A 108,777-nucleotide genomic window follows, 5' to 3' on the forward strand; every position below is an offset into this window, starting at 1 on the left:
CTGCGCGCTACGACTTGATTGACTAACTTCAACGTTAAATAACTCAGAAACGGCGCAGGGTATAGAATAGTTTCTCAACGATTATTTCCCAGCGCATCCTTCCTGCAACACTCTTGAACGGCTTTCAGACTGTTCCCTTCCACCCTGGAGAGGAACTGTGAGTCATGTCCCACATCAGGAAGAAACGTGCCCGCCAGAAACCAAGCAGTGATTTGCAGACTGTAGCCAATCACTGACAAGGCGGACAGATCACGAATAGCTAAATTCATACCTTCTCCCTTTCGTCACGAATAGTCTTCTGTATTCTAGGGCCAATAAAGTTTCACAGATGTGATGTACTGATATGGACTACTTTCAGTAAAACAGAGTGACTACTTTCAGTAAACAGAATCAGCTCGCCTTCTCCAAAACCAGTCTTGCTCTGAGGATGGCTGTTGAAATATGGCCGAATAGTTTACAATTAAAGTATTTTACACAAATACGTGGACATTGTTGTTTTGGTATTCAGTCTGAAGACTGATCTGATGTAATTCTCCATGCTACTCTATCCTGTGAAAGCTTCTTCATCTCCGAATAACTGCTGCCACTTAGTTCCTTCAGAATCTGCTTACTGTGTTGAACTGTCCGTCTTCCTGTACAATTTTCGCCCTCCCCCTATGTTTCCCTCCAATACTAAATTGGTGATCCCGTGATGTCACCGAATGTGTTCTATTAACAGACCCCTCCTTCATGTCAGGTTGTGCCACAAAATTTCTTTTCTCTCCATTTCTATTCAGAATCTTCTTATAAGTTACGCCATCTAGTCGTCTAATCTTCAGCATTCTTTTGCATCACAATATTTTAAAAGCTTCTGTTCTTGTCTAAATGTTTATCGTTCTTGTTTCATTTTCATACATAGCTACACTGCACACGAAAACTTTCAGGAAAGTCTTCCTGACTCAAATCTACATTTGATGTTAACAAATTTCTTTTCTTCAGAAACACTTTTCTTGCCATCAACAGTATATATTTTACATACATTGTACTTCATGTATCACCACTTAGTTTGCTTCCCAAATAACAAAAATCATCTGATAATTAAAATGTTACCTTTCCTAATCAAATTACCTCAGCATCACCTGATTTAATTCGAATACAATCCGTTATCCTTGTCTTGCTTTTGGTGATGTTCATCTTATTTCCTCCTTTTAACATACTCTTTACTCCGTTCAATTGCTCTTCCAAGTCCTTTGCAGTCTCTGATAGAATTGCATTGTCATCGGCGAATCAAAGTTTTTTTTCCTTTTCTTTTAACTTAAATTTTTCTTTTGTTTCCTTTACTCTTGTGCAATGTACGTATCAAATAACCTCGGGTATAGGCTACAACCCGGTCTCACTCCCTTCCCAACCACTGCTTCCCTTTCATGCCCCTCAACCCTCATAACTGCCATCTGGTGTCTGTACAAACTGTAAGTAGCCTTTCTCTCCCTGCATTTTACCCATGCCACCTTCAGAATTTGAAAGAGAGTATTCCAGTCAACATTGTCAAAAGCTCTCTCAAAGTCTACAAATGCTAGAACCGTAAATTTTCCTTTCCTTAATCTAAGATTTGTAGTACGATCATTTCTCCGAAATCCAAACTGATGTTCCCCGACGTCGGCTTCTACCAGTTTTTCCATTTATCTGTACAGAATTCTTGTTAGTGTTTTGAAACCATCACTTATTGAACCTGCTCTTTTTTTTGAATTGTGATTATTAAATTTTTCTTGAAATTTAAGGGTATTTCGCCTGTCTCGTACATCTTGCACGCTACATGGAAGAGTTTTGTCATGGTTTGCTCTGCCAATGCTGTTAGTAGTTCTAATGCAATGTCGTCAACCCACAGGGCCTTGCTTCGAATTAGGTCTTTCAGTGATTTGTCAAACTTTTTTCGCAGTATCATAACCCCCGCCTCATTCTCATCTGCTCCTCTTCTATTTCGATAATATTGCCTTCAAGTCCATCTCTCTTGTTTAGACTTCACTCGTTCCACGTTTCAGCTTTCCCTTCTTTCTTAGGAATGGTTTTCCATCTGAGCTCCTGATATTCATACACTGCTTCGATTTTGTCCAAAAGCCACTTCAATTTTCCTGTACGCGTTATCTATCTTTCCCCTAGTGAAATACGCTTCCAAGCACTTAAATTTGTTTACCAAGACGCGGTACAGCACCCAAAAAGATTTAAACCATGATGACACCAAATGTGGAAGTCTACGCCGTTACGTCGTTTTCAATCGACGTACACTATGTGATCAAAAGTATCCGGACACCGCCTAAAACATACGTGCTTCATATTACGGGCATTGTGCAGCCACCTACTGCCAGGTTTTCCATGTCAGCGACCTCAGTAGTCATTAGACATTTTGAGAGAGCAGAATGAGGCCGTTTGCGAACTCACAGACTTCGAACGTGGTCAGGTGATTGGGTGTCACTTGCGTCAGACGTCTGTACGAGAGATTTCCACACTCCTAAACATCCCTATATCCACAGTTTCCGATGTGATAGTGAAGTGGAAACGTGAAGGGACATATACAGCACAAAAGCGTACAGGCCGACCTTGTCTGTTGACTGACAGAGACCACCAACAGTTAAAGAGGGTCTATTGTGTAATACGCAGACATCTATCCAGACCATCACACAGGAATTCCAAACTGCATCAGGATCCACTGCAAGTACTATGACAGTTAGGCGGGAGGTGAGGAAACTTGGATTTCATGGTTGAGCGGCTGCTCATAAGCCACACATCACGCCAGTAAATGCCAAATGATGCCTCGCTTGGTGTAAGAAGCTTAAATATTGGACGACTGAATAGTTGAAAAACGTTGTGTAGAGTGACAAATCACGGTACACAAATGGCGATCCGATGTCAGGGTGTGGGTATGGCGAGTGCCCGATGAACGTTATCTGCCAGCGTCTGTAGTGCTAGCAGTAAAACTCGGAGTGGTCGTGTTTTTCATGAAGGAACTCGCACCCCTTGATGTTTTGCATGGCACTGTTACAGCACAGGCCTACATTGATGTTTTAAGCACCTTCTTCCTTCCCACTGTTGAAGAGCAATTCGGGGATCGAGATTGCAACTTATAACATGATAGAGCACCTGTTCTTAATGCACGGCCTCTGTCGCAGTGGTTACACGATAATAACATCCCTGTTATGGATTGGCCTGCACAGAGCCCTGAACTGAATCCTATAGAACACCTTTGGGATGTTTTGGAACGCCGACTTCATATCAGGTCTCACCGACAGGCATCGATACCTCTCCTCAGTGCAGTACTTCGTGAATGTCCATTTCTCTATTTATCTACTGTAACCAAACACTTTTTATTGAACTTATTCGTGATACTGCTCGTGTACTGTGGTACATGTATAATTTATAACAATCTTCATTGTGTTATCTCCTCACATGATATCCTACAAGCCATGGATGGAGGACAACAGCACTCGGTGTAGCAGCGCTGTCTAGGGAATGTTGCCATGGTCCATGTGGTTCTCCCCGTCGGAGGTCAGAGTCCTCCTTCGAGCATGGGTCTGTGTGTTGTCCTTAGCGTAAATTACTTTCAATTAGATTTGGAAATGTGTAAGCCTAGGGACCGATGACGTCGGCAGTTTGCTTCCATAGGGACTTACCACCAATTTCCAATTTCCAATGGAGGGCACCAGGCAGATTCTATACTCTCACATTTCTTGAAAGCATTTGACATGGTGCCCAACATCAGACTCTTGACGAAGGTCCTAACATACATATTAGGCCGTAGGGTCCCAGGAATGTTAATGGCTCGAAGAATGTGTAAATAGTAGAACCCAGTAAGTCTTCCTCAAAGGTGAGTATTCATCAGAGACAACGGTATCGTCCAGAGTGCCCAAGAGAAGGGGATAGGACCACACTAATTCGGTATAAGCATAAATGGATAAATGATCTGATTGACAGGGTGAGCAGTAGTTCACGTCTGTTTGCCAATGACGCTGTGGCGCATATGAAGCTGTCGTCGAAGAGTAACTGCAGGAAGATACAAGATAGACCTTCAGGTTCGTGAGTTGAATGGCAGCTTGTTCTAAGTGCAGAAAAATGTAGGTTTATGCCAACAAGTAGCAGAAATAATTCTGTAACGTTCGAATACATCAGTAGTGGTGTGCTGCTTGAATAAATTAAATATGTAGGCATAACGCTTGTAACCTCCTCCCAGTTTTGCAGTGAACTATATTATTCGCATATGCTGTAGGTGAAGTTATATTTTTATTATTTTAGCATAATATATATCTTTCTTCCTTGTCATGAGACTCGTTGTTGTCCACTTGCGTTATTGTGAAAACTACTAAATGATAACATCTGCATTCTTAAATGCTGGAATTTACTAATTAAATCACTCAATTTATAAACAGTTATGAACATCGAACACTGTGTGCCATTCTGCCACTCATCTCCGGCCTCGCTACCGAGTAACCTCTCTCTCTAGCCTCTCACACCAGTAGTAAGTGGGCCACTTGGGCGCAGTTGCAGATATTTTTTTAACGCATCCATCATTGTCTTATAAACTGCTAGACTGCGCACACTAGCTACTAAAATTTTTATAAACGGATTCAAACCATAAAAATTTTTAAAAATTTTCTACTAAAATTCTATGCTGTGAATCATATGCCAAATTCTTTTTACCATACATTACTACATACATAAGCGTAACTTTTGGAATTTTTTCAGTAAAATTTGCACACAACTTCATTGTAGTTTTCTGTGTAGCTAATACATTCATTCTTGTAGATATATTTATAACATAGATAGGATAATTTTCAATAAAGCTGAATGGACTCACATTAACATCACCATTCAATTGTGTAGTTCTCTTAAAACCTAAGAAAGCATCATAAGCTTTTAAATAATTATTTGGCAGATCTAGATTGCACATTTCTTGAGGAAAAATCTCGTTTCTGCCATTTGTAATATAGATATTCTGTAATTTAACATGATCTAATAAGGAAGAGTCAGTGAGCTGATTATTTTTCCTTTTTGTCTAGAAAACAACAAAGATGAAATAAGGCACATCAAATTCTGCAGAGTTATAGAAATTTGTAATATCTAACTCAAAATTTCTTTTTTCATCTAATCCAGCAATCTCTACAGTCTGTGGTTCAAAGAAAGATATGGGAATTTTTGTATTTTTAAGTCTGTCTTGTTCTAATTCAAGCGAATATTCTCGTTCAAATTTAACAACAGGAAAACGAATTTCCATTGATTCTACAACAATTTTACCTTCTTTTGGCAGTGTAGTCACATCTTCAACACCAGCAGCATTTGTATCAGGCCAACAAAGAATGCAATCTCCAGCACTTGATGACCATGTAAAAATAACTGTTAAATCTCCTTCCCACATTGTTTCTTTATAATCTTCAAAAAATCCACTGAATTATTCTAATGGATAAAGACTTCATTTTTCTTACTTTTTATCTTTCCATTACTAAGAATATGACCTTCCATGGTTAACTCATTGGCTATAGTTGAAGTCAATCAAATAAGAGCCGATGAAGAAATAAATCGAAATTCCATTATAGACAAAATATTGTTACCTTTCTTTATGGTGATAACATCAAACATTTTTGCTACATAATTATCGATTAATTTTTATTGGATTTTCCATCATAAGTTGGATAATCTGTGCCATCAGTTCCAATAATACTGAAATTCATGTACAATTGAGCATGATTTGGATGAACCCAACCATCTCCAATATTTATATTAATCTCCGTGTTCTTGTTGGGGAGATTCAAATTATTTTTAGTCTTTTCATTCACAGGGAATGAATAAAACTGATAACTTTCGACTTTGTTCATGATTTATTTAGGAATAAAAAATATTAAGAAATTTCTAAAATAACTGTTACAGAATGTGGATATTTGGCTTCTTGGAATGAATAAATTTTTTCAAGTTTTTCAAACTATACTGACCTACAGGAATGTCTATCACTTCACTATCACAATAAAGTTGATTATTTCTCAATGTAATATTTCGAGTTAGCAAAGTTGAAAAAAAAAACCAACTAATGAATCAGTTCCCTTATTGGAACAGTTAACCTTTTTTTGAGAGCAGATGACTTACCACTTAATTGAAATAATCTATACCTTTACTATTAAAAATTGTTATTAATAAATGAGTAAAACAGACTGGGAGCAAAAAATAAGACTTCCAGAAAAGAAGTGGAAAAATGAACATGGTAAACTTTTACCAAATTCTATTAGATGTGCGATAATTGGACGAAGTGGTTGTGGAAAAACTACATTAACGATTGATAATTATATTTTAGCTCCAGGATGGTTAAATTGGAATAAAATTCATCATTTAAATGTTTATCCAAAAGTACTTGGAATTTATGAAAGGATATGAAAAAATTGAAGAAAAAGTAGCTACATTCATCGGAAATAATGAAGAAATTGTCCCATTAGATTAATGCCTAGACAATTCAGTTGTTGTATTTGATGATTTTATTCTTGAGAATCAAGACATTGTTAGAGAATATTTCACTAGAGGAAGACACAAAGGTATAGATTGTTTTTACTTAGTTCAAACTTATTCAAAAATACCAAAACAGTTAGTTAGAGATATTTTAAACTTTTAACATATATTTAAACAGGATGATACAAATTTAAATCATATTTACCATGAGTTTGTTGGTGGACATTTTAAGTTTGACAATTTTAAAGAAATGTGTAGTAAATGTTGGAATGATAAGTTTGGATTTTTCACAACAGACATGACTAGAAAATCAAATGAAGGTAAATTTAGAAATAAAACACAACATTTCTTTTTTAATTAATGTTTTTTATTCTTAAATAAATATTTGCAAAATACGATCCAGAAATCGTTAAAAAAGCTAGACAGAACAGGAAAGTAAAAGAACAGTTACAAGAAGAGTTTAGAAAATGGAAAAAACAACCAAGAACAGAGTATGAAAAATTTAAAAAAGATCAACCAGTTATCGATGCCATTGAACAAGCCAAATCAGGAATTGAAGGCTTTGGTGACAATGTTTTGAAAGCAATTGAAGAAAATAGAGAAGTTGAAAAACAAATGGTTCCTTATTATTTTGTTGAATTTAACAATGTTCCAGCAATTAAACATGATGAAAGTGATAAAAGAAATTATACATTAAGTGGATCAGAAATAACAAAGTTGTTCGATAATTATGATGAAGAAAGACGTTAAAAATAAACATTAGTGAAAGAATAGTAGAATACATTAATCATAGTGAAGATAAAGTTTTTGCATTAAAGCCTGTTGGCACATTTAAATTTGTTGGTAGATTGCCTGCAAAATTTGAAGGCGATAAATTAACAATTGGTAATACAACATATGAAGGAACTGATGGATTAATGAATCTTTTAACTAAAAAACGAATAACTATGGCTGATATGAACACACTATTCACAAGTTCTGATCTGTCAAATTATGCAGATCTATTGATTGAATCAGGAGCATTATATTCTGAAATAATCCACATAAAATAAAATCAAGTAAAGGTAATAAATATAAACATTTGATAAAAGAGATTGTTGAACTTTATTTTACCAAAAAAATGGCATATCAGATTCAGATGAAAAAACTGGCGAAGGCTTAGTTAAAAAATATACAGAAAAACCAATTGAATGTGTTTGGATGAATGATGTTAGACAATTAATTGATAGATTAGCTGTAATTCATGGTGAAGAACTATCTGGAAATAAGAATTATCACAATGAAAAAGTTAGAATAATGCAAATGCTGACTAATAAATTTAGTGATTTCGTTGTCAACAATCCAAAAGGAATTCCATACTTAATTAAAATTTTGAATAATCTTCCTCACACATTTTGGAAAAAACATGGTAAAGGATTAGTCAATTGGGTTTTAAATAATGTTCCAATGCATAAGATGCATTTACCAGAATATAATTACTGTGGACCATTCACTAAACTTGAAGAAAGATTAGCTAAAGGAGATGAAGGAGTAAATCCATTAGATGAAGCTTGCAAAAAACATGACATTGCTTATAGAGATAATAAAGATTTAGAAAAACGACATACAGCTGATAAAGAACTTCAATTAGCTGCAAAAGAAAGAATGCATGCAAGTGATGCTTCTTTAGGAGAAAAAGTCGCAGCAACAGCAGTTAGAGGAGTAATGTATGGAAAACGAAAATTAGGAATGGGCTTAGGTGTGGATGACAGTGGATGGGGAGTTAAAATTTTTATTAAATTTTTAATCTATATAAATGAACAATTTTACAAGATTGTACTTTGCTACCTAGTAGCAAAACAAAACCAAAGTCAATTAAATTAAAGTTAAATAACGAACAATTAAATGCAATTGAACCAATTTTAACAGATGTTCAAAAATAGGAAAAAAGGACACGAAAGTTGGTGGAAATTTGCTTGTAACATTAGGTATTCTTGTTGTTAAAAAAATTATTGAATACTTAGCAAAAAAGAAAGATTGTCAAGGTTTAACACAACATGAAGGCGGATTTTTAACTTTATTATTCGCTGCATTACCACATTTAGCAACAATTGGTTCTTTAGCTGATGGACCTGCAGCAATTGCAAATGCAGTTATAAACAAAAAGAAAGCTGATAAAGAATTTGAAGAAAAAAAAGGTATTTAGAAATGTAAAAGAAAGCAGGAACTGGAATAAAAAAAATTCGAAAAAGTAATTAATAAATATCCTAGTGCATTAAGTAATTTTGATATAGAGGAACTTACTAAACAACGAAAAATTAAACGCTTTTGTGGCATATAAATGATTGATGAATTACTAAGTAAGCCATTTAAAATGGAGTGTGGTATAGTAAATTTAGATACATTTGATAATCCTGGTACACACTGGATTTGTTATTACAAAAATAAAAATACAAAAGTTGTTTTTGATTCATTTGGCAGTAATATACCAAAACAATTAGTTAACTACTTAGGAAAAAGCGAATTATATTGCAATACAGAAAATTGCTTTGTGAAAATTATAATTTTAAGATATTTTAGATTTAATAAATGGACATTTTTGGAAATAAGATACATCAAAGTGAACATGTAGTTAATACATCTACATTCGATTGGAAATATCATTAAACAATTTGATCCAAAGACAACTAATGCAATTAAACAATTTCAAAAAGAATTTAATGCTATTTTTAAAGTAACTAAAGGTTATATTGGTTTTAAAGGCAGAAGACTTGCTAATGTAAATGATCCAATTGATGCAAAAGACGTAGCTAACAATCAATATTTTGTTAATGAACTATTAAATTATGTTACAAAACCAGAATACACAAGTGTTTTAACGCAATTCAGTAACTATGTTAATAAAGAAGAATATAACAAGTTTCTTTTAGTCTTAAAGGAAAGAAATGGTATTATAGATGGTGTTATGGCACATAATAATAAAGAAATAAACGATTTTAAAAGAAATCTTATTAATGGTTTAAATAAAATTGATTCAGTAGAAAGTTATGTTAAATCTTTAGAATCCGAAAATAAAAAAAGCTTGGACACAAAAGTAGGTAATGATCTAGAAGTATTGAAAAAATTCGATTAATTTAAACTTTAATAAATTTTTTATCTGTGTAAATGAACAACCACACTTCACATGACTATCACATTTATTGCTTGAAGTGTAAAAATTTACTGATACACATAATCCATACAGATTAACAACAGAAAATGGGAAGACAAAGAATTGAAGGTCTTTGCACAGTTTGTAAAAAGAAGAAAAGTAAATGCGTCAAAAAAATTGTAGGTAAAGGTCTATATAATATTCATACAGAAATTATTAATGAATTACATAAACTGATGAGAAAAAATTTTACATGAAGAAAAGTAATTTCTCTCGGTATAGATGATTTATGGCAAGCCGACTAAGTAGAAATGGATTCGGGCAAGTTGAAAGGAATTTCTAAAATAAACAAAGGATATAAATATTTATTGACTGTTATCGATGTATTTTCGAAATTTGTCTGGGCTGTTCCAGTTAAAGACAAAACAGTTAAGAATGTGGCTCATGCATTCGAAAAAGTATTCAGCTCCAGGAGACCAAAAAGCTGTGGACAGATAATGGTAAAGAATTTTATAACAAAGAATTTAAAGAACTGATGAGGAAATATAACATTAATCATTATTCAACTTTTTCAGAATTAAAAGCATCTGTTGTTGAAAAATTCAACAAGACATTAAAAGAAAAAATGTGGAAACAATTTTCTATTCAAGGAAATTACAAGTAGATAGACATTGCCTCAAAATTAGTTGATAAATATAATAACATAAAACATCGAACTATAAAAATGAAGGCAATAGAAGTTAATGAGAAAAATTATGAACCTAATGCAACGGTTATGTATCCAGCTAAAGCAAAGTATTCTATTGGTGATAAAATTAGAATAAGCAAACTGAAGGGAATATTTGAGAAAGGTTACACTGCTAACCGGTGTCCAGAAATTTTTGAAATTCAAGATGTGACTGATTCTAATCCAATCACGTATAAATTAAAAGATATAAAAGGAAATTTTTATGAACAAGAACTACAGAAAACGAAAATCCAGATGTATACTTAGTTGAAAAAGTTTTAAGAAAGAAAGGAGATAAAGTTTATGTTAAATGGTAAGGTTTTGATAATTCGCACAACAGTTGGGTAAATAAATATAAAGTAATAGTCAGTTGATCACAAATCTATTAAAAATTTTTCTATATAACTGTACCAAATAGTACGAATGAGGTAGCTCACACTTTCATTCATCCTATCTGTATGTTATCCTGATGATGATTATATAATATCTACATTCATAAATCAATTAACAGATGAAAGAGTGAATTATTTATACAATCTCAACAGTGATGAAATTTGTATTGTTTATGAATACTTTATAAAACAGCACTGACTTTTTAGATCGATTAATAAGTGACTAATTTTAACTTTTTTATGTGTAATCGGTTCTTTATTGCTTTTCCATTGCTTTGCAATGTTAGTGTGATGTTCAACTTTTACTTGACCCAACAATTCTGATCTAGTTAAACTTAAATTATTTTCCTTTACGCAATCGTCAAGAGCTTGATTTATTTTTTCTTTCAATTCTTCTTCATCAAATAATTTCTTCAGGTGTTATTGGGTCTAAAGAATACACTTGCTCTAAGTGATTTTTAGTAAAATCATTAGTGTAGTCGAAATTCTCATTTATGTTTTTAATCGTCAATTAAACAATCTCAAGCAGTGGAGTGTAATGTAAAACGAAGATTTCCTTATTCTTTTTATCTCTGAAGTCATCCGATAACTCGTAAATAATCTTTTCTGTTTTATTAACATCATACACTTTATCATAGAAGCAGATATAAAATTTATCTTGCTCGTCGTGTGAAGAATTGAAATTCGAATTTCGAATAGACAAGATCTCTGTTTTTCCCACTTTAAAGTTGTTGATTAAAGAATATCTTTTTGAAGTAACTATACCGATGTAACCATTTTTTGTTTTCTGTTTGACTTTGTCAATAAAGATCTTCATGTTCATGTTGAATTGATCGAGTCTTTCGTTTTCCTCATTTAATTCTTCTTTCTCTGTTGACTCTATAGCGAGTTTGTTTTGAAAGTTGATGGTGAGTTGCTCCTTTTATTTTATTGTTTGTTGCAGTTTAAATTTTCCGAATTTTCGGTTCGATGGTAAAACTTCATGAGTAACCCATCTTTTAAACTGTTTAGCTTCTTTTTTTTAGAAGATAAAATTAATGAATATCATCCTGTTTCATTAATGAATATAGTTCTTTTTTCATTATAAGTTAAACCTGTCTGGCGGACGGGTCTCAAATTTTCTAAGAAATTAGTATCATCTGTATCTACATTCTTTCTAAATTGTATGATCTGTGTCTTTATATTCTAATATCTGTGCAACATCTTTAGCTTTAAACCATGGATTATTTTCTTCATCAGTAATCATGACAAGTTGCTTATTGATGTAAGTAAGCTAGTTGTTGAACATATCTACAATCGACTGCATTTACATAGAATGAAAAACATTAATTACATCAAATCAGTCTGATGAAGATTCATTATATCATCAACCAATATTTCTTGTGTATAATTATCCTAATTATTGAAATAATTTCGATAGCAAACAATTCTCAAATTTTCTTTCATTCGTTGATATAAATTTATTGAGTTAGGATTATAGTTCAATCTTAATATTTCTTCACAATTTCGATGCCTATCTTCGATTTTATATAGTTGTTTCTGTAAATGCCATGTTTTATGGTGTCTGGAAAATCATTAAATCCTTGTTTATCTTCATCATCCACATGTTTTTTAATAGCATCCCTATATTTTTTACAGTCTAATATTTCAGCAACATCTTTAGCTTTAAACCATGGGTCATTATTTTCATCAATAATTACAAAAATATTTTGGTTGTTATAAGCGAGTTTATTATTTTTTAGATCAATAAGTACCTCCATTTATATAGAATTAAAATACATTAGTAAATTAAAATTCTACAGCAGACACAGTTAAAATTTCGTCATAAATATTTTTCATTGCCTCTTAAGGAGAACGACTCCTTCAAATTAAAATTTGCAATGATATGATACCGAATTGCTTTTTGAGGATTTGTAAATTCTAATATTTCAGCAACATCTTTAGCTTTGAACCATGGATTATTTTCTTGATCAAGCATCACAAAAACTTCTTATAAGCAACCTTCCTGCCTTTCAGAACGAGATGAAGCATAGAATGAAAATACATCAGTAAATTAAAATTTCTTATGTTTCAGAAAATCTATGTTATTCCAAGTATGTAAAAGTTTAGATAGTTGAACATCTATATTACTTCAAGTGGTTAAAGATTTAACAAAATTTGATTTAATTTTATTATTAATTTCATGCCCTCTGACCATTGGACCGGAAATTCTGTAGATAATAAAGCATAAAATATCATTTGTGGTCAAAACATCCTCAAAGGAAACCAAATGTCTTTGAACCAACTTCCTAAACGAGATTAAGAAAATCAGAGAAGGAGATAAATACAAGTAACAGATAGAGTTAACTAATACATTATGTGATCAGTTGGGTGAATACAATGAAGAAGGATTTACTTTAGATTACATTAAAAATATTGAAGAATTGTTGGATATTCAAATAAATGTTATATGCACTGAATATTTCAATGCAGTTATCTATAGTGGTTGTGTGAAAGAAATAAAGATTTATCTGTACAAAGATCACAACCATTTCGATGTAATTAACAGTATGAATGCTTTGTTAGGATCTTCATATTTCTGTGATAAGTGCAAGAAACCATATCATAACAAGGAGAAACATAGATGTAAAATAGATCGAAATGTGTGTACATTATGCAAAAGACCAGAACATGAAAGTGAAGAAAATAAGATTTATTGTGAGAAATACAATAGATACTGTAATAATGAAGAATGCTTGATCAATCATGAAAGAAGTCTGTGATACAGCTTACAAGTGTGTAGGATGTTAAAAGATTTGTTTAAGATCTAAAGAACATAAATGCGGTTTTGAACTTTGTAGAAATTGTAACCAAGTAGTGGAAATCGGAAATCATAAATGCTATATGCAACCTGTATTGGAAAAAGGTGGTACCTGTGTAAGAAAATTTGGTGATGAATATATAGTGCAAGGTTGCCCAAATTGTAATAAAGAAGGTTGCTATGTTAATGGAGAATTCCAAGATTTTTATATTTACCAGTGCTTTGTGTGTAATAAAATAGTTGGTGGTAAAGAGTTTAAATGTTATGAAAAAGGCTTTCCAAAGAAAGTGAATTGTACCTATACTGAAAGATACACGTGGTTTGATTATGAAGCAACTCAAGAAACTGGAACACACATTCCAAATCTTGTAATTGTTCACAATTTTAAGGGTGATACTGTTTATAAATTTAAGACAAATGATGAATTCTGTAAGTGGATGACATCTCAAAAGAACAGTTATCACACATTCATAGCTCACTATGCAAAATGTTGTGATTCCCAATTCATTTTGAAGTACTGTGTTGAAAACACAATAGGGCCATATACCATCTACAAAGGAACTAAACTAATGTTATTGGAGATCAAACAGTTAGGCATAAAAATTATGGATAGTAGTAATTTTGTACAAGGTCCATATAGCAGTTTTCCAAAAACTTTTGATTTTAAAGAATTGAAGAAAGGCTACTTCCCACATTTATTCAATGCGCTAGCAAATGAAAACTATCTAGGACTGATTCCTGATACTGAATATTATTGTGTTGACAGTATGAAGCCAAAAGATTGAGAAGCATTTCTCAAATGGCACAGCTCTAGAGTTAAAGAAAATTATGTGTTCAATATGAAGAAAGAAATTAACGAGTACTGTAATTCTGATGTAGACATATTAAGATGAGGTTGTTTAGAATTAAGAAAACAGCTTCTGGAAATTGCTAACATTGATCCATTCTGTTATTTAACAACTGCTGGCGTTTGTATGGCAATTTACAGATCGAAATATTTACAGAAAAATACAGTCGCTGTATTGGATAAGGAACAGAAGGAGAATTACAGTAAACAATCGATAGCTTGGTTGAACAGCTTAAATAATAGCAACATCTCACATGCTCTTAATGGTGGAGAAGTCAGAATTGCTGGAGCAAAAGTAGATGGATTTGATAAAGCAACTAATACTGTTTATCAATATCATGGTGGCTTCTGGCATGATTATAAAAAATGTTTTAAAAGTGAAACAATTAACAACAGAAATAAGGAAACTATGGGTGATCTTTATCAAAAGACTTTAACAAGAAGTGCAGAAATATGAAATGCAGGATACAATCTGGTGGAAATGTGGGAATATGATTGGGTGAACTCAGTAGAGTATAAAAATCTTAAACAGTTACCTAAAATTGTTGAACCATTGAATTCAAGAGATGCATTTTATGGTGGACGAACAAATACAATAAAATTAAGAGCTAAAGCAGATGGTATTAGCCCAAAAATAAAATATATTGATGTATGTAGTCTTTAGCCAACCATGCAATATTGTGATTATTATCCTGAACAACATCCAAGGAAAATATATAGACCAAGATATTATTCTAAAAATTGGTATCGGTTAATAAAATGTAAAGTATTGGCTCCTAGAAGATTGTATCATCCTGTTTTACCTGTACACATGCAAATGGATAAAAATGAAAAACTATTGTTTCCTCTGGGTGTAAAATGTGCAGAAGAACAACTATGTAAATGCAATCACTGTGATGAAGAAAGAAGTTTTACTGGAACTTGGTCGACAGATGAAGTAAAGAGAGCTGTAGAAAAAGGATATAAAGTTTTAGAATTTTATGAAGTATGGGACTTCAAAAATAAAAGCAATATGCTGTTTAAAAATTATGAGAAAGACTTTATCAAAATAAAATTTTGAAAGTGGCAAAGAATACATCAAAACAGTTAAAGAGAAGTTGGATATTGACTTGGATCATGACAGAATAAAAGAAAATCCTGGAAAGCGAGCTGTTGCTAACATCTGTATGAATTCATTATGGGGCAAATTTGGACAAAGATAAAACACGAGTCAAACAGAATAGGTGACAAATTTGCAACGATTTTATGAGATACTGTTGGATGATCAATTAGATAACATAGATGTAAATTTTATTACAGAGGAAATGGTCTTGATGAGGTATAATTTCAAAGAATATTACGTGGGAAACAATGCAGCTACGAATATTTTTATAGCTGCATTCACTACATCAAATGCAAGACTTAGATTGTATGATATGTTAGATAAACTAGGAGAATCTGTTATATATTTCGATACTGATTCTGTAGTATATATGGATGATGATAAAAATACTGTGGAAACAGGTTGTATGTTAGGTGAATGGACAGATGAATTGAGAAATAATTGGATTGCAGATTGGGCTTCAACAGGTCCAAAAAGTTATTATTATGAGAAAAACGATAAAAAGATGGAAATGAAGGTGAAAGGATTCACATTAAATTACAAGAATATTCAAAAGTTGAATGGCGCATCTATGATCTGATTAATTGAGAATGAAGTGAAAGAAAAGATACAATTAGAATACAATCAGATAACTAGAGATGTTGATACTAAAAATCTAGTAAACAAACAAGTTAAGAGAGAATTTTCATTTCAGTATGATAAAAGAATTGTTCTAGATAATTATGATACAGTGCCTTATGGATACTAAAAATTATCTATATCTTCTAATGTAAATAAAAAATTCATACCACATGCCTTATACAAATAGAATAAATTAGTTAGTTGCATTTTGTTGTATTCTAAGATGTCTAACTTTTTAGTTATAGAATGATAAACTTTTAAAAATAATGAATAAACTTTAATGTAATTTTGTAAGTAAATTATTAATTGGTATATTAGAATCTATTATTCGTTTTACTGTCATAGAAAATAGAGAATTGGAATTTTCTATTTCTTCCCATGTTTCTATATCTGTTTCCTCATAGTTATCAAACTACTTTTCGTATTCTTCTTTATAAATTCTCTTCAATGCACTTACATGTTTAGTATGCTTCTAACTTCTCAAGTGTTCTATAATTAATGATGGTTTAAAATATTCTGTGCAAGTATTACACTCAACTTGGATTATACTTCTCTCGACAAAGATGTCAAACTTAAATTCATCCCATATATTAGTCATATTTATATAGAATAAAAATTTAAAAGATTATTAAAATTTTATTCTATATAAATGGACAATCTACTGAAGACACTCAATAATGCTAGCAATTCTAATCTGTTTAAAAAGATTAGTGAGTTTGATGTAAATGAGCGGAATTACATTACTGACTGTGAACGTTTAAAAACTGGATATGGTGATAAAATTTGTCTAGAGCTCGATAATAAATTTAAAATTATTTTGCCAGAAAGGTTCAATAAAATAATAGATAACTGGAACTTCCAGTTTTTTAAAGATGGTGAAATTAAACCTAAATAAAAAGGAATGAAGAGAACTAAAAATAATGATAACGAATTTCATGATCTAGAGTTTTTTGTGTAGAATTTTTTAAAAATAATCAGCTCATTGACTGTTCCTTATTCGATCATGTTAAATTACAGTATATCTATATTAAAAATGGCAGAACGAGATTTTCCCTCAAGAAATGTGGAATCTAGATCCGCCAAATAATTATTTAAAAGCTTATGATGCTTTCTTAGATTTTAAGAGAACAACACAATTGAATGGTGATGATAATGTGAGTCCATTCAGCTTTATTGAAAATTATTCTATCTATGTTGTAAATATGTCTACAAGAATGAGTGTATTAACTACACAGAAAACTACAATGAAATTGTGTGCAAATTTTATTGATAAAATTCCGAAAGCTACGATTATGTATGTAGTAATGTATGGTAAAAAGAATTTGACATGTGATTCACAACATAGAATTTTAGTAGAAAATTTTTAAAAATTTTTATGGTTTGAATCCGTTTATAAAATATTTTAGTAGCTAGTGTGCACAGTCTAGCAGTTTATAAGGCAATGATGGATGCATTAAGAAAATATCTGCGACTGTGGTCAAGTGGCCCACTTACTACTCACACCCGACTTCCACCCACGGACTCCACCACTCGACTACTGCTTACCCACTCACACATTGTTGACTGCACTGCAGTCTTTGCTTAAACCATGTATGATCTCTGCATGGTGCATAATCGATACTGCATAAGGGTACAATACCCTTACACGCTGCAAAGCGGTATGAAATGAAATGAGCAATTAAGGTTGGTAGTAGGGACGGCGAATGCTCGACTTCGTTTTATTGGGGACGACTTTGAGAAAATATAGCTGATGTATAGAGGAGAATGCGTGTAGAACATTAGTGCGACCGATTCTTGAGTTCTGCTCAGGTACTTGGGGTCCCACCAGGTCGGATTACAGGAAGACATCGAAGTAATTCAGAAGCATTCTGCTAGATTCGTTATCCATAGGCCCGACCAGTTCACAAGTATTATGGAGATGCTTCGTGAGCTGAAATGGGAATCCCTGGAGGGTCTATTGCGGAAATTTAGAGAAGCGGCATCTGACGGTGACTACAGAACGATTCTACGCCACTAACGTAGATTTCGCGTAATGATTACGAAGGTACAATGAGATAAATTAGGGATTGCATGGAGGCTTATAGAAAGTCGTTTTCCCCTCACTCTATTTGCAGTTGGAAGAAGAAATAAGGTGACTAATAATGTGGTACTGGTACCCTCTACCATGTGAAGTATGTATGTAGATATAGATGTAAAAATATAATTTGTATGGATACTACACACAGCATGAAATGTATTCACAGTTGAGAGTACTATCAACCACCAGCTATATGAGGGGATGACGACAATGAAAATTTGTGCCAGAATGAGACTCGAACTCATATTTCCAGCTTTGCGTGAGCACTTGCCTTAACCGCTTTGGGTATTCATACAGGACTGAAGGCCACATCCAGCCTTCCGTATATCGTTGTTCCTGCGTCACAAGCCACACTCGTACACACATCATGTAAGTCCATTTCGGGGGAGGACGTTTTAATTGAAAGTCGCTGCCTGGTGTGGATGAATAAACAGGAGACCACAGCGCCTGTGGTGTCAAGAAGAACAGTGCACTGAGCGAGGTGGTTCAGTGGCTGGCACACTGGACTCGCATTCAAGAGGACGACGGTTCAAATCCGTGTCCAGTCATTCTGATTTAGGTTTTCCGTGATTTCCCTAAATCACTTCAGGCAAATGCCAGGATGGTTCCTCTGAAAGAGCATGGCCGACTTCCTTCCTAATCCTTCCCTAATCCGATGGGACTGATGAACTCACTATTCGGATCCTCTTCCGCAAAACCAACCAACCAACCAATCAAGCACGATGCAATGCTTCTTAGAACATGCATGCATGTCCGAAGGATCATGCATCTTTTTTCTTAAGGACACAGGCACTGTAATATCGTACCACATGCAGTGGTTTTGACTCAAAACAAAAGAACTCTTCTAGCATTTAGCAGATGAAAATTTACAATCACTGCTAGCTGAAGTATTTCTCTCAAATTAGTATAGATTATAAACGAAATTATTCATTTCGTCGTTCACTCTAAAATATTAAAGTATAGGTTGCATTTCTAATTAAGAAAAATTTTCTTTTAGATTTTTGTAATTGTATTCTTGCTTAGCAAACAAGTTTTCATATGCAGTATTAACTACAACAGACAAAACATGTGACAACATAAATGGAAAAATTAATCAATACACAAATTTCTATACAAGTAAGCAATTTTTTTTATTAAGAAGTTGATGTAGCATAAATACTAGAACAACTTGGAGCAACAGCGTGCTCCAGTTTTTAACACATAGAAGAATTTAATTTTCTTACATACTTTGAAGAACCTCAGTTACAAAAAATCAAATAGAAATTTCACATCAATGAAGAATTTATGCAGAAGCTATACCCACAGACAGACAGCAGTGTGAGTGCTGTAGCACATCAAGACTGAAAAAAAGGACTGACATTCACTAATTATCATCAAAACTACGTAGCAGGTTAATAATGCATCTAGCAACATCATAATGAAGCTATCAGGCAACATTCAAATTGAACAACACTTGCTACGACATTTTGATCTTAAAACAAGTCAAAGTCAGTATGAGTGCAAATATATCACGGCAGTGTATGCGTCTGGAGGAACATTAGCATCCTTTCTCTGCCACACAACAGACAACAATAATAGTCAGAGTCTGTGCTCACTCAATTTTATCCCGCAACTAGTGTGAAATTCACGTCACTATAGTTCTTCTTTGGGAACTATGGAATATTCCCATAAATCTAGCATAATTTCGTTATTACATTTTGTTGCTTACACCATAAAGTAATATAAAAACGAATTTTCTGGAGGCACATCAAAATGTCATTTATTGCACTAGCCGCATTCTTAAGTACTTCTCATTATATCCTCAAAGGAAAAAAATTATGAAACCTCGGTAAAGCCTATAAAGCCTCGATCAGTAATTGAATCACTTCGTATAATCTACTTAAATTAACAGTAAGGTATAGAAGTCAAACAGTGCAAGTGTAGAAAAATAATGGAATAATGTTTAGAGGCTATTTAAGAAAGCACAGTAGAAACTGCACATGTAAATACGAAAGAGCAACATACCACTCTGTGATGTAGCAACCGTTTTGCTCTGACATGTATGATTTCACAGGCACAGTACGTTTTACATGTGCGTTTAACGTTGTGTCGCGAGGAGCGGCTGGGGCGCTGGCTCAGACCCTCAGACCCTGCTTCGGATCCCGAGCCAGGCGCCGCCTTTGACGGAGAGCGTGGCGCTGTCCGGCTGGAGTCTGAGCGGCACCGGCGTCTTGGCGACCGCCTGGAGGCTGAACCTGGACAGCAGGTGGACGAGCACCACCTTGGACTCCATCAGCGCGAACCTCTGGGCTGCAAAGGCGTAAGTCAGCAGTGAACTACACGGAGACTCTATAGGTGAGCAAAAAGAGGGCAGTGGTAGGAAACCGTTTTGGATGGATGAGATGAAAAATGAAACACCTTGAGGGAAGTATTCATGACATTCAAAGTATAATTTTTGTACTTATAGTCTTCAGTCTGAGTGGTTTAATGCAACACTCCAGACGAATCCATCTGGCGAAGCTTCTTCGTTACTGCAACCTACATCCATTTGAGTCTTATAACTGTAGTCAAGATTTGGTCTCCCTCTCTACTTTTCGGCCCCCACACCTCCCTCCACTTACAAATATACAGTTTCTAGATGCCTCAGCATGTGTCCTATAAACTGACCCCTTCCGTTATTCAAGATGTGTCACGAATTTCGTCCCCAATTCGGCTCAGTACCATGTTAGTTATCCGATCTACCTATACAGTCTTCAGCATTCTTCTGTAACACCCTATTTCTAACGTTTCTATTCTCTTCTTCTCTGAATGTACGGTGAATATCAGGAATTCGGTGAAATGCCAAAACTCTGATGTCGCTGCGGCCGGAAAAAGATCCTGCATGAATGGGACCGACGACGACTGAAGAGAATCGTTCAACGTGACGGAAGTGCAACCCTTCCGCAAATTGCTGCAGATTTTAATGCTGGGCCATCAGCAAGTGTCAGCGTGCGAACCATTCAGCGAAACTTCATCGATATGGACTTTCGAAGCCGAAAGCTCACTCGTGTACCCTTGGTAACTGCTTTACGTCTCGCCTGGGTCCGTCAACACCGACATTGGACTGTCAATGACTGGAACCATGTTGCCTGGTCGGATGAGTCTCGTTTGAAATTGTATCGAGTGGATGGACGAGTACTGGTTTGGAGACAACCTCATGAATCCATGGAGCCTGTGTTAATACCTTCAGCTGCTGACGGGCGTTGGAATATATCAATGGGGACAGGTGAAAATGTGTGCTTAGACCGGGACTCGAACCCAGGATCTCCTGCTTACATCACAGACGTTCTATCCATCTGAGCCACCGAGTGCACAGAGACACTCTATTCATCTGAGCCACCGAGTGCACAGAGGATAGTGCGATTGCAGGGAATATCTCGCGCACTACCCTCTGTGCCCGGGTTCGAGTCCCGGTCGGGGCACACATTTTCGCCCGTCCCCGTAGATATATATCAGCGCCCGTCAGTATAGACAGCCCTGCACGATTCATGTTGTCAGTTCCCTCCAGCACTACTTCAGAATTTAGTCGGCTCCATCCCACGTCGTGTTGCGGCACTTCTGCGACGCTACACGATATTACGCAGGTGTACCAGTTTCTTTGGCTCTCATTTACTACTTATAGTGCTTCGTTTCCTAATCCAGTTCTATTTTAATCGCTTGATTTAATCCAACACCCTTGTTTTACTTTTGTTAATATTAATCTCATAGCTCTGCAGATGACGAAGAGATTGATGAAATGTATGATGAGATATAAGAAATTATTCAGAGAGTGAAGGGAGACGAAAATTTAGTAGTCATGAGTAACTGGAATTCGATAGTAGGAAAAGGAAGAGAAGGAAACGTAGTAGGTGAATATGGAATGGCGCTAAGAAATGAAAGAGGAAGCTGCCTGGCAGAACTTTACACAGACTATAACTTAGTCATAGCTTACACTTGGTTTAAGAATCATGAAAAAAGATTGTACATATGGAAGAGGCCTGGAGATACTGGAAGGTTTCAGATAGAATATACGATGGTAAGACAGAGATTTAGGAAACAGGTTTTAAATTGTAAGACATTTCCAGGAGCAGATGTGGTCTCTGACCACAATTTATTGGTTATGAACTGTAGATTAAAACTGAAGAAACTGCAAAAAGGCGGGAATTTAAGGCGATGGGACCTGGATAAACTGACAGAACCAGAGGTTGTACAGAGTTTCAGGGAGAGTATAAGGGAAAAATTGACGGGAATGGGGGAAAGAAATACAGTAAAAGAAGAATGTGTAGCTTTGAGGGATGAAATAGTGAAGGCAACAGAGGATCAAGTAGGTAAAAAGACGAGGGCTAGTAGAAATCCTTGGGTAACAGAATAAATATTGAATTTAATTCATGAAAGGAGAAAATATAAAAATGCAGTAAATAAAGCAGGCAAAAAGGAATACCAACGTCTCAAAAATGAGATCCACAGGAAGTGCAAAATAGCTAAGCAGGGATGACTAAATGAGAAATGTAAGGATGTAGAGGCTGATCTCACTGGGGGTAAGATAGATACTGCCTACAGGAAAATTAAAGAGACCTTTGGAGATAAGAGAACCACTTGTATGAATATGAAGAGCTCTGGTGGAAACCCAGTTCTAAGCAAAGATGGGAAAGCAGGAAGGTGGAAGGTGTATGTAGAGGGTCTATACAAGGTCGATGTTCTTGAGGACAATATTATGGAAATCGAAGAGGATGTAGATGAAGATGAAATGGGAGATATGATACTGCGTGAAGAGTTTGACAGAGCACTGAAAGACCTAAGTCGAAACAAGGCCCCATGCGTAGACAACATTCCATTAGAACTACTGACAGCCTTGGGAGAGCCAGTCCTGACAAAACTCTACCATCTGGTGAGCAAGATGTATAAGACAGGAGAAATACCCTCAGACTTTAAGAAGAATACAATAATTCCTATCCCAAAGAAAGCAGGTGTTGACAGATGTGAAAATTACGAACTATCAGTTTAATAAGCCACGACTGCAAAATAGTAACGCGAATTCTATACCGATGAAAGGAAAAACTGGTAGAAGCCGATCTCGTGGAAGATCAGTTTGGATTCCGTAGAAATGTTGGAACACGTGAGGCAATACTGATCTTACGACTTATCTTAGAAGATAGATTAAGGAAAGGTACTAGCATCTGTAGACTTAGAGAAAGCTTCTGACAATGCTGACTGGAATACTCTCTTTCAAATTCTGAAGGAAGCAGGGGTAAAATATAGTTAGCGAAAGGCTATTTACAATTTCTACAGAAAGCAGATGCCAGTTATAAGAGTCGAGGAGCATGAAAGGGAAGCAGCGGTTGGGAAGGGAGTGAGACAGAGTTGCAGCGTCTCCCCAACGTTATTCAATCTGTATATTGAGCAAGCAGTAAAGGAAAAAAAGAAAAATTTGTAGTGGGTATTAAAATGCATGGAGAAGAAATAAAAATTTTGAGGTTCGCCGATGACATTGTAATTCTATCAGAGACAGCAAAGGACCTGGAAGAGCAGCTGAACGGAATGGACAGTCTTGAAAGGAGGATATAAGATAAACATCAACAAAAGCAAAACGAGGAAATGGAATATAGTCGAATTAAATCGGGTGATGCTGAGGGAATTAGATTAGGAAATGAGACGCTTAAAGTAGGAAAGGAGTTATGCTATTTGGGGAGCAAAATGACTGATGATGGTCGAAGTAGAGAGGATATAAAATGTAGACTGGAAATGGCAAGGAAAGCGTTTCTGAAGAAGAGAAATTTGTTAACATCGAGTATAGATTTAAGTATCAGGAAGTCGTTTCTGAAAGTATTTGTATGGAGTGTAGCCATGTATGGAAGTGAAACATGGACGATAAATAGCTTAGACAAGAAGAGAATAGAAGCTTTCGAAATGTGGTGCTACAGAAGAATGCTGAAGATTAGATGGGTAGATCACGTAACTAATGAGGAGGAACTGAATAGAATTGGAGAGAAGAGAAATTTGTGGCACAACTTGACTAGAAGAAGGGATCGGATGGTAGGACATATTCTGAGGCATCAAGGGATCACCAGTTTAGTATCTGAGGGCACTGTGGAGGGTAAAAATCGTAGAGGGAGACCAAGAGATGAATACAGTAAGCAGATTCAGAAGGATGTAGGTTGCAGTAAGTACTTGGAGATGAAGAAGCTTGCACAGAATAGAGTAGCATCGAGTGCTGCATCAAACGAGTCTCTGTACTGAAGGCCACAACAACAACAACAATCTCATAATCGCATTTTAAGATACTATCTATCCTGTTCAACTTATCTTCTGTATCCTTTGCTGTCTCCAGTAGAATTTAATGTCACGCTCAGATCTCAATGTTTTTATTTCTTCTCTCAATTTAAATTTGATTTCAAAACTTCCTTATTTTTTTCTCTTTGCTGCTCCGTTTATGTTCAGACTGAATAACATGGAGTATGGTGTTCTACCCTGTCTCACCCCCTTCTCAGCTACTGCCTCAACTTCATATCCTTCGAATCCTATAACCACAGCCTGGATTCTTTAGTAGATAACCTTACGACATGCAAAATTATAAAGTGCTCATACACGGATACGCATGTGTTCAACAAACCTCCAGATCACGTTTAATATCACGGAGATAATGTGGTGGAGTTAAAGACTGCATTAAAGAACTTGGACAGCTCCTGCAAGCCCATAGAAACTCTTAAATTTAATCCTTTAGGAAGACGTGTAATTAGAATTAGAACTGTAATATAGTGATTTAATGACGTTTCATTGTTTTGTGCTTAAATTAAATGTGCATCTTTGACATCTTTCACACATCAGAGATAAAAAATGTAACATTTACTACGTTTTATGCTATCCATAATGATCACTACAGTAGCTATGTAAATCCACCACACCTATACTAACACAAAAATCAACGTCAAACCCCAGAGGGCACGCTACAGACAGACACAGCTACATGACGCTATTGGCTGGAGCCTCGTATGGTACACTATTACTGCCACCCCCCCCCCTCCCTCCAGCCCGAAACCAGCTTTCTTACATGCACACCAAAGTTGGTTGCAATATCGTAATCTGCATCGTTGTGGGACATGGCGTACAAAACTGTATTGTAGGGCAGTTTAGGACGATACTGGATCACAAAACGACCTCGTTTCCTATATATTACAGACCATTGGAATAGCAATTACTGTATCAGAGCCATATTGGAATCATATCTGCAGCTCTTCCTTCAGGCAACTCTACATGCCTGGTTTCAGCAGTGCGACAGGCAGTTGTGTTGGAAAATCAGCAATGTTTCTACGAAGAGCGAATGGTACCACTGCTTCCGTAGCCTCCACTCTGCCTGACATGCTGCCCCTCGAACACGTGTACAGTATGGCTGTAAGGTAATTTGCCCTCACAGTTGTCCACCAAACGCTGCCGATTCTTCGCTGGCTCTCTCATAAACCGTGTGGAGGCGGATTCCCCAGGTTCTCATCCAGGCCGATTTTTTGCCACGATCTTTAGAGGTTCTGAGTGTAGTATGCGAGAGACTTGCGCCTCATTGATCTCTGAGAGATCAGGTAAAGTTCTACCAGGAACGTACAAGTAATTTTTTCAGAAATCTGGTTGATTTTATTCAGGATTCCAATACACCATATTATTCCCCACTCTTTTCGGTACAAAACACTGTTTTTCAATACACCCTCCGTTCAGTGCGACGGTCTTACGTCACCTTACTGAGAGAGCCTGAATGTCCGCCTGTACCACTCTACTGGTTGACGTTGGAGCCACAGCTCTGCTGCACCAGTAACCCTCCCATCATTCACGTACTGCTTCACGCGGAGTGCATCCTCCGTAGAGCAAAGCGGATGAAAGTTGGAAGGTGCGAGATCCTCCCTTTAGGGTGGGTGAGAAGAACAGTCCAATGAAATTTTGTGAGATGTACCAAGGAACATGATGAAGTGGTTTCTTCAATTTCCTGAGGGACCCACACCTTTGAGTACCCCATCTGGTGGACGAGTGTGTCAACACTACCAACAGCGACGTTCCGTGGACCACCTCGACTGGGGGTGTCCGCGCGTTCCAACACTACTGCAGGAGCGACGTCTGTCTGTTTGCGGCCGGCCGACATGCTGGCGACCGGACAGGTTTGCGCGACCTCAGTCCACTGATGACAGACGCCTCGTCCGATGACTTACTGTGCTTTTATTCACAACCAGGTCTTCATAGAAATTGTTCAAGTTCCAAGGAATATCTGTGATGCTCCGGTTTTCCGTCAAAAGAAACTCAAGTACATCTCCCCGAGTGGAACGAACACAGGTTACAGACGCCATTTTGAAGGCTACTGAGGGCACCGCCACCTAACGGAACTTAATGAAGCTATAGGGGCTGATATCGCAATATTGTACGATATCCCACAGCAAATTACGCATTTTTTCAGTTGAAACTGGCCGAGAAAAGATGTGTTGTATTACTTACTGAATGTCACTCGTATAATTCCAATCGTGTGTCGATTTCCATGTAACTTATCCGTGGTAAACTTTATCCTTCTTGGTGTTGCAATTTTCACATACGTTAAGTTTAACAAATCACTGAAAAATTTCTTAAATTCGACAAATTAACACGAAAGAGTATAGCATCAGAAGTATTTTATGTGTTTTATGTATTTAGTTTCTGGGCAGCTCCGTTGTCGAGGAGTTAAAAGATCTGAGACGTTACGGCGATGCTTACCAATGCAAATGCGAGGTCCAGACCCGAAGGGGAAGTAGGTGAACGGCTTGATGAGATGTTTGTTCTCCGGACTAAAGCGCTCCGGGTCGAAACGTTCCGGGTCTGGGAAGTACTTGGGATCGTGGTGGATGCCGCGCACAAGGATCCAGACGCCGTCTCCGGGCCGCAGCTGGAGGCCAGGGCAGCTCCCAGCGGCCGGCAGCATGTAGGGGCGCACGCACGTGCGGTCCAGAGCCGGGATGGGCGTGTACAAGCGTAGCGTCTCTGTGAACACAGGCAGCGATGGCGTCAGCGACGAATACGAACTCGTGAGCAGTGAACTGGAGACAGCTGGTAAGTCGTGTGCAGGCTGTTTCTAAGGCCACAACAAACGGAACAGATCTACACCTACAGCAGTTTTCTGTAAATCAATGTTAGATGCGTGGCAGGGGCTGCTTATTTTGCGCCAGCTATTACAGGTGTTCCCTGCTGCGTTCGCGTATGGAGCACTGGGAGAATCTCAACCTCACTTCTGCTGTGCGTATCGTAATTAATCTTGTACCCACGATACCTTGAGAGCTTCACGTATGATGTATGTATGGTAGCAAATGGGGATATTCAACCGCCGAACACTTGCTAAAATTCGTGGTGAACCTTCAGCTGTCCTTTATTTTGTACAATGCGCGTCACCACCAGTTTCGGTCAAATGACCATTATCAGGCATAAGCTGGCACGAACGGCTGGAAAGTTATAGCGCAATTACAGTGGGCTCAAAAGAGACTCCAGCAGTTCATGCCAGCTTGTGCCTGATGATGGTCATTTGACCGTAACTAGTACCGAAGCACATTGTGCAAAATAAAGGACAGCTGAAGGTTCACCATGAATTTTAACTGTACGTAGGAGCCTGTAGAACGTTCCCAAACTCATCAGTACTTAATACTGGTTCTCAGAATATTATAAAGAGGCTTTCGTGGGATAGTTGGGTTCCATATTCGAGCGTCCGCCATTTCAGATTTTCCAGCAGTTACGTTATGCTTCCGCGTGTGCCGAACAAACCCGATAATATTCGTACTCTCTTCTTTCTATATGTTCGGTGTAGGACTTAGATACAGGAAAGACTATACAAGCTTCGGTGACATTGAAAGCAAGGATGGCAATATCAATACGGCAATAGGTATCTCACTGTTGAACGCAAACGAGAGAGTGAATAGGTGGGAACAGTACACTGAAGGCCTGTATGAGGCGGAGCACCTGATTCCGTGATGTCAGATGTTGGTGTCGCTGTGAAGGAGGTAGGGGATGCAGTGACAGAGTCAGAATTCGAATGACGTTTAAGGCTTAAGATCAAATGATAAATAGAAATAGATAACATAAAATCGATAGATGAAGCGGCAACCAAACTGCTGTTCAAGTTGTTGTGTAAAATCTATGAGGCTGTCGACATGCCATCTGACTTTCGGGAAAATATCTACATTGCGAAGAAAGTCAGAGCAGATAAGTGTGAAAAGTATCGCGCCACAAGATTAACGGCTCATGCGTTCAGTATACAGAAGAATGGAAATGAGAATAAAGCAACTGTCAGATGACTTTCAGTTTGGCTTAAAGGCAAAGGCACCAGAGAGGCAGTTCTAACTTTGCGTTTGGTAATGGAAGCAAAACTGAAGCTATAGGGAATGACGGGACTGTGCAATACTTACAAACACCAAGTTGGAACAATAAGATTGAAAGACCAAGAACGAAGAACCCGATTTAAAAAGGGTGTACAGCAGGCATTGAGTCTTTCAATTCTACCTTCAAATGTATACATCGAAGGAGCAATGACGGAATAAAAGATAGGTTCAAGAGTGGTTTTAAAATCTAGGGTGAAATGATATCAATGACAAGATTTACAGATGACATTGCTATCCGCAGTGAAGGAAGAAGAATCACAAGTTCTGTTGAATGGAATGTGTAGTCTAATGAGTTCATAATATGGCCTGAGACTAAAACGAAGAAAGGCGATAGTAATGAGAAGTAGCAAAAATGAGAGCAGCAAAAAACGTAAAATCAGGATTGATGGTCACGAAGTAGACTAAATTAAGGAATTCTGTAAGCTAGGCAACAAAATAATCCATGATAGACGGGGCAAGGAGGACAACAAAAGCGCACTAGCACTGGAAAAAAGGCATTCCGACCGGGAGAAGTCTACTAAAATAAAACAAAGGCCTGAATCTGAGGAAAAAATTTCTGAGTGTGTACGTTTACAGTAAAGCATTGTATGGTAGTCAAACATAGACGGTGGGAAAACCGAAATAGAGAATCGAACCATTTGACAAGCGGAGCTACAGACGAATGCTGATGGGACGTCTGTTACGACATGAGAGAATAACTTCCATGGTACTAGAGTGAAACTGCAGAGGGAGGCAGGGAGTGGAATACGTCGACTAAGTAACAGAGGATGTAGGTTGCAAGTGCTTGTAACCTCCCCCCTCACTTACCGACCTTAATGACAGTGAAAAATGAAACCGCGTGTACCTAATGGGAGTTTTGGAAAAGCAATCGTCACCGAAGTTAACCTGTCGGTAAAGAGGGAGGAAAGGGTTACATCTAAATGAAAGGAAATGTGCTAATGAAACTGGTGGAAATTAATTTTGAAAAGGGGTAAAGTTAATAAAGAAAGTAAATGTGCAGCCGTTACATTAACAATTAACTAGCGGTAATTAGGTATTTGAGATTTGGGGAAATCACGGTCGCCAGTCCTAAGGACAATTACTATAGTAACTGAAAAAGAAAGGTTATTACACATATAATTAGCACTAGAAGCGTGGCAACTGAAGGTTGACACGTGTAGTGTGAAAACTGAAAGTTTGTCAGAAGTAATAGATTTCGCTACACCCTGACTTAATTTAGCAAAAGAATTAATAAAACCGGAAAATCGAAAGTTAATTTAGTGACTGAAGTTAATAGTGAGCTTTCTTTCTGAAGCACATCGAAATTCAGTAACATACAGTTAGTCTTGGACTACCTCAACAATCATTTCAAAAGCTACTTGAATCTACGCAATTTAGAAATAAGAGATTTAACTTTGATCTTGAATTAAATGATTCTGAACAATTAACAATAGTAAAATTTAGTACGTACCAAGCTGAGCTGCAGTCACAGGTAAGCTAAAATACGGTAACAAAGCTCGCACTCTTAATTCGTGCTTGTGTAATCTGAATATTGTAGCCAGCTATTAATGCCATAATTGAACTTTGAAATTAAAGCAGTGAAAACGAGTTAGCTATATTACTTTAATGCTGGCGTTTGAATTTCAACGACACTCGGGTTCATTTCGGAAAAGGAAGGGACTCTGCTTGGTAATGCAATTGGGACAATGAGCAACAAAAGTTCATGCTAAGTTGCTGTAATTATAGTGACGAAAATGGTACAGTTTGAAAAGCTGAGGTCTGCCATACAGTTCTAAAACTTTACTTGCTTCCAGTCTTCCTTGTTGGTTGATTGAAGGTTTGAAGCCGTCGATCGAGGAGGTGGCGACAGTCACTCATTGTCGGCCGTCGCTGTTGCAGAAGCTGGATGTTGGCGCGCCTTCTTCTCGACACGGTCACCAGACGAAACGGGCTCTTGATGTGCGCTAGTTAATGTTTCCCGTCCGCGACACCATGTCAGAAACTATCATCGCAAGTCGAGCGCAATTACATGCTGCCAAACCCCGAAAGCGCGGCAACTCGCGGGAGCGTCACACAACACACCTGCTCCACTCGCTACTCTCGCCACACTCTCTCTCTGCTCCGTCCGCGCTCCACGCGGCAGAGTTAACACTACCAAAGATCCTACACACTTTGATTCTTCACACGACCTATCGACGTAATTGTTCGATAGCAGTTTTCCCTAGGCAAGACCCAGCGTAAAAATACAAATAATATTTACGAAACAAACCAATTATAGATCGACATAAGTGCATAAATATATATATATCCTAACAGTAAAGCAATTACAATATATAAAGAGACAGAAATGTCATATCTTGAGGTAACAAAACAAGGAAAAAAATAATAGTACAATAGATGGAAATAGGAGGATATGCATTTCCGGCGTTACACGTGCCCCACATTGTCTGAGGATGTTCGTGTAACGTAAACAGACTCAGAAAATGTCCCAAAAAAGAAACAGCGGAAATGCATATGCTCAAAACATCAACAAAATTTAGCATTCGTCTAATTAAGCATAAATCAATTTTTAGACCATAATAATTGAGTGGAGACACTCCTAATCTTATTCCACTCTGTCATCTTGCACAAAATAAAACAGGTTGACAACATATTAAAATTCATAGAAAACGTAGAAAATGGTTTAGCTATTCTAAAATTGTCAAAATTCCCAACAGTATCAAGAAATGGAATACTATTTACAAAATTAATCAGAGTACATGGTCATAAAAACAGGTAGATCAAAATACGCAAATTAATAATTAATTACATAGAATACACATTTTTACATAACCCTTTCATAATTAATATTCTCGTCATGGGAGTCCATTAAACGCTAAACAAGAAAATAACACACATCAGATCGAAGAAAACATAAATATTGACAGCTTTCAGCTGTCCAGGAAGAAAAACAATTCCGCCTTCCGTACTCGCAAGTACAAAGAATGCCGACAGCGGCCCAAGAGCCAACAGCGGCACAAGAGCCGACAGCGGCTCGCCTCGCCAGTATTGTTGCGCCCGCGTGTGCGGCACGCTTGATCTCACTCGCCCTTGTGACGGCGTTTCCAGAACGTCCGTTCCACTTAATTCTTTCGGAAAAACTCACTCCCGAGTAATCTCAAGGAGTCCATAAACACTATCACAGTGGATAACTCAACACTGTCCATCATCACACGCATGTACTAGCCTGAAACTTAAAACAGCGTCTAAGTACATCGGCAATGACTAGTAAATCACATATTCATGAAATCTTACAGCTATTTACAAAACCATATTTACATTCCTTAATCTACTGTGACTCAGCTGAAAACTTAAACTAGCAGCTTGGATTTTTCAGTTGATTAGATCATGATTAAATTGATTAAAATTAAATTGATTAATCAAATTTAATTACTTATTAATTACAACTTCTTTAATGACTTTGGTCAGTCAAAAGCATGGCAATCTAGCAAACCTTAAATCTTACACTCTATATTTACATATTGTACAAATTACCCATTGTGTGGTATTAATCGATCCTAGGTTGGTACAATTTCAAATCTACTATATTTCGAATACCTAATAGCTTTCCAGAGCTTGGATACTCTAAGCAATAAGCATTTGTGTGAGGTATACCAATGACTTTATATGGTCCATTATAAACAAACTTAAATTTAGAGATTTCATTGTCTATCTCGCTCGATTTCTCATGAGCTTTTACAAGTACTAAGTCTCCGATCGCAAACTTAGCAAAACGCGCTTTAGCGTCATGACGACGTATGCGAGCATCGGCTTTTAGCTTCATTACTTCTCGCAAACGATCTTTTTTCACACCAATACTAATGTCAATCCGTGGAGGGAATTTGATTATCTCTTCCACTAAACTTTTACTTCTGTCATCCAGCAGGATTTCCTCTGGAGAAAATCCCGTCGATTCATGTCTCAAGGTGTTCATAATTCTCTCAAATACTGCTACATATTTGCCCCATGCCCTATGGTTGTGATGGCAATAGGTACGGCACAGTCGGCCTAGCTCGCGCATATACCTCTCAGCGGGATTCCCAGCCGGACAATAAGCTGAAATATGGATCACATCGACCCCATTACTTTCCATGCCTTCATTCCACAACTTGGAAGTAAATTGTGCCCCATTGTCTGATAGAATCGCCTTGGGCTTACCAATATGAACAAAATAATCGTTCACCAGCTTGCTATAGACCGCTTTGGCTGTAGCTTTCCTAATCGGGTATAGTTTGATGAACTTGGAAAAAGCTTCTAGCACTACTAAAATGTAGGCAAAGTTTCCTGATGACTTGGGCAAAGGTCCGTACAAGTCCACGCACAGTAACTCAAAGGTGTCGTTAGGCCTTATACTTTGCATAGGACCACGACTCGTACAGTTGGTAACCTTCACCTTCTGACATAAATCGCAAGTTTTCACTCTGTCAGTAACTCGTTTTAACATGTTGTTGAAATGCACTACTTCACTCAGCTTTTCCGTACATTTCTTTGGTCCACAGTGACCATACGCCAAATGGTAGTAGTCTATTATTTCCGTGACGTATTTGCTGGGCCAGCATACCCGCCAAATATTACTATCTTCACCCTTACGTATGTACAAGATATGATCGTATATCTTGTAATACTTCCTTAATTTCTCTCCTTCTGGACTCTTTTCATCATATCGGGTTTTCACCATATTTAAACAACCATCCTCGTTCTGATGACGACGTAGATTCTTACAAATGTTCATTATTAATTTACGTCCCTCAACTTCTTTAAAATAGTACAATTTGACCACTCCATCTGCCTCATCTTTCAATAGACCTTGATTAGACTCGGGCAACCGCGACAGCGCATCCGCTACGCAATTGTCGGTCCCTTTTACGTAACAGATGTCATAGTTAAATTGCTGTAAATACAGCGACCACCTAGTCAGTCTTTCGTGAAGTAGTTTACAATCCTTCAGATAAGTGAGCGCCTTATGGTCCGTATGAATAATCACCTTACGGTCCCATAGGTAACCCTTGAACTTCTTGAATCCCCACACGATAGCGAGACACTCTTTCTCAGAAATCGTGTAGTTTCGCTCACTTTTTGATAAAGTTCGACTCGCGAACGCTATCGTCCGGTGTTCCTTATCCTCCCCTTTACCAACTTCTTGGAACAGTTCTACCCCCACCCCGTAATTCGACGAATCCGTTCCCAGATGGAAGGGTAGCGATAAATCAGGATGAAATAGTATGTTAGATCTTAACAACTCGTCTTTTAATCTCTCGAAAGCGGTCTGACACCCGTCAGTCCACACAAACGGAACATTTTTGCGTAAGAGGTTATTCAAATTTTCATCATTAAACACTTGTCCTTTTACAAATTTACGGTAAAATCCTGTGAGCCCTAGAAAACTTTTTAACTGTTTCCTAGACTTGGGTGGAGGACAATTCCTTATTGCCTCTAGTTTCTCTGGGTCTTTCGTAATACCAGCAGTGGTAATTACATGCCCTAAAATTTCAGTTCCTGCTTCACAAATTCGCATTTCTTTAGCTTTAGAGTCATTCCGCCACGGCGCAATGCTCTAAAAACTTCATCTAACAGGTCACAATGGTCATGCCAAGTGGCATTGGCCAACAATAGGTCGTCAACATATACAGTTAATCTTGAACTCAAAGCCGGTCCTAGCACTTTATCTAGGGCCCTGATGAATACGGACACAGATATATTAAGTCCAAACGGCAGTACTCTATACTGATAACACCTGCCCGCAAACAAGAAGGCGGTGTATGGCCTAGATTCTTCTTCGAGTTCTATTTGCCAGTAACTAGCTGTCAGATCGAGGCTAGTCATGAACTTAACGTCATGAAAACGTTGCAAAATCTCCTCCATACTCTCTGGTCTGTCCGTTTCACGTTGAACGACCCTATTCAACGTGCGTGCGTCAATCACAATACGCACACTACCATCCCGTTTTGCTACAATGACCAAACCGTTATTGTATGGACTTGTACTTCTTTCAATCACTCCCCATTCGATCATCTTATCTATCTCCCGTTGCACTGCTTCCTTTTTGGACAGCGGTATAGCATACGGTCTCACGAAGAATGGTTCGTGCGGAATTACATGCAACTTGCATTTATATCCTTCCACAAGACCCGGTTTGTCTGAAAACACACTCTTATTCCTCATTATTACTTCATACAGGCCTCGTCTTTGTTCGTGTGTTACGTTTGACACACCGTCTACAATACTTTCCAATTCACTTTCTACACTATTGTCAATGCCGAGATTCCTCACATTACAGTAGTTCAAATTCATACCTACGTCAATACCATTCGGCCAGTTAACAATGTGTATAGGCTGGTATTGCCTATGCACACCGTCTCCTGCCTCGTCAAAACTAACTACTATTGTTTTATCTTGGGACGTACATGTCAAAGTTTTGCTTTCGCAGTTAATCACTGCACGGTACTTTAATAGCCAATCTAACCCGATAATTACTTCCGTAGTTAAGTCTGGCACGACGACAAACTCTTGTTCAAATCGTGCCCCACATATCTCGAAGTTGACAAAAATCTGTTTTGTGACCGGTTTACTGGCCTTCCCAGTAGCACCGATAATTTTCACTCCTGTTACTGGCATAACTACGATGCCAGGTCTCTCTTTCAGTAACTCAAATATTTTCCCAGATACAGCACTCAATTCTGCACCGGTGTCAATCAACACGTTTAGTTGTAGGTCGTGCATATTAACAGACACTACTATCTGTCTACACTTGTCCTCGACTGTTTCTTTATTTTCCCACAGTAAATCCTCGTCTATATCCAGGTCATTCCAGAAAAAACCATCCGGCTTTGATCCTAAATCCGGTTTATCTGGCGGCTTTTTCAGCCTCTGTTCACATACAGTTTTAATTTCAACACGTTTGTCCTGAGGCTTAGTCTCTAGCTTCGCCTCCAATACCGAAACCTTTTCCTGTAACTCGTCAACTAGTGAGTGTTGCTTTGCTATCAATTCACTAATTGTCACCTTCGTTGATTCCACTTTGGTCAGATTGATCTCATCTGCCAATCTACCTGGAGGAATGTGCCCAGTAGCATCTGAAATTACTTCCTCTGGATCTGCGCAACCCACACTGCTATCGTCTGACTGTATAATGTCAGCTCTAACCTCATACACGCTGTAATCTATGTGCTTTTCTACCAATCGTGTCCGGCTATCACTAAAATTTTCGTAATCTTTCTCCTTAATACTCTCGCAATGTTTAAACTGGAGGTTTGCGTCGGATGGGTCGGCTACTTCTACCACTATAACTTTCGGTAAAGTCTGCCGGTTAGGGCCAGAACTTTCCGTTACTACTTCAACATCTAACTCCTGCGGGACGAAACACGACGAATCTTGCTCGTGCTCCCCATTAACATCAACTATTTCTGGTAAAGTTTGCCGGTTAGGGCCAGAACTTTCCATCACTTCACAAATACTATCTTCCTGTGGGACGAGACGCGGCAAATCCTGCCCGCGCTCCCTATAAACACTCCTCCCGTACAGGCCCCTATAATCTCTTAGTTCGTCGTATAAGCGACCGAACTGCCTTAACCAGACCTCATCCCTCTCTGCATCCCCTCGCTCGATGACGGACGTTTTATCCGACATCTGATCTTCTCTCAACAATTGCGAATCATTCTTAAACTCAATCTCCAGTTCCGCTGTGGGTATTACAGCTGCCACTTTATAATCGATTTCCGGAACACTACTTAAATTGTTCTCACTGACAGTCAATGTACTACCTACTGCCGTGTATACTGCTGATCTACTACTTGTGGGCGCACTCCTTTCTCTTAACACTGGCACACTCTCCCGCCGTTGATTATTCCATACGGAATTTTCATAACGGCGACACCTGGGTTTTCTCTTGTTATTGGGCCGCCAAAATTTCTCCACGCCCGCTCGGCCCCTCACCGGCGCGGCTAATGGTTTCCCTGTCTCGTCCCAGCAGATACGCTCCCCGGATGCCGCTGAGGCGGCTGATCACACCCTCTGGCGTTATTACTATTCTGTGAAGCCCGTATCACGTTAGTATGATACTGGTTTCTGTCATTCCTGTTATTATTTGCATTGTACCGATTGTTATTACGGTCCGAACCATTATTGTTATTCCTGCGGTATGCATTATTCCCATGGTTATCGTTGTTATGGTTGGGGTGGTACCCGTTGTTGTTACCACGGCCTCTACCACTGTCGCGATTATTGCGCCAATTGTCCTCGTCCTCAACTCTTTCCAGGAAATCATTGATTGTCCTGTAATTGCTTCCTACGTAGCGTTTTGTATCATCTGGAAGTTTCTTGTAGAGTTCCCAGACTATTTCGGATTCCGTGCGGCGATCACGCAAATATTCCAACTTGCGGATCCAGCCCTCACAAAACTCCTTCATCGAGCCGCGCGAATTCGCATCGAAAGGCCTCGATACGACAAATTCGCGCCAGACACTTTGCTGTTTTTGCTCTGACCAGTATTCAGCCAGAAACAAATTTTTAAACTCGTCAAAAGTCAGGTTCGTAATGTTAAGGTTTAAGCCCCAACGCTTGGCATCACCAGCCAACACATCAATAACCGCATTAATTTTTCTCTCATTAGTCCATGATCTGGGTAAAACTCTTTCACAATTTTTAATGAAATCCGTCGCGTGTATACCGCCTTTTTTCAAGGGGTCGAACCGCTCCTCTTTCGTCAACAATTCCGAACTATGTGCACAGATTGGCACATAGCTCTGTTTTTCGTCAAGTTTCTTTTCTAATTCCGACACTCTCGTAATTACTTGGCAAGTGGTTGTCGCAAGCGTTTCCACTTCCCTCTTTTTCTCTTCGCAGGTATTAGCCTGCTCCCTCACTTTAGTGTCTACTTCGGACACTAAAGCCATTAAAGTTTCCACCTTCTGTTGATCCTCTTTTTTCACTAATTGAATTTGTTCCGTCACCTTATTCTCGATGATCGGAGCAACTGCTTCTCCTACACTTTTCTCGATTCTGCTAATTTCGGAATCAAAACGAGTATTTATGCTCGCAATTTCCGCCTGAACGCCTATCATTTCCTGTTTAAGATTACCGATTTCGGTATTAATTACAACAATATCTTCTTTGATTTTATCAACTTTTGTATTAACAACTCCAACATTGTTGTTAACAACATTAATAGCTTTGTTCTGATTGTCTAGCTTTCGTTCAATCTTTTCAGACTGAGCTTCTTGCTTGGCAGACAGAGCTATAATTTCTGCCGATTGACTCTTGATTTCATTAATCAAAACATTCAATAAATCAGTTAAATTCCCGGAGACTACCGGTTTTACTTCCGTAGCTGGTTCCTCTATACATGTTCCCCCGTATTCATCATCAAGGGGTACAGATTTTATTTTCACTTCCGATTCCGAAACATTTTCTAAAGTTTGGAATTCCATTTCTGCTCTTTGTTGCGTTTCGGCGGTCGCGTCTTTCATGCTAGCCGCCTGCCCCTGAACAATGGGAACCGCCGTGCGCGTTTCCCACTGTTCGACCGATTGTTCCGTATCCAAGTCTACCAAATTTTGGTAATTGTTGCCTTCACTCATTTTAATAATTTTCAATATAAATGACAAATCTCAAATGTAATTAGGATTACTCCCACTACTTATTCTCGCTGACGTAACGGCCTGTACGTAACCAGTACTTTGTTACGACATTTGCACCAATGCCAAATTCGTGTCCAGAACAACCTCAAAACTGAAGATTGTCCTGTCACCAGGTCGCCACGTGTAACCTCCCCCCTCACTTACCGACCTTAATGACAGTGAAAAATGAAACCGCGTGTACCTAATGGGAGTTTTGGAAAAGCAATCGTCACCGAAGTTAACCTGTCGGTAAAGAGGGAGGAAAGGGTTACATCTAAATGAAAGGAAATGTGCTAATGAAACTGGTGGAAATTAATTTTGAAAAGGGGTAAAGTTAATAAAGAAAGTAAATGTGCAGCCGTTACATTAACAATTAACTAGCGGTAATTAGGTATTTGAGATTTGGGGAAATCACGGTCGCCAGTCCTAAGGACAATTACTATAGTAACTGAAAAAGAAAGGTTATTACACATATAATTAGCACTAGAAGCGTGGCAACTGAAGGTTGACACGTGTAGTGTGAAAACTGAAAGTTTGTCAGAAGTAATAGATTTCGCTACACCCTGACTTAATTTAGCAAAAGAATTAATAAAACCGGAAAATCGAAAGTTAATTTAGTGACTGAAGTTAATAGTGAGCTTTCTTTCTGAAGCACATCGAAATTCAGTAACATACAGTTAGTCTTGGACTACCTCAACAATCATTTCAAAAGCTACTTGAATCTACGCAATTTAGAAATAAGAGATTTAACTTTGATCTTGAATTAAATGATTCTGAACAATTAACAATAGTAAAATTTAGTACGTACCAAGCTGAGCTGCAGTCACAGGTAAGCTAAAATACGGTAACAAAGCTCGCACTCTTAATTCGTGCTTGTGTAATCTGAATATTGTAGCCAGCTATTAATGCCATAATTGAACTTTGAAATTAAAGCAGTGAAAACGAGTTAGCTATATTACTTTAATGCTGGCGTTTGAATTTCAACGACACTCGGGTTCATTTCGGAAAAGGAAGGGACTCTGCTTGGTAATGCAATTGGGACAATGAGCAACAAAAGTTCATGCTAAGTTGCTGTAATTATAGTGACGAAAATGGTACAGTTTGAAAAGCTGAGGTCTGCCATACAGTTCTAAAACTTTACTTGCTTCCAGTCTTCCTTGTTGGTTGATTGAAGGTTTGAAGCCGTCGATCGAGGAGGTGGCGACAGTCACTCATTGTCGGCCGTCGCTGTTGCAGAAGCTGGATGTTGGCGCGCCTTCTTCTCGACACGGTCACCAGACGAAACGGGCTCTTGATGTGCGCTAGTTAATGTTTCCCGTCCGCGACACCATGTCAGAAACTATCATCGCAAGTCGAGCGCAATTACATGCTGCCAAACCCCGAAAGCGCGGCAACTCGCGGGAGCGTCACACAACACACCTGCTCCACTCGCTACTCTCGCCACACTCTCTCTCTGCTCCGTCCGCGCTCCACGCGGCAGAGTTAACACTACCAAAGATCCTACACACTTTGATTCTTCACACGACCTATCGACGTAATCGTTCGATAGCAGTTTTCCCTAGGCAAGACCCAGCGTAAAAATACAAATAATATTTACGAAACAAACCAATTATAGATCGACATAAGTGCATAAATATATATATATCCTAACAGTAAAGCAATTACAATATATAAAGAGACAGAAATGTCATATCTTGAGGTAACAAAACAAGGAAAAAAATAATAGTACAATAGATGGAAATAGGAGGATATGCATTTCCGGCGTTACATGCTACTCTGAGATAAAGAAGTTGGCACAGGAGAGGAATTCTTGGCGGACAGCATCATACCAGTCAGAAGACTAATGACTCAGAAAATAAGTGAATAAATAAATAAAAAAGTAGGACTCTATTGGTATGAGTCTCACACGCTTGAGCAACATTCCAGGATAGATCACATGTTTTGCAAAAAATATCCTTCGTTAACTGACTTCATTTCTCCAGTGTCCTGGCAGTGAACATCTTACATTACCTGTAACTCAGGGGCTATGTGATCATTTCATTACATACCACTACAAATTCATGCATCCAAATAATTGTCTGACCAGACTCAACGAAGGAGCCATGCATGAGACCCTATTTGCTGGTGTTTACACTACAATATCAGATTCCACCCGCTTTGTCTCTCAGTTACAGCGGATTCCTCAAATTTGTTTTGAAAGTAGTTTCAACGGAAACGTAGTAAGCATTATATCAGTGAACTCGCACTTTCGAGAGCCGTCAAACGCCGTTAATAAAACTAAATTGGACCATTTAAAAAACGTACGTATCTATGTTGATAGAAAAGAATATTATCATTGTAATCACATTAATAGATGAGTTGGAGGTTAGAATACATCCAACCGAAATGCTGGCGAATATGAGCAAATAACGGAAAAATTATGAAAAAATATGACATAAAATCTATGTCCTTCCTTCTCCCGAGGTTTGTTTTGATCAAGTTACAGAACTATGTGTGAAGTGGCTGTTCAGAAAAAGCCAGTTCCTGCAAGTTGTCGGTATCATACAAAACGGAAGTTTCTACTGGTGTGTTTCAATTAAAAGCAGTAAGTTCCCACCTTGCGCTGTAATCTATATTAACTCCACTGATGTGGGACTCACCAGAGAGCACCATGTCGAGGTACTGGCAGCCCAGGACCTGCTCGTAGCTGGGCTGCCCCCCGCTCTTCTGCATCAGCTCGTCCACCTCCCTCTGCAGCCGCTGCTGCACGTCCTGGTGCGTGGCCAGCAGGTAGCTGCAGAAGGTCAGCAGTGTCGACACGGTGTCGAAGCCGCCGAAGAAAAATATGATCGCCTGCGCCGTGATATCGTCATCAGTGAGATCTGCAATAAGGAGAAAGGATGAGCGCAGGATACTGTGTACTGAATATCCTAAACGGCTCTGCTTACTGTTTTCAGTATGCTGTGTGAGGAAAGAAAGGCGCACTTGGAGATTGGCAAGTGATTGCTCACTCAGATCTATGTGGTAAATTCAGATCCGTTGCATTTTGAAAACACGTGTATGAAACGAGGAGCTAGTAACACTGTCACATTGTGAAGTGCATCGGAAAGTACAGAGGAAGGTGTACCACGTCGCACTACTGTACCAGACGTCGTAGCTCACTCAGTAGACTGCTGGGACACCAGACTCACATCCACCATTGAGCTATGGCTCACCTTCAATAAACACGATCAAAATGCAGGAGGCAGAACGCTTCCTCCGTGATGAGGTAAAGGTACAGCCATCGCAGATGCTGGGAGTACAGCTTCCCATTCTCAATAATGTAGTTTTTCCCACAGTCGATGTTTCACTACCATACAGTGCTGTGCACCAAACCTAAATTCTCAGAACGTTCTTCCTCAAATGAAGGCCTATGTTTGATACTAGTGGACTTCTATTGACCAGAAATGCCATTTTTGGCAGTGCTAGTCTGCCTTTGATGTCCTTCGTGCTCTGTACGTCGTGGGTTATTTAGCTGCCTAGGTAGCAGAATTCTTTAACTTCATCTGCTTCGTGATCACAGTCCAGAAGTTAGGTTTCTCGCTCCTCTCATTTCTGTTGATTATTATTACTTTCATATTTCGTCGAAATACTCTCCGTCTATATTCTGTACTCAATAGACAGTTCATTTCATTCAGCAGATCCTGAAGTCTTCTTCACGTCTCTGAGGTTGTCATCGGCGAATCTTGTCAGTGGCAACTCTTCACCTTGAATTATAGCTCCACTCTTAAACTTTTATTTGCCTCATTGCACAGATCTGTCTTAGACCCTTTTTAATCCGAGCACTTTGTTCTTGGTCTTCCACTCCTATTATTCCCTCTTGGCTGTTTTACACGTTATACAGTACCCGTCATTCCGTGTAGCTTATTGGTACTTATTTTAGAATTTCGAACATCACGCACCACTCGACACTGTCGAAAGCTTTTTCGAGGACGTCAAAACCTATGGCCGTGTCTTTGTTTTTCTGTAGTCTTGCATCCATTATCAACCGCAGCGCTAGAGAGGTCTCTTTGGTGTCTTTACCGTTTCTAAAGCCAAACTTATCGTCATCTAACAAATCCTCAATTTTCTTCTCGATTCTTCTGATTATTATTCTTGCCAGCAACTAGGATGCATGAGCTGTTTTGTAACATTCGGAACTGTGTGGATGATAATTTTCCGAAAGTCAAGTGGTATATTGCCAAACTCATACATTTTAAACACCAACGTGAATAGTCGTTTTGTTGCCACTGCCTTCCAATGAATTTAGAAATTCTGTTTATCCAGGATAAAGTGTTGTGTCGATCCAGTCACCAACCTGGTTAGGTGTCCCATAAGAACACAACTGAAAATGTGTCATGATCGTAAGGCAAAAGGTTCCAGAATAGTCCCTCACTGGGATCTCCGTTAGGGGACTGGCAAGGGGAAGATGACCATGAAACAAAAATATTGATTTAACAATGCAGAGGTTGAATCTAGATAGAGTAGGGGTCATTGAAATGAAATTGAAAGGAAACAAGGAGTTATGGTAAGATGCGTGTGGGGTAACATCAACATCAACAGAAAATGGTATGACAGGAGGAGTAGGATTCGTTAAGAATAGGAAGATAGGGCAGGGAGTATGTTATTGTGAATAGTTAGTGAGAGGGTTGTTCTCTTCAGATTCGAACGCAAACCAACACCGACAATGATAGTTCAAGCACACGTGTCGACGTCGCAAGCTGAAGGTGAAGAGATAGAGAAAGTAGATGAGGAAATTGAAAGGGTAGTACAGTACGTAAAGGGAGATGAAAGTCTAATAGTCATGGAGGACTGGAGTACAGTTGTAGGGGTAGGACCAGAAGAAAATGTTACAGGGAAATATGGGCTTGTGACAAGGAATGAGCGAGGAGAAATACTAATTGAGTTCTGAAATAATTTTCAGCCAGTAAACCGACTTTCGGAAAAATATCATCCACACAATTTCGAAGACTGCAAGAGCTGAAATGTGCGAGAATTGTCGCACAATCAGCTTAACAGCTAATGCATCAAATTTACTTACAAGAATAGTAAACAGAAGAATGGAAAAGAAAATTGTGCATGTGTTAGCTGATCAGTTTAGCTTTAGGAAGGGTAAAGGCACCAGAGAGGCAATTATGACGTTGCGGTTGATAATGGAAGCAAGACTAAAGAAAAATCAAGACACCTTCATAGGATGTGTCGACCTGGAAAAAGCGTTCGACAATCTAAATGGCGCAAGATGTTTGAAATTCTGAGAAAAATAGGGGTAATTTATAGGGAGAGAAGAGAAATGTATAATATGTACAAGAGCCAAGAAGGAATAATAAGAATGGACGAAGTGTTCGGATTAAAAAGACATAAAACAGGGATGTAGTCTTCCGTTCCTCCTGTTCAGTTTGTACATCGAAGAAGCAATGATGGAAATAAAAGAAAGGTTCAGGAATGTAATTAAAAAGGATATAAATGATACGATTCGCTGATGACATTGCTATCCAGAGTGAAAGTGGAGAAGAATGACATGATCTCCTATATGAATTGAACAGTCTAATGAGCACAGAACATGGATTGAGAATAAATCGAAGAAAGAAGAAAATAATGAGAAGTAGCAGAAATGAGAACAGCGAGAAACTTAACATCAGGATCGAAGGTCACGAAGTAGATAGCAATACAACCAATGACGGACGGAGCGTTGAGGACATCAGAAGCAAATTAGCACTGGCAAAAAGGGCATTCCTGGCCAAGAGAAGTCTACTGTTATCAAATATAGGCCTTTATTTGAGGAAGAAATTTCTCAAAATGTACGTTTGGACCATAGCATTGTATGGTAGTGAAACATGCACTATGGGAGAAAGAGAATCGAAGGATTTAAGATATGATGCCACTGACAAATGTTGAAAATTACATGGACTGATGAGGTAAGAAATGCGGAGGTTCTGAGCAGAATCGGAGACGAAAGGAATATGTGAAAAACTCTTAAAAGGAAGAGGTACAGGATGATAGGAGATCTATTAATACATTAGGGAATGATTGCATGGTGTTAGAGGGAGCTATAGAGGGCAAAGCCTGTATAGGAAGACAGAGATCAGAATGCATCCAGCAAATAATTGAGGACGTAAGTTGCAAGTGCTGCCCTGAGATGAAGAGGTTGGCACAGGAGAGAAATTCGCGGCGGCCGCATCAAACCATCCGGAAGACTGATGATTCAAAAAAAAACACAGTTTGTTAGTTTACTAAAAGTCAAGAAACACCGGTCCAATCTGGTTTCCTTTTGCACTAAGCTTACCATGTACGAAGAGCCCAATCTGAGTTCCTTAAGATCAGCCTTCTGGAAATCCATGGTTATCTCCATGGAGAAGGTTACTTTGTTCCACGTACGTCATAAAGTTGGAGACTCAGGATACGTTCTAGCATTCTGCTGTATTTAAGTGCGACTCGTTACCACTATTCGTGACGATTATGTGAAGCCCCTGTATTACTACCTAACCTGATTCACAGCTCATGGTTCATGGTTCACTGCCTCTGTTTCAGATTTCCACATTTCGTGTAAAAATTTAAAATTCTGTCATAATCTACTCATTAAGAGATACAATCTTACGTTAATGGTTTAAGAGAAATGTCACAGTTAGAAACTGTGTACATGTTATAAGGCAGCGGAGATCAGTGCCACAAGTTACACTGAATATATCTAACGCTTGCGCTTGAGAAAAACAGCCTTAGGGTCTTCCAACGAACTTTAAACATAATTTCAAACCTTTATGAAACTTTTTCTCGCTTGTACCCCCCAGGAACGATGAAGAGAAAAACATTACCGCTTATTACATTTTCTTCTTTTATTGCAGTAAACCTTCAGCATCAAGCATGACGTTATAATTATATCACGTTTTACTATTATCTCTATTCGCACCACCCTTTTGTAAACGGTGTCGATGTATGCTACTGAATGTACCTGCAAAATTATATCACGTTTCAACGAACAGTTCAGGAGATACGACGTCACGAACATTCAGATGAGTGAGAAACCAGCGTTTACTTAAAATGGAGTGCAGCAAAACTTCGGCATCACGATGTTTTAGTTTATTGCTTATTTTCTAACTGCACTACATATAGTTCAGGAGATATGACGTCATAGACATTCATATGCTTGAAAAACTAGATTCTGCTTAAAATGGCGCACAGTAAAAAGTCAACATCAGGCATGACGTTTTAGTTCATTACTTCTTTACAGCTAATTGTATTTGCAAGACACTATGGAGACATGATTTACACATATCAATGAATGTTATTGCAAAATTATATTATTATAAGGAACTTAGTTCAGCAGATATGACATTATAATCATTGAGGTGCGTGAAAAACTTGATTTTGCTTAAAATGGAGAGCAAATTACACACAGTATTTTCATCCACTGTTCACAGTGGGAGCACTTACGAGCTTCCGACGAACGTTAAACATGATCTGAAACATTTTCTGAGCTTTTTCTCGCTTAAATTCTTAACGTCTAATACGTCTAATCAGACGTTGAAGCGGTTTTAAACATGGGATTTATTATCTTTAAAGAATCGGTGGTTTACTGGTGCAGTACTACAGATTTAGTTCTTAGATTGAGTTTAGAATCTTTCACTAATTATCTGAGTAGTGTGAAGGCCGATCATTTCTGTTACCACACTGAGATCATCATGGCACTTGGTAATCTTTATGTGGCCAGCACGTAGTGAATCACACAAACAGATCATTTATACATAGTGCTTGAGTTAACTAGTTTCACACAGTTATGACACAAGTGGGCGCGATGATTTGCGAGTCATTTGAATAAGTGATTACATTTTTCTGAATCAATGCACTCAAAAAATATTAGTCAAACGCCCAGCTTCAGAGCAACGTGTGTGCTGTTGCCACTAGTTTCAAGTAGCCTTTGTGTGATCCAACCACGCTTGAATCAATTTTGGAAGGGGCGGCATGTTTCGTAAAGGGCAGTCAAGTTGCGTAAGAAGACGACGGCGAGGACGCTGGAACTCTCTACTCACGTCGTCTTTTGCCGTCTGTGGCGCCGCTCCCCTCCGCTTCCTCTGGCACCAGTTCTCCTCGGCGGGCCTGCATCATGAGGTGGATCATGTCGTGGCGCACGATCCCTTGCTCCTCTCGCGTTTTAATAGTCTCGGTCAACATGGTTCTGAAGAACTCCACTATCTTCGCGTCAATGAACTTTGCACCTAATAACTGCCGCATGCAAAAATAAATAAATCAATAAAATCACAAGGGGTACAAATAATTGTACACAGTTCCAATAATAATAGCACAAGGTGTATAACTCACCCGCATAAGCTTCGGAGCTAACGTGTATCCCATTACGACTGCTGGTTTGATGGTTGTCAGCTCACGGCCCATTGTGTAGAATGTGTTGTTTGGCTCTGCCAAGGAGTCCACCTTTACTCCAAATGCAGTCGTCGCAATGACATCATTGGTCACGCGTGTGAAAAGGTCCTTCATCTCCAGTGTCAGTACCTGTTTTTCTCCAGAAGAAACTGCAACACAATAATACACCAAATCAGCAACGCGCACCACTAATATCTGTAATTTGATGGGCACTGTGAGTTGCGATTGAGTTCTAGGTCTGTTTTGAAAGTGTGGAATGAAATTGTAGCTTAAGATAATACAAAAAATTATTATAGCTTTATGAAGAAAGGGAGTAAAAGTCGTATGTAAGAAATTTTCAGTTAAGTGTACTGTAGCGTTTGCTGCCGTAATAGCTCAGCGTACAGTAGTCTTCTAGAGCAGTATTTCGCCACACTACCAACTTGCGTACCCCGTAATAACCGCTCAGTCAAAGACCACAGGCATTACTCATACGCCGACCAGAGTAGCCGAGCGATTCTAGGCGCTTCAGTCTGGAACCGCGCGACCGCTACGGTCGCAGGTTTGAATCCTGCCTCGGCCATGGATGTGTGTGATGTGGTTAGGTTAGTTAGGTTTAAGTAGTTCTAAGTTCTAGCGGACTGATGACCTCAGATGTTAAGTCCCATAGTGCTCAGAGCCATTTGAACCAACCATTACTGATACACTATATGATCAAAAGTAGCCGGACACCTGCCTGAAAATGACTTACAAGTTCGTGGCGCCCTAGATCGCTAATGCTGGAATTCTATATGGTGTTGGCCCACCCTTAGCCTTGATGACAGCTTCCACTCTCGCAAGCATACGTTCAATCAAGTGCTGGAAAGTTTCTTGGGGAATGGCATTCCATTCTACACGGAGTGCTGCACTGAGGAGAGGTGTTAATGTCAGTCGGTGAGGCCTGGCACGAAGTGGCGTTCCGAAACATCCCAAAGGTGTTTTATAGGATTCAGGTCAGGACTCTGTGCAGGCCAGTCCGTTACACGAATGTTCGTAATATGTTTGTCGTGTAACGAATCCGCCACAGGCCGTACATTATGAACGGGTGCTCGATCGTATTGAGAGATACAATCGCCATCCGCGAATTGCTCTTCAACAGTGGGAAGCAAGAAGGTGCTTAAAACATCAGTGTAGGTCTGTGCTGTAATAGTGTCACGCAAAACAACAAGGGGTGCATGCCTCCACCATGAAAAACACGACTACACCTTGACACTACCGCCTCCGAATTTTACTGTTGGCACTACACACGCTGACAGGTGACGGTCACCGGGCATTCGCATACCCACAGCCTGCCATCGGATCGCCACATTGTGTTCCGTGATTCGCCACACAACGTTTTCCCACTGTTCAGTCGTCCAATGTTTACGCTCCTTACACCAAGCGTCGTCGTTTGGCGTTTACTGGCGTGATTTGTGGCTTATAAGCAGCCACCCGACCATCAAATCCAAGTTTTCTCACCTGCCGCCTAACTGTCATAGCACTTGCAGTGGATCCTGATGAAGTTTGGAATTCCTGTGAGATGGCCTGCATAGATGTCTAATTATTACACATAACGACCCCCTTCAACTGTCGGCGGTCTCTGCAGTCAACAGACGAAGTCGGCCTACACGCTTTTGTGCTGTACGTGTCCCTTCATGTTTCCTCTTCACTATCACATCGGAAACAGTGGGCCTAGGGATGTTTAGGAGTGTGGAAATCTCGCATACAAGTGTACGACACAAGTGACACCCAATCACCTGACCATGTTCGAAGTCTGTGAGTTCCGTGGAGCGCTCCATACCGCTCTCTCACGATGTCTAATGACTACTGAGGTCGCTGATATGGAGTACCTGGCAGTATGTGGTAGCACAATGCACCTAATATGAAAAGCGTATGTTTTTGGGGGTGTCTCGATACTTTTGATATACTGTAAATCAACTTCTGCCCTACACTATGTTTACCCTCGCCTATCCACTAGAAAACCTCGTACCCCGACATTTTGTATCAGAAGAGCTGTTGGAAATTGCATTAGATGTCAAACAGTGACATAGAACAACAATGGTAGAAGTAGCAGCGACAGTATTTCAACGACTGTCTTCAGCAAAGATATGCAAGTAAGTGCAGATTGCAAACGATGTATGGGCTTGTGGAGTCATACGATTCCTGTTCCGTCTGGGATGTGAGTGACATTTTACGTATATTTTTACTGGTTTCTAGTAGTAAGAGGAAGTGAGGAAGGTGGCATCAGGTACTGAAAGCGAGAAGGCATTGGCTCAGGAGGCAATCCAGCACTTACTTGGTCAAGTCGCTCCAGTGAGCGCAGACTATTTAGTTAGTTAATTAGTTAGTTAGTTAGGTAGTTACGGAACTAGAAAGTTCAAAGAGGAGAAGAGAACAGCCCCCACACTAGTATGCCGTAGATTCTTGTACCGTCACAGAAGATACTCCTTTTCCTGGTAAATCGTGGAAAGATATTTTGTGGATAATGTAGACACGGCCGCGAAATTCTGGAGATAGAATAATGAGGAATTGTTGAATATGGCTCGCTTGAAATTGACAGGGGATCCAAGGGCATATTTTATGTGCCATGAAAAGTTGCAGAATATTCGCTCCTTGCAGGATTTCCAGGAGGAGTTGCTGAAGCGCTGTTGAGAGACAGCTGCTTCTGGTTACTATGAGGATCAGCTGAGTGATATAGCTCAGAGAAATGAGAAAACCATACAAAATTTTACGGGCAAAATTAGCAAAACGCAAAGCTACCTCGCAGGCGTCAAGTTATCTATTACTGATGCCGTCATTCCGATGTGGTACGTACGGGTAGGGGGTCAATGAACCAATCTCCAGACTGTTTCTAGTTTGACAAGACAGGATTAGGAAATAGAATATTAACATCTGTAGAATTACAAAGACAAAGCCAACAAAGCCATTATACAGTAGGCAGAACAAAGGACTTTAGACGCCTTCTTGAGGGGTTTGCCAGTTTAACTTCCTCGTAAGTTATGAGCAGAGTTACTGAAGCCGTTAAGTGAAGCCCTGGGAACAGCAACGGCTGTGGCACGAACAGAGAAAGGAGCGCGATCTTTAATACTGAAGTCACATACGGGTGCCACTTTTGGTTCCACTTCCATTCGGATGCGATAGTAAAACCGCAGCGAATGTCCGGTTAAACTTCGCGCAGTTGGTTGAGAAGTGTCTGTTGTATACCCGTTTATAATGTCACATCGCACTTTACAGTTTTGAGAGGACAATGAGCAGGTAATGATGGCTAGAAAATGCACTGCGCAACAAAATCAAAGGATCACTTTTTCAAAATCCAGTAACTGTCTCCAGTTCCGAGGCACAAGTTTGAAACTTAGCTCAAAGCTTCCTACGATATTCTTCTGTAAGGGTGAGAAAGCTTCGTTGTTGGTTGGCTGACTTTTGGGAGGGGATCAAATAGCGAGATCATCGGTCCTATCGGAGTAAGGATGAATGAGAAAGGAAGTCGGCCGTGCTCTTTCAAAGGAACCATCCCGGCATTTGCCTGAAGCGATTTACGGAAATCACGGGAAACCTAACTCAGGATGACGGTAAACGGGTTTGAACCTCGTCTTCCCGAATGCGAGTCCACTGGCGAAAGCTCGGTGCCCCGCGACCTTCGGGCTCGAGGGTGCTTCAAACAACAAGATGTCGCCACATGCGAGAAAGATCACAGTTCCGAAGTTCATGTGAATTGTAAGGTCGGTTGATGACGTCACATTGGCACCTAATTCTACCACAACTCTGCCAACCACCACGGTGGACGTATCACACTATGAAAATGTACCTACATCCCGTCTTACCCACATTTAAGCCCTTCTTTTGACGCCTGCTTAGAATCGACACTAAAAGGCCACAGGTGTTGCCACAAAGTGCGTCATTGAAACCAAGCTTTCCCTTGGGGCGTTGATTCCCAGACATTTCGCTGCTGAAAACGACTGCTCGCAGTGTGAAGGGCAGCAGGAGGACGATAGAGGGATCTGAGTCCTTCCCCATCGTGTGACACGCCCAGGACTCCATTGAGTAGAACTGTGGCGAAATTTGGTGGCAGTGTGACATCACCGACCCACGTTACAGCCCCATGAACTTCTGGACTGTGACGCTTTTTTTCGTGTGTGCTGTTTGAAGGATCGCCGAGCTCCAGTCTCATTACAGGGGGAGGCTATCAGCCAAATTTTAAACTTATGCATCCAATGGAAGACAATTATGAGGTTTTCAGAAGTGATCCTTTAATTCTGTTGCACTGAGTAGTGTCTGCCATCCAATATGAATTCCTGTTCAGGTGTTTCGCCTCATTTCACGCAGCCCACATAACGTAATTTTCGTCCAGTTCTCAGCCGCATACTGCAGGGGTAACGAAGACACTTCTGCAGCGTTCTCGAGGTAAAGTGTTTGAATACCCACAATACAGCTTCGAAATTGGTTCCCTCTGATTTTCATCTCTTCGCTCAGATGAAGTGCTGGCCATGAGGACGGCATTTTGGCTCAGCAAGGAGCTGCAGGCCGGCGCAGGGGTCGGCGGAGTTCAGAGGTCAGTAGGCTACTGCGCAAAACTAGCGTCGGAGCGTCGGCTGTGCAAGCAGCTGGCACATGCAGGCGAACGTCACAAGTAAAATATTTTTGATTTTCACTGTGGTTTCCATTTTGCGACCGATCACAAGATGAAAAAAATAGCTGTCGTATCGTCAGTGTGGCCAGCCTGGTCACATTGGGTGTAACTGCAGGAAGCCTCAGTGTGAGAAGGACAAACGGGTGGAACATTCACAGCAGGAGTGTCAGAAGAGGTTTGCTAATGCGCAGGATGGAATTTGCACTCCGGCGTTGTACGCAAACGGGAGAGGCAGGCGCTGCTACTGAGAGTCGTTTACAGCAGACGTAAGCACAGGAGACCCATGTGCAAAAGCAATGGCGGATTGTTGTACGGTCGGCTTTCTAAGAGGCAGAGCATGTAACGTTTTATTAGATACAGCGTCGCAGGTATTCGTGGAATGTCATAGTGTATTTGGCATAAGAAACTTGGACCCGCCTCTTTGTAAGCTCAGTAGCTTAGGTAGAGGCAACGTTCGTTTACTCACTTCGGGATTACTGAACTTCCGATTTGCACAGAAACATTTCTAGGTTTGTATCGAAATGCTTCCTTGAATTGGCAGCAGCTACGATGTCATTCCCGGATTTTCCGAGTAAACACAACACTAAAGTCGATATAAAACGGTGCATAGTAGAGCTGGACGGTACATTGTTCCATTTTTGTAGTAATGCCGAGAACACTGAAGTGCCACGAGGCACGCCCGTAGACCAGAGGAGGCAACCTAAGCTGTATGTTACGTCCCTTAGTACCGACTAGCGAGATCTCATGCCGCAGGGTGCAGGGTAATTAGTCTGGTTAGACGCTGGAGGAGATTTGCCAGTCGAGATTTGTGTGTAGTTGAATCTTTAGCAGAGAACGAGGAACTGGACGAAGCACAGTGTTGTGTGTGCCGTAGTTTATCGTATGTGCAAGAAGCTGACAGAAGTCAGGTAGTGCCCGTCACCGTGGATAATTTTGGTTCATTAGAGGTGGAGTTATCATGAGATGCACTGACAACCAACTTAGTTGTGCTGGAGATGGAAGATTTCAATAGAGTTAAATATAGAGAACTGTAAGCTGGTACGGTCGGCAAATTTACCCACACTGAAGAAGAAAGTGGTACCTTCATGGGAGGTGATAGGGAGAAAATGGCAACACTGACAGAAGAATGTGCGTAACTGTGTAATCCTCACGGAACACTGGCAGCAATTCCGATAATGCAGCACAGAGCTCCCACTGCGAATGAACTGCAGGTGTGCAAGAAATCATACTAAGTTCCAGATCACCTGCAACGAGTAACCTACATCTACATTTGCAAGGCTACTCTGCAAAAGATACTTAAGTACCTGGCACAGGGTTCATCGGACCAACTTCACACTAATTCTCTGTTATTCTGCTCGCGAAATGCGCACGAAGAAAACCTATATATTTCCGTGCCACCTCTGACTAATTTTATTATGGTAGTTTCTCACTATGTATGTCGGCGTCAACAAAATATTTTCGTATTGAGAGAGAAAGCTGGTGATTGAAATTTCATGAGAAGATCCCGCTGCAACGAAAAATGCTTTTGTTTTAACAATTTCCACCATAAATCCCATATCTTGGCCATGAGACTCTGTCCCCTGTTTCTCGATCATACAAAACGTACTGCACTTCTTTGAACTTTCTCGAAGTGCTCCGTGAATACAATCTGGTAAGGATCCCACGCCACGCGGCAGTACTCCAAAAGAAGACCGATAAGCGAAGTGTAGGCAGTCTCTTTAGTACATCTGTTGCGTCTTCTAAGTGTTCCGCCAGTAAAACACAGTCTTTGGTTTGTCTTTCTCAGGACATTTTCTATGTGTTCTTTCCAATTTAAGTTGTTCGTAATTTTAGTTCCTAGTTATTTACTTGAATTTACTGCCTTTACATTTGACTGATTTTTCATGTAATCGAAGTTTATCGGATTCCTTTTAGCACTTGTGTGAATGACCTCACACTTTTCATTATTTAGGATAAAAAAAATGGTTCAAATGGCTCTGAGCACTATGGGACTTAACATCTGAGGTCATCAGTCCCCTAGAACCTAGAACTACTTAAGCCTAACTAACCTAAGGACATCACACACATCCATGCCCGAGGCAGGATTCGAACCTGCGACCGTAGCGGTCCCACGGTTCCAGACTGAAGCGCCTAGAACCACACGGCCACACCGGCCGGCGTTTAGGATCAATTGCCAACTTTCGCACCACGCAGATATCTTATCTGAATCATTTTGCAATTGTTTTTCATCTTCTGATAACTATGCTAGTCGATAAACGACAGCATTATCTGCAGGCGACCTAAGACGCCTGCTCAGATTGTCTTCTAAATCGTTTATATAGATAAGGAACAGCAAGGGGCCTATATCACTAACTTGGAGAATGCGAGAAATCACTTCTGTTTTGCTCGATAACTTCCCGTCAGTTACTAAGACTGTGACCTCTGTGACAGGAAATCACGAATCCGGACGCATAGCTCAGAAGATTTTTCATAAGGACGCAATTTTATTGCATGCCACTTGTTAAGTATGGTGTCAAAAGCCTTCTGGAAGCCTATAAATACGGAATCATTTTGAATCCGTTGTCGATAGCACTCAACACTTCGTATATGAGAAGGAGTGGGGAAGGTAGTGGAGGGGACTCGGGGGAGAGAAAGGAGTCAAAGAGAGGGTAAGCAGGGAAAGGAAACAGGCTGGAAGGGGGCCAGAGGGAGCCCAGGAAAAGGACAGAGGGAGAGAGTGGGAGGTGAGGATCAGAGATGATAGAAGGGATAAATGGAGGGAGAGAGGGGGAGTTGACAAAAGCTGTGGGAGAGGTGATGAAGGGTGTAGAAGTGGAGTGTAGGAGGGACACAACAGTGAAGGGGCAGCAGTGAGCAGGGGTTAGAGAGGACAGAAGCAACTAGGGGATGGTGGGTATCAGGATGGCGGGAGGTGTAGAGGACTCAGTTATGTTTGAGGAAAAGGAGGAGATGGGGGAAAAGAATCACATCATAAAAGATCCATGTGGAGGACAGGAGACATGTACGGAAGGTGAGGTGGAGTGGATGGTGCTCAAGGGTTTAGAGGGAGGGGGAGGGTCGGCTATCCAGGCCGGACTGGCATAAGAGAGGATGGGGTGGATTAAGGATTTGTAGGTGTGGAGGATGGTAGAGGGGTTCAACCCCCATGTCCCCCCAGAGAGGAGTTTAAGATGGAGACAGTTGTGGGCTTTGGACTGGATAGCGTGGAGATGAGGGATCCAGGTGATGTGACGGTAAATGATGAGTCCAAGGTAGGTGAAGGTGCGGGAGAAGTGGACAGAACAGGTGCAGATGGTAAGGGAAAAACCAAGGAGCCGGAAGGAGCGAGTGGAATGACCTATGATGATTGCCTGGGTATTGGAAGGATTGATTTTAAGAGCCACTGGTTACGCCATGTGGTAAAAAGGTCAAGGCGATTGTGAAGAAGGCGTTGGGACTGTTGAAGGGTAGGAGCGAAGGCAAGGAAGGTCGTATCATCGGTATATTGCAGGAGGTGGACTGGACGGGTGGAGGGTTGGGCCATATCAGCTGTGCACAGGAGGTAGAGGAGAGGGGAGAGGACAGAGCCCTAGGGTACACCCATGGAGGGGTAGAAGGTGCAGTAATTGGCGTTATGGATGGTAACGTTGGAAGGGAAGTGGGAGAGGAAGGAGGCAATCAGACAGATATAATTGATAGGAAGGGCATAGGTCCGGAGTTTTAACAGGAGAATGGGACACCATTTGTGGTCGTAGGTCTTTTCGAGGTATAGGGAGACAAAAATGGCGAAGCAACGGGAATGAAGCCAGAGGGAGAGGAGATGAGTGAGGTGTAGGAGTTGGTCATCAGCAGAGAAGGAAGGTTGAAAGTCACAGTGGATGTTGGCGAGGAGGTGGTGTTGGTGGAGGTGGTGATGGATTGCGCCAGGTAAGGATGAATTCCAATAGCTTGCTGAACACCGAAGTGAAAATATAGGACGATAGGAAGAGGTGTCAGAAGGATGCTTGTTGGGTTTGGAGAACATCAGGATACGGGAGGTTTTCCACAAGTCAGGGTAGAAGCCGGTGGCAAGGATTACGTTGTACAGGGTGGCAAGGACTGTAAGGAAGGAGGGAGGGCAGTGTTTGAGATGGGGTGTAGGTAACACGGTCTTGGCAGGGGGCAGTGTTGCATTTAGTGTGGAATATCCTGTGCAGTGATTGGAGTGTTAAGTTTGAATGGTGGTGTGTGGCCCAAGTACTGGAAGCTAGGAGCAAGGGGAGAAGCGAAGGTATCTGTATGGTCCATGACATCAAGAAAGAGGGAATAATCAAATTGGGGATCTTCTGTAATGGGAAACACATCAGATAGGTACGAGGCAATATGGTTGGCCTTACTGAGGTTACCAGGAAAGGTATGGTCATCAAGGAGGGGGAGGTACTGCAGGCTAGGGTGGTTCCCAGTAAGGCAGTGGAAAGCAGACCAATACTTGTATGAGTTTATTGGGAGTGTGGCGTTGAGCTGTGTGCATGTCTGTCGCCAGGCACAGTGTTTCTTCACAGTAAGCATGTTGCGGATGTGCCACTGTAATTTCCGGTGGCGAATAAGTGTGTCCCAGTCATGAGTGTGGAGGAAGGAGCAGTAAAGGTGATGGGATTCATGAAGGAGAAGCATGGCGTGTGGTGGTGGTGAGGGTGGATGGCTTTCATAGGGATGTGGGTGGCTATGGCGTCAGACAAGGGCTGGTGGAGGAAGGCAGCAGTTCAGGAGATGTCTTCAGGAGATTGGAGGGTAAGGTTGTGGTGTTGGACCTGGATGTGTATGAAGTCCCAGTAGGCATCCCATTTGGCACAGGAGTAATTGTGGACGACTTTAGGAGGAATGTCAGGGCGATGAATCTGGCGGGGATGGCGACCATCGGAGATAGCGAGGAGGAGGGGGGGCATGGTCGCTGCCAATTAGGTCAAGGACTTCTGCAGTGATGCGCCGAAGGACGTTGGGAGAGGCTAGGATCATGTCAGGAGTGGTATTGGATTCGGGTCAGGTGTGTTGGGGAGGGGAACCAGGTCTGTGTGGAGGGTGGTGATAAACCGATGCCACCACTGGAGTTCGGCAGGAGCTCGGCTGTGGATACTGAGGCCTGCGGCAATCATGTAGGTGGAGAAGGTGTGGTCAATGTGAGCCAGGAAATCGTAAGGGATGGGGGTACGAGGGTGGATGTAGTTGGTGGCACAAGTGACAGTAAGGGCAGGGAAGAAGAGGCTGAGGGTGAGATGTTCAGCATGATTGTTGAGGACATGTTGGGGCTGAACCGGGAGGTGCTTGAGGTGGCCAATTGCAAACCCGCCACACGCCAGGGGTGCGGTGGAGGGTGCAAGGGGCTGTGGGGACGGAGTTATGGAGTTAGAGGAAGGTTTCATTTAGGATGAAGGCATCTACGCGGTGTCAATTGAGGGTGTGGTGGTAGAGGAGTTTGTGGGTGGGCAGGGACCGAATATTATGGTAAAGGATACTGTTGTTGCACCGTGGTAGGGGAGATTACAAATCTCTTGCGATTTAAATGGGACATTTGACATCTGATTAACTAATTTGAGTCTTACAACGTTTTTTCGTGTATTAACCTCTACTAAGCCCTGGATTCTAGGTGTAAACATTGCACTTATTGTGGCGCCGATGTATTTTCCAGACATTTTAGAATATCACAGCATCTTAACTCTGCAAAATAATTAATTTTTGACTCTCTTGCGTTTCTTACTGTAGAGCAACAACCTAAGGACGAGTTTAACGGTGGAGACATCTATCAGCTTGGTACAGAGATCACCTGCTGGTGGTGCTAAGCGTGCGCTCCCTACAGTGCGGCAACCTGCTGGTGACAGCAGCAAGTAGGATGTGAAAATTGATTTATTTTCACTAACGCCTTCAGATTTTCTTTGACAGTAATTAATTTAAAAACCTCATTTCCAACTAATAAGGTTCCACTATTCCATGCTGAATGATATATAGCTGAAAATCAAAGTTACCAATGTGAAGACTGGGGAGCCAGTGCTCAAAGGAATTTTCTGAAGTCAGTAATGCAAATGTAGTCGAGGAATTTTTCTGCAGTTCAGATATTTTCAGGGAGACTGAATAGCCCCTCCCACCCTTGACCTCAGCACATGGAAAGATGTCATGATTTCCAGAATGATCTACAAGATAAGAAAGTTCTGGTGCTACTGTGAGTGAAATTTAACATGTGCAATTGTCTCAACTATCATATGACACCGCAGATAAGAAAACACTGATGCTGATGTCAGAGAATTCTTGGCTAGAACCTGCAGCGCCCTACTACTGATACATTCTGAGAAAGCAAGGGATGACCAATTTAGTATCAGAGGGAAGTGTGAAGGGTTAAAAATTGTAGAGGGAGACCAAGAGATGACTACAGTAAGCAGGCTCAGTAGCACATAGATTTCTGTATTTATTTGGAGATGAAGAGACTTGCACAACAAAGTGCGGAGAGCTGCTTCAAACCAGTCTTTGTACTGAAGACTACAACAACAAGGATGTTCTCGAAGTTCAAACGCCGGCCGGAGTGGCCGAGCGGTTCTAGGCGCTACAGTCTGGAATAGCGCGACCACTACGGTAGCAGGTTCGAACCCTGCCTCGGGCATGGATGTGTGTGACGTCTTTAGGTGAGTTAGGTTTAAGTAGTTCTAAGTTCTAGGGGACTGATGACCTCAGAAGTTAAGTGCCATAGTGCTCAGAGCCATTTGAACCATTTTGAAGTTGAAACTGTGTGTTGGCCCTGTAAAATTAAGCGCATCAAACTGAGTGATTGTGAACGATTTTGCAGTGTTTATCGATGAAGGAGTAGTCATGGAACCCCGGCTTTAAGGTAGTTTTGTTAGACGCACATCCAGTCGTAGCTACATAGATTTTTTGCAGATGCAAAAGTTTCCATTACGTCGCAGTACATGCTATGAGGAATGATACCATCGAGAGAACTGCACAGAACAGGTAAGTGGAAATCTTATAAGCCGATTCACAAAGGCAATCCAAGTCCCAGTTGAACAGGATCGATCAGTTTTACTGTACATTGCCTGTGTCACCTTTCAAAGATCAAGGATTCTCTGCGACGTACATTCTCTTCTTGTAGAGTTTAACCGTGGAATATATTGAGCATAACTGCGGTATTATTAATTAGGTTTATAGATACACATCCCATTCCATTGATGTTTCGTGAGGGGTTCCTCAAGGATGTAGAATATCTTCTAAAAACAAAAATGAAATGTACTTACATATAAACATGTGGACGTTGCTGTCTAACGGGAAACGTACGAACGATATTCTTGGAACCACCCTTCCTGTTAGTCACATCTGGTAAGATTCTCATGCTGGTTAACACAACTGAAACATAGTTGAGACCTTGAGTCACAGATCATTGTAATTGTTTGCTTGATTCTCAGTAAGGCGTGGGCCTCCCTCGTGGCTAGATCTTCATGGGCACTCCACCTCAAGCTCCTCCGCATGTCTGACAGCTGCAACTGCCACGTGTGACTGATCCGCGACGATGCAACCAAACAAAATCAAGTCTTCCTCTCTGCTTCCGCACATTATTTTAAATTTGTTTGAGTCGAGCATTATGTAACATTCTTTTGACGAAGAACTGGGTATCTAAAAGTATTTCTGAAAATTATTAGCAATTTTTTAATGATGCGATCTTCTTGTGGACAATTATGGAGACCGCAAACATTGTACTTCTTTACCGTTCCGTTTCACAACCACGGCGAACTTTTCAAAGCTTCAAACAATGATTCCGTTGAGGATGCAAGATATATTTCAAAGACATTAACATTTATTTACACTGACCAGGCGTGATGTACACAAGTTTTAATTTTTGACAAAAAATTACAGCCCTGCTGGAAACATGACTTTAACTCTGTAACCAGTAACGTTAACCCTTCGGTCTGTTACTTATCTCATGAGTAATCACGGTTCTGTCACACAACCACAATTCGGTTCTACGTGCACTTCTTTTCAGCACCATACCTGTGGCTGCAAACGAGTATCAGACGACGCTACATTCGACGACTGGAACCCGGCAATATACACAACATACTAACTGAGGCCTTTTAATGGTTTAAAATTCCTTAAATTATAGATAAGAGGAACTTCATTACATTTTCGTCGCCACACTGAACGCGATAAAACTACATTTGTCAGTGGCTTCCTTTCTCTGATAGTGTACATCATCAACAATAGAATAGCACAAACACAGACATGGATTATGACACTTGAAGATGAGTGAAAAGAAATCTGACGAAATGTGGAAACAGCCAGAACTACTCACCTTCGACTTTGTCACATTCCTTTGTTATGTAATCTACCATCTGCTGCCCTATCTCTGCTATCAGCAGGAACATGTTTCTCATTTTCTTCGATGTGAACGCAGGACTTAGTATCGTCCGCATTTCGTGCCATTCTTTTCCTGAAAGCAAGAAACAGAAATAAAAAATAAGCGCCTCCTGTCAGTGATCCCTTATTTCTTTGTTTAATTGTGACCATAATCTACTTGTCTGTTTAAAGTGATTTGTCAGTTCGTGTCACAAAAGCGAGTGGGAATATGATGCGGACGAACCTCGTCCTAAAATAATGTATACACTCTTTGAAACAGAATAATTATTTAATTAAAGGAGACATAAATACAATGTTTATGAGTAATAATTTACAAGACGGTGAAAAACATAACAATGCTTTCTTTTGTTTCGGGATCGTCAGCAAACATGGTGTTATCGTTTGAACAACGGAAATGTGTGCTAAAGTGTTACTGGAAAACAGAGAATGTGAGTGCGGTACGCCGACGTTGGAGTGTTGAATTTGGAACACCACCACCAATAAGAGTAACAATTACAAGAATCAGAGATAAGTTTAAAGTCGAAGGAACGGTACACGATATGAAGAAGGGACATAGCGGACGAAAGAGAAGTTCATCAGACAATGAGAGTGTTGGGGGATGCAGTAATCCAGGCATACACACGATCCCCGGAGAAATCTGCGAGGCAGTGCTCTCATGAGACTGGGATCTGCAGAAGCAGTGTTCGTAGAATTTTGCGGTCTCAAAACTTTAAGGCTTATCCATGCCCTTAACGAGGATGACTCTGATAGGTGAAGCGAATTTTGTGAGTGGTTCACTAACAGATGTGAAGAAGAGCAACGTTTCCAAGATCGAATTCTGTGGTCAGATGAAGCGACGTTTAAACTTGATGGAACAATCAACCGCCATAATTGCGTGTACTGGGCCAGGGAGAATCCATACGTAACCGAGCAAAGGCATGTTAAACCACCAGGAGTAACAGTCTGGTGTGGTCTGTCTTCTAGAGGGTTAATAGAGCCGTACTTCTTTGGCAACAGTGTCACGGGCGACTCTTTCTTGGAAATGTTGGAAATGCTATTTCCTGATCTCAGCGTTGTGTTTGTGAATCAAGATTATTACTTTCAACAGGATGGGGCGCCACCTCACTTTCACCTGGATGTGAGGGCATTTCTCAACCGTACATTTCCTGCCAGACGGATAGGACGAAGAGGGTGTGTAGAGTATCCCGCCCGATCTCCAGATTTAACTCCTCTAGACTTCCTTCTGAGGGGTACTCTCAAGAACACAGCTTGCTCTGCGAAGCCACATACACTGGATGATCTTAGAGAACAAACTGAGTAGGCCTGTCATGCTATTCCGTTGGAAACAATAAAGTTTTCACGTCACTCAGTCGTAAGTCGTTGTCGACGGTGATTCCTATGGACGGAGACCTGTTTGAAGATTGACCACCATAAGTCGGACCATGAGGCACCTAACACCATTAAAATTGTATCCCTGTATATCGTGATGGAACAAAAAAGTCTGATTCTTAAGTGTAAATTCAGAATCATAGACATAGAATAACTAATTTATATGGGTAAGCAGTGTCTCGTCCATGTCGCTGAATCTATATTAGTATTACATTAAACCTTTAAAAGCAATGTTGTTCCTTTCTGTAGTACTTTGACACTCGTAGTTGTGGGTTTCGTTTGAGCCTTACACCGATCTGTCCTACAGAAGTTAGATGGGAGGCGTACTTCTCTTTATGCCTTATGGAAAATATTACCTCATTTTGCGGTTATTTTAGTTCAATATTGTTTTGGCTGCTAGAAAAATAAACGAGACAGTTGTCTTTCAATGGTATAACCTATAAAATTCTTATTTGACATCCTTTCAGTCATGCTAAAGTAGACAACGTACATCGCCTAAATGTATAAAATGACGCCAAACAACAACGATCACCTGAGTGTCTCTCTCTCTCTCTCTCTCTCTCTCTATATATATATATATATATATATATATATGTTTCCGCCAGTCTATTTGTTATCAACATCAATGCTGTGTATTGCGACATAAAGACACGTAAAAAAAAACTAACTGCGTCATTCTTCGTGCAAATTACGTACATGTATATATGAAAGATTTTAGAGGGTATGATGATATCGTATGATTTTGATTACTGCAGTTTCCTTTTTCGTCAGTCAACGTTAAACGACTGACTTTCTCTTGGTTGGTTAAATATACCTGATTTACCAGTTCACTTGGATTTCGGAAAAAACCGTTTCCTGTCTGTTAATACATAAAATGTCTCAATGTGTTGCTATGAGATATATTAGAATACAGTTCATTTCTGCCACAAAGGCTCCTCATTCCAGAGCCACACATTTAATTTCTGCAACAATGGCACAGCTCAAACTGCAGGTCTAATAACGTCCATTACAAGATGCTTCGAAAATAAAACTTGGTACATAGATACAAAGCTACGGTAACCAGACCCTTACCTTTCATGAGAAACAACATCCGCAGTAGCACTGGAGTGTCCTCGTCGGTGTTCATAAAGTCCACGTGGTCAGTGAAGTGGTCGAAGTCCTTGACTGTGACGGACCTGATGAGATCAGGATCCCTCAACAAGACCAGAGACTTGGCAAAAGTGTAGAACCCAGCGTAGGGGTGCGGTTCGAAGCGCCTGTACGCGTCGACTACTATGTCCGCCATGGCCTTCCTGTTGAGCACCACGTCCAGGGTGTTCCCCACCACGGGCAGCGGTGGCGTGTACGGGACGCCGGCCCTGGCGAACCTCCTGGAGTACTGGCGCCACCGGAAGAAAGTCAGCGTGCCTGCGACCAGCACCAGCGACGGAAAGAGCGTCCACCAGTCACAAGCCATTGTCTGCAAAACATTTTACACTCATTTTGTTTTCATCATCACAAAAACAGCTGCATCTGGAAGAGCCTGACCGATCTACTGTAAACTCGGTGGGTATGCCGCACAGAATCAGTTGTGCTATTGATTAATTTATTACGGGTTCAGCTGCGCACTCAGGTAGCATGGATCGGACAGTGACCCTGTGACCATCAGTTGATATAAGAGGGCTCCAAATGGCCATACGAGCCAGTGCGACGACCTGGAGCTGCACTGTGCCCAGGCGACACGTTCCACAGCAGTTTCCCCAGCTAGAGGGCGCAGTGTGGGGTTGCGGGATGCCGACTGGTTGTACCGTCCTACTGCGCACCACGTCCATCATATGGGCCTTCATATCATTGCCTGTTCTTGGCAACTATCGGTACAGGAAGGCACACATGCACAAAATGTAGGATCTTTATATCCGACATGCACCACAAGGAGGGATCACCAATCGATTATCTGCCTCGAGCGACAAGATCTGATGGCAACAAAAAGGCCCATTCAGGAGGCTGTCCTGCCTTCTATGCATCTTCTCCTAAGTGCTAGTTCCATTGGCAGGGCTCGCCGCACGTCAACCATTATAATCCCTACCACTCACAACCTGTAGCGACGCTCCCAAATCGCCTTGGTCAGCAACAACGAGCATCGGGCCCTGCAAACTGGCAGTGGGTCATACTTCGTTAAGGAGAACTGTTTCTGCCTCGGTGGCAATAACCATCATGTCAGTGATTGGGGACACATTGGAGAGCGCCACGAAGAGCAGGTTCTGATCTCCCGTCTCACGTCCGCTAGCCTAGTGCGATGGTGTGGTGACCAATATCTTAGGGTGCTTGTTCACTGTCAGTGTTCCTAAGGGGCTCCATAACAGCCATATGGTACTTGGAGAACATCCTGAAACCAGTGGTTCTGCCAATCATGCTCTCCCACGCCCAGGTCCTATTTTAACAGGACAATGCTCGTCCCCACCTCCTGAGCTTGCCCTGCAGCTGTGGATACTCCGCCACGGCCAGCCACATCACCGGATCTCTCCCCAATCGAGAATGTGTGGGCTGCCATGCAGAGTGTCATCAGAACTAGACCTGCACCCACCAGTCTGAGGCAGCTCTTCACTCTGGTGCAAGTGGAACGGGACAGAGTATCACAGGATTACATCCAACACCTGTACAGCTCCATACTGTGACGTGTGCACGCAAGTATTCACAACTGAGCGGATCAGCGCCATACTAACACGCACGTTTTGTGATCATGTAGCGCAATGGCATGGTGATACTTCACAGTAATGATCAGAAACCCCCTTGTCCTTCTGCGTGCAGCTCTTTTTATGACGAGTGCACATTTTAACGATGTATGACTAGACGAAGTTTTTGATAATAGCCCAGAGATGTGTGTCAGCCCAGTTATGACCTGTAGTTTCCCTTTTTATTTTTATTTCTAATACTTTCGATCAGACACTTCATGGCTGCTTTACATTTGTATTTTAACTACGTTACACCTGCCATGAATTTCAGGCTCAACTACAATGGCTTCACAGGCAAAACTGCACATAGTAGAGATTCAAAATAAAAGGAAATTTTAATCAAACAGTTTATGGCCAGTGCATCGTATTGTTATATTCTTGTTGGGTCTGCAGCTGGATTGTGTTGGATATATAGGCAAATCCGATGTCATTTGTATGGTACAGAAGACGCTGACTAGGTTATTCACAACCACTCATATTTGCTTGATACACGTTATACTGGCAACGTTATCTTGCCATCGCACTTTCGACTTACCTTTCCCACAGCAAACCATTCTTAATTGCATTGAGTACCTTCTTGTAATAGCTAAATATTTTTTCCAAATTTTGTTCCATCAGTAAGGAAAGGTACGTAACAAACGCCAAAATCTGAGAGAAAACTGTAGGCAAAGAAGTGGCTTATACAAAGAAAGAATCTCGACCCACACTCTGTTACTTAAGGAGCTGGAAGCCGCTGACTTTCGTGATTAGCTAATAGTGGATGGAACATGCTTTTCAGAGCTGCTGAACATAATCAAATGCCTTTCTTAATGAAAAAAATAGTCAAATAGAAAGGATGTAAACTGCACGGAAAGGCTGTTCCCTACATTAGGTTTCTAGCCACTAGCACAAGTTACGAGAACCTCAAATTCTGTCCGCAGCTCGTGGTCGTGCGGCAGCGTTCTCGCTTCCCGCGCCCGGGTTCCCGGGTTCGATTCCCGGCGGAGTCAGGGATTTTCTCTGCCTCGTGATGACTGGGTGTTGTGTGATGTCCTTAGGTTAGCTAGGTTTAAGTATTTCAAAGTTCTGGGGGACTGATGACCATAGATGTTAAGTCCCATAGTGCTCAGAGCCATTTGAACCTCAAAGTCTATCTAAAATGATTTATGAAACCTGCTACTTCATTTATAGTTGCCTGAGGAAGTACGTTGTGGTAACGGAAAATAAATAAAACACATTAATGTAAACTTTATTAATTTATTTACTTTTGTAGCATAACAGGTGTCCCCTTTGAGTTTAAGAAACTCATTTGAAACCGGAAAAAGAAAGACTACCAATGGTGTTGATGGAAATCGTCTGATAAATACAGCAGACACAGAAGATGTGAAGAATTTAGCAGGTGATAAGAACTCTAAAAAGCGTCCTACGCTGTTTACTTCATAGCAGAAGGCTTGGATATAGGCTTTCAACACTTCTAACAATCAATAAACGTCCATCGACTGTCTGTACTTGGGATTTTAGATTTTATTTCAGATACATCTCCATTTCTAGATTTAATTTCCGATAAGTCATCTACAGCCATTTGTTTGGAAACTCTGTCATTAGAGGTTCGGTCGCCTGACACTGTCACGTTCATATCAATACTTAATCTCGCTCTCAGAGCCGGAAGACGAACGTTTGTCGGGTGGTTGGAACGCACTGTTTGTTGGATGAAGTGCTCGTGAAGGTCGGGTGAAGTGGTGGGGCACTGGCTTTCGGATAGTCGTACCCAGCTGACCTTCCGAGAAGAAATGTTGGTCTGTTGGCCGAGCTGCCCACATGCGTCCATTTTGTCGGACGGTCGGTCGGTCGGTCGGTTGTTGTGTGCATAGGGCGCTTTAATTGCACGTATTCTTATTGCCCCAGCAGCCACATTGTAAAACACTACTTACACAACACAGTAATTACTCTGTAAGAAAACCAATAACATTTCACGACTGGACTTGTGATGTAACATCTAATTTTGTTATGTATCTTTGTTCTACAACTGGACCTGATGCACATTAAATTGACTATTTGAATTCTCATATCATTGTCCATGAGGCATCAAGGGATCACCAGATTAGTATTGGAGGGCAGCGTAAAAATCGTAGAGGGAGAGCAAGAGATGAATACCCTAAGCAGATTCAGGAAGATGTAGGTTGCAGTAGGTACTGGGAGATGAAGAAGCTTGCACAGGATAGAGTAGCATGGAGAGCTGCATCAAACCAGTCTCTGGACTGAAGACCACAACAACAACAATATCATTGTTCAAAATCGCATTGCTGTTTCTTTGGTAGTGTTCTTGCCTCTGTGGTTTGATACTAGGCAAGCACATATTTCCATTTGTGAAAAAATCCCAGCAAAATCTTCCATTATACATGGGCCCATAAGTTAATAGTCGTCTACAGGAAGTTGGAAGTTTGTGGTAAGGTGTTATGGGACCAAACTGCTGTGGTCATCAGTCCCAAAGCTTACGCACTACTTAATCCTTCGCTGAGGACGACACACACACACACCCGTGCCCGAGGGAGGACTCGAACCTCCCACGGGGGCAGCCGCGCCGTCAGCAGGAAGCTGGTGCAATATGCCGCGCAGCTAGTGCATTAGCAACAACCTTTTTAACATCAGCGTTTCTACTTTATATAGTATAGCCATAGGATCATTACACTTCCTCGAAATTGTTGCCTGTGCTTCCCTGTCGATTTTTTCTAAATTGTCTCTTGATGTGACAATAGCACTAGTGTGTAAGTGAAATTATAGTTTCACCTCGATGGCGTCTCGCAGAGGTGAACTTGGAGATATTACCACACAGACAATCACATGGTCCAAATGGCTCTGAGCACTATGAGACTTAACATCTGATGTCATCAGTCCCCTAGAGTTAGAACTACTTAAACCTAACTAACCTAAGGACATCACACACATCCATACCCGAGGCAGGATTCGAGCCTGCGACCGTAACAGCAGCTCGGTTCCGGACTGAAGCGCCTAGAACCACTGGGCCACAGCGGCCGGCTGGGAAGTTGCACAAGCATCGAACACCCAAGAGAGGATATAGGTGTAACACGTGGCCGGCACACAGACAACCGTTAAATGTCCTACACATTTCCTTGTTTAACATCAGAGACCAACTGTTCACAACTGTTGTGAGCACAGCATGCAGCACCAGGCAGCACCACAGGCGTCGACGCGTCGCCTACGCACTCCAGGAACGGTGTGCAGTCCACCAACTGCCGCACCAAGAAGTCGCCGCGCTGCCGCCTCCAGAGGAGCGACTCGCGCCGGCGCCACAGAAGAGCGGGCAGTTCCAAGTCAGCTCGCCTACCGGGCAGACCGCCCTCTACTGTGCAGTTCGCGCCGCATCGTCTAGCCTTCTAGCTGGTCCACACCATCCCGTCTTCAGTGAACGCACTAGTGCGACAAGAACTGTTTACCGTCCAACCTTAGTCTCTGCAATAGTAGTTGAACTTACGATCTGCTGCTTGAGGCGCTTTGTACAAAGTTGACTGTTCGTCAATAAATGTGTGTGTTCTTGTCACTTTCATTAACATTGTTTCAGTGTCTTCCTCGTTCTCCTCTCATAGTGTTTCTCTTTTCTTTCTTATTTACTTACTTTTTATTTGAGTCATCAGTCTTCTCACTGGTTTGATGTGGCCAGCCACGAATTCCTCTCCTGTGCCAATCTCTTCATCTCAGAGTAGCACTTGCAACCTACGTCCTAAATTATCTGCTCGACATTTCTTGCCGTAACAGCTTCCTCTAGAAACATAGAAGTCATTCTCTGATGTCTTCTTAACAGATGTCCAATCACCCTGTCCCTTCTCCTTCTGAGTCTTTTCCACATATTCGTTTTCTCTCCGATTCTCTGCAGAACCTCCTCATTCCTTACCTTATCAGTCTACCTAATTTTCAAAATTCGTCCGTAGTACCACATCCCAAATGCTTCCATTCCCTTCTGTTCCGGTTTTCCTACGGTCCATGTTTCACTACCATACAATGCTGTGATCCGAACGTATATTCTCAGAAATTTCTTTCTCAAAGTAAGGCCAATGTTTGATATTGGTAGACTTCTCTTGGCCAAGGATGCCGTTTTTGCCAGTGCTAATCTACTTTTGATGTCCTCCTTGCCCCATCCGTCATAGGTTATTTTGCTGCCTAGGTAGCAGAATTCCTTAACTACCTCTACTTCGTGACCATCGATCCAAATGTTAATTTTCTCGTTGTTCTCGTTTCCGCTACTCCTCATTACTTTCGTCTTTCTTTGATATAGTCTCATTCCACATTCTGTACTCATTAGACTGTTCATTCCATTCAGCATACCGTGTAATTCTTCTTCACTTTCACTCAGGATAAAAATGTCATCACCGAATCGTATAATTGATATCTTTTCATCTTGAATTTTAATTCCACTCCTTCACCTTTCTTTTATTTCCGTCATTGCTTCTGCGATGTACAGATTTAACTGTAGGGGCGAAAGACTACAGTCCTGTCTTACACCCTTTTTAATCCGAGCACTTCGTTCTTGGTCGTTCACTCTTATTATTCCCTCTTGTCTCTTGTACAAGTTGCATATTACCAGTCTCCCCTATATGCCGACCGGGGTTGCTCAGCGGTTCTAGGCGCTACAGCCTGGAACCGTGCGACCGCTACGGTCGCAGGTTCGAATCCTGCCTTGAGCATGGGTGTGTGTGATGTCCTTCGGTCCGTTAGGTTCAAGTAGTTCTAAGTTCTAGGGGACTCATGACCTGAGGGGTTAAGTCCCGTAGTGCTCAGAGCCATTTGAACCATTTTCTCCCTATAGCTTACCCCTATTTTTCTCAGAATTTCGAACGTCTAGCACCATCTTACAATGTCGAACGCTTTTTCCAGGTCGATATATCCTGTGAATAAGTCTTCATTTTTCTGCAGTCTTACTTCCATTACGAAGCGCAATGTCAGAATTGCCTCTCTGGTGCCTTTACGTTTCCTAAACCCAAACTGATTGTCATCTAACATCTCCTCGATTTTCTTCTCCATTCTTCTGGATATCATTCTTGTCAAGAGTTCGGATGCTTGAGCTGTTAAGCTGATTGTGGAATAATTCTCTCACTTGTCAACTCTTGCAGTCTTGGGAGTTGTGTGGATGATATTCCTCCGAAAATCAGATGTTACGTGACCAGACTCATACATTCTACACACCAACTTGACTAGTCGCTTTGTTGCCACTTCTCCCAATCATTTTAGAAATTTTGATGTAATGTTGTCTATCCCTCCTGCCTTATTTGATTTTAAGACCTCCAAGGCTCTCTTAAATCCTGATTCTACTTCTAGACCCTCCATCTTTCCTAGATTCTTGTTTCTTCTTCTGTCACATCAGACAAATCTTGCCCCTGACAGAGGCCTTCAATGTACTCATTCCACCTATCCGCTCTCTGCTCCGCAGTTGGTAGTGGAATACCCCGTTACACACTTAATGCTACCGCCCTTGCTTTTAATTTCACCGAAGGTTATTTTGACTTTCGCATGCTGAGTCAGTCCTTCCGAAAGTCATTTCTTTTTCGATTTTTTCACATTTTTCGTGCAGCCACTTCGTCTTAGCTTCCCTGCACATCCTATTTTTCTCATGCCACACATACTTGTATTTTTGTTCTTGAATTTGCCTGAACATTGCTGTAAGTCCTCTGTGATTCCCCTTTTTAGAGATGTCCATTCCTCTTCAACTGTACAGCCTACTGTGCTATTCGTAATTTCTGTATCTATAGCCTTAGAGGACTTCAAGGGTATCTCGTCATTCTTTACTACTTCCGTATCCCACTTCTGTGCATATTGATTCTTCCCGACCAATCTCTTAAATATTCTGCTAACAGTCATTGGATCTCGACCAACGCGAGCAGCAATGTCGCGATACGATAAACCGCAATCGCGATAGGCTACAATCCGACCTTTACCAAAGTCGGAAACGTGATGGTACTCATTTCTCCTCCTTACACGAGGCATCACAACATCGTTTCACCAGGCAACGCCGGTCAACTGCTGTTTGTGTATGAGAAATCGTCTGGAAACTTTCCTCATGCCAGTACTTTGTAGGTGTCGCCACCGGTGCCAACCTTGTGTGAATGCTCTGAAAAGCTAATCATTTGCATACCGCAGCATCTTTTTCCTGTCGGTTAAATTTCGCGTCTGTAGCACTTCATCTTCGTGGTGTGGCAATTTTAATGGCCAGTAGTGTAGATTGAGCCTTTACATTTCCCTTTTTAGATTTTCTAGCTTCCCTACCACATTCAAGTTTCTGACATTTGACACCTCGACTCGTAGAACTTTATCCTTTCGTTGGTTATTCCATCTTTTCACATGGTCACCTGCCCCTATGCAGTCCCATCCCGAAGATCCGAATCGGGGACTGTTCCGGAATCTTTTGCCAGTGGAGAGATCATCATGACAATTACAGGTCACATGCCTTTAGTTACACGTTATGTGTCGTTAATGCAGCGATTTCCATGGACTTCTGCATCCTCATGCCTTTGATCTTGCCGTTTCTTCCGCCTGTACGGCGGTTTCCCACTCCAAGTACGAGAGGGTGCCCTGAGCCTCTGTCCGCTCCTGCGCCCTCAGCGCACTATAAATAGTTGAGGGTGACGACGAGTAAACTCTCCTCTTGTGGTGGTGTTAGAAATACAGTACAACAGTCGGGGACGAGGGTGGGCCAGGATCTGCGCAAATTGCAGGATTAATTTTGTTTTGCCTACCCACCCATCCTTGTTACTTGCTATTTATTTCTTGCTACTTATTTTTATGTGTCTAGTACAGTATTGTGTGGACTTTTGACTCATGACAAATACTACTACTGTGTTATTTTGTGCGCAGCGTCTATTCCAAATCCCTTACAGGCGTGGCTTCTGCTTCACAAGGTGGTTCGCTAGCCCTTGTTATTCAGTGAAAGAGAGAGGAAATCCAGTAGCCGCTGCAAGCCGCGACGACAGTAACAGGCAGAAGTGATACTTCTGTCTTAGACGTGGAACGTAGTTGGGACAAGGTGTTTGTTAGTTTGCTAGTAGCTAAGAGAGATGTCAAATTGCAGCTGGACATTGGTATTTCAGTTACACTTGTGGATAACATTACTTGTGAACGGTTAGATTCACCACTGCTGTGTCGAGCTAAGCATGTGTTGTCAGTTTATACTGGACAGGAAATTCCAGTTTTAGGAACTTCCAGTATGCCAGCTATCTTTCAAGGTGTAACGAAGAGATTTGTATTCACAGTGATTTCTGCGAAATTTTAGCAGAATATTTCTGGCTTAGATTCTTTAGACATTCTTGGATTGACAATCCACAAGTCAATGTTTGCAAATTTCAGCAGATGTGCCTCTAGACAATCTTCGAGCTCTGTGAGACAAATTTAGTGGACTTTGTAGTGACGGTCTCGGTTGTGCGAATAATTTTAGCTCACGTGTTACTCCAACACAACGCACAACCGAAGTTTTGTAGTGCTAGGCAAGTGCCCATCGCCATTAGGCAACAGCTCGCTGAACATTTACGGCATTGGAAAGCTGGTGAGGTCACCAAGCATTTGCTTGAGCGTTGAAAGCCCTTTTTGGTCGCTACCGGATCCTAGAATCAACTCGATTCGATATTTCGGCGATCCAACTGGTCGCCATCTTCAGGAGAATGCTGCTTCTGCTGATGAGTCCCGCTGAGAACTCGGAGCTAAGCCGGACTCATCAGCAGAAGCAGGAGTCTCCTGAACATGGCGACCAGTTAGGTAGCCGAAATATCGAATCGAGTTGATTTTAGGTTCTGGTAGCAAACCCGAAGAGACTTTCAAGACTTATCACGCCGGGAAAGCCTACGAAGTCACATTTGCCCGAGCGATTTAGGAAAATCACGGGAAACCTAAATCAGAATGGCCAGACGCGGGTTTGAACAGTCATCCTCCAGAATGCGAGTCCAGTGTGCTAACCACTGGGCCACCTCGCTCGGTATATTCATAACGAATCCTACTCCAGTTATATCATTTTCTGCTGTTGTAGATAATACCCTATATTCGTCTGACCAGAAATCATTCTCATCTTTCCATTCACTGCTTTCCACAATATGTAGATCCTACCTTTGCATTTCCCTTTTTAGTTTTTCTAGCTTCCTTAGCACCGTCAAACTTCTGGAATACCACGTTACGATTCTTTGTACATCACTCTTTCGTTGGAGGGGAAGGAGCGGGGGCGGGGGAAGTAAATCTTATGCCACTGGGGTGACCATCATTACAGGCCACATGTCGTGTGGATACACCGTAAGCGCCTTTCATTCCATAGTTCCCATTACCTTCTGCATCCTCATGCTGTTTGATCATAGCTGATTCTTCTTTTAGGGGCAGTTTACCGCACCAAGGGGAAAAGGATCTGATCCGCTGCCCTTCTTTGAAATAGCCTTTGCCAAAACGAAGTTGACATCTTATTCCAGAAGTCTTCAGCCTCCAATACTGATAACTTATATTCTAAAATTAAGCAGTGGCTGAGATCGAATCCGGGATCCCTGACTTCTTGATTACTAGTCACAGATGTCACGGTGTCCCAAATTATGTGACGGTAACATGAGTGTCGATCAATAGATGGTAAGACCTCGAGGTCGGCATCCTTGCAGGTAGTATGTAGGCTACAGTCCAAGGAGAGCAACAAACCACTTGACTGAAACAGTGGCGCTTTCGGACAGTGAAACTTCGTAATGCACTGAAAACGAAAATTTATGTACACAAAGCGCCAGTAAGAGCACCAAAGACAATTCACGTTTGTTGTCAGTGCTTAATGACAAGTGAACCAACATGTCAGAACACAACCTATGACAACATTTTTACTTCTTATGCTTTGGAACAAACTGATAAAAAAAGGAACTGACAAGCGATAACTTTATGGGTAAATAAATAAAAGGGGAGCTCATAGTTATAAACCCCAAAGAAAAAAAAGAACTGAATTTTGGAGTAGGCTGGCGAAATCATCGATAAGGATCATAAAAAATACCATAAATTACCTTGGATTGCAATAGTACTAAAGAGACTGTTGACACACTCGATCAGTTAAGAACTCACTTATAAACGTAAGACTGATCGATAGCCAATGTTTCTGCGCAGGATTCTTGGCGTTTCTGCTAAGAAAATTGATGTCATTCATGTTGGGACGCAAATAAATTGACGTTTTATGATCATAAGAACTTGTCAATTCGACCGCAAGGCGACATAATGTGCCAAGAATACTCCTTGAAAAATCAGATGAAGAACTGATGATCGTCAAGAGCAGACAACAACCTCGAAATACAATTTTAGTGTCAAAGTTTGAAACCACAGAAAATAATACAAAATCTGTGAACTGTAAGTTCTGCCGATGAAACGATGGGAAGAAACGTAACTTGCGTGCAACGGGCCACAGAGCTATTTAGCTACCCACGTCACTTACTGGTTCCAAAATAGTAAGTAAGGAATAGGAATGCTTTTTCCATTTTTGTATATCTTACAGTTAAATGTGTTTAGTAGTTTCTTCTTTTATTGCAAGTATTAGTTACATAATACTATCATAAAAATATTATTATTTTAAAAGGCGTGCTCAGCTGTACATAGAGATTGCTAAACCTTCCAATTTTCCAGTAACTGAATGTAACGAATTTATTTTCATTTAGTGTCGAATTTAAACCGACAGTATAATGTTGGTCCCACGAAGTAACGTCGAGAACAGCATACACAGGTGGACAGAAGTATTGTGACACAGGTCACATGGGTATCTCACGGTCAATTGTGACTGATGCATACACGGAATGTGTATTTGCGTATGTGCCATAATGCAGGGAATATTTCAAAAGACGCCTACTATGCGAATGTCACAGTACCCTCTACCTGGAACGATTTGTTCTGTGTTACCATCACAGGCGTGTGTTTCACTCGGGACAAAAGTAATCAGACACCGCCCCGCTTGACAAAGTAGCCGTAGTCTGAAGGCACAACTCGGTGGCAGCGAGCAGTCAGTGTGCGCAAGGCAACTGTCTCGTACTGCAGCAAAGCACAGGCCTCGCCAGGAAAGACCAACGTAGCGCCACGCCCCGTACAGGTAGGGACACGGCAGTGGGAGAGCGAAGGCACATTGTTCGGCTGAATAGTGAGTAAAAATAATATGCAGAAATAGGCAAGGTCGTCAAGCGAAGCCGAAAAACTACATTTAATACTGTCCACACATGGAAAGAAGAAAACACTCTCGTCAATCGCCCACGGTAGGTGCGTCCTTAGAAACTCACGAACAGAGACAATAGGAAGATATTCCGAATGCTGAAAAACGACCTGCGGACAACGGTCCCTGCTATATGTGCAGAACTGGCGGAACTCGTTGGTACCGAAGTTAGTGGCAGAACAGTGCGCAGATGGCTGGACGGTGCTGGGTACAATGCCAGAGTGCCAAGGCGCAAAACGTTCGTCAGTAAGTGTGACGCAAAAAGCGGAGGGTTTTTGCAGAAGAATTTGCAGGCACGGATGTGACCTTCTGGGACAAGATTCTGTGGAGTGATGAATACAAATTTACTTTGAGGCACCTGGGTGGCCGCAGTTTAGTGTGTCGTCCAGCCACTTAGAGCGGGAGCCCAAAAACATGCAAGCAACCATCAAACATGGAGGCGGCAGTGTGACGGTGTGGGGATGCATGTCTTCCAGACGTGTTGGTGAGCTTGTATTTATTGAAGGCACCGTGGACAAATTTGTCTATCTCGATATACTCAAACAAAATTTGACGAAAAGTGCTGCGAAGTTGGCTCTTGGAGGTGAGTTTTATTTCCAACAAGACAATGATCCTAAGCATACGGCAGAAACTGTCAAACAGTGGGCACCGTACAACATGCGTCATCGCCTCATTACCCACCGCAGTGTCCGGACCTCAATCCCATCGAAAACATCTGGAATGAGCTGAAAACGAGACTAGACAAAGGACATGTGAGGAGTTTGACACGTTTGCGTGCATTGATAGAAGAAGAATGGGTGAATATCGGTTCGGATACAACGGAAAAGGTTGTTTACTCCATGCCATAAAGACTAAGGGCTGTAATACAGAGAGAGGGATGCATTACCAAATACTGACTGCTGAGTGTCTGAATACTTTTGCCCATTATATTTTCGATTATCTCTTTTTTTTACACAAAAGATGTTTTGTTACTTTTTGTCCTGCATATGTTCAGACTGAAATATGTATTACACATTTGTAAAGAATAAAATATATATTTTGAGTTAAAAACACATTTATGGTTTACCTCTCTGATTACTCCCAGTGTCTGAATACTTTTGTCCGCCTCTGTACATCGTTGCACAGCAAAAGCTTTAGGTTTTTCTTTGTAAACATGTCTTACGGGAAAACATTCCGCGTGACAAATGTTTCAAAATGGACCCCAATGGCTGACAGACGTTCAGCTAGCAACTGTCAAACTTCTCAGTGCATTTTTCAAATTATCGAGATTCCACTTATTTGACATATTTGTAAGACCATGTTTCTTAAATCTGAGAGTGTTCCGAAGCAATGCTTCACTGTACAGCCAGCGGCAAGCAGTTCCACAGTAGTGCTTTATACAAAGAGCGGCGTTTGAACACCTGTTACTGGCGATACATCACTGACCTTTGCGGCGGTAACCTGGGAGTGCTGCAGCGGTGGCCAGCGCCTCTGGCGGACTCGTGTTGATAAACCGGGAGCCACGCCGCAGCTGGAGTCTTAGTGGGGGAAGGGGGAGGGGAGGAGCGGACGTCACGCGACTGTCAGGTTCCCGCAAAAAAGGGCACCGTAACACCTGCCTGCGTCACGCCAGATCCGACAGACGTCGTATCTTATTCGATCGTTATCTCGTGGCTCCCTCCCGATATTTTAAACGCGGCGGTGACTTTCCAGTGATTCCTTTCCACTGTCCGCTTCCGCATCAGAGCGGTCATTACCCTTCATAACATATGAGAGACAAAGGGGGGGGGGGGGGGGGAGGGCGCCAAGGGGCGCACGCATTGTTATCCCTGAAACTACTCGTAACTTTTCCTTTTATGGTGGCTGGAACGTGGTGCATTTAGGAGCTACTTAAAGAAGTAGTGGTTCCGGTTTGAAAAGATGGTTTTAACAGGCTCAATGCATTTGCCATCTATTATCTAACGACACCGTAACGTGCTATGAAGTTTATATCAGTTTACGCTTACCGGTCACCTGATCCCGGTTTTGTTTTTTCAGTCATTATCAGTAGTCCAAAACATGAATAAAACAATGTCAAAAACGACACAGCCAATAAATAAATATTATACAATATGAGTGTTGACTAAAACAAACTTCATAGTGACAGCTGAAGGACATGAACAAACGATTAGCTGTAGTTGACATCTCATGGCGCTCTGGACAGTTGTCACTTTTACTGTTTGTACCATGCAGTTTACTTACCTGTATCAATACAAAAAACAACGCAATGGATGTTACCCTATCTGTATAATCATCTCCACCTCAAGTAAATACTCTTGTCTGTTCCGTTCATATTTTCTCGTGTTTCTTCCTTCTTCCGTTTGCTACTCGACAGCTAGTTTGGGAAAAATACTCTCTTCTATCCGTTAAGCATGTGGACTATACGGCCTTGTGGAGACCAATGGCTTAGATTCTCCTCGTGCTGAGACCCTCGTTTCACATTCGAATGGATCGGGCTTCAGATCCTTCTAAGCCGTCCGGATTTCTCTGAATCGATTAAAGCCCCTATCAGCACGTTGCCTTCGAAATTGGCACGGCTGATGTCCTCCCCTATCCATCTCCCACCCGAGTTTGCGCTCTGTCTCTTGCGAATTCGTCGTCAGTGGTACGTAATACTTTAACCGTCCCTATTGTCTTCCTCATATAGTGTTATATTTGGTGTCTGTTAATTTCTTTGTGTTTAGTGTACTGTATAACGAAAGGGTCACCTTCATCTCGAAAACAGCCTCGAATGTGGTTTCTCCAAATGGACGTTATCAAAAGATCTGTGACTAATACCCGAGTTTGTACGCTTGACGTTTGACTGGTTTAACGTCGTCTATCAAACATCAGAATAGACAATGCTTTTTGTGGTCGGCTCCCTCAATCGTTGCCATAAAGTCAATCCAACGTAAAATCTTTAATATCTATTAGGCTTATGTTGAACTGCCACCTAATTAGTTGAAACTGCCAGTGGTTTTCCGATATTTTCACCATCTGATGGTGGGATCTCAGCGTCCATAAAACGACTGTGAAGATCAAAGAACATTAGACATGGTCTGCCTTACGGAAGCATAACCGCAGGTCGGTGGGGGACTGAGACGAAGCGACTAAGCTGGATCTCAACTCTTGAATGGGGCTTCTTCAATCAACGCGTGAGCGCAACCCTATGGAAAAGTTGTTTATTACGTTGGGTGTTTTCTACCGACCCGGGACGGCAGCTGCTACATTCTCGTTTCTTTAGACGCCTTTTCCAGTTACAGTGAAGTTACTGCCTCTTTAACCTTTTCCTGTTTCTCTCAAAACTTCTATCGTTGGCCCTCTCAGAATATACTGATAATGCGCCGGCATCTTTATCCAAGGTCTTCAAGAAGTTCTACTTTGGAAACGCGGTAAAACATTTCTCGATGATTCTGTATTACCCCCGCCCTCATTTGCGCAGAGGATCAATCCTGACTTCAAATTCGTGTCGATAATAGGCCATGCACACACTCAGAACAAATGGAATACATCCATACCCTGCCTGAATCTAGCACTTTCCTCGTTCCATCACGGAGCCATCAGGGCAACACCCACGTATTTGATTTTTAGCTACCGTCTAAGGTCTCCCTTGAGCAATTTGTAGTCCGTGAACGACCTTCTTGCTGACAAAACTACCTTTGATATTATCCAACAAAATGGGAGACGAACCAGGAGCAATATCATTTCGCACACAGGGGACACGTGCAGCTTTATAATAAGGGCCGGTGTGCATTTAAGGCAAATGTCGGTGACCAAGTCTTCATTCGTAACTCCAGCGTGAGAGGGTAGGGTGATGTTGCCACTTCGGTCAAGTTGTCGCCCTGTTTTGTGGGACCTTGCGAGGTGGCTAAGGTACTGAATCCAGTCAGTCTCAGTCCGCAATCTCGTTGCAGGCGAACATCGATGGTGCATTCCATCCAGACGAATAGCGTCTCTTAATTATACCTGTTTCCAGTCCCTCCCGCAAAGGGAGGGGGGAGCTCGAAGTAGGGGAGGACGACCTGTGCGAGCCCTTGTCGATCTTCTTTGTCGATGGGAGTTCTAATAGTTGCCAGTAGGACAAGCGGTGGAGTCACAGGGGGTGTGCGGAGTGAGTGTGGTGGGCGGGCGTGCGAAGCGCCGGCCGGCAGTCGGGAAGGACGCCTCGGCCAGCCCCGGGAACTGAGGGGCGGTAACGAGGCGCAAGTGCAGCGAGGCGGGGGTCACTCGCTGTGGTGTGGCTGCAGGTGGCAGGTCGTGTACTGAGTCGCCCGCGTGGGTACGGGGTGTACTGTGTGGCCGTGATTGGTGGAGTGCCTCGCGCTGCATTTCATGCACCCTGACGTCAGCTGCCTTTACCGGGAACGTGGATGTGTTAATTCACCTGCCTATTGTCGAGAGTACGTGTCACTCGTGAGCCATTTCGATGTTTGTATAATGCGGTGCTGTACTTTGCATCTGCGTGCTGATGTGGGACTCAAGATTATATTCAGGGCAAAACCTTACGTGTTTGGTATTCAATAATTATTGTTTCTGTTCAGTTTTCGTGATGCGTAATAGGAATAAGTAAATATGCTACCTTCTTCTATTGGGCGAGCAAAGAGCTTTCGACTTGATAACTGTAGTCTTCTTATATTGTTCAAATCGATTATAACTCTTTGTTGATTACAAAGATTCTGTGTCTTTGTTGATTACAAAGGTTCTGTAACGCTCCTGTGCAGTCTGAGTCATGTTGTGGAGTCAACACTGAGTCTTGTGCTGGGGGTTAAACAACGGTCTCATTTAGGTAGTTTCATTTATAAATGGCAGTTGCCGCTCGAGGGCCGTCACATGACCGTTTTCTTTTAATAAACATAAATTTCACTGTGTAGTTGGCCGTATCCGTTCCGAACACTGTTTATAAAGAAAAAAATAACATGAAGCATCTATTTGTTCTGAAGTTAATGTTTTCAAATATTTCTAATACTATATATGAAGACAGTAGCTGGTCTCGAAAGAACAGGTACCATTGATGACCGTGCAGATTCTCTAGAATAAATGATAATTAACTGAAACCATCACCTGCCGACATGTGTTGTTGATATCCCTCGATGGGGAGAGCTGAAAATGTGTGGCCAGACCGGGACTCGAACCCGAGATCTCCTGCTTACATGGCAGACACTATATCCATCTGAGCCACCGAGGACACAGATGAATAGTGCGACTGCAGGGACATTACGTATGTAGATATTGGACGGTTGGGAATGTGGGTCTCACGGGAAGAGTGCAAGGAATACGTCCCTGCAGTCGCGCTATTCATCTGTGTCCTCGGTGGCTGAGATGGACAGATCGTCTGCCATGTAACATTTTCAGCTGTCTCCATCGAGGTATATCAACAACACCTGTCGACAGCTGACGGTTTCAACTAATTATCATTCATTTGTAATAAATTCTTGTGATTAGTGCTGTTGAAGCAGGAAGCCTTTTAGAAGCACATTGGAATCTTCTTAAAGGAACTGAATAGTGTAAGGTTTAAATTTCTGGTGGCCATATAACTGCAGTATACAATTTTTTTAAAATATGTTCTTTATCTTCCTACTGTACCATCATTCAAGAAGATCAGGTGCTTAAACTGCGCTTAAAAAAGGAAAAGGGCAAACATTATCGGTATTCTGTTTGTGTGTGAAATGTAATCCTGAACTGTAGTCTGTTGTAGCGATCGGTTGTAACTGCCCTCCTGCCCTTCCCTCCGAGCCTGTACGGCCTGCTGCGTGATCCTGTTGCGGCGGCGGGGTACGCCGTCGTTCTTATCGCCGAAGGCGTCTGCATAACGATATACGTACAAAAACTTTTCTAAATGGTAAACTCAAGATTTAAGAAATCGTGTTACCAACTGATTGAAAATTAATTATTCTTGGCGAAGACGGCTACCTATAATATTCTTGTCCAATAATTTTATAAAGAGCTTAAGTAATTTTGCTATTAAACAATCGTAATTTAATTTCTTTTGTCGAAGGTAGATATCTATAGAGTCTTGCTCAGATTCTTTTGGTAAACGGTTTACAATCATGATTTAAGTAATTTCAAGTCACTTGTGTGTAAATTAATTCCTTAAAATAAATGTTTATTGAACTTCGCCTTCTAATTGCGAATGATGTTTGAAATATAATTTAGGTTACTTGTTGTGGATGACCTTCCCATCCAAGAGCTGATTACGCTGACGCCAAGGTGGCATGTCAGATTTCAATGCCTCTCCATAGTTCACAGAGTAACCAGCTGAAAAATACTCCGTTCGGAGCATAAAAAAGGCGAATGTGTTTCGACAGAGAAGTGCAGAACCAACTCTCTCAATTCTCATTCCATCTTCCTCATAAAAACTTTGGCATGCGAACATATTTGCGCTCTTTGAACATAAATCATTCTAAATCTTTTTATCCAGTCTCTCGTTGTAGTTAAGCCTTCATACTCAGCATCTACCTCTCACTGCCACTGTCTGTATTAGTCTTCGTCTTTTTCGCCCATAGATTTACAGTAAATGCCACTGCCACTGTCTCCTTTCTCACTTACATTGTCTCCTTTTATGTTTCTTTCCCACTTGCATTGTCTCCACCATACCTCAGCAGCTCAAAAATTCTGGAGTCCACCCTGTTTTCTCACCTTCGCCTACATGTTTAACATTTCAGTCCAAAATGCGCCCTCCCCTATGTATATGTGTTAAAGTTCGCCTCCAGACGCTCCAAGTCTATGTATGGTCTCCAATCATCTGTAGTTTTCATTTGCACCGTCTCCTCTATGTTTTGTTCCAACTGCTTCTATCCCTCTCTTTCTCTTTTGCTGCCACTCTTGCTGCCACTCTTTCTCACTGACCATCAATATCTCCTCTCCCTTTGGTTCCACTGGTGTTGCCTTCATTCTCATTCTCAGTCGCTGCCACATTCTCTCTCCCACCATCACTGTCTCCTCTCTCTTTCTCTCCCACTGGCAATGACTCCCCTCTTTACCATCGTCATTGACTCTCTTCTACTTTCTTTCAGCACAAAAAAGCTCTAATATGTTTACATGATAAATATTTTTGTGAGGAAGGCGGAATAAAGATTTAGACAACTTGTTCTGCACTTTTCTGTTAGAGTCGTGCAAGGAGGAATCTATTCACCTTTTTTGTGCTCTCATAGGAAAATCTTTCTGCTGCTTCCCTTCTTTTCCCTGCTACAGAGTGTGCTGCTTGTGTAAGACGAATTCTATAGCTCGCTAAAGTTCTGACAGTTCATTTACATACATCGACACATTTGTATGCGTAGGCACCTATAAACAGCAAACAAGGACATGTAATATAAGTTTAACGCAAAATTGTTTGCTTTATATTTTTTCTTGATCGTAGTTAAAGTCCAGATTATTATTTCTATCTTAAAAGAGCGAAAATATTATTACATACATTTACTGAATTTGTAGACATTCGGGTTTTACACAGTTTTTTTTTCAGTTATTTTGTTATTTTCAAGCCTCTTGAGACCCTTTGTATCAGTCTTTAACATCATGCAGCGCGTCAGCAACCGTATATGTATTGAAAATAAATAATTTTTTTCAGCCTTCAGTTGCAAGGTAATTTTTTACTCGTTTACCTAGGTTTCAATTCCAGTAATGGAATCTTCTTCAGAACAAAAATTAAATTATTTTGAGAGCCAAACACTGGCCATGTCACAGATTAAAAATTAAAACAATAAAGACGCATAATCATTAGATTATGTCTGTCAAGATTAAAACCATTAAGGCGAACGTAGACGGAGTTACGCCGGCTGGCGTAAACGAGTAAAAAATTACCTTGCAACTGAGGGCTGAAAAAAAATTGTTTATTTCCTTTGTATCAGATTTTTGTCACTGCAGTACCACTTATGGGCATATTTGTATAGGAATGAAGCGCCCATTATATAGAGACCAATGTCATTAAGTTTTATTGGTGACAAATAGGTGACTAAGAACGTAGTTTGATGGCCTCAGAAACCTTGTAATGACACTAGAATCCTTGCCATGAGATCACAACGTTAGTTAAATTTAAATTTACGGCACAGACCAGATATTGAGTACATTTTTACACGCATAAGTACGGTAATATTGAACCTCTGGACCTCGGTAAAGGATGATGATATCGAAAAAATTTCAAAGTTTCCAGAGACAGTCATTTTAAAAATTTAGGATAAAAATTCCGACGATCTGCCCTGAAGAGAAATTATAGAAGTTCAAATGTTCAAATGTCCGTGAAATTTTATAGGACTTAACTGCTAAGGTCAACAGTCCCAAAGCTTACACACTACTGAACCTAAATTATCCTAAGGACAAATACACACACCCATGCCCGAGTGAGGACTCGAACCTCCGCCGGGACGAGCCGCACAGTCCATGACTGCAGCGCCTTTCGACCGCTCGGCTAGTCCCGCGCGGCAAATTATACAAGTGACCATCCCCACAGTTGGTACTTTTCTTACCCAAATATATCGGTTTCTTTATGTTTCCTCAAGAACGGCCCATGAACCAATAGTGCTGGTATAAACCGCTCACATCCTCCCTAGACCTCAGCTAATGCAAAAGAACCAACCGATTTCCTTTGTTTTCCTGGGCTGGAGGAAGTGTGTAATGCTTAAAGTTTGACCAGTACGATAGGATGGTTACAGCATGCCTGTTCCTCAGCTAAGTATGTAACACCGACAGTTTCCAGAGACCTTTATGTGTCTAAATCTCTATAGTGGTCTAGCCCAATCCCTGTACAGAGCAAGGGGGTAAAATAAATTTAAAACTGCTTCTCCGTTCGCAAGTTCGGCTTACTATACAATTAAGATTTTGTTGGTGGTAGGAATGGCGCTGTGCCCTGCTCTATTAAAAGAACGAAGACCTTAATTATCTTCAATATGCATTAAAAGTAATTTTCTGAAGACGTCTTTAACCAAAGATATTTGAGTCTCTGAGTCTCTACGCGAGCCTATCTCAGTATCTCTAGCACCTGAGTTTACGGTGCAGTTAGTGAATTTCCTCCACTATGAAAATGAGTAAACAGCTGAGTGCGTTCAATCAGTCAAAGTTTACGTAATCTTCATATTTTTGTACTGAAATTGTCTGATAATTATCCGATTTAGATTTACTTGTACAATGTGCAGTAAGTTTTCTCTGAGTCACACGCTCATGTTTACAATGTCTGAGTGCCATATTCCATTCCATCTGTCCTTTTATTTCCCTCTTTGAACAATAAAAACGGATGAATGTGTGTATGTACAGTTATGAATTATACGTACATAACTGCGGGAGTAGAGTAGTGTGTTAAGATGACAGTGTGACCAGCTTCAGTAGATACTTGGTTGGTACCAAAATCGTTTGTGTTTCAAAATTCTGTACATGGCTGCACGTTCAGAGATGGTGAATAGTTACAATTGAAAGAAAATAGCCCTCGGTTACTATTTTTAATGAATTAACCGGGTTTAAACACTGTTAAGAGTGTCTTCCTCAGAATTTAAATCAAAGAATTGTCTATAACATGGACACAGAATTATGACTAGAAACGTATGATATAGAGCATAAGTACAGAACCATCGTGAAATACTGGCAGTACTTATATGTCATTTATAAAATAATAAATATCCCTAAAGGGCATTAGTCTCAACGATATATAAGATAAAAATCTGTGATGGCGAGCCACTAAGGGCTGCTCGTTACTTACGCGGTTACAGGGTGCAAACGGACTGAAGGTGCCTGCGTTAAAAAATGCGGTCTGGTGAACATGGCACTGCAACGAGCGCGCCATCTAGTAGCAGTAGATACAATTAGGCTACTTCACATTGAAATATAGGCAGAAAAGATTATAAATGATCAGTATTTAGTACATAATGGAAAGCTATGTTTGTTTGATAGTAGCATACAACATAATATTTTGTCTACATCAAAGCTTATTACAGTAAGATGAAACATGAAAACATCATTATGAAAATGTAGATAGGATTGAATGACAACTTGTAGAAAGCAATATTGATGTGAAATACAGCCAAGAAACATTTGATAATTGAAAAACATAGGACTACCTTAGAAGGAAAAGAATATTTCGACACCTGCACAAGGAGACCCGAAGTCAGATATAGAGTGACGGCTTTAGACCGTTGAAAAATTTGTTGTTACATAGCTATAGCTGTTCGTTAAGGATGATGCTCTCCTTTCAAGCAAGAAGTTTGGAGATCTCCAATTCTTATAGAGTATCTAGTCAATGCCCTTTCTTTTCGATGTGCAAAATGTTTCTATCGCAGATGGCTTTCGGTGAATGACCTGTAATTAGAAGATGGTTGGCAAAAGACGAATTTTGGGGGCTAGTGCCATTTTTTCTTAGCAAGTGTCCTTAATATCTGGTAATGAAGGCACGTCCAGTTTGTCCTATATAGTAAGAGGAGCAAGTATTGCAGACAATTTTGTAGACACCAGAATTTTCTAAAGGGGAACGAATAGAATGTAAATTATGAAAGAAGTTTATTTTCAAATTGTTATTAGAAGAAAAAGCAACGTTGCAATCGTATTTCTTTCGAAGAATGCGTTGGATCTGATAAGAGATAGGCCCCATAAAAAGAACAGAGAAATATTTTTTGAGTTAGACTCGATAACAGAAGTGCCAAGCGTAGTAATTCTTTTAGCAGTTTTCTTTTTAAGGTCGTGATCTACTATGTTAGGTTTATACTGGTTGTTAACTAATATTGTTTTAAGTAAATTGATTTTGCCGTTCAGCTTTTCTTTAGATAGTGGGATGGAAATGGCTCGGTGACCAACAGAATGAAGAAAGGTTTTTTTATGCGATTGTGGATGAGTAGAAGATGCAGGAACTTTCTGGTTGGTATATGTTACATTGCGAAATATATTGAAAGAAATTTTATTTGTTTCTATGATAATCGTCTAGTCAAGGAAGTTTAATTGACTGGTTCCATTTTCCAATTCGATAGAGAAAGAAATTTTCTGATGAAGATCATTGAATAGGTTAAAAGATACGATTAACACTGTCAGCGGGTCCTTTGTAGATGATTAGAATATCGTCTACGTATCTGGAATAAGAAATTCATTAAGTACAACTATTTAGAATTTAATGGACATTTGTACCAGCAATCCGACGATCTCGCTATGGTAAATCTGTTAGCTGGTATCCCTGCTGATATTTTCATCAACTCCCTAGAAGAAAAAAAATTTTTTTTTTTTTTTGCTTTCAAGCTGCATCACTAGGCATTTAGGACATAATGTTTATCATATCTATTGTGCAGAAGATGGAAATTTATTTTATCCTTGTTATATTTTTGGAAATTATTATATTCGCAAATACATAGCAAGTTTAGTTGGACTTAATTATGAATATCCATCATTCATGCTAGACTTTTTTAAACAGAATAATATATATATATATTCCAGATAAATTCGAAACAACTAAAACAGATTCACATAATATACAGCAAACTGGACGTCATTGGCAGTAACATCCATAATATATATATATATATAAATTAAACAACAATCACAAGTCTTTCTTTATGCTTGTTTGGCGTTGTTTTAATTTTATCTAGTTTGACTTTAATCTTATAATTTACATCTACATTTTTATTTTTAATTTCTTCTTCCAACCAATAATTGGAAAAATAACAATCTGGTATATTTTCAAATTTAAAAATAAATCTATCTATTCCTCAATAATTTTCGATTTTTATGTTGGAAATAATTAGTTGTATTCCTTGTTCTAGATCTTCTAAACATTTACAATTTTTTTATTTTTATATTTCGTAGTATTTGGCCCATTTTTACATTTTCAATTATTTCTTTATCTTATTCTTTATACAATAAACTATCATTGTCTTTGAAAATCGTTATTGTTTTTAAGTAAATTATTTTCGGATAGCATGTGCATTAAAAGTCGAAAAACCATATGTTTTTATTTCTGAAAATGGTTCTTCCTTTGGATAGTAAAAAATTTCTAATTCTTGTCGACTACTGTTATATGGAATACAAACAAATCCTTCTTTTTTTAGAATATTATTATTTTCTTAATTTCTATAAATGTATTTTTTGTAACTTTTTCGAAATATTTTGTATTATTTGCTATTAGTTCTAAACAATGTGTTAATAGATTAAATTCTTGTTCTTTTTGGAAATCTAGATTCTGTAATTATAAAATGTTGCTTCTAATCATGTAATTCCATTTTCTTTAGCTAATGTAGAAGCAAATGTTTCCCTTAATCATTTATCAGGACGATTTAAAAATATATAATATTGTTACCAAGCTGTTTGTTAACACCAGGACTTGTTAACTGGCAAATAAATTTATTGTAGATTTTAACTCTAGAATTAGAATTGATCCATGTTAAACAGTCTTTTCCAACAGAATTATTGTTGTTAACTATTACATTAAAATTTTCTTTATACTCTCCTTGTTTTCGAAAATTAAAATTGTTTGTTAAATGTCTACACATTTCTTCTCTGTTAAAAGTTCCTGCAAAAACTTATGTTATATCTAAATCCAATAAATAACAGTGTTCCTTTTTAAGTTCTAAAATTTTTGGTAATTCTCTTAAAAATGTATCAAGTTTAACATCTGCTAATTCTATTTTGTAGGGAATAACAACAGGATTTTTATACTTTTGTTCTATAATTTTTATATCTTTGTTAATAATTTGTTTAGTGCCTTTAATTATTTGTGTATTAGAATTTAATAAATATAGAATTTTTGCTTTAACTCCATCTCTTGCAAAATTAAATGTAGAAAATCTAGATCTTGAAAAACTATTAAAACTCCCACAAGCTTCCATTTTTACAAGAAATTTTCCATTTTTAATTTCTCCTTCACAAACTATAAAAACTGTTATTTTAATTAACATTATATTATCGCAAAATGATTCTGTAATCGCTTTAAATTCTTTTAATTTTTGTTTGTCATTTGTATATATTATATATCTAATATTTGTAACAAGACTACTATTATTTAAAGTTTCTGTAAGTAACCATAATGCAAATCTTTCATTAGTTGGTTTTACTTTATTTCCCAAAAGTTATGTTAAGGAATATTTATTTTTGTTTGTAGCACATATTTTAATTTCAGCTTCCATTTAGAGATATAAAAATTTATTAGTCTTGCAAAAAAGTAGCTAGAAGTGGAAAAGGTTAAAAAATAGAAAAATAAAAATTAACTGAAACTGGGTAGCTGAAAGTATAGCGATGTGATTTGATTAAATATATGAAAGTGGTAGAACTGTAAATATGCGTTCCCTCAAAAAACATTTACAAACAATAAATCATAATAATCTTATGGCTGCTAAAGCAGAAAGTAAATAATTTTATATATTTAATTTATCATATATTTATTATTTTGACTTTATTACATTCACCTGTGGAAATGTATGTAAAATAAGTGATTTTTTATGATAGTTATATTATTATATATTATATTATTATATTATATTATACTTATTAAATATTAGGTAAAGGAATGTAGGATGATTTTGTAGATTCTGGGTAATTGGGTCAATTTTGTCAAAAATAACAAAATTGTGAGTGTTAATGAGCAATTTTTTATTTTTTATAAAATTGAGCTAGTGAGCCAGAATCTACAAAATCATCCTACTACAGAATGACATAAATGTCTTCAGTGATTGGAGCTCAGCATACTGTTTTTCAGCTATCTCTCTAAAATCAGTGCACATTCGCAAGTAGGTGGTATCCACCAAGTTTCTGATGACCACATGCAAACCTCTCTGAGTCTACTCAACATGAAATAACAGTGAGTGTATCAGTGATTCACTCATTAAGGTATCTACTTGGAGGTAGCTCTTGTACTGGAGACGTCCTGCTACCAATGGTTCGGCACATCATGCGACTGGGCTATCGTCACACTTACTGACGCGCGATACTAGCATTTTTTATCGCGGATAGATGGTAGATGTCTTGGCATGCGGCTCTCCACCGCCGAGGTCGTGCAATGATCGAATGTATCACGCATCATCGTGTCAGGGATGAACTGTATGTCGACTGGAGGAGAACAATCATAACCAGATTCAAGTGCCGTGTGCTACATAGTGTTAACGCCACACTTCGCCTTTGGCAGTCGCACATTGTAACGGCTATCGCAGTGCAGCACTCATCGGCCGTTTCATTGATGGACAACAACAGTCAACGAGCAACCAATACTTAAGCTTGCCATTGGTGCTCGAAGTACAGAGAAAGCTCGGCTTAATCAATGAGCCGTGGTAACAAAAGTACATGCCAAATGCAGAATGTGACCACGTTGAAAACTGCATGACGAACTGTACTGATACCAACAGACAGATTTTTCCCAGGCTATGAAGATACAAAGGATAAAGTTTAACTCTTCTCCTTAAACAATAAAGCTCCCTCTTTCTGTCCATTTTTTATTGCAGTTAGGTGTCAGCAGTCCAGATAAACACATACTAGAGTACCGTAAGAGGCCGCTAGAGGAGCCAAAAGAATATGGCGCAGCCAGTTTTAGGAGGAAGAACGCTGGAAAGATGGTTTTTGAGTTCCGCATTAACGTGCCATCGTATTACACAGTGCTTGTCGCACCAGACGCTTTCACCATAGTCAAACAATTGTGGAGTTCGAAGAAAGAACTGGCAGACCATTTTTCTGTAAAGACTTGGAAACTGCAAGAGGAAGATCTGGTGCTCGAAGACCAACGTATCATAATCGAGGCGACAGTGCCAAAAGAGAAATTGAGAGATGGATCAGTTCTCATCACCTTGCACTACATTTTAGCGTGACAAACGCCACCGACTGCTGTGTTCACCATCCAAAAAGCCCGCCAAGCCGAGGCGGTAATGATACAGTTGCAGCTGTGTCAGGGCAATTGAGACGATTTCTTTACCTGAGTAGTCGCCTTGGAAGAGTGTTGGTTGCATCACTACGACCACGGCACAAAAGAGCAACGCTGTCACTGGTAACTTGAGGGTTTACCATTACTGACAATGGTAAATCTATTACACAGGCCAATGATGGAAAAACGTTTTTGCTAAAATATCTTATTCTTACATTTTTATTATGGGAAATCCAAATATGATACTAAAAAAAACTATCACCCACCATTTATTTACATTTTACAGTTAAATTTATTAAATTAAACGATTTTTTAAAGAATTTAACAGCTTTTATTTAGTTAAAATAATTTCAAAAGGAGGTCTAATGAATGTAGATGACGATGGTAGCACTGTTGAAAAACGTCTGCTAGCAAAGAAAGGTCGATTCTATTTTTGTGTTAACAGATGGTGTTTTGTTTACTTTCAACCTAACCTCACTTTCCTGTTTCCTGTACATGTGCTCACTACAATGTCTAAACGTCGCTGTAAAAACACTGCTAACAGTTTTTGTTATATTTGTGGCGAATTTATGATTAAAAACACCAAATGATCATTGCAGAGTTTGTGAAAAAATTTATCTATCATACTTTTGATCTAAACTTGGTGATCAAGATAAATCTTGGACGCTGCATAAAGAATGTTATGTGTGTGTTGAAGACTTGAGAAAATGATCCAAAAAGGAGAAAAAAGCCTTTAGATTTGCTGTTCCTATGATATGGAGGGAGCCGATAAATCATTTCGATGATTGTTACTTTTTCAGTGTTGATATTACTGGTCATAATTCGAAAAACACGAAGGTAATAAGCTACCGTAACCTTCCGTCCGCCATCCGACAGGTGGGGCATGGAGTAGATTTGCTGGTTCCTGAACCACCAGGAGATATAAATTCTATTCCAACAGAACTATTTTCTGATGTACAATGTGATTTAGATGAACCAGCTGATAATTAATGAGTTACATTGTAATACAGAAAGTCTAGGGCCCAAATTGTTTACTCATACGAGCTTAACGATTTGGTTAAGCACCTGGGCTTAACGAAAGAAAAATCTGAATTTCGTGGCTCCAGATTAAAAGAAAAGAACATATTGGCAGTTGGAACCAGCATATACATGCATAGAAAGAGAGAGCAGCAATTTTCCAAGTTTTTTGAACAAGAAGGTGATTTAGTGGACTGGTCAGATATTCCCAGTCTGATGAATGAGCCTGGTATTGAATACAAGAAGGTTGTTTATTGATTCATCCAAAACTAGTTTAAACGCTGCTTTATTACTCAATGGTGACATGAATGCATCTATACTTGTTGGACATTGTGTACATATGAAAGAAAGCTATGAAAACCTAGAAATAGTGCTAAATAAAATAGGCTGTTCTGCTCGTTGTTGGATGATATGTGGCGATCCAAAAGTAACACGTATGCTCCTTGGCCAGCAAGATGGCTTTACCAAATTTCCATGTTTCTTGTGTGAGTGGGACAGTAGGGCTAGGGATCAACACTAGTGCAGAAAGAACTGGCCTGTGAGGGAGTCTTTAAAACTGGGTGAGAAGAAAATTCTACACAAAAACCTTGTCGATACAAAAAACGTGCTCCTACCACCTCTACATATAAAGTTAGGCCTAATGAAACAGTTTGTAAATGCTTTGCCTAAAGATGGACCATGTTTGAAGTATCTCTGCCAAAAGTTTCCAAACCTTTCAGATGCTAAACTAAAAGAAGGCGTCTTTGTTGGGCCTGTCATGAGAAAATTGAAGTTTGATGTTAACTTTGAATTCACAGTGACCTTAAATGAAAAGAAGCATGGGTATCACTCAAGCAAGTCGTTACAAAGTTCTTAGCGCATGAAAAAGACCCAGAATATGTTTCTATTATAGCTACAACGTTAAAGAAGTTTACAACTTTAGGATGTTTAATGAGCCTGAAAGTTCACTTTTTGAACAGTCACCTTAATTACTTCCCGGATAGTATGGGAGATGTTAGTGAGGAGCAAGGAGAGCGTTTTCAGCAGGACATTAAAGTGATGGAAAAACGCTACGAAGGCCGCTGCAGTAACAACATGATGGGGGACTACTGTTGGTCATTTCATCGAGAAGTTCAGCAAGCGACTCAACGTAGAAAAAGCAATACAAGAAGCTACAAAGAAAAAAGAGAAAGAAAATACAAACCAATTCCAGCTGACAAGTGAAGCCTCTATTAACACATATCATTGTTTGAAGTAGCTTACCGTAAATACAAACCATACTTATGTTGTAACAAAGCGTTTCATTAATTTCCCCATTTGCCGTATAACTTAGGATTTTTGTACTATATAAAAAAATGCATATTGCTCTAAATCTATGGGTGATACAAAAAACTGACGCTATATTTGGATTCAGCTCATAAAAATATATAAAGATCAGCTGTCAATGTGGTGTCACCGCCAGACACCACACTTGCTAGGTGGTAGCCTTTAAATCGGCCGCGGTCCGCTAGTATACGTCGGACCCGCGTGTCGCCACTGTCAGTGATTCCAGACCGAGCGCCGCCACATGGCAGGTCTAGAGAGCCTTACTAGCACTCGCCCCAGTTGTACAGCCGACTTTGCCAGAGATGGATCACTGACAAATACGCTCTCATTTGCCGAGACGATAGTTAGCATAGCCTTCAGCTACGTCATTTGCTACGACCTAGCAAGGCGCCATAGCATTGGATATTATTTTATATTGTGGTTATAACATGTACCGTCAAGAGAGATGTTCTACAATTATGGATTAAAGTTAAGTATTACATCAACTACGTACTTTATTTGCTACTAAAAATTCCCTTAACTGTTCCAGACCTCACGCCAGCCTGCGTGAGCTTAAACGCGTGTATTTCGGCCTCCTCTAGCAACACGGTGTTGGCTCTTCTGCCAACACTACAGTCAAAGTAAAAAAAAGTTTTCCAAAAAAATTTTTATCGTTGGCCTGTGTTATCGAACCGAGTGATGCTGAATTTCTTGGGGCTACCACGGTTTGGTGGTAACAGATTATTGCTCGAAAGGGGAAAACTGCAACAGGAGCATACCACTGAAATCTCCTCACAAGGTTAGGACAAGTGCCACAGACTGAGTTTTTCGAGGTAATAATGAAAACTATCCCTCCTGTGGAAAATGAGGCGCCTGTTATTTCTACCCTCTTGTTCCATCTGCGAACGATACATGCACCTAGCACCCGATCGTGTGTATCCCTTTGTTCGTCCACAACACACCAGAGAGAACTTGCACTTTCGTCAAGACAACGCAGCTCTGCATGGTACCAAAATTTTGTCGGCTGATTTGAGGAAAACGTCATGCAAGTGAGGTTGCTTGTGGTGCGCCACAGATCATATAATGACAGTCCTACTGACCGCATCCCCAGTCAGCTGTGAATAGCGGGTGAACAATCTTGAATCAGCATCGCTCCCCGTTGCATTTGGTGTCTCGTGGAGTCCATGTCACAATGCGTCCTTGCATTATCAGGATGAAAAGGCGTGCTTTACACAGCTAAAGATATGGTCTGAAACTTCAGGCAAATATGTGAAAAAATAGAAAACTTTATGAAGACGACAAAATAAGATGTTCTACAAATCAGTGGCCTTACCGCCTTTGCGACACATACTGAAAGTTAACCAGTTGCGAAAAGTTTGAGAGTTGTTTCACGAATTAGCAATTCATGACACAGTTGAATTCCCTCCTTGCACAGCAGATGGCACTGGTGTTCTTCGTGAAGTTCGGCTGCGCTGCAGGGTGCACTTATCAGCTAGCAGGTGGACACAGGGCCCTGCTGGGGTGGGGTGAGGTGCGGCTGTGTGTGAGACAGCTGTGGGGAGTCTGGTGACTACTGCACCTGCAGCGGCGACAACAGCTTGTGCCAGCCGGCGCCTGGGACCTGCTGACCAGTGCCGGACACGCCCTCATCTGGCGCTGGGACCACGCATGGTGCGCTAGCTGAGCTGGTCTGTGTACGGGCGTGGCTTGTTCAGGGAGCTGCCAGTGACAAAGCAGCTTCGTGTGGTTGGTGGCGCTGTCAAGGCGGCCGTTGAAGAAGAACCACTACTAGCGTCTTGGAGTATGATAACAGCTGGCTGGAGGGGCTGAGCAGAAGTAATGGGGCAGAGCAGCGAGCGAGGCAGCCTCGCCGACGGGCGGCCGAGGCAGGTGGTGGCTCGACGCCAACGCAGGGCGCTGTTGGCTGGTCGATTTGGGGGGAGGGGACCGAACAGCGAGGTCTTCGGTCCCATCGGATTGGGGGAGGAAATCGGTCGTGCCCTATCAAAGGAACCATCCCGGCATTTGCTTGAAGCGGTGTAGGGAAATCACGGAAAACCTAAATCAGGATTGCCGGACGCGGGTTTGAAGCGTCGTCCTCCCGAATGCGAGTCCAGTGTGCTAACCAATGCGCCATGTAGCTCGGTACAGGGAGTTGTTCCGACCACTGCAGCTGACGGAGCGTGGCTTCGTGATCCAGGCCACACAGCGCAGCCAGGAAGGAGTACTTGGTTGCTGTGGCGTGTTCTCGGATACAACGGTTAGAGGAGAGTGGCTCAGGGGTAGCTTAGCCTATTCGTGAAACGCAGTGAGGCCGCAGTTGGGCCTAGTGTATTCACTAGAAAAGTTATGTTTGGTCTAAGTGTCTCTAGTGAGATTTCATTTGCCACTGCTCTTGACTTCATTATTTATTGTTATTCTGTGTGCAGCAGAGTGTCCATATGATCGGTCTGACTGTGGATTTTATCTCCCTTGTGTTGCCTATCTGGTATTAAATAAGGTGTCGGCTCTGGTTGGCTGCGTTTTAGAATTTGGTTGTCAGGTAAGAATGTTTGCAGAGTACTCTCGTGTCCTACATTTACTGTGTGTTGCTGTTTGTGTATGTTAAATCCTGAACGAATTCACAGGCGCTGATTTATTGATACTCTGTCCTAATATATTTGATATTAGTATTTATCTTGTCTTCATCTACATCATACTTCGTAAGCTACGAAACGGTGTGTGGCAGAAGGTACTTGTGGTACCATTAACTAATAGCCTCAGCCCCATTCCCTGTTCAATCGGGAATGCCGCAAGAGAAGAATGATTGTCGCTAAGCCCCTGTAGTAGCTCTTATTTGTCGAATTTTCTAGTCGTGGTCATTTCGTTACATACATGTGGGAGGAAGTAATATGTTGTCCGGCTGTTCCCGGAAAGTGATCTCTCGAAATTTCAGTAGTGAACTCCTTCGTGATCCACAACGCCTCTCTTGTAACGTTTGCCACTGCAGTTTGTCGGTAGTCTCTGTAACGTTCTCACGTCGACTAAACGATCCCGTGACGAAACGCGCCGCTCTTCTCTGGATCTCCTCTATGTCTTCTATCAGTCCTACCTCTGTGTGTGTGTGTGTGTTTGTGTGTGTGTGTGTGTGTGTGTGCGTGCTTGCGTGCGTGGGTTTGCGTGCGTGGGTGTGCGTGTGTGCGCGTCTGCACTCGCGTGTTGGAGAGCTGCTATTTCTTAATGCTCTTCTGTGATCTGTGTATCTCGTATTAAAGTTTCTGCTTGTCTGTTCTATATAAACTGATTTGCAGTCCTTGCATGTCTGTTGGTAAATGTTGTGTTCGTCCATGTTTATATTGGTTACCCTTCGTTTCCTCTGTATTGAGTAGTCTGTTCTTTTGAGTATATTGCCTTTTCTTTGGGCTGTTTTGTTGTTGTAAGTGAGAATGTACCATTTCTTTGTTGGTACGTGTGTTCCTCGTTCTTGAGTGCATGTCGTTTTTTCTGTGTGTTTGTATTCTGTGCGTTTATATTCTGTGTGTCTGTGTTCGTTCTTATGGTTGTCTCTTGTTAAGGTGTGCTTGTGTGTGTATTCTACGTGTTTGTGTTGTGTTTGTTTATGTTCAGTATATCTGTGTGTACAAGTTGATGATGGGCTGTTTGTTTTTGTGTGCTATGTGTTCCGTTTATCTTTGTTTAAATTTTGTGATTCAGATTCCCTGTCATGTTTGCATCATATCCATTCTCTATAACTGTTTGTTTGAGAGCCTGCAATTCATTTTTGTAGTTTCCATACTGAGTGTATTTTTGTTCAGTCCGCGCAGCATATCCTGGAAACCAGCTAGTTTATGTGCAATTGGATGATTAGAGTATTTTTGTGTGGCTGAGCAGAATGTGGAGAGTTGGTGTTGGTTGTGTGTCTTTATACTGCAAAGTCAACAAAATTTAAAGTTTTGTCATTTTTTGTTTCGATGGTGAATCTTATTTTGGGGTAAACTGTGTGTATATCATCGTGGAGTTACTTGAAGGAAAACAGATGATAAATGAATACACAGTTTTCTGCACTGGAACTCTGTTCACTGCCCACGTACGCACACACATACATACAGACATACACGAGCAGACAATGTTGCACACGCAATTAATTAATGTTTAGCGTAGCCATAACGATCAAACTCGTAAAATTTCGAAGTAAATTACTGCCCCACATTAAGTTCCATATGGTTGCACATGACAAACTGTGAAATAAAACGACGACTATAGAATACATAAAAATTTAGGAAACGTACTGCATGTGGTAACGAGGTATATATGCAAAACTCGATCTGGCATAGAGTTTTAATCTGCCAGAAAGTTTCAAAACTTCGTTTGTTTATCAAGTATGTAAATACTGTCTTAAAAACCCGATTTTATGCGGGTTCAAGTAACAAAGTCCATTTTTCTTGTTTAATAGAAAGGTAATAAAAGCCCACTGATGATGGTGAAACTTCAGCGAAACATGCCTCGTAAATGAAAGACAAAAAAATGTGTTTTGCTCATGGCGGACTCTCTTAAAAAACAAATTTATTTGAAAGCAAACACGAACAGAAGAGCTTCAATCTCAAATGATTGGCTGAACACTTATATGGAATTGGTCGAAAAAGCGCCTTGTGCGCTACTTCTTTCGTGGATGAGTTACATTCCCTTAAGATTATTCACAAGGCTCTTGGTCTGGCATCAGCTTTTCCCACTGTTTGGTTTATGTGGTCATTCCATTTAGGGTCGCTCTGGATAGTTAGTCCTAGATATTTTACGGTTGATACTGCTTCGAGCAGTTTGTCATTAATAGTGTAGTTGTGGAGCAGAGGATTTGTTTTCCTGTGTATGTGTAATATGTTACATTTATTTATGTGCAGGGTCAACTGCTAGAACCTCCACCTTTAATCAGTCCTTTGCAAATGATGCCGTCTTCTGGCGTTGCCACTTTCTTGTAGACAACCATATCACATGCGATGGCCTTAAATGGATTCCGACACTTTCAGTTAAATAGTTTACACTCTATACAGTACCGGTTCTATCACACTTGCTTGGGTTACTCCGGAAATTACATTTATATCTGTTGATTTTGTCCCGTTAAGAGCGACGTGTTGAGTTCTGTATGCAAGAAAGTCAAGAATCCTGTCGCGACTTTGATACGATACTCCGTAAGCTCATGTTTCTTTCACTCACGTTCATCTAGAAAGTATTTATTGACGTTAACGAAGGCGATGTTGGCCTGATGTACTCGACGATGTCCTGCCTAAAAGATCGTCCTGAGAAATACCAAATTACGATCAGCCTAAATAAGGCGAACAGCGTAGTTGATAAATAAAAAAAGTAAAATCGCAACCAAGACTGTTTTCAACTAATACATTGTAAACTTCTTTGAGGATTTCATTTACTTTCCCTGCACAGAGTTCTCTTATTTGTCGCAAAGTATAATATTGTTGTCATCAAACAATAGAACTTCTTCCCGACGACTAAATCTATTGGGAATATGTAAATACTTTTGGACTGAAGTACTCACCGAAAAGCAGAAGTGTTGAGTTATCAGTAGGCACACACAAACAGAAAGAAAAATTCCTACCTTTGGAGGAGAAATTTTTCAAGCTAGTGTAAAACACACACACACACATACCTACGCCTCTTCATGGTAATGGCTGGACACACAGCACGAGAGCTGCATTTCAGCGGGTGCACTAGGTTGTGGCGGGCGTTATATCGAGTGGGAGGGGGATAGAGGGGAAGAGAGCAGAGGAGTGGGACGCTGGGACAACAACTGGTGGCAGGCGGCCGGCAGCTGACAGGCAGGCACCAGGTTTGCTAGCTAGGAATGTTGGAGGGACAGGTGGCAGGTCCACAGGCTGGACATGGACATGTGGTGAGCAGCACACACTGAAGGTGATGTGGGGATGTGAATTTGGAGGGAGTGTCCAGACAGACGAATAGGAAACTGTTGGGTCGAGGACGTCGGGACAGTGGGTTACTGGAGATTGATCCCAGGACGATTACTGGATGAACCCAGTAGTTCAGAGAATCTTACGGTGGAAGGAAGGATCCAAATGGCCTTCGTTGTGAAGCAACCATTGAAATTGAGCAAGTTATCCTTATCCTTCCACCCGTGGTCTAGGGGTGGCGTCTTTGATTCGTAATCAAAACGTCTTCGACGCCGATGCTGTTTAAATTTTGATTAATAATCAGCATTGGCGGCCGAAGACTTCTGGCATAAGAAGTCACCTTCATTGTGCCAACGGCCTTGTCAAGGAGGGCGGAGGAGCTGACAGAGCTTCAGGGCACTCTCTTGTCCTAGGGGTGGGAAACTGCCCTTAAAGGCGGAAGAATCAGCAATGATCAACGTCATGAGGATGTAGAAGGCAATGGAAACCACGGCATTAAAGACACGTAACGTTTATCCACAGGACATGTGGCCTGTAATTGAAGAAGTGTCATGATGATCTCTCAATTGGAAAAAGATTCCGGAATAGACCTCATTCGGATCTCCGGGAGGGGACTGGCAGGGGGAAGGTTACCATGGGAAAACGATTGAATAATCAACGAAAGGATAACGTTCTACGAGTCAGGGCGTGGAATGTCAGAAAGTTGAATGTGCTACTGAAACTAGAAAAACTAAAAATGGAAATGCAAAGGCTCAGTCTAGATATAGTAGAGGACAGTGAAATGAATTGGAGAGAAGACAAGGATATCTGGTCAGATGACTGTAGGGCAATATCAACAGCAGCAGAAAATGGTAAAACGGGAGTAGGATTCTATATAAATAGGAAGGTGGGGCAGAGAGTGTGTTACTGTGAACAGTTCAGTGACAGGATTGTTCTTATCAGAAACGACAGCAAACCAACATCTACGACGATAGTTCAGGTAAAGATGCCAACGTCGTAAGCAGAAGATGAAGAGATAGAGAAAGTGTATGAGGATATTGAAAGGGTAATACAGTATGTAAAGAGGAATGAAGATCTAATAGTCATGGGGGTCTGCAATGCAGTCGTATGGTAACGAGTAGAAGAAAAGGTTACAGGAGAATATGGGCTTGGGACAAGGTATGAGAGAGGAGGAAGACTAATTGAGTTCTGTAACAAGTTGCAGCTAGTAATAGGGAATACTCTGTTCAAGAATCACAAGAGGAAGAGGTATACTTGGAAAAGGCCTGGTGATACGGGAAGATTTCAATTCGATTATATCATGGTCAGACAGAGATTCCGAAATCAGATACTGAATTGTAAGCCATACCCAGGAGCAGATATAGACTCATATCACAGTATAGTAGTGATGAAGAGCAGGCTGAGGCTTAGGACATTAGTAAGGAAAAATCAATATGCAAAGGATGGTATACAGAAGTACTAAGGAATGACAAGATACGGTGGAAGTTCTCTAAGGCAATAGATACAGGAATAAGAAATAGCTCAGTAGGCAGTACAATTGAAGAGGAATGGACATCTCTGAAAAGGGCCATAACAGAAGTTGGAAAGGAAACCATAGGTACAAAGGAGGTAACTGCGAAGAAACCATGGGTAACAGAAGAAATACTTCAATTGATCATTAAAAGGAGGAAGTACAAAAATGTTCTGGGAAACTCAGGAATACAGAAATACAAGTCGCTGAGGAATGAAATTAATAGGAAGTGCAGGCGAGCTAAGACAAAATGGCTGCAGGAAAAATATGAAGACATCGAAAAAGAAATCTTTATCAGGAGGACAAACTCAGCATACAGGAAAGTCAAAACAACCTTCGGTGACGTTAAAAGCAAGGTTGATAACATTAAGAGTGCAACGGGAATTCCATTGTCAAATGCAGAGGAGAGAGCGGATAAGTGGATAGAATATATTGAAAATCTCTATGAGGGGGAAGATTTGTCTGATGTAGTAGAAGAAGAAACAGGAGTCGATTTAGAAAACATAGGGTATCCAATTTTAGAACCAGAATTTAAAAGAGCTTTGGAGGACTAAAGATCACATAAGGCAGAAGGGATAGATAACATTCCATCAGAATTTCTATAATCATTGGGGGAAGTGGCCACAAAACGACTATGCACTTTGGTGTGTAGAATGTATGAGTCTGGTGACATACCATCTGACTTTCGGAAAGCATCATCCACATAATTCCGAAGAGCTGAGAAATGCGAGAACTATCGCAAAATCAGCTTAACAGCTCATGAACCCAAGTTGCTTACAAGAATAATTTACAGAAGAATGGAAAAGAAAGTTGAGGATGCACTGGATAAGGATCAGTTTGGCTTTAGGACACGTAAAGGCGTGAGAGAGGTAATTCTGACGTTGCGGTTGATAATGGAAGCAAGACTAAAGAAAAATCAAGACACGTTCGTAGGATTTGTCGACCTGGAAAAAGCGTTCGACAATGTAAAATGGTGCAAGATGTTCTAAAATCTGAGAAAAATAGGGGTAAACTATTGGGAGAGACGGGTCATATATGAGGGCCGTCCAGAAAGTAAGTTCCGATGAGTCAAGAAATGGACACCACAGTGAAAACCCGATGAAGCTTTGCACAGATGTGTTGGGCAGTGTCTCTAGTATTACCGTCGATCGCATCAAGACGCTCTTTTCAGTTGTGTGCGCACTGCGAGCGATTAAAGGTGCCTAGAACAACGATGTCTCCCGCCAAATAGGAGGGCCAGTTGGGAGGCTTCGACTTAATGAATGCAGCCCACATAACACAACTGCCACGCACTTCCTTCTTCATGGCAATTCTCAGCTGCACTCTGCAGGGGCAGTGAAGACGCTCCTGCAGCCTTTTCGATGGGAAGTGTTCGATCACCCACAACACAGCCCTAATTGGCTCGTCCTGAGCATCATCTCTGTTCGCATGAAACGCTGGATACGAAGACAACACCTGGGTGCAGGCTACGCGCTATAGACCAGCGTAGAGAATTATCGGAAAGCACAGGCGGCTGCCTTCTATGACGATGGTGTTGGAAGTTTGGTATACCGCTCCGACAAACGTCTAAGTCGGAGCGGCGACTATGTAGAGAAGCATCTGGAAAGTGTGATTTCCACTGTGGTTTCCATTTAGCGAGCTATCGGAACTTACGTTCTGGACTACCCTTGTACAATATGTCCAATAGCCAAGTAAAAATAATAAGAGTGGATGGCCAAGAACGAAGTGCTCGTATTAAAGAGGGTGTTGGACAAGGATGTAGCCTTTCGCCCCTACTGTTCAATCTGTACATTGAGGAAGCAATGATGGAAATAAAGGAAAGGTTCAGGATGGAATTATATTTCAAGGTGAAAGGATATCATTGGTAAGTTTCAGTGATGACATTGCTATCCTGTGTGGAAGTGAAGAAGAATTACATTATCTGCTGAACGGAATGAACAGTCTGAGTACAGAGTATGAATTGAGAGTAAATCAAAGGAAGCCGAAGGTAACGAGAAGTAGTAGAAATGAGAACAGTGAGAAACTTGACATCAGCATTCATGGTCACGAAGTAGATGAAGTTAAGCAATTCTGCTACCTAGGCAGTAAAATAACCAATGACGGATGGAGCAAGGAGGACATCAAAAGCAGACTAGCAATGACAAAAAGTCCAAGAGAAGTCTACTAATATCAAATATCGGCTTTAATTTGAGGAAGAAATTGCTGAGAATGTATGTCTGGAGTAAGGCATTGTATGGTAGTGAAACGTGGACTGTAAGAAAACCGGAACAGAAGAGAATCGAATTATTTGAGATGTGGTGCCACAGACTAATGTTGAAAATTAGATGGACCGATAAGGTAAGGAATGGGGAGGTTCTGTACAGAATTGCAGAGGACAGGAAAATGTGGAAAACCTTGATAAGGAGAAGGGACAGGATGATAGGACATCTGTTAAGATGTGAGAGAATGACTTCCATGGTACCAGAGGGAGCTGTAGAGGGCAAAAAGTGTTGAGGAAGACAGGGATTGGAATACATTCAGGAAATAGTTGAGGATGTAGGTTGCAAGTGCTACTCCGAGAAGAAGAGATTAGCACAGGAGAGGAATTCGTGGCGCAAACCAGTCAGAAGACTGATGACCAAAAACAGAAAAAAAATGCTTAGCTATGCGTTCTGGCACCAATTGGTCAACTTTGTTCTTGGCAGCTGCTTGGCCGGCAGCTGGTTGTTGTCTTACCAACATTAACAGCTGTGCTGTGTTTACAGCAGAGTTGATATATGACTTGGCTGCTTTCTCAGGTGGCGTGGCGGATGATGGTGTAGGATTAGTTTGTAATAGGACTTGGGTAGCAAGCGCTGTGCAGGTCTTGCAAGCTGATCTACCACAAGGAAACCGCACCTGTGGCAAGAGGTTTGAAGACGAAATGGCATAGGGATAGACGAGGACGTTGTGTAGGTTGGGAGGGCTACCGAAAACCACTTCAGGAAGGGTCTAAAGGATCTTGGGCGGTATCCCTCATTTCAAGGTGTGGTAAGAGATAATGAAATCGTGATGAAAGGTATGGCTCAGCTGTTCCAGTCAATGGTGATATTGCGTGATTCGTGTTGCTTTGTAGCTGATTCTTTGGGGTGATGGTAGGGCTGGTGGTGTGCCCAAATATGCATGGGAAAAATGTTCAGCAACTAGGTTTGGGGATAGGACCTGTTTTGAGGGCTTCTATATTCTGGACAAAGGAGTTCTCATCACTGCAGATACATCATCCACAGGTGGTTAGGCTGTGTGGGATGGATTATTTTGAGTGTAAGGGATGACAGATGCCTAAATGCAGGTACTGTCGGTGGTTAGTGGGTTTAATGTGTGTTGTGGCGTAGCAAGACAGCCACGCCACGGAAGTAGCCGAAAGGCACGCGTTTAGCAGGCAAGAGATAGGTCTGTAACAGGATACGTAATGAATGCTATAAAGAAAAGTACGTAGCTTCTGGAATACTTAACTTTAATCCATCCTTGGTACATCGCTATTGACGATATAAGTGAGACTCCATAGATACATGCAATGTTACTAATGGTGCCTTGCTAGGTCGTAGCCATGGACTTAGCTGAAGGCTATTCTAACTATCTGCTCGGCAAAGGAGCGAGGCTTCGTCAGTGTAGTCGCTAGCTACGTCGTCCGTACAACTGGGGCGAGTGCTAGTCCGTATCTCGAGACCTGCATTGTGGTGGCGCTCGGTCTGCGATCACACAGTGGCGACACGCGGGTCCGACATGTACTAATGGACCGCGGCCGATTTAAAACTACCACCTAGCAAGTGTGGTGTCTGGCGGCGACAAAACATTGTGGACAGAGGTGTGGGTGGAATCATCAGAGATGTGGACATCAACATCCAGAAAGGTAGCATATTGGATTGTGGAGAACAGGTGGAGTGGATGGGAGAGAAGGTGGTGTTGAGATTCTAAAGGAATGAGGGGTGTCTTGGTCCTGAGTCCAGATCATGAAGATATCATAAATGAATCTGAACCAAACTAGGATCTGTGAGTTTTGGGAGCCTAGGAATGTTTCCTCTAGAGGGACTATATTAAACAGCTTGATATAGGAGGGTTCAGTGTAGGAACCCATGGCTGTGTCACAGATTTTTTTATATACCTTCCCTTCAAAAGAAAAGTAGTTGTGGGTGAGCGTATAGTTGCATATAAGCAACAAGGTGCTGGGTCAGGATTCTGAAGGACTTTGAGAGAAGTAGTGTTCAATAGCAGCAAGGTCATGGGCGTGAGGGATTTATATGGAGGTCGCATCATCAGTGGCGAGTGGTGATCAGGGAGGTAAGGGGGTGAGGATGGTAGAGAGTTGGTTAAGGAAGTGGTTAGTATCTTTGATGTGGGAGATTAGATTTTGGGCAGTTGATTTGAGGTGTTGATCAATAAGAGCGGAAACTCTTTCAAAGGGAACAAAATATCTGGCTACAATGGGGCATTGTATGTGATGTGAACGTAACGTGCATCATATGAAGACAATTCCCACCAAATGTATCCTTTGCATGCAGCCTCGCTGTACGGTTATGTGGAGCCCCCCACAGTTCATTACTGTACTGGATGTGGAGCGACACGAGGTCTTCATCTAGTGCCAAATGAATGGACCCAGACACGTTGCCATACGCAGCTGTTCCCTGCTGTGCTGCTGATACGATGTGTGAAGGTGCATTTACACGTGTGTATCTTCGTAACTTGCGGCCAGTTGCCCCATATGGAAGAAAAGGCGCCAAGTGTGAACACAGGTGCGAGTGGAAGCTCTTGCACTCACATGTTGAGGAAGAGGCATGCTACCTACACTCGACTATACTTGCATGTGAGGAAACCACAGTCACATTACGACTAGGAGAAAGGTGCACAGATGTAAACAGGTCTTTACTGTCATCTACTGCTTCGCCACGATGTGAATGAAGCCTCCCCTCAACATGGAGCGACGCGAGGCACGCACCTGGCGCCAGGTGGACGGACCCAGACACGTGGCTGCTTGCCGCTGCTCCCTGCCGGGTTGCCGCCACTCGTGGCCTGTCCCCCAGGACGTGGAGTGATGCAAGGTACCAGCCAAGTGATTCGTGTACGACTGCACAGGTCGCTGCTCACCTTTACTGCCGACCGCTGCTACCCTTCTCTCCACTCCCGGAGCTGCACTTCTCGATACATGACTCCGCACGTAACTGAAGCAATTGCACTGTCCACATTGCTACTGCAGCAGTAGTATATGAAGCTTTCGGGAACTAGATCGTTCTTTTTGTGGGACAACCAATCCTGAAACTAGGATTCTCAACAATAAATCACAAATAGGCCATACCCTGGCCAGAAATTCGTATCTTCAGGTTCAAGCCACGTGGGAAATATCATTTACAATTCAGTCGCTGTCGAGAAACCATAAAATGAACGCAACAGAAGGGGAAATGCACGACCTGATTAGTTGGCTTGACTCGTGAAATCTTATTGATTGGTCATGCATATTACTGTAAAGCCCATACATCTAATTCAGAACTAAATGTAGAAAACTCTTTTGAAAAGTGATCAGTTGTGAATAATAAATTAATATGTGAAATGACTGATTAACTCCTATAGGACTGATAACGTTGAGGAAAACAGAGTATTAAAGAAATAAGTGCTTGCTGAATATTATTCACTTGTGTGAATGATGGCCTTACATATTGCACATTCAAATAAAAACAGTTCAACACTAATTACTGTATACAATGCGAGCAGATCATCGAATACAAAAAAGGGTGCAAGCGGAGTTCTTTTAAGTGCACATTAATACACGAAAATCAACAGCAGACAGTCAATTTCCAAAACTACAGTTTCTCACTACGAGTCATCCTGAGTGACCACTAAGAAAAACATACCAGTCCATCACACACGAATGCAAATTATACTGCAGCAAAAACTGTAATGCATAGCTTCCTCGACTCCCGTAAAAAAATTTAAAGTTTCAAAAGCCGCGCAAAATCAGTAAAAAAACATACAAATAATGTGATTACAATAAGTGTGTAACTCGCGCTCACAAAAATTATTCCAAGTCCGACAAACAATTAACGTATGTACATCTATATGTACATTTATACTCCGCAAGCCACCCAACGGTGTGTGCTGGAGGGCACTTTACATGCCTTTAATGTTCTAGTCGCGTATGGTTCGCGGGAAGAACGACTGTCGGAAAGCCTCCGTGCGCGCTCGAATCTCTCTAATTTTACATTCGTGATCTCCTCGGGAGGTATAAGTAGGGGGAAGCAATATATTCGATACCTCATCCAGAAACGCAACCTCTCGAAACCTGGCGAGCAAGCTACACCGCGATGCAGAGCGCCTCTCTTGCAGAGTCTGCCACTTGAGTTTGTTAAACATCTCCGTAACGCTATCACGGTTACCAAATAACCCTGTGACGAAACGCGCCGCTCTTCTTCGAATCTTCTCTATCTCTTCTATCAACCCGACCTGGTAAGGATCCCACACTGATGAGCAATACTCAAGTATAAGCCGAACGAGTGTTTTGTAAGCCACCTCCTTTGTTGATGGACTACATTTTCTAAGGACTCTCCCAATGAATCTCAACCTGGCACCCGCCTTACCAACAATTAATTTTATATGATCATTCCACTTCAAATCGTTCCGCACGCATACTCCCAGATATTTTACAGAAGTAACTGCTACCAGTGTTTGTTCCGCTATCATATAATCATACAATAAGGGATCCTTCTTTCTATGTATTCGCAATACATTACATTTGTCTATGTTAAGGGTTAGTTGCCACTCCCTGCACCAAGTGCCTATCCGCTGCAGATCTTCCTGCATTTCGCTGCAATTTTCTAATGCTGCAACTACTCTGTATACTACAGCATCATCAGCGAAAAGCCGCGTGGAACTTCCGACACTATCTACCAGGTCACTTACATATACTGTGAAAAGCAATGTTCCCATAACACTCCCCTGTGGCACACCAGTGGTTACTTTAATGTCTGTAGACGTCTCTCCATTGAGAACAGCATGCTGTGTTCTGTTTGCTAAAAACTCTTCAATCCAGCCACACAGCTGGTCTGATATTCTGTAGGCTTTTACTTCGTTTATCAAGCGACGGGGCGGAACCGTATCGAACGCCTTCCGGAAGTCAAGGAAAATGGCATCTACCTGGGAGCCTGTATCTAATATTTTCTGGGTCTCATAAACAAATAAAGCGAGTTGGGTCTCACACGATCGCTGTTCCTGAATCCATATTGATTCCTACAGAGTAGATTCTTGTTTCCAGAAATGACATGATACGCGAGCGAAAAACATGTTCTAAAACTCTACAACAGATCGATGTCAAGGACATAGGCCTATAGTTTTGCGCATCTGCTCGACGACCTTTCTTGAAAACTGGAACTTCCTGTGCTCTGTTCCAATCATTTTGAACCTTCCGTTCCTCTAGAGTCTTGCGGTACACGGCTGTTAGAAGGGGACAAGTTCTGTCGCGTACTCTGCGTAGAATCGAATTCGTATTCCGTCAGGTCCAGTGGACTTCCCTCTGTTGAGTGATTTTAGCTGCTTTTCTATTCCTTGGACACTTATTTCGATGTCAGCCATTTTTTTCGTTCGTGCGAGGATTTAGAGAAGGAACTGCAGTGCGGTCTTCCTCTGTGAAACATCTTTGGAAAAAGATTTCTGCTTTACGCGTGTCATCCTCTGTGTCAATGCCATTATCATCCCAGAGTGTCTGAATATGCTGTTTCGATCCACTTACAGATTTAACGTAAGACCAGAACTTCCTAGGATTTTCTGTCAAGCCGGTACACAGAAGTTTACTTTCGAATTCACTGAACGCTTCACGCATTGCCCTCCTTACGCTAACTTTGACATCGTTTAGCTTCTGTTTGTCTGAGAGGTTTTGGATGCGTTTAAATTTGCAGCGAAGGTCTCTTTGCTTTCGCAGTAATTTCCTAACTTTGATGTTGAACCACTGTGGGTTTTTCCCGTACCTCACAGTTTTACTCGGAACGTACCTGTCTAAAACGCATTTTACGATTGCCTTGAAATTTTTCCATAAACACTCAACATTGTCAGTGTCGGAACAGAAATTTTCGTTTTGATCTCTTAGGTAGTCTGAAATCTGCCTCCTATTACTCTTGCTAAACATATAAACCTTCGTCCCATTTGTATATTCCTATTTACTTACACATGCTGCAACGGCCTTATGATCACTGATTCCCTGTTCTGCGCTTACAGAGTCGAAAAGTTCGGGTCTGTTTGTTATCAGTAGGTCCAAGATGTTATCTCCACGATTCGGTTCTCTGTTTAATTGCTCGAGGTAATTTTCGGATAGTGCACTCAGTATAATGTCACTCGATGCTCTGTCCCTACCACCCGTCCTAAACATCTGAGTGTCCCAGTCCATATCTGGTACATTGAAATCTCCACCTAAGACTATAACATGCTGAGGAAATTTATGTGAAATGTATTCCAGATTTTCTCTCAGTTGTTCTGCTACTAATGCTTCTAGCTCGGTTGTTGAATATAATCTCCACCCATAATAATACACAGGAACTATCCACTTGTATTTCACTACAGGATAAACTACTACTAACAGCGACAAACACGCCACCACCAGTTGCATGCAATCTATTGTTTCTAAACACCGTCTGTCCCTTTCTAAAAATTTCGGCAGAGTATATCTCTGGCTTCAGCCAGCTTTCCGTACCTATAACGATTTCAGCTTCGGTGCTTTCTATCAGCGCTTGAAGTTCCGGTACTTTACCAACGCAGCTTCGACAGTTTACAAGTACAATACCGATTGCAGCTTGGTCCCCGCATGTCCTGACTTTGCCCCGCACCCTTTGAGGCTGTTGCGCTTTCTGTACTTGCCCGAGGCCATCTAGCCTAAAAAATCACCCAGTCCACGACACACAACCCCTGCTACCCATATAGCCGCCTGCTGCGTGTAGTGGACTCCTGACCTATCCAGCGGAACCCGAAACCCCACCACTCTATGGCGCAAGTCGAGGAATCTGCAGCCCACACGGTCGCAGAACCATCTCAGCCTCTGATTCAGACCCTCCACTCGGCTCTGTATCAAAGGTCCGCAGTCAGTCCTGTCGACGATGCTGCAGATGGTGAGAGACTGGCAGTCTTCACCAAGTGAGATAGCCGCCGGAAGCCAGAGAGGATTTCCTTCGATCCATAGCGACACACATCACTTGTGCCGACATGAGCGACCACCTGCAGATGGGTGCACCCTGTACCCTTCATGGTATCCGGAAGGACCCTTTCCACATCTGGAATGACTCCCCCTGGTATGCACACGGAGTGCACATTGGTTTTCTTCCCCTCCCTTGCAGCTATATTCCTAAGGGACCCCATTACGGGCCCAACGTTGGAGCTCCAAACTACCAGTAAGCCCACCCTCTGCGACCGCCCAAATCTTGCAGACTGACGGGCAGCCTCTGGAATAGGACAAGCAGCCATGTCCAGCCGAAGATCAGTACCAGCTGGAGGCAGAGCCTGAAACCGGTTCGTCAGGCAAACTGGAGAGGCCTTCCGTTCAGCCCTCCGGAATGTCTTTCGCCCCCTGCCACACCTCGAGACGATATCCCACTCTACCACAGGTGAGGGATCAGGCTCAGTGCGGGCAGTATCCCGGGCAGCCACAGCCGTAGTCCGATTGGGGGATGCGTGGGACGAGCTGGCCGTCCCCGACAAACCCCCATCCGGACAACCACAGTGATGCCCATTGGCAACAGCCTCAAGCTTTGTGACCGAAGCCAACACTGCCTGAAGCTGAGGGCGAAGGGATCCCAACTCAGCCCGCATCCGAACACAGCAGTCGCAGTCCCTATCCATGCTAAATGCTGTTGTGCAAAGAATGTCTGAACTAATCTACAGAGAGCACAAACAATTCGACACCGTTAGTAAAATACAAGACTGCCTAGTAAATGCAGTAAAGCTGCTACTTGCGCACTGCTGACACACTGCTCGGCGACAGAAGGCTAAGTGTACTGTCAGTAACGTACAAAGACTATTTGAAAGAAATAAACAAATGACAGACGACTACGCGACTTTACACGTCACAGATATTAAAACGCAAATCTGCCCCTGCTAATTACGAAACTACAAAATAATTTGACGGATTTAACTAAACAAGTGCGCCAAGGACACTCAAACAAATTTTCAACTTGATTACTACACTTATATGAACGCTAAATAAGCCACTTGCTGCTACTTGCGCACTGCTGACACACTGCTCGGTGGTAGTAATAGTAATAGTAAACCACGTGGCTGCTGGGCAACAAAGCCTGCTCCACAAAAGGACACTGACCACTCACCACCAAAGGATACAAATGCGCGGACTACAACACATCATTTAAACTTTTCAGTGACCGCACATATTATTGAACCTATGTTAAGCACATGCATAATGAACACTATTGTGACTGTACAGCTTGTTTGGGAACATATGAGTACATGTGGCGTAGATGACAAAATAAAATAAATCTCTTTTATCAACTCGCCGAAAATCAAAGTTATAAAC

At 41.1% G+C, this 108,777-nt stretch overlaps 1 protein-coding gene across 1 annotated transcript; it reads right to left on the reverse strand.

Annotated features, from left to right (window-relative positions):
- Positions 1 to 19,387: 19,387 nt before the first annotated feature.
- LOC124594883 (cytochrome P450 9e2-like) lies at positions 19,388 to 75,229 on the reverse strand. The gene is made up of 8 exons (XM_047133355.1): positions 75,185 to 75,229; positions 61,940 to 62,327; positions 59,436 to 59,573; positions 46,465 to 46,673; positions 46,176 to 46,368; positions 40,794 to 41,015; positions 26,874 to 27,137; positions 19,388 to 20,444 (listed from the first exon to the last, which is right to left on the reverse strand). Exons 2-8 carry the CDS (start codon positions 62,322 to 62,324, stop codon positions 20,278 to 20,280), a joined length of 1,578 nt encoding a protein of 525 aa, XP_046989311.1. The 5' UTR covers positions 62,325 to 62,327; positions 75,185 to 75,229; the 3' UTR covers positions 19,388 to 20,277.
- Between the last annotated feature and the right edge of the window lie 33,548 nt (positions 75,230 to 108,777).

Source organism: Schistocerca americana, chromosome 2 (assembly GCF_021461395.2).
Source record: "Schistocerca americana isolate TAMUIC-IGC-003095 chromosome 2, iqSchAmer2.1, whole genome shotgun sequence".
Classification (NCBI taxonomy): domain Eukaryota; kingdom Metazoa; phylum Arthropoda; class Insecta; order Orthoptera; family Acrididae; genus Schistocerca; species Schistocerca americana.

Bases quoted from the DNA above. Each gene is read 5' to 3' on its own strand.
- LOC124594883 (XM_047133355.1), bottom strand. From the start codon at position 62,324: ATGGCTTGTGACTGGTGGACGCTCTTTCCGTCGCTGGTGCTGGTCGCA. The intron at 46,369-46,464 runs GTGAGTTATACA...TGCATGCGGCAG, and splicing joins TAGCTCCGAAGCTTATGCGG to TTATTAGGTGCAAAGTTCAT. The intron at 41,016-46,175 runs GTGAGTAGAGAG...TCCTTATTGCAG, and splicing joins CACAGACGGCAAAAGACGAC to ATCTCACTGATGACGATATC.